This window comes from Ictalurus punctatus, chromosome 10 (assembly GCF_001660625.3).
Source record: "Ictalurus punctatus breed USDA103 chromosome 10, Coco_2.0, whole genome shotgun sequence".
NCBI classification, from domain to species: Eukaryota; Metazoa; Chordata; class Actinopteri; order Siluriformes; family Ictaluridae; genus Ictalurus; species Ictalurus punctatus.
In genome coordinates, this window is record NC_030425.2 from 18,229,335 (window position 1) to 18,373,513 (window position 144,179).

Below are 144,179 nucleotides of genomic sequence, written 5' to 3' on the forward strand. Positions count from 1 at the left end.
TAAACTTTCATATGTTTTTTTTTTCTGTGTACTTCTTATTTTGTGTACTGTGCTTTGAGAAGCTGCTTTTAAAGGCGCTTTATAAAATAAAGTTTATTATTATTATAAAACTTCACTATATCAACAATTTTTTGTACACTTGGTGCAACTACCCGTGGGAGTGAAGATAGTAGCGCGCAAGTGATCCATATCCACCCGTGTTCGCTAGCAGAAGCAGCGCCATTACGGCAGTAGCCAATTGGCTTAGCTTAGGATCTTAGCAGGTTTAAAGCAAAAATAATAATAGTAAAAGAAATAATAATGAAACACACTCACTTTTTGTTGCAATCAAGCAAAATCCCAGTGTAGCTCCTATCTAGGGCGAAGATAAAACCGAGGCCGCAGCCACTGCGGTCCGGCTCCTGGTCACCATCAAACCTATCGGGAATGTCATCCTGGTGGTGACAAAAAGTTTGGAACAAAAAGTGAGTGTATTTTCATTATTATTAGTTTGCTTTAAACGCACCATAAGCTATATAAATCTCCTGCTTTTGCAGATTGATGTCTGCAATGAAGGAGAAGCAGTGTGCTCTTCGCCATCTCGTAGGATATGATGCATATATACACTGGTGAATTTTAGATAAGATCACTCTCCCTCCAGAATGTTTAATTTTAGCAGCAAGAAAGCCGGTTTGTCGTCAAAAGTGGATAGCTAGTTGTGCCACCCGTGTTACTATGGCAACCAGTAGTAGGAACGCCTACTGCCAACTTCATATAGTGGGGAAATAAGCATTGGATACGTCGACTTTTTTTTTTTTTTTTTTTTTTCCCCCCCAGTAAATATATTTCCAATGAGGCTGTTCACATGAAATTTTCACGTCAGTATAAGTCAATCAACTGACTTGAATTCAATTGAACATTTCAAGACAGTATGTTCAGAAGAATAGGCCAAAATCACACCTGAATACTGCATCTTGAAGCTGTCATTACAAACAAAGTCTTAAGTATTAATTACATTTCAGTTAGCGTGTCAATACTTTTTTCCTGTGTCATTCCTCTTTATTACACATAACTTTATTTATGGACTTTAATGTTGTGAATTCTTTATATGTGCGGATTTCTTGAGTTAAAACTGATGTCTGGTGAAAATTTCATGTGAATAGCCTCATTGGAAATATATTTACTGAAAAAAATGTTGACGTGTCCAATACTTATTTCCCCCACTGTATTACAGCAACTGGCGACTTGACGTGATAAAATCACTGCATGTGTGAATGCACCATAAGTCCCTGTGAATGAGCTGTTACTATAGAAATGATAATGTCTTAGAACAGTCCCATTAATATAAACCTGTGCTTTGCAGCTGCACTACTGACAGTAGTACACTACTGAAATTATTCAACACCTTCTGACCAATCCCAGTCCAGAATTCAACTGCACATTGATATAATTTGTAATGACTTGTCATTTTTACATTTTAAAGACATTTTCCCAACACACATTGAGCATCTGTTAAGAGTTAGTGCAGGAAACTTAGTGCAATTCGATTTGTTTCAGATTTGGGAGATTTATGGAATGAAGCATGCGACTGTGCCTCCGACTTGGCTCGTTTCTCCGCCTGTGTTTTGGAGACGGCACTAATACAGTCGTGTTCTCTGCATGTGAAGACAGATTTTAGAGTTTTAAACATTCGCGCCTGTTCCATCTCCAAACTTCTGCTTCGGTGAACTTAACAGCACTCGCTCTATTTATTCGTCTTGATCTTAAACTGATTTGTGAAATGAATATTTACTGTATTTTACATGATCTCACCGATTTCTACACTGTGTGTGTCGTGTGTAGAGCATTGTTAGTTCACTCTTTTGAAGTGTGAGGTCATTTTTAAGGCGACTTTTTAAGTCGCCAAGCCGCATTTCATTAATCACAACAGGCTTTGGTTTGAATATAAATTGCATCATAAGTCTTAATTAGCAAAGCGATTTTCTTTAAGAGTTCTCCATGCTCAGTGGACCGGTCTGTGTGTGTGTTTATTGCGCAGAGCTGGCAGCGAGCGTGTTGTGGTTTCTCTGCATTGTCAAATCAATTCATCAAATTGATTGTCAAAAATCGGAGCCTCTGCTTGGTGTTTAAACGCACAAGAATTTTCCTCGACTTTCACTGAACCCCTTTGTCCTCTGCAGGGCGTCTGTATTAATGTGACGTTTTTGCGATGTGGTGTGGATGAGCTTTGTGGTGTGGATGAGAAGAGGGGTGTGTGAAGTAAGTGCAAAAACAAAGCTTTTTGGTTTAGTTTTAGCAACGAATGGAGACAAGAAAAGCAAACGCAATGCGGTCATGTTTACAGAGCGGAACGGCTGTGATGTTTATCGCTACTATGTGAAAGAGGTGAGAATTTAACTTCCATGGAAGGAGACATTCTACAACTCAGACTTCCTGTTTTGGTGTCTTTAGTTTTTTATGGATGACATTAATGAAAAAGTTGCTCAGATGCCACACCCTTTCAATCCGGGCCAGCACATTAATGAACTGTACCACAGTGTAGGAGTATTAGAGCCAGCCAAGTGTGATTTTTTTTTTTTTTTTTTTCTTTTAGCCTTCAGTAAGATGTGTGTTACTAAGTTCCTGGCACCTCAGTCCTTCGGTAAAGTGTGAGCTCTTAATAGATTGTGCTCCATTATGTTAATCCTCATCGCAGTGCAGGGAGGGCCGGTGGAACTGTAATCACCTTGTGTAAACTGTTTAAAGAAGCTTTCTTGAAACATCTGTCTTGACTTAGGAGAGTTGGTAAAAGGTATACCTGTGAAGAGGCTCTTTTCTTACTTCAAATGGCCGCTTCGACGATAGCCAGGAAAATGTAATGAGGAAGCGGAACTCTGGGATTTACTCGACACTGGTGGTGGTTTAGTTGTGTCCAGTTAATTCTAAATTCTTTATTAATTTGCTATTTTTAAAACAGCAGAATCAGTCACTATCTTCTTTACACATTCCTTGGTATATTTGTGACAGTGTGGGTCTCTAAAATGCTGGGTTCTTTACGGTATTTTGGTTTTCACTTTTGCCTTTATTAGCTTTGACTCGTTGGTTTGGGGAAATAAGATGCACCTGAAAACTATGTTTTTCACTTGAGCAGCAGAAAAGCCATTTCACTGAAGGGGAAAGGGCACGGGACCTGAAATACCATTTTGTTTCGGGTAGCTGCTACTTTCACTTTGCACTGATTTTGTCAGTGTGAACTTTAACCTGTGAATTCTTGAATCTTGGCTTGATGAGGCAATAAAAAGCGAGAAGAAAGGACTGTGGTTTCATTGAAAAAAGAGGAGCTGAGTAGCACTACGAGTAGCTATAACGCTGAACCTTTTTTTTTTTTTTTTTTTTTTTTTTTTTTTTTTTTTTTTTTTTTTTTTTTTTTTGGTGGGCTGTTGCTTGGTGCACATTTGGGGGACTGGTTGGGTAACTGTAACAAACTTAACCGATGGGCAGGAGGAGGCAGGAACTGGCTGAACATAAAGTTTAATAATAAATGTAAAAAATAACCCAAACAAAGCGTGTGTGTGTGTGCGCGCGTCTCTCCCTCTCTGTGCATCCTCACAGCCTGGCCCCTCCCTTCTCTTCCTCTTCCTCGTCACAGTAACATTTACATTTTTCTAAATTAGCAAATTGATGCTAGCTAGATAGTTAATCATGTATTAATAATAAAAGCAAAAAACCACCTCCATTATTGGATCATCAGTTGTTTTCCAAACGAAATGAACAACCTTTTTTTTCTGTTTTTAATTTAAGAATACTACACATAGGACATGTTAGACATTCACAACATTCATGATCCAAAGTCCTTATTCATTACTAAATGTATTTAATTGTTGCACTTGTTTTATTAAATGGAAAGTTATAAGTGTGTGTGTGTGTGTGTGTGTGTGTAGGACTCCAGAGCAGTGTCCCAGCGTGGTGTCCCTCCTGTCTGAGAGTTACAACCCACATGTCCGCTGTGGAGCAGCAATGGCTCTGGGGATCTGTTGCGCTGGCACCGGATACAAGGTGAATCCATTTGTTCAGCATCCAAAATTTTGTAGCTCTGAGACGCTTTCCTTTTTTCTCTGGTTGAGAACATGTGGTAGTTTTATCCTTAAATTATATTAAGAATGTCTATCATAAATAACATGTATGACAGAGAATGTCTATCATAAATAAAATCCTTTATTAAAAGCATTACTCTCCATGAATGACAAATAATTGTGAATAACTTTCTGTGCCCTCTGTGTGGGAGGGGCGTACTCTTTCTCCCCTATCAATCACAGTGATGCTAGCCAATCGTGGGCTTCCAATGTGGTAGAGAGCGGATAGCACTTTCTTCCAAGTTTGTTACGCTGCCCTGAGATGCAGCATGAGCAGGAGTATGAAAGGAAGTGTTTGACTGGCTTCACATGTCTTGGAGGAAGCACATGTTAGCCTCCAGCCTTGCTGTCATGTGATTGGGAGAGCTGGCTTCTGGCTGGGAATTGGCCAAGATTAAACTGGGGAGAAAAATTTATTTATTTATTTATTTTTAAAGTGAAAAGGTCTGTCATTTGCATTATTGGTTACATTGGAGCTTCCAAAGTTCCAAACTTTTAACAGAAGAAAACAATCTACCAAGAATGCACAAACAACACCTCACTGCCCAATTATTATATGCATGGTCCAGTAGTAGGCATAAAATTATTTTTCATTTATTAGTTTAATAATAATAGTAGTATTAGTAGTAGTAATAAAAGCATTATTTGTATAGCAGCTTTATATAAAATCTGCCAAATCTATTAATTGTTGTGTTTTTTAGAGCAAACTGGCACCAAAATTTCCTTCAGGATAAATAAAATTGATCTTATTTTCTTTCATGCCGTGTGTCTGTGTACAGGAAGCAATAAACCTGCTGGAGCCCATGACCAACGACCCTGTCAACTACGTGAGACAGGGAGCTCTCATCGCCTCGGCCCTCATCATGATCCAGCAAAGTGAAGTCACCTGCCCCAAGGTAAACATGTAGCATTATAAGTCTGAAAACAGGCAGAAGTCTGTCACAACTAAATACAGCATTGCTCAAAACACAGTAAAAGTGATTGTGACATTATTCACAATGCATTATGGGAACACTAGTTCTTTCCCTTGTAAAAGTGCACAGTCTTGCATCTTCGTGTGCCCCCCCATTTTTCACACTTTGAAAAACCTTTCAGGAGGGTGCGAGTCTTCTCGTTGCTGGTTGGTTCTATGCTTTGAACTCTTTATAGAAGAGGTTTTATTTCTGGAAGGTCTGTGGACAAAATGAAAGGAGAAATTATTTCCAGAATCAACACTGCTAAATATATTACATGTATTGCATCCAGGTCTAATCCATGCATATTCATTATAAACAACTATAAACAATTAATTTATTAGTATATTTCTACACTTTAGTTGCCTTTTTATAATTTATTTATTTATTTATGTATTTTTGGACCAATTTTCTAGACATTTTACAGCACAATTAACATGCTACAATTGTTACAGGTTACAGCTGTATTAAAATGTTTATAGTGACATTAAAATTTGATTTGCGGCTCTTGTGGAGTGTTAAAAAATGTGTTTTACACAATAAAAGCAGATAATGCGGCTGTGATCTGTGAGAAAATTTTTCACATTTTGCTCAAGTTTCCGACAGGGTAATGCGATTTTATTTTCTGTATAGACATTGGTCAATAATGAAAGTCAAGTCTCATGTAGAGGATGTGGCCAAAAATTCAATGGAGCTTACACCACCATTGAAATATATTTGGTTATTATGCCATGGCCTGTGTGAATACTCGATTTTGATTGGCTAGAAGGTGTGTGTTCAAACTGTATAGGGCACAGGTAGTTCCAGTCAGTTATTCATTCTAAATTAATGCGCTGCCTATAAACAACTGTAACCATAGTAACATACAGTTAAACTCAGTTTCATTATTAATAGAGATGCGGCACAGACGCAGGTAATTCACACACACACAATTCACACACGCAATCTCTCTCTCTAATAACTATTTATTAAAATTCATTCAAATAAATACAATCTTATCGCACTACTTTGTCTCTGTGTATGATTTAGAGTGGACAAAATTCTAGATCTAACAACACTTATAGACAAACTAAAGAAAAATTAAGTAATTTTTATCATTTCAATCAAATTTTGCACATCAATGACAGCTTTATCTTGTGTGTTAAATGACCATGGTATAAGTGGGATAATGCACGGCTGTGGATTATCCCACTTATAAGTGGGATACTCTGCGGCGGCAACCACCCTCCGCTTCGTGTCAGGTGGTTCTTTGCCTCCATGTCATGCATTAAAATCGTGTAATGCACACCTAGCCATGAATTATCCCTTACTTATACATCACTGATGATCAAATCTGTATTCTGATTGGTCAGAAAGTATTGCTTAATTTTCTATAACGGCGCTGAGAGTAGTGCAGCTGCAAGTCAGTTTTATATTAATGCACTCGTTCTAATACATTATCGTTTCTGTAGTAACAGCTCATTCACAGGGACTTTTAAGGCAGACACTCAACATAAAAAGATTAAAAAGTCATTTATTATGGTGAAACGTTCTGTAAGGAGATGTTTATTTAACATTTATGGGAGGAGTCTCCAGTGTCAACACTTCGTAAAAATCAGAGTGAAAGCTGTAGCTTTAAGGTTTCCCACATTGTCAGGACAGAGGAATGTATGCTTTGTGGTTTGATTACTGAGTATTGATGAGTATTTTCTGTTTGTAGGTTAATCAGTTCAGGCAGCTGTATGCGAAGGTGATCAACGATAAGCATGATGATGTCATGGCCAAATTTGGAGCCATTCTGGCTCAGGGCATTTTGGATGCAGGTCAGTACGGCACCTTTATTTTATTTATTTTTTTTTTTTCTCTCCCCCTTTTTTTTTTTTTTTTCTTCTTCATACAAAATTGCCTGTTCTAATGTTGACACTATTACAGTTCTGCCTTTTGTTTTTAAGTCAACTTGTAATGATTAAAAACAAAAGAGTGAAATATTGTGAAATAGCCCTAACATGGATACTACTGAACTGCAGTCTCATTAGCAATCTGACACTTATTTCACTCAAAATGATGTTTGTGTATTATTTTATAATAAAGAGATGCACGTTTTTTTTTCTAACAAAGTCGTTTATCGGATTAACTGGATCACATCCCGTAAATCCGTAGTGTGTTGACCTTCACACTCATGAATACTTGAGTGTTTCACAGTGTGTGTTTGGGTTGCTTCTTGGTAATCATGTTTAATGTCACACGCTGTTTAACGATCTCTCCTCCTGCAGCAGCGTTCTGCTCTCATTAATGAGGAATTTTCTGTTTGCTAAAACCTCTCCGGCGCGCCTCGACGCTGCTGTGCGTTCAGCTGTCAAATATCCTGGCTCTGGTTCTGGACTCTGGGGTAACAAAGCCTTCTCAGGAGATCTGGCACTTCTCATAATCTGTCACTACTTATTTGAAATAATATTGGTCCGGAGAAGCAAACGCTTCAGTAAATAGACTTGGAATCTTCACATTTGGAGCTCTGGAATTTTGTGTGAAATTGATGTGTTGATAATCAGATGTGCAGAATGCAGTAACTTTCAAATATTTTATAACTTTTCCATTGTTTGAATTACAACAGGGGTTTCCAGTCTTATTCATAAAGGGCCTGTGTGGGTGAAGATTTTCTTTCCAATCAAGCAGGAGCCTCACCTGATTCCTCCTGTTTAATCAGATAATCTTGGCTTTCAATAGACTCAGGTGTGGCTTCTGCTTGGCTAGAATGAAAACCTGCACCCACACTGGCGCTTTCCAGATAAGATTGGACACCACTGCTTTAGAAGAAGGGAGCCTATGTTGGCAGCTTTTTGGCATTTAAAAAAAAAAAGTGTACAACTTTGTTAGGGTCAGGTTCAGGTGCCCTCCACTAATATTGGCACCCTTGGTAAATATGAGTAAAGAAAGCTGTGAAAATTTGTCTTTATCGTTTAACCTTTTGATCTTTTGTTTAAAAAAAAATTCACGAAAAATACTCTGCTCTCATGGATATCAAACAATTGCAAACACAACACAGGTTTATCCCAAAAAAAATGTTAAATATAGGTGTGCAACAATTATTGGTGCCCCTTTGAATTCATATGAGAAATATATTTGACTTATATTCCCATTGATATTCTAAAAAAAAAAATTAATAAGTTAGTCAACTGGAAATGTTATGAATCAACCTGGAATTGGACGTGTGTCTATATTGTCTCAACACACTGTGAAGAGGATGGTTTGAGTGGCCAAAAAAATCCGTCAGAAAGTCTCCGAAATTACAATCCAAGGTATCAGTATTAGTGGAGGGCACTGTATGTGCAAGTGACAACAATGCTCAGTCCTTACGAACAACAAATGACTAATGTTTTGTTTAATTTTTTTTTTATCTTAATCAAATGCATACTACACAATTCACAACCAAGCAATATCTGTTTGGTTACAGTGATGTTCAGAAAACTGCTCTGATGGGTTACAGTGATGTTTTGTTCAGAAAATTGTATGGTGACATTTTGCTTTTAAAAAATGTGTTCTGATTGGTTACAGTGGTGACCCCACCCCCCGAAAACCGCACTCTGATTGTTCATGGTGACGTTCCGTACTGGGATCTGAATGGTTACAGTGCTATTTAATTAGAAAGCTGAACTCTGGTTGCATTTACTTACAATATAGTTCTAATTAAAGGCTACGCTTAAACTCTGACATGTTATCAGCACACCCTTGGCTTACAAGATCCCAAAAACAGGAAACATTTAAATGATTTAAAACCCCCTGTCAAACTCTCACTATTGTCTCCTCCACTTTGATTTGAGACAAATTGAAAGTTTTTGTATAGATTGCATGTTGTGTGATTTTTCTCTTTTGTTCACAGAATAATGAACAGATCCACACCTCTTTCCTTCCCTTACTCCCTTTTCAATATCCATTTCCCTCTCGAGGGAGGACTATTATTCTATCTCTCCTTTCCGTAGCTCTAACCTTGATCTGTACAACATCCCTCATTAGCGGATAAATTCAGTATCAGTATCTGGACAGGAAGCCACAGAAATTTCACTGACCCTGAGATCACCATTCTATTGTTCTACTGAAAACTCCTAATTAATGCTCATGATCTTGCTAAACTGTCTTGGTACTTGAGGTCTTCAAAAGTTCTTCAAGGGTTCATTAGATAATTAAGTGTTCTTAGCCTCCTAAAATGGTTTGGGTTCTGCATAAAGCCTTTAACGGTTCTAAAGATTTTTATATTGTACACCAAAGGGGTCTTTTGTCCCTCTGGGAAAACCCTTAAAGGCTGTATTTAGAACCCTCCAATAGAGGGATTACCTTCTAGAAAAGGCTGTGCAAAAAGATAGATCCAGCAATCAAAAAAAAAAAACCTTGCTTGAAGAACCCATCATTTTTAATGAGTTTGTTCCCATAACATTGTGTGTATGAACTGGGTGGTAGTGCAGTTCAAACTGCAAATTACTGTTGCTATGGTTCTTTCATCGTTAGTTGGATAAAAAAAAAAACCTTGGATAAATTCAAGGATTGGTTTTAGCTGCCTAAACGATTTCTACTTGGAAACCCTTTTGGATAGAGTACAGTCTTTTAAGGTTCAACATAGGGCCTTTAAGGATTAAACAATTTCTAACCGTGTACACTGAAATGTTGTTTTTCCTCCCGAGGAACCCTTCTAGGTTTATCTTTCGAAGAAGGTTGCCACAAGATGATGGAATCTCCCATCAAACCTTGAGCCCCATTTATTTATTTATTTATTTATTTATTTATTTATTTATTTATTTATTTTTAAAACAATTTTAAGAATACATGAAGCAATACTCTGATCCTTTTTAAATCTCAGGTATTTTAGGGTAGATCAGATTAATGAATTGTTTCTTTAAACCAGTTCCTCTCTCTGTGTCTGTAGGTGGACGGAACATGACTATCTCCTTGCAGTCGAGGACCGGACACACACACATGCCCTCCATCGTGGGTCTGCTGGTGTTCACTCAGTTCTGGTTCTGGTTTCCTCTGTCTCACTTCCTGTCTCTGTCCTTCACACCTACCGCCATCATTGGTCTCAATAAGGACCTGAAGGTAACGGGGTCGTGTCCTCGCTAAACTGTCCTCGCTAAACACCGATGTTTCAGTGTTTATGTTAAAAATCAGGAATTGTATTTAAACACCAGCTCCATCTTCTGTGTTCTCTGTGCTCAGATGATTTTTGTGATTTCTACACACACTTTCCAAAGGGTTTCTTTTTTTTCTGGCCTCTATATTACTGACCAATGAATGAGTTTTACAAAGATGTTTTTAGCCCTGCATCCCTCCCACATATCCGTCAGTCAGTGTTTTGTTCTTACTGTTTGTTTAATTAAGTACAATGTAAAACCAAATTAACAATGGTTTGAACACCAAATGAAACAAAATTAATAATTTCAACCTGATCTGGATTAGATAAATGGACTGATTGGTGAGAACACCTCCTAAAAGGTTCCCAAAGTAAAACTGACATTTCAGAGGATTTTGAATTGCTGAAGAAATAAAGCTCTAATTGCAGACCTGCCAACTTTCATGCACTGTGTGCATGAACTCCACAACATCACAGCAATGTATTTGGACTATGTCTTAAAAAACACCAAAAGAGTGGTCTTCGTTTTTCCACCAGTAAAAACAGCAGACAAGTCTGTGGAAGTGCCATCCCCTTCACTCCATATCACATTAGTAGCATTTTTCTCATCTTGGCTTTATTTTCAAACTTGAATGATGCACTGACTCGGCTGACACTGTAAAGGTTTTATGTTTATTAACATGAGATAAAATCTATCAGTGCATGTTCCACTTAGCTCCCATTACAAACCTGTCTCACCAAAATCAGTTGCATGTATTTATTAGGAAGGTAAGTGAAAATTTCAGCTGAAAATTCTCAACAAAAGGAAGTTTTTCAGCCAAAAGAGAAAAAGACAATGAAGTGTCAAATCTAACACTTTACAAATAATTGTAATGGTAATGAAAATTAGAAAGTGATTTAATACACTCATTATTCTCCTGTTCCAGTCAGCACAGATGCTTTCAAACAGCGTGGTAAAGCTCATAGCAGTGTCTGTTTATATAGATAATAGTTTGCAGTACATTATTTAATGCTGTATGTAACATCATCCTCCTAGAATAGGAAGAAAAGGTGTATATTTAAACATTTCCTGTGTCTGTAAAACAGGCAGCTTTTGTTCCTGTTTACCATAAAACCCTGTAAATAAGCACAGTCCAGTTTCTACCTTAGACAAGTGATTTGTGGATGGACTGTCTTCTTAAAAAAAAAAAAAAAAAAAAAAAAAACATGGATTTACCAGGTCTTTAATTATTCAAAATCAGCCTCTATTGTTAAAGTAATTTTTTAATTTTCTGTCAATTTAATATTAGCCAAACACTTGCTGCAGATTTTGTCATAGGGGAAAACACAATACAAGTTATACAGCATTGCTGTAAGAACAAAATCTCTCTTTCCTGAGAATCCTCAAGCTGTTGAAATGACAAAAGTGCACATCCAGAGTGACTGTACTGACTACTGTAAGAAGTGATGAGGTCAGGCAGTTATCTGTTTTGGCACACACCTAGTTTGTAAGCTCCTGAAAGTTCTTAAGCAGGAAGAATCTAAATGATTTAAAATGCCGTGCCAGACTCTCAGTGTTGTCTCGTCCACTTTGATTTCAGACAAATTAATCACCCAAACCTTTTCTAAATGTTCTGATGTGACGGATGTTACCTTTGTCACCCATTCTCTTGTTTCCATCCTTCTACGATAAGCTATAAAGTCATTTTTAGACCAGACCCTGCCTCCACCTCAGTTCATTTACTCTGAGCACCTCCAGTCATCCCGTGAGGCTGTAAATAAAGTGCAATAGTGTATGAAGTGGCATAATGACAACAGAAATCTGGCTCCTGCTTTTTCACACAATGAAGCCAAAAGCACTTTGTTTGTTAAATTGGCATTGTTACAGCCATTTACTTTATTTTTAAGTTAGCAGTCGGATGAAAATCCTACAGAAACAGCTGATCTTTATTTTTCAGGGTTAGTCAGAATCATTTAATTGCTGACAGGCGTATGATAATTACTTTTGAACAGAAGTTTAAATGTGATTTAATTCTGAGCAGTCACATGTTCCATAATAAAAGAGTGTGAACAACTATATCACACCCCCAACAGTCTCAGTCTTTAGTTTACAGACTTTTTTTTTCTTTCATCATTACACTGTAGAAATGTTTCTTTAAATCTGAGTTGCAATTATGAAAATGTCAAAATGCAGATTTGAAAAGCAGAAAATCATTTGTTGCCATCTTTCATTCACATGGTTTCCTACCTGGAATATTAGACAGAATTCACAATTGTTATTTTTGTATAAATTGGTCAAGAGCCATTCGAACAGTGTGGTCTTATTCTGTCATTTTTAATTATTTCTCCTCAGCATGCTGGTTGTTTTTTCTCCCCTTAGATGCCGAAAGTGCAGTACCGGTCCAACTGTAAACCTTCGACCTTCGCTTATCCTCCAGCTCTGGAAGTTCCCAAGGAAAAAGAGAAGGAGAAGGTGAGACAATCCTCCAGATCAGAAGACAAGGGAAATCTGGTCTTTCTCTTAGGAAGCATTTCACTATTTACACTATTCATATTGCTATTGATTTCTGGATTATGATTGGTCAGAAGGTGTAGCTTAATTTTCTAGAACAGCAGCTCTGACAAGAGTACAGCTACAAATCATTATTTGATTCAAATCATTATATCATTATTTAATCATTATTATAATTACTCGCAAATTCTTCTAATATATTTATCATTTCTATAGTAACAGCTCATTCACAAAGACAGATTTAAAATTCATTGATATTGCTGTGGTATAAGAGGATTAAAACACTTGGGGATGTGTTGTTACAAAAAAATAAAGTCTTATATTTTCAAATTCGGTTTGTTAACAGTAACTTCATTATTTTACTGTAAGGAAATGACTCGATGATTGTGACGTTTCATGGCAGCATTTGTCCGATTTATTTTTCTGAACTAATTTATATCCTGATTGAGTTGTAAATGAATTCTTTGCTCCAGGTTTCCACTGCTGTTCTGTCCATCACTGCTAAAGCCAAGAAGAAGGAGAAAGAGAAAGAGAAGAAGGAGAAGGAGGAGGAGAAGATGGAAGTGGTGGGTTTATTCAGTGTGTTTAGTCTCTCTCATGCTAGTCATAGCTTATCTGAGCGAGCATGTTGAGGGAAACACTACACTACATACAGAAATCAAATCATAACATGTTGCTTTAAAACTGGTTATGATTCTTTTTCAAGTGTGTGTATAAAAGTCTCATGTACACACACATAAATATCTTTCAAAATCATTACATTTTTAAATATGTAAAATATTTTAAAGATAATTAAAAATAAATAAAAGATAAATATTTTGTGTATTCATTATATTTAAAAATATTTGTACAGAAGTGTACAAGTGTACTACAGTGAGTTCAAAGTTAATCTGCAACAAACAAAAAAATCGCTAGCAGGAAGATAATGCGATTGTGATGTAGAAGTGGTTTTAGAGATTATTGATGTGCAGTGTTTTGGTGGTGTGTTCACTGCAGGAGACACAGGAGGCTGAAAAAGACAAGAAAGAGGAGGAGAAGGAGAAAGAGAAGGAGAAGAAGAAGGAGCAGGAGCCCAATTTCCAGATGTTAGAGAATCCAGCGAGAGTGATGCCGGCGCAGCTCCGAGTGCTAACCATGCCTGAGAACTGTCGCTATCAGCCGTTTAAACCAGTGAGTCACACACACAAACACACAGCCATTTTCACCAAAACATAACTGACCCTTAACATAACTGGCCCATAAAGCCTTGGACATGAGCCTGCTGTAAATATTTGATCGTTTTCCACCGTATATAATGAGATCGACGCAGCCCAGAATTTGAGAAGAGTACAACGACACCGCAATAATGTCTCCAAATAAACACTGCTGAGATTTAGCCTGTTGGACTCACTCCATTTTTGTATTGCAAGGCTTTTTTCTTTTCTTTTCTTTTTTTATAATGTTTATATGAACAAAAACATTCAGCACTTCACCTTCCTGTAGTGTCCATGACTCAGCAATGCTCCGAGCTCCTCCTGATGGCAGGTGGGAGTGGAAATGTTGAGCAGAACAGTCAGGCTAGTGCTGTTTGTTTTTGTTTGTTTATTTATTTATTTATTTATTTCCTTCTTCTTCTTTTTTCTTCCCCCATACACCAAATATTTTTGAAATTTTATTTTGAAAGTTTAAATATGTTGTCAGATCACAGGTGCTTTCTTTTTTTTGTGGGATGCCACATCTAGTACCAGGGGGAAACATACACACACTTATTTTTAATTGGAATATCAGCAGAGATATTTTTAGTTTTGTTGTAAAAGTCCTCATATTGTCTCACTAACAAGATTTTCACCAGCATGTATGTTTTTCCTCACCTGTTCCCTGAGCTGCAACCTGATTGATCAGGAGGTTTATAAAAAAAAAAAATTAAAAAGTGCTTCACATCACAGTGATTTTGTATAACATTTACGTGCACTTACAGCTGAGAAAACCCAACTGTGAAGGCAGCCTGACAGTAAAGCTGTAAATCCAGCATCTTAAGACTTTTCTTTATTTTCCGCACTGATGTAGCTCACATCACATCACGTGTTCCTTAATAAAACAGTTAAAGGTTCACACAATTAGAGCTCACACACAGGCGATGTCAAAACACCTGAATGCTAATGCAGGAGGCAGAGCTTTTCTGACCTGACTGCTGAGTAGCGCTACCTCCTGGTCCTGATTGTTTTTCTGGTCATGAGATGAGATGATGAGAAATTAACCGAATATTACAGTTTAATAAAAATCACTGACTGATGTTTTAAACAGCTTTTTTTTTTTATCTGACATGGGTCTGGAATGTTTAAATCAAACAGATCTGATGGGTCAAGCATGATGTTGGATGCTTTTATCGTTGTTATACATTAGACAGTCATCAGGTTAAAATGTTTAATGGAACTCCGGCATCTTTTGAACCCGAGTATTTCATCATAACACACACAGAGAGAGAGAAGGACGCAAAGTGGGGATAGATGTCTTTTCTTTCTCTATTTCTCTCTGCCTCTCTCTCTTTCTCTCTCTCTCTGTCTCTCTCTCTAGAACTTTCAAAAAATACATTTTTTTTATCTAGTGGTGCTTAAAAGTGCTTGGATTGTAAAAAGTCAATAAATACGAAATCGTTAAATAACTTTAAAGTGTTTATTTTTGATAGAACATGAATACAGCTCCAGTCCACTTTTCAGACTCCTTTAGCGATTTTTTTTTTTTCAAAGAAAGTACCTAGCAACAAATCTAGCGCCGTTTTGGACAAGACTTAGCTACTTTCTGTAGAAGTGTCACTATAGTCAGACACTATTTAATACTTGTTCCGTTGTCTGACAATATCCATCCATCCATCCATCCATCTTCTATATCGCTTATCCTTCAGGGTCATGGGGAACTTGGAGCCTATCCCAGGGAGCATTGGGTACAAGGCGGGGTACACCCTGGATAGTGTGCCAGTCCATCGCAGGCCACAGTCTCGAACACATTCACAGACCCATTCATACACTACGGACAGTTTGGACATGCCAATCAGCCTGTCTGAAAACATAAACAGAAAAATATGTAAATGTAAACAACTTTATTGGGAATTTGGCTATATTTTAAGAAAAAATTACAGTATGTGAACACAGAGTAGGAGAGAAGCGAACAGATGTAAAGAGTTGACACTAGGCAAAATGCAAATACAACACGATGACGTAACAAATAGGCTAATTAGCACATGGCATCATCCAGTGGCGTTTAGTGACTTTCTGTTGAAAGTTGTTGGCAACAGTGCTCCTGTCACTCACCTGGAGTGTATTGACATTATACTGAAGATGCAATGACAATTTAGTCTGGAAGTTGCCATATAAAAAAAGGTTATTTATTTATTTATTGGTTGGTTGGTTGGTTGGTTGGGGGAATTTAATAAGAAAAAACAATGTTTGAATGTCATCTTTTGTATAGTCCTCAAAAAAATTGCTTGAAAAGTCTGTGAAAGTCCTGTAATTTCATTATGAAGCATCTGTACCAACCTTACTCTCTCTTGCTCTGTCTTTCTTTTTTTTGGTCTCTCTCTCTTTCTCTCTCAATGAGAACAGCCAGTCTAATTAAACTCTCTCCTCTTCAGCTCCATACAGGTGGTATTATCATCCTGAAGGACACCAGTGAGGAGGAGGAGGAGCTTGTGGAGCCAGTCTCCGCCCATGGGCCTAAAATAGAAGAGGAGGAACAGGAGCCTGAGCCCCCGGAGCCATTCGAGTACATAGACGAGTGAACATCATCTGTGTCGGTACGCAGAACCTGAGTTTACACCAGGAACCATTTTAATTCCAGTTTAAATAATACCTTTAAAGAGCTGTAACTCTTTTCTCCTTCTCTCACAGGTGCAGATGCCATTCATATCCCAGCATGCACCTCTTCATGTCCTTTCTACATGATCTCATTATTTTATGTGTTCCTCACTCCTCCTGGTCTCACTGTCACACGGCGAGTGTTTTTTGTTATTTTCTGTTATTACAATAAAAAGAACTGAGATGCTGATCTTGTGTCTTTTTTTCTTCTCCACACATCCAAAACCTCGCCTGCTGAAGCAACTCTTTTCTCAGTGGATGAATTTTACAACCTGGAAATTTTAAGCGGTAACGAGTGATTTTGAGGCTTTTATCTGAGAATTAATTATGATTTACAAGTTGGCAGTTCGATTCATTTCAATGTTTTTTTAAAATAGTTTTTTATGCGAACAATAACAGATTAAGTTATGTGGAGTTGCTCTTCCTAAAGGTTATAAGAAACAAGAAAACCGGTTCATGTTTCAAGGAAAGGAAAGATTAGGAACAAGAAAAAGAATGAAAGCAAAAGAAAGTGGATAAAAGAAAGAAAGAAAGCAGAAATGAGAATAGAAATTAAAGAATACTGAAGAAAGAAAAGAGTGGGGGAAAAAAGGAAAAGGAAGCAAGAAGGCAAAAGAAATTGGAAATGAGAAAGAAAGAGGAAAAGTGTGGGAGGGGGAAATAAAGAAAAGTGGAAAAGAAAGAGCAGGAAAGAAATAAAGTGGAAAGGAGAATGGAGGAACAAAGAAAGAAAAGAGTGAAATAGAAAAAGTGCAAGACAGAAAGCAAGTGGAAAAGAAAGAGGGAACGGAAGTAAAGAAAGAAATTGAAAAAGAATAAAGTTTATAAAGCCAAAGATCTACAAACTGAAGGATCTGAATAATAAACACTACATACCCAGAAGAAAGCAGGAGTTATTATAAATAACACCAAAATTATACATTTTGTTTTATTTAATTTAATGTTTATTTAAGCAAACATTTAGCAAATTAAGCATTCTGTCAGTGTCAATCGCTGTTGTGAATTTGGGACCTGACGTTACTAGACTTGCTGTTTATAGTACCCAATAAACATCACATTATTATTATTATTATTATTATTATTATTATTATTATAAATCGGGTAGCTAACCTTATTAGCTAAAATGTTTTAAAATCAGGATGTGGTGTTATATTCTAGCCGTTTCCCTGACTGAATATTTCTGTCCATGCCGCTTCAGTTCTGACATTTAATCCTAAAATCCACCTCTTTGAAAGTGAGAAGCTATTGTGTAATTTAAAAAACAGTGACATTAGCTCAGACATTTATCATCACAGGAATTTCTCTTTATCTTTCCAGCTGATCCATTCAAAACTGTTTAACACTGAGAAATAAAACCAAACCACGTGTGGAAGGTGAGCTTCAGATCAGACATGGGATGATGGAACAAAAAAGTTCACATGGTTTTTATATGATCCAGATTGTATTTAAAGTTGGGAGTTAAACTGATGTTGTTTTACTGTAAGACATTGCACACACACTTTAACACACTCCTAATTTTTTCCCATAAATGGAAGATTTTTGAGTGAAGCCGTGATTTCCCGGCCGTCTTTACAGTCGTGGTGAGACGCATCGACACGTCCACTGTGGAAAAAGAACTGTATTAAAAACAAAAACCTTGCTTCCTCTTTGAATCTTTACGACTTCCTTGTGTTGGAACTCTGAGGAACTGTTCTGACATTTAAAGCATTTCCAGCTATTAAAGCGTAACATCGTAAAACTGCTCAACTTCATATTCTTTCCAAATTCTTCCGAAAGCTCCAATGATCCAAGATCTGTTCATTAAAAATGTCGCATATTATTTAACCATGGAAATGTTTATTAAAATGTCAAATGTTTTTAATCAGCACTTTAAGTCTTTTGTTGTTTCATTATGTTACCTCCTTATTCAATTCGATTCAATTTTGTTTGTATAGCGCTTTTTACAATGGTCATTGTCTCAAAGCAGCTTTATAGAAATATATAAACACTTATATTGTGTAAATAAATAATTATACAAATACATTTATATAAATACATTTATATAACCCTTAACCGTCTCTGCTCCAGGGGCGCTGTATCATGGCTCACCCTGTGTTCTGACCCCAGTTTCCTGACATGCTGGGCTATGCAAAGAAAAGAATTTCACTGTGCTGTAATGTATATGTGACCAATAAAGAGTCATTATCATTAAATACCTTTATATGACCGGTAATAACTAAAGCACAGTAAACACATTTAATGGAGGTGTGATGAAGCAGAGTTACTGTCAGTAACAGAACGCTTTCTATAATTTCCTGCGTTTTCTAATTTTCCTATAACACCATGTGTCTATGTGTTTACTTCCTCTTATAACACAGAAGTTTGACAACAATTTTTATCCATTTGTAGTTACAGTATATGTAATGTTGTGGAATGTCTGTGAAACAAGTTCCCGTTCTCACTTGTGCTATAGCAGTTATGAACAGTTGTTCCCTCAGCAGCCTGTCTTTTTCTCTCTCTCTTTCTCTATAGTGAATAAGACAAAACGCAGCTCGACACTTCCATAAACGTCTCCTTACCCACAAGTTCACCATATCAATGCTTGTTTTAAATTTACGTGGAATGTTCAACACACAAATTCCTGTGAATGAGCTGTTACCATAGAGATAACATATTAGAACTAGTGCATTAATGGAAACCTATGATTTGCAGCTGCAGTACTGTCAGAGCTGCTTTTGTAAAAATAATAATAATAATAATAATGATAATAATAATAATAATAAAACACCTTTTGACCAATCACAATCCAGAATTCAGCAGCGCTGCAGTGCAATTAATCCACAATCTTCAGCCAAATTCGTCAATCTGTTTAGACTGAAAAGGTTCGCTCTGAGTTTAAAGGATTCAATCACCGCGTTGTAAATGTCGTACAGACGGCACGGTGACGTCCTGCTCAGCTTTCTGACCAACACAGCTCTAGCGCTAACGTTGAGATTTTCCTTCTTCAGCTTCTGTCATCACCCATTTCTCAGTAGAGCTGCAGCAGACTGGAACGCCACGGGAGAGAGACACACAGGTATGTGTGTGTGTGTGTGTGTGTGTGTGGTAAAACACTCGCTGGGGTCCAAGTGGACAAAAGGCTCATTGCCATCTTTGGTCCTTTTGAGTTTTATTACATCACTGAAAGTGTGTTATTGTTTCTGATCTCAGAACTGATGACAAGTGACTGAACGTCTTTGAGATGATTCCATGAACTGAGATGCTGGAAGATTCAAAATAAGGAGTGGTTTGGTGTCTGATGTTTATACTATTGCACAATGCTGTCTGAGATTTACAAATCTGTATGTAAAGTGTATGTGAAAAAACGTTCACAACAGCCTCTTCATATTTTTCAGTGAAATAATTCAATGAAAAAGCATTTATAAAAATCTACAGCACTTACTATAACTTACAACTCCACATTAGCTTCAAATCTAATCATTAAAACACTTCAAAAATGGTCAGTTTTGCATTACTGTGTAAATCCATTTAACATCGTGCTTGCAACAGCCTTTTCCATGGGTCGTCCATTATAGGTTATGAAAATATATTTTATTTAACATTCAAACCCTGTTGAAACTCTTTTTACCAGGAACACCTGCACATTCATGCAGTTATCTAATCAGCCAATCATTTGGCAGCAGTGCAATGCATAAAATCATGCAGATACAGGTCAAGAGCATCAGTTAATGTTCACAACAAACTTCAGAATAAAGGAAACGTGTGATCTCTGTGACTCTGTGAATGTAGCATGGTTGTTGGTACCAGATAGGCTGGGGTTTTATGTGTTTCAGAAACTGCTGCGCTCCTGAGATTTTCACATACAACAGTCTCTAGAGTTTACACAGTGTGGTGCGAAAACAAAAATACATCAAGTGAGCAACAGTTCTATGGGTGGAAATGCCTTGTTGATAAGAGAGTTTGGTTCAAGCTGCCAAGAAGGAAATATCAACTCATATAATCACCTTTCTTGTAGAAATGCATCTCAGAATGCACACAGCGACAGACAGATAAAGACTGGAAAAAGATGATTTGGTGATTTTATTTTCTAATCTTCAACTGTCCAGTTTGAGTGAGTCTGTGTGCATGATAGCCTCAGATTCCTGTTCTTGGCTGACAGGAGTGGAACCTGATGTGGTCTTCTGCTGTTGTAGCTCATCCTCCTCAATGTTTGATGCGTTATACATTCTCAGATGCTTTTCTGCTCACCACGGTTGTAAAGAGTGATTGAGTTACTGTAGACTTCCTGGCAAACCAATCTGGCCACTTTCCTCTGACATCTCTTAACAAGATATATATCATGTTTACATCATACAAATTTCCTAACTAGTTCTCTCATTCCCTTCTCTTTATTTAATTTCATGATATTGTGATATTGACTGATGAGGTTACCTTGAACATATAACCTTGTTACACAAAATATAGACTCAAAGTCTTATTTACTATGTAAATCATTCGAATGTTCTTAATGTCCTCGTCCTTTTTATTCTAATCACAAACTGACTAGAAGCAGCTGATGTGGTGTTAAATTTGTATATGCAATATTTAAAATTGTCAAATGTGAGAACTTTTTACAGATTATTTTCCCTACTTTTCAGTGTTTTAATATTAAAAATGTAAATAAATACATTTTTTTGTAGAAAAAATGAGCAGTTATGTATTGCTGGCAGTTTCCTAGCAAACCTGTATATTGTGTATCATAGAAGTCTTTGAGAATCATGATATGATATTTTTGTTGCATCACTCAGCCTTATTGGCTAAATCTATACTTTAAAAAATCCTCAGACCTGACACTTATATAACTGCAAATTGGAATTTATTTAGGTTGATTACAAAACTTGTGAAATCGGCAACGATCTACAAATTTATTTTACTGTGTGTGCTTCATCAAGAAGATCCTAATTGGATCTATCTACTAAAAAAAAAAAACCCTTCACTTTGCCTCTTCTATTTCTTTCTCCAGCCTGCATCTCAGCATTTGTATTTAGAGCCCCAGCATTCACATTTGTGCTCATTAATATTTTAGACCACCCTGATGAAAACATTTCTTGAACCCGAGTTGTGTTTTAGCTGATTATTTTGATAACCACGTAGCTCTTGATGGTATCATGGTATTAATATTTGAGTCCAAGGCCTGAGTGCGAGTTGTGAAAGAGTTTATGTAAAGGCTCAGGCGTGTTGAAAGGCATTGCTCAGTGTCGACTCTGTGTTTTTGCAGGTGTGTGAGATCTGTTTCCACAGGGATTCAGATTAAAAATGACTGGCACACAATTTAATAGTCCATTTTGAACTTTAATGTCTCACGATGGTTTTCCAGGTCATTGCGAGCAGCCAGATTAGTGAGTGTTAATTCCACCTTGGTGGAAAACTGGAGTTTGAGAGAGTTTGAGTCACAGACAGAGTTCAACGCCTAAAAGCTATCTGACTAACAGTTTCAAGTGAAATAAACACAACCAGAGCACAACATGCCAAAGTGAACTGTGGGTGGGTAAGTCTTGAAATTAATAATATCAAATAAGACATTTTTATTTATGACACAAATTCCTCACATTCTGGAGCTAATATTTTCACACACACACACACACACACACACACACACACACACAAAAAACAAAAAAAAAACAATAAAAATTATTTATAACTAATTCATATCAAATAACAAAATGTTCCCTAAAGATAAACTACAAAGTCAAATTTCCAAGTCTACTACTGTGATGCACAGGAAAGGTCATGATAAAACCAAACAAAAATTTGTACTTCAATGCCAAACATATAAACGTTATACCAGCGTTGTCCACAAGAGGAGGCTGTTTTTATTTATTTTCATATCATATATAACTGGATTAGCTGGAGTTAAAAGATATTTTAAAGGTGCAAAAATAGAGAATTTTAAAAGTTAATTTAAAAAATACCTTCTAGTGACAGAAGTGCTCATAAAGTGTATTTTTCTTTTTATGTTATAAACAGTGAATTCTTCACTCATTTTTAAATTGACCAGTTTTTACATTTAAAGGCATACTTCACTAATAGTTCATTTCCTACTTGTATAACTGTTTTTGTAGTTTAATTTATTTCCTATTTGTTTGTTTGTCTGCTTGTTTACTTACTCATTTAGCATATTTCCTATTTATTTATTTAGATTTCCTATTGCTTACTTTTATTTTCCACTTATTTTATTTGTCTGTCATTAATTTTGTTTTTATTTTTCATTTATGCATTTATTTCCTATTTATTTACAAACACTGATCAGCCATAACATGTAAGCCACCAACAAGAGAAGGGAATAACATTGATCACTTGTTTCAACGGGACCTGTCAAGGGGTGGGATATATCAGGGAGCAAGTGAACAGTCAGTTCTTGAACTTCATGTGTTGGAAGCAGTGTCCACTACAAGCCTGTCCACTACAATGGGCACGTGAGCATCAGAACTGGACCATGGAGCAATGGAAGAAAATTTGATTTTTTAAATCAGTTGATTAGGTAAAACATCAGATACCTTGTCTTTATATGTTTTTTGTTTAAATACAAGTCAAAGTACATTTACAAATCACTCCTCTTTGTTTTTATTAGCATTTTCCTTACTGTCCCAACTTTTACAGAATTGGGATTGTAGTACCCTAAATAAGTTCTTATCCCACAATGGCCAGTGTAGAACCCTACAACAGGGTACAAGGTTCCAACTTTTAGACAACTAGAACTATAAACCATCTGATGAAACAATGAGCCACATCTGTGTGACAAAACCATCATCCTAATACCAAAACTCTAAACCTGATCCTCTAGCATTGCAAAATTAAAAAAATAATAATAATAAATCTCCAAACAAACATTAAATGAGCTAATGACATTGGGTTTGCAATTTACACCAGTCATTACACCAAATAATGGTTCTTAAAGAAATGGTTTTAAAGACAAAATATAAGAGGATGTATGTCATGGTGTGATGGTTATGCTAATCTGATCTAATTCCTGACCTGCGTGTGTGTGTGTGTATGTTTGGGGGGGGGTCACTTGATGCAGCCTTGGCTTTACGTTTCTACACAGCTGGACTCCAGACTCATCATCTTGACTACGGTACATTTTACATTTTCCAGCCACAGATTTTCGGTTTCCGAGGTTCCAAGGGTGAGTTAAAAGTGTCTGGAGACACACGACACGGAGGCCAAGGCATTCTGGGAAACGGCTAGAGAAATAAACAGTCGCCATGGTTAAGGACACAGAACAAGGAAAGGAAAAGATGAATGGTGAGGTGAGTGGGTGGCCCACAAATGGGGGATAAGTGATGAGTTCTCCATTTTTAATAATAATTAACGATTAATACTGCTTATAAATCTGTCTCAGTTCCTCTGGTCAACTCTCAGAGGAACACAAGTCTCATCTCATGAAGGTTTAAAATGCTTTAACCTCATTATTTGTTCTGTTATACCCCCAAGGTCTGATTCAGATTGGTCAGAAGGTGTTGAGAAATTTTCTATAGTAGCATTTTTTCAATTCAATTCAATTTTATTTGTATAGCACTTTTTACAATAGACATTGTCTCAAAGCAGCTTTAAAGAAATATATAAACACGGTATACAGATATTAAAAGTGCGAATTTATCCCAATTGAGCAAGCTGGTGGTGACGGTGGCAAGGAAAATTCCCTAAGATGTTAAGAGGAAGAAACCTTGAGAGGAACCAGACTCGGAAGGGAACCCATCCTCATCTGGGTAACAATAGATAGTGTGAAAAGTTCATTATGGATTTATATGAAGTCTGTTCGGCCTTAGAAGCAGCCGTAGTCCCAGTAATCTGGAATTGGAGTAGATGAGAGCTCCATCCAGAGGTAGGACATCCAAAACAGATCAGGCAGGTCCGGAGAGCAGAAAGGATCAGGATCTCCAGTATCTCCATAAAATCGTGTGTGGCTCGACAGAAGGAGAGAGGGAGAGAAAAGATTATTAGGACTGTGCTTGGTGTAACAGAAAGTCTAGTCATGGTAGGCTTGAGTAAACAAATACGTTTTAAGCCTAGATTTAAACACTGAGACTGAGATTGTGTCCGAGTCCCGAACACTAATTGGAAGACTGTTCCATAAATGTAGGGCTCTATAAGAGAAAGCTGTGTATCATCAGCATAACATTGAAGCTAATTCCATGTTTATGAATAATTTGACCCAGAGGTAGCACATATAAAGTAAAAAGCAGTGGGCCTAAAACAGAACCTTGTGGAACACCAAATTTAACCTCGGTATGAATGGAGAAGACTCCATTTATATCTACAAACTGATAACGAACGGTCAAATAAGACCTGAGCCAGGAGAGGACTGTTCCCTTAATGCAAACAACATTTACTATTCTCCTTGACAGATTAGAATGATCTATAGTACCAAAAGCTGCACTCAGGTCAAGTAACACAAGCTGCAAGACAGAACCCTGTTCAGAGGCCAGTAGTAGGTTGTTTACTACTTTAATTAACGCTGTTTCTGTGCTATGATGAGGCCTAAATCCTGACTGATACATTTCATGAATGTTATTCCTATGCAAGTATGAGCATAACTGCTGTGCTACAACCTTTTCTAAGATCTTTGAGATGAAGGGGAGATTTAGGTACATAGCCAGTGCTTAGGGAAGAATTGATTATATTTAAAAGCGGTTCAATTACTCCAGGACAAATCTGTTTAAAGAAACATGTAGGTACAGGATCTAGTATGCAAGTTGATGAATTCGCTGAAGAGATTAATGTAGCTAGTTTGGTCTCTCTAAGGGGAGTAAAACATTCTAAACATTGATCTGATATTGCTATATTATCATCTATAGGGTTAGTTGTAGTACTGTCTGGTTTTAAATTAATAGCCTGCATTTCAATTCTAATATTTTCAATCTTACCAATGAAAAATTTCATGAAATCTTCGTTGCTATGTAATGATTGAGTGCTTCTTTCTGTAGTGGTTTTATTCCTAGTTAATTTTGCTATCGGATCATCGGATCAGATGGTGATCCAAATCTAATTGATGTCTCTGCGAGGTTATTTATGAAGCTCGGTGCAGTAGCTGATGTGAAAGTACGTTTTACGCGGTAGCGAGGTGGAAATATTATGATCAATACGTATTATGAACGAGAAAGATAATGGTCTGAGACAACTTCAGACTGTGGAAAAATTACAATATTTTCTATATTTAATCCATATGTTAGTATGAGGTCAAGAGTGTGACCACCATTATGAGTAGGTCCGATTACGTTCTGATTGACCCCTACTGAATCTAAGATGGACACAACCGCTGTTCTCAGAGGGTCTTCCGGGTTATCAAAATGAATATTAAAATCACCAACGATTAATGCTTTATCTACAGAAACAACCAGGTTTGAGATAAAGTCTGCAAATTCACTAAGAAATTCAGTATATGTCCCTGGGGGTCTGTAAATATTAATTAGAGGAATTGACATTTTTTGTGGCTACATAAATTATACTGGTATAAAGAATTTCAGAAAAAAATTGTGTGTGACGCCCAGATTTTGACTATGGATGAGACCAACGCCTCCTCTACCAGTTGAACGAGGCTGATGTACATAACTGTATCCAGGAGGACTGGCTTCATTTAATGCTATGTACTCGTTTGGTTTAATCCAAGTTTCTGTTAAAGACATTAAATTACATTCCTGATCAGTAATGATTTTGTTAATAATAAGAGCCTTAGACGCAAGAGATCTAATGTTTAATAGTTGTAGCTTCAGATTAAAGGTGCTGGATGTGCATTCAGTATGATCTAATTTTATGTTAATTAGGTTACTAAAACAAACTTTCAGAAATTTTCTATGTATTTGTATAGCTCGGGGAACAGACACAGTCTCTATAGTATGTACTACAAGTGTTGAACTATTAACTGAACATTGCTTATGATGAACGTTGTTATTGTAGGAAGATGTACTTATGGTAGGCAGTCACTTGGTGTGTAGCGCCTTGGAGATGTTGTCTGACAGCAGTTCCGCTCCGAGGCTGCTGGGGTGCAGGCCATCAAGGCGAAACAACCTAGGACGCTCCCAGAACAGATTCCAGTTATTAACAAACAGCAGATTTCGTTCATTACACCAAGACACTAACCAGTCATTCAAAGCAAGAAGTCTACTTAACTTAATATTATTATTGTATTAATATTAATGCATTAATTCTAATAATTTATAGTTCAATTTTGACATTTATGGAAGGAGTCTCCAGTGTCAGTGCTTTGAACATTCAGAGGTGAAGTTGTAACTTTAAATTTTCCAATATCTTCAGTACAGAAGAGTTTACACTTTGAGGTTTCTTGGTAACATGACAAACTGGGTTTTTTGCATTATTAACATCAAGAGAGGAAAAAAAAAAAAAAAAAAGACATGCCTTTCAACATGCCTGAAAAGAGAAGTTTATAGCTGCTATAATGTAAGTGAGCACATGTTTAGTGAATACTCCACAACATTAAATATAACTATAAATGTATAAATTGTATAGCATGTGAAATTGTTGTGGTGTCAGAGGAATAAAACACTCAGGGATGTGCTGTTATAGGAAAATAATCGCCTTGTACGTTTAGAAGCCAGTTGATAATGTGGCCGAGATGTTGGAGGAACCCTGCAGCTCTCAGTAGATGTTTTGTCAGTGGAGGAGTTTAATGGAGCTCAACGGCCTCTTTGCTCTCGTGCACGTTTCTCTTTTATGGAGGGGAAAAGACTCCAGCGGTGACTCTCGGCCTCACAGTGGGAATCTGACCACACACACACACACACACACACACACACACACACACACACACACACACACACACACATATATACACAGCAGAACAGAACTGAGGAAAGTATGACTGCAGCGATGAAAGAAAGGGAGTAAATCGGATCAGTAAGAGAGCAGAGACATTTTATTCGTACATCTGTGACCACAAATAAAATCTGTGTCCTTCCTTAAGCCAATATCATTTTACTGTCAATTTAGCTCATTTTATTTGCTGTGTTCCCTTTAAAGTTGAACTGTGTTTAAAATTTAAACCCTTTCTGGGGAATTAATTTGCTTGTTGTTGCATCATCAGATATAAGAATCCGAGAACCCTGGGTCTGCGGTTACATCACAGAGAGTTAGTGACCAGAAAATTGTAAGTAACATTTCTTCTCCTTTTTTAACCTCTATTTTTTTAGGCTCTACCTTCTGACCTTTTCTTTTGTTTGTTTGTTTGCTTGCTTGTTTGTATGTTCATTCATTCATTCATTCATTCTTCCTCCTCCCTTTACCCTTACATGGTGGTTGTAGGGTTCGATGGGTGGGTTGAGGGGTTCTCTGGGGTAAATGTGCTTTTATGTGCTCAATTGAATTGCAATCCTGCAATATATTTTTTTCCTCTTTCCTTTGAAAAACTGAATAAGCATTACGTTCTAAAAATTCTAATCCCAGGACTGTGAGGTCACTTTGGATAAAAGCATATTTAAAATGTTAAAGAAGCTTGTGTTCCAGTAGTGCAGGTCACCCTCTGGTGGCTCAGAGTGAGATGTGCATTTCCCATCTATCTATCTATCTATCTATCTATCTCTCTCTCTCTCTCTCTGTGAGAGAGAGAGTTGTGTTCCGATAAATAGTAATGCGCTAATAAAAGTGAATAAAGTGCAAATATTTTTTAATAGCATTTATTTCCATATTTCAAATGTAGTGGAAACATTACACATTCAATTCCAAATCAAAGCACTGACTAATTTTATCAAGTCTGCATTATTCTTTTACAGGAAAAAAAGAAAAGGAATATTAATCTGTTCGAAAAATAGCAGTGTTGACATTTTTCTCTGAACTAACTAACTGACTTAACAAGCTAGTTTATGAAACTATTTTATTTTTAACTGAGAGACCAATGAAACACTTGGAAATAAATCTCTTGGAAATGTACTTGAGTAAGAGAACAACCCCTGATCACTTTACTAAGTCAGTAGCAGAACTTTGTCCATGTTGTTTTTTTCCAGCATTTGGGTTCAACCCATGCTGTTGTTCCATATTTGCACATGCACACTCACAATGCAATAATATTTCATTAAACATGCTATACATGCATCACCATTACAGCAAACCACAACACAAGCAACTATATATACACACATACCCATTTACACATACACACATTTACACAATGCACTTGTATTCTCTGTATGAAAAAAGTAGCACGGTGGCCATTAGCTAATAACAGAAACACCAGTCACATGATTCACTCATTTGCTACCTTTCCTTTCAGGAAACTCCTCCATAATGGCGTTTCATTCCGAACTCCATCTTTGAAGCACTCAGTGAACAATCTGTTGACTGTTTCTGAGACATACTGATCCTCAGATAGTTAATTACGCTACGAACGGTAATTACGCTAAATTGTTCAGAATGATTAACATCAGTGGAAACGCTGTGATTGGACCGTAATTAGTGGCTTCTGAGTCACGTGATCAGTTTAGACGCGTTATTTGCTATAGCATGCTTTTCCTACATTTCTAGAATTAGCCTTCTCAGTTGAAAGGGAAGTTGTAATGCTTTAGCTTTAATAGAAAAGTTATATTTATGAAGTGGCTTTATAAATAGTAGATGCCAATTGATTTGGCTTATGTTGTCTACTTCTATGGCAGAAGGAAATATGTTTGGGATAAACGGAGTAACAGCTGAAATTAATTGCATCTGCATTTTCAGTAGGCTACATTTATGATTGCACTGATAGCATTGTTATGTTGAAGATGAAATAACATTTCTGTGCAAGATTCTTTTCTACACTGCTATTTTTAAAATGTATTTATTAGCCTCACTGTGCAGTGGGTGTATATAGTATATAATATCCACCAGGCTTGGGGAGTAACAATACATGTAAAGGCATTATGTAATCCGGATACAAAAATCTGGTAGCTGTAATCTGTTACAGTTACGTCAAAAAACAAAGTAATGAGATATTTTGAGGGGTGCTAACAGGATTACTTTTTTTTTTTCATTTAAAAGCAAATAAATTAATCTTTTGACAACACAATATAGACAGCTGCTTGATTATAGTTCTGGTTCTGTCTTTCCAGTCGTGACTCATGAGCGACCTCCTGGTGCATGTACAAATACATTTTGTGCGAAGTTAATTTGGTAGGCTATAAATTGGCACAAATTGTTCTGTGAAATGCTTTTGTTAGGGTCACCATACGTCCTCTTTTTTTCAGACCTTAAAAAAACGTCCCCCGGTATTTCTAAATTTGAGAAAATGTCTGGGATTCTCTTTAGTTTCATGATGATGTGCTTTTGAGCTAATACTGCATCATGTGTGCACATGTTTGCATTGCTTTAAACCCCGTCTGTAATTCCCGCCTTCTCGCACGCAAATTGGTCCTGGCAGCAACTACTGACCAAATTCCTGCCTCTAAACCATTAACCTACTCTCAGCGAACATGCAAAGGCGAAACGCTGTTGTGGACGGCGTCAGTTGCTTGACAATAGCAGCAAATGACCTCTGTCCTGAGTCGAAACAATGCCCATGGCCATATAAGGTCATTTTTAATTACCTTATCACATTGCTTCGTGTTACATGGCCATTCAAATGTTTAAATGATGGCAGAAGGTACATTCGTGGCATCTGTTTTATTCCATGGACATTCAAAGGAATGTAGGAATTTATATACATTTATGTGATGCTTATAGTGTCTTTCAGTATATTAAAGTCTGCAGTAACACGCTTTTGAACACACTTAAGAAACTGAAAAAAGTGACCACTTTTTGGAAAACCAGAACGTTTACCCTAATTTCTGTGATGTAATCCGCATCAGGAACAGTGATTTTTTAAATTCATTTTCTTAAAGCAGTTCCAAACATTGAACATGTTTTTAAGCTCTAAATAAAAGTATTTTAGGTCATATTGCTTTTGACTTTACATGTGACCAAGTAATCCAAAAGCAATCAGTTTACATTACTTTTACATTGTGATACTTGGATTACATTGTTATTTATAACCAACAATACATTTTTAAAGTAACCGTGGTATCCACTTCTGTTCATAACAAAAATGTTACATTACCAGCGGTGTGTCCTTGTCTTTACACTTTACTTTTCACGATATGGCAGTGGTTTTCAAAGTGGTGGCCGCCAGGAGGCGCCTCAACAGTTTGGTGTGCCTATCCCTCGCACTAGTATGTTTTCTTTCTCCCTCTCAGGCAACCACACACACTAAATTCCTAATGTAATGATGCAAGATATTATTAATAAAAAAGGGGGATATATTCAGAAGACTATTTTTTATGTGTTTTAAAGACCTCTTGTAAAAGGGGGGCCTCTGTCAAATGTTAATGCCATCTGCAGGGCCTTGCCCTGGAAAAGTTTGGGAACCCCTGCTATATTGCACTCCAGTGAGGAATTCATGACTCGCATTCCTTAAATTTTAAGAACAACAGGATGCACAACTTGTATAAATCATTTAGTTTATTTAAAATTGATCATTTCCAACACACGCAAGTAAAAAGTTCGTTGATATAGTTAGATATAATCCAGACACTGACCTCTACAAACCATCAAGGCATTTCTGATCAAAACATCTCGCGCGCGCGTGCACACACACTCCGATTTACGACAGTACACAATTTAACCAGATTTCAAAAAGCCCAAACACTTTTTTGGGCATGTTTAATCGTTCATCTTTTATATGCTTTGTACAGTTTACGGTAAAACACGCACCTAAAGCAAACAAACAAAAAAAATAATAAAATGAATAATTCATTTAAGAATATTTTAACAAACAGTAAAAATAGGGAAAAAAAACTAAACAAGAAAAAAACAATTATTCACATTTCAACTTTTCTCCCACAAAACTGGGGAAAAAATGAATATGTGCACGGATGAAGAACATTTGACAGGAACCTGCAGGAACCTTTCGGACAGAAAAAGATGGACGCTCCGTTAAGTAAGGAGACACTGGAATGTCCAAAAGACTATTCAAGCAGAAATACAGTCCATTTATTTGGAAATTTTTATTTTTTTTAAAATGGAGAGCAGTTTTTAAGCATCAAATTTGATCTTCTTTCCTTGAGGTCTGGCTCCGGCTCCACCTCCACCACCTCGGCCACCTAAAAAATAAATCACCAAATTAAGATAATTATAAATTAACCTATATATTTATTAAAATGGATCCATGTTGGTATTATGTTGCTATGGAGACTACTTAGAAGAGCTAGACAGGGCTAAACAGGGACAAACCATGATGTAAAATTTTACATATTCATAATATGAAGTGTAAAGTGATGCATTTATTACCTCTGAATCCTCCTCTTCCTCCCCCACGGTGTCCACCTCCTCCTCTCCCTCCTCTAAATCCACCCCTTCCTCCTCCTCCTCTCCCTCCAAATCCACCTCCAAATCCACCTCCAAACCCTCCTCTTCCTCTGCCACCTCCAAACCCTCCTCTTCCTCCTCCTCGTCCTCCTTCTCCTTTCGGCTTGGCGTAATCCAGAGTTACTTTGTTTCCATCGATCTCCGAGTCATCCATTGCTTCCTTCGCTGCTTTGCAGTCTTCCTCACTGTCGAAGTCAACAAAACCATACCTGCAACATGTACATAACCTCAGTTAAATCTTTATCACTACAGATGTACTGCATTGTTACCATTCTAAAGTTGATGCTCTCATAACAGCAGATACCCAAGAGTTTTATTCCTCTTATACCACAGCAATTTGACAAGGATTACAATTTGTAACTTGATGATATGGTTTCCATTTAAAGTTACATTTAATGTTGTGGAATGTCTGTAAAACAAGTTTCAAGTGATTTGCAAGTCTGACTGATCAGAAACCAGAATTCAACAGTGCGGTACTAGAAATAAGGTGCAGTTTATGATAGAGGTTTATTGTGCACCAATGCACACAGGTTACAAACAGTAACTGTTATACAGCAAGTTGTCTCACATCAGACATAAGCAACTCCCATCATAGAGGAGAGACCCGTAGTAATGCGAGTGTGAATCTACTTCTCGTGCGAATCCATGCTCAGTCACCATCAGACAGAGAGGAGCTCATGAGAAGATAATGGAAATTTAACAATTAATTTTGAAAGCCTGGAGACTGCCATTAAATCAGAATCAATTCAAAATGAATCTTAAACCCTGGTATTGGAACCACAACTTGAATTTATGCCCTGTCTATTTTATGCACTTGGATGCAAAAAAAATACATATATACATACACACAGTAGGGCTGGGTGACATGATTATAATAGTATCTGCTAAACAGCCACAATAGACCTTTGACATGTACATCATAATATAACTAACTACCCTTAAACTTTTTTTTTTATTTTATTTTTTTTATGTGTAACTGTTTTGAGAAACATTTTAGCAAAGTGACAATAGCACATAAAAAAAATGTCTTGAAGTATCAATAATATGATCAAGTCATACTGCCCACCCTTAATTTTTAGCAAGAAGAATTATTTTATTTTACCCTTTACAGGATCCTGTATCTTTATCTGTGGCGATTCTGGCAGCGACAGCACCCTCGAACGCATCCCTCAGAGTTTGATCTGTCGTTTCGTCTGACAGGCCTTTAACAAACAGTGTTTTTGTGGGTCCTGTAGAAATAAAAGAAAATGCAAATTCAAAATATGCATTAATAATGGTGACAATTGATGCATATTGACAGTTAAATAACTAAAGCAAGTAAAGTAAATATTTATCCCTTATCTCAAAGCCCCTGAAATATTCAGGACTCCATCACACAAAACATCTATTTAGATTGCATAGCAATAATACACATTATGCAAAGATGCAGAAACTGTAAATGAACTGGGCTAACACCGTGAGAACAAAAAAGACCTATTTCAGATACCTTATTGGAAAATAAAGCAATACATATTGCAACATTTTAAAATACAGTGACAATTTTTGTTACTGTTAAATTAGCTATTAACAGAACATTACTTTTGTTTAAGGTTTAAAAAAAAAAAAAATTCAGGAATTGCTTTTATTAAATCAAGAAAATGTAGGCACTAACCAAACAAAAAAAATTAAATATCAGGATGAGACATTGTTCACCAGTGAATTGCTAGCTTTTTTGGAGAGTGTCCAAATACAACGTACTTTTTTTGTAAGAGGATTGTTGTATTTATTTGCGCCTTCCTAATGCACTAACATTACTACATAATGTTAGTTACCACTTTTTAGCACAATTATTCATGCATCCAAAATCATGTGACTGGGCAAATACACAGGACTGTTCAATTGTCTGGTAGACTAGCTAAGAAATTTGTTCTCTGCAGCCACATATTTAAAATGGGTGACTATCCTGATCAGAACAGGTGTTTGTCACACTAACCGGATCCTCCTCGTCCTCCACCCTCTCCTCTACTCTGGCTGAACTCCAGTCTGATGCTCCTGCCTTCGATTTCTGTGTTGTTACATGAATCCATCGCCTCCTTGGAATCATCTGTGTTTTCAAACTCGACAAACGCATACCTGAAAATAATGCACAAGTCACAATCATTTCAGTAGACAGAAATACGCTTTATACATAAAATTTTCTAATATCAATGTTCTTTTTGACAAGAGCAAGTTGAGTGTATAAAGCCACATCAGTACTTGACTATCTTAAAGAGCAACATGGGGATTCAGATAGACAAAATGTTCATCATATGTGGCATTAACAGTTCAGTTATCTATATAATTAAGAAAACAGTTTTATTCCTTTTATTGTACAGAAAATTATCAAGTTAAGAATCTCAGATTAATGAGTGAGCACTTACCCTTTTGGCCGGCCATTATTCTGTGGTATTCTGATAGCAACGGCTTTCTCAAACACGCTCTGCAGAGACTCCTCTGTGGCACTGAACGCTAGATTATTTACAACCAGAACCTTGCTTACAGGTGCTGAAACTGAAGAGAGAAAAATAACTGTTATGGACACATTTCTCCAAAACTCCAAACACAGTGTGCTCTTGTTCAGATGAAAGCACACTGTTTTTGGAGCTGACTATATAAAACTACATCAGGACTTGACTATCTTTAAGAGCAACATGGGAATTCAGACAGACGAAGTGTTCATGTGTAGCATTTAAAGTTTAGTTACTCGCTGACTAGCCAGTTTAGCCAGGGAACAACTACATCTCATTACAACCTCACATTATCAAAGACTACATTTACAACACTGCATCACGCATCAGCATGAAGCTTTATTAAGGACACATTTATACCAGCTTTTAACTTGACATACAAGACCCATTGTTCTTTCAGTCCTACTGTTCACAATTGTGAATAGTGTAGAAATAAACAAAAAATATTAAGAAAAAGGAGAATCACTCGTAGGTTAGGGGGTTAAACTCACCTGGTCCTTTGCTGCTCTGTCGGCTTTTGGCACCGGTGAAGTCCACCATGATGGATCGGCCCTGAACATCTGAACCCTGAGTCTCCTCCAACATTTTCTCAGCAATAGCTTCTGTCTTGAATTCAATATATGCAATTCTGTCCAGGACAATAAACAGTGTTAATTAACTGTGCATTAGTTAGCCAACAGGTTTCTAGTTTTAGTGTTTGTTACCCTCTGCTGCTGCCGTTGGGGCCGACAGGTACCCTGATATCCAGTGCTTGATCGAAAACCTCCTTCAGCTCATCTGAGGTTATGGAGTATGGCAGATTTTTCACAAACAGCGTCCGGGCATCTCTCTCTGCACACATACATCAAATAAAATCAGTCAGGTGCTGCTTGCAGCAAGTCAGATTTAACCAATGTGCCACCAGATCAGTACTTGACTATCTTTAAACCCCACACAATCACACGTGAATTCAGGGAACAAAAAAAGCTCCATCATATCTGGTTTCCTTAAAAGCATATGCTGATTGTAACATTAAGCAATGATCAATATATTTCTAATATTTTGATAAAGCCATGTGGCAAAAGTTTCATATCAACACAAGTCTATTGTTACTATAAATAAGAACATGCATATTACCCTTTTTGCTTTCCTGAGAGTCCTCTTTACTTCTTGCTCGGTCCAGTTTGATTGGCTGACCCATAAACTTCTTCCCACTGAGACCAAGGGCTTGCTGAAGGTCCTCTTCTGAGCCAAAGTCGACATAACCGAACTTCCTGCAACAGTGAGTTTCATTTTAAGCAAAATATAAAAACCCACAAACAATGAATACAAAAAAAAAAAGAAAAAAAGTTGATTCATGTTTTAGGGGTGTGGTTATGGAAATCAATTATAACTGCAATGTCTACTCATATCACATCACAATACTTAAGCCCAAATTAACATTATTCAATGATTTTGACAATACTTCAATAGGTACAACTCGAATACATAAAATATACACTTAAGAATTGTAAAGATTCAATACAAATTACCATCAAATTCTCTTCAGAATGGATTTGTTAAGAAAAAAAAAGTACAAAATAAAAGGAAAAAAAAAAGACTACAATATCTCAAGTGTATTGTGACAATTCATCATGACATCAATATAGTCATTTCACCCAGCCCGAGAAATTGCCACACTGAAAATAAATAACTTTGCCATGTTGCATTTATGCCAACATGAACACAAAAACAAGAACAATTTAAAAAAACACAACTAACTTGACGCAAGCTTAAATAAAAATGTACTCACTTGGACCCTCCGAGACGGACATCCTGAATCACCAGGCCTTCTTTCTTAAAGAATTTGCTGATGCCTTCTTTAATATCTTCAAAACTGTTATCCGCGTTCAGGTTACCCATAAACAAGCTGAAGGCTGAAAAATAAAGAAAAGTTCAACATTGATGACCTAAACAGAGCTGTAGTACACTAATATGGGTTAATAACGCAATTAATTATTAGTTATACAGCAACTGTACAGACAATTAGTAGCAAGGTCATATTTTCTTACATGATATCACACTAGAATTTTGGATTCTTATTGATCAAATGATTAATATTTTAATAACAGATCAGACACTAGTGCAGCTGCAAATCACAGCGTTATACTAACGCACTTATTCTAATACGTTATTGTTTCTATAGTAACAGCTCATTCAAAGAGTTTTGTATGGTAGACACACCATATAAAAGATACATGATATACAGATATTATACAGCGCCCTTGGAGCAGAGAGGGTTAAGGACCTTGCTCAAGGGCCCAACAGTGGCAGCTTGGCAGTGCAGGAGCTTGAACCCCCAACCGTCAGATCAGCAACCCAGAGCCTCAACCGTCAAGCCACACTGTCCCGTTTATTTTACATTACATAAAGCTGTAACTTTTACCAGCATCCTCAAGACAGGAGTTAACGCTTTGTGGTTTCTTAGTAAAATGACAAGCTGCAATATTTTAGAGAAAAAAGTCTTGCAAGAGAACAATTTTTATAGCTGCTATAATGCAAGCAAGGTCAGAAACTAACTTGTTTCACAACTTTAAATGCATCAGTACACAGATAAAAGGTGCAACACGTTTAATAAATAAATTTTAACTTGACAAATTGAGTGATACAAAAGGAATAAAATACTAGGGGGATGCACTATTCTAGGAAAATAAACAACTCTGGAATGGTAACAGTAACTCCCAATCATCTCAGTGTATTCCTTTCAGATACTCAAGGTGAAACAGTGTACTACTAATTAACACATTTTACTGAGCGATAATTTATTCAAACATCCAAAAGAATCTTACCTTCGTCAGATTTGGCTTTTTTAGCAGGTGGTGTTCCTTTATCCTTATTGACATTACCCTTCCTCTTTCCTGGTGTTACAGGAGCGGCTGCAGTTTAAAAAAATATATATATAAAAAATTTTTTTTTTTTTTTTTTAAATAAGTTTAAAACAAACATGCACTTCTGAAAAGAAGTGAACTTCTCAAAGAAGAAAAGCTCTAACAAGAGAACCAGAGCACATCAGCTCAATAAAAATAATCAAGAGTCAGTATTAAATCCCTTGAGACATCATCTGTGCACAGGTATTTAAAGTAAAATAAAAAAAGGAAAATAAAATACATAAAAAATATTATTTAAAAAAAAAAAAGTTAAATATGAACCAAGGATGCACTTATCCATTAGAGAAAAGGAAAATATTTAATAAAAAAAAAGAAAATGAATGTAGCTGATGCACACAATTTCTACCTTCTTCCTCCTCGTCATCCTCCTCCTCCTCCTCATCATCCTCCTCCTCCTCCTCTTCAGATTCCTCCTGGGCCTTCTTCATGGCTGCTTTTTTAGCTGGTGCAGGTGTTGTGTCCATTTCCTCTTCTGAGAATGTATTAAAAACAATATATGTTAATTAAGGCAGAGATCCAACACAAACACCAGAGCTGAAACAAGAGCAAAAGAGCACATCAGAGCAAACACCACATCACAAAGTCAGGATTAAGTCCCTAAACACTCATCACCTGTGCACTGGCATAAGTAGAATCTATTACTTTTTGTAATAATGTCTAGGAGGGGTGAGAATTAAGTGAACATTTCTCCACTAACCTACAAGATAACGACTCGCATAAAAACCCATATACACACCATCGTCGTCGTCGTCGTCATCATCATCCTCCTCCTCCTCCTCCGACTTCGCTCTAGCGGCAGGTTTAGCAGGGGCTGCTTTAGCGGCAGGTTTAGCAGGGGCTGCTTTTTTAGGAAGTGGAGCTTCTTCCTCTTCGGATTCATCATCTGTCACAAATATTTTGAATAAACCAAACTTAATAAATAAACTGACACCTGCATAAATAACATTCAAGCATAATTTGTTACGCATATACACTACCATCATCGTCGTCATCATCAGACTCCTCCTTCGCAGGAGCTGCTTTAGCCTTCACAGTTGTCGCCTTTGCAGTGGTCGCCTTAGCTGATTTAGCAGCCTTTTTGGGTGGCTCCTCCTCTGCAGAGCAAACAGATTTGACATGTTACAAACATATTTGCATTACAATACAGGTTTAAATTGGATTTTAATGACAGCATAAAGTGTCAGGCCGGAACCAATCAGTTCAATCTAAACTCTTTACAATAAACATTAGGACACGTACCAGACTCCTCATCATCATCATCCTCCTCCTCCTCATCATCATCTGATTCAACATCAGCTGCTACTTTCTTGGCAGGGCCTTTAGCAACTTTAGCTGGAGGAGCCTCTTCCTCTATTAGCAAGGAGAAAGAGAAAAAGTAGACACCCTCAATGCACAATTTCACACTTGAATGTGACTGTGACATGTATATTAATTATTACACGCATACACAGTAAGGTCTGCAAATATTCAGACTGAGACACTTCATAATTTTGGCTCTGTACATTTGTCTTGGAAATGAAACAACTGGGGTGCAATTGAACAGCAAATATCAGCTTTAATTCAAAGGGTTGAACAAAATGAAATGTTTAGATATTGCAACCATTTTCACACACAGTTCCCCATATTCAGGGGCTCAAATGTGATTGGACAGATTAACAATCAAACAAAATGTTCATTTTTAATACTCCGCCAAGAATCCTTTGCAGGCAATGACTGCTTGATGTCTGGAAGTCTTAGGTTCATGAACCGTTCCAAGCCTTCATACTTTTTTCTTCCCATCGTTCTGGTACAGGTTGATAGTTTCATTTGGCCAAAGAATTTTTCTGAATTTTTTTATTGGCGAAGTCTAATCTGGCCTTTCTATTCTTGAGGCTCATGAATGGTTTGCACCTTGTGGTGAACCCTAGGTATTTGCTCTCATGAAGTCTTTTTTTTTTTCCTTAGAATGTGCCAAACTATTGACTTGGCCACTCTGAACGCTCCTGCTACCTCATTTATTTTTTATATATATATATATATATATATATATATATATATATATATATATATATATATATATATATATATATATATATATATATATATATATATTTGCAGCCTAAGGATGACCTATTTCACTTGCATTGAGAGCACATTTGGCCACATGCTGTGGCTTCACAGCAACAGCCTGCCACATCTAGAATCAACTCCAGACCTTTTACCTTATATACAAGTACACAGTTTATTTAAAAAAAAAAAAAAAAAATACCTCTTCCCACAGGATATTACAACCTTTACCAGCATGTCAGTTCAAACAATACATAATCTTTCCAGACACTGAACTAACCTAAATTGCATAGGTTATCCCACCAAAAATTAAAATAAATAAATAAAGGGCTGCAACAACTAATCTCATTATCGATTAGTCAGTCTGCGCTTGGCACATTTACTCATTACATTACTTCTGTTATGAAAACATGCTCTGGAGAGTAAATACTAAATCTGTGTCCCAAATTACGTACTATACACTTACACTATGCATTACCTACTCTACCTTCTGGCAGTGATTCCACGCACCCCTCATGGTCAATGGTGTAATTGCAGGAGGTCCACAGGAAAGTTTTAAAAATGGTAAGAAAAATTGATATATTCAAATGAGATGCTTTAATCAATTTGGTTATTCGTGTGCATTCACAAATATCATGTTAGCTGACCTGACGATTGTTCATTGATCGATTTATTTTAAATTGATTTACAAATTAAGTGATAATTTGCAAAAACCTATGAGTGGTAGACAAGTTCAAGAGTTGAATTGATTGATAAAATAAAAGAGAGAATTCTGAGAATCAAATAAAATGTTAAATGTCACACCAACAATAAAATGTAATTGAACCTGATATTTGAACCAATCCCTGGGGAATGACCGGTTCTACCAATCGACCAGGGATTGCTAGGTCTGTAGAATTCAGTGCTTTTTTTGTGCATCCTTAAATAAATAAACAAACAAATAAAGATCTTATACACAAGTATATAGGTGGAACTTTTTTATAGATGCAAAAAAGCATGAAATTAAACTAGTCCTAAATGAATAATATAAATTCTGGTCTGTGTGTAGTGGGTTCTTTTCAGTCTTTTGTGTAAAGTTTTAGCCCTAATTTGATATTTGTAACACTCAGTTTGTGGATTTTATTTATAATAAACAAAAATGGCACTGAAAGTCCTCCCCCCAATTAATCGAAAAAATTATAGGCCAACTAACAGATCATGAAAACAATCGTTAGTTGCAACCCTAATATAAATAACCCTTACGCACAACGCACCAGATTCATCGTCATCATCTTCACTTTCTTGCTTGGCGGGGGCTTTTCCATTTTTCACTGCCTTCGCTGGAGTTACATTCTTCTTAGCTGCAGCTTTGGGAGGTGGAGCCTCGATTTACAAATAAAAATTTTTTGTTAAACTCCTCTGGTCATAATTTATAGACAGTGTGCAGGTAAGTGACAATACAACAAACCAGTCAACATGCACAATATTGCTGATTTAAAACCCTTACCTCTTCATCAGAGTCTTCTTCACTGGACTCTTCGACTTCCTTTGGAGGTGGAGGAGCCTTTTTCTTCTGTGGCGCTTCCTTCACTTGTTTTTTCGCCCCCTGCAAATTGAAGAATAACAAAAAAAATTCCGATTTTTATATTATTAACATATCCATGAAGCTTAGACAGTTATGGCATTAAATTAGTTTTATAGCACTCAAATTTGTCATGTCAGAAGCTCCAAGTTTCAGAATAGAAAAAGACAGTGCATTTCATTTATAGGAAAATGCCCAACTTTATAAAATGTAAAAACAAAACAAAAAAACTAATTCAAGGCACACGTAACTACCATGTAATAAAAATTGTCACAAACTAAATAATGCAGATTATAATAAAAGCACCAACTTATTTAGTTTTTAGAAGACGCACATAGTGAACATTTAATTAAAGATTGTATGAAAAAAATAATAATGATGCAGTTGTAGGTAATAGTACTAAGTTCTTAAATTTAAGCAAAAAATGGTTACAATAAAAATTAACGCTCACAAAGGCCACGTGGGATCAGGGACAAACCCACGTGGGCTCAAAACACGCATGGCATAGCATGCTAAGCTAACCAGCACACTAGTGCCGCAAAACAGTAGCCAAAATAAGTCGGTAAATAATATTCTAGTGCATTACACATTATTATAACCTCAAACGGTGCACCATATTAACACGAGCGCACTGATGAAACAGCACGAGCTTTTTTTTACGCCATCGCGGCTGTCCCCGAACTTAAAATAGCGGCACGCGCCGGACGCAGTGAGCAAGTCGTGAAGAGATTGTTAGCTAACGACGTTAAACTTCGCTAAAAGGCTATAAAAACACAAGAATATTAGAAGACGACGAATAAATAATAATAACTAGGCATCGTTAATGTGATCATCTTTAATTCGATAACAGCTTAACGTGCACAAAAAGCATCGAGGCCCAGTATCGGCCATTTTAAGTTTAGAATGATCAGATTTGGGCAGAATCTCAAATGGCGGCTCACTCCCTACTCAAATACCCTACGTCGTGTAGAAGCTACCGACCTATACACACTATGTAGGTGCACTACGTATCCAACAGGCAGCCATTTAATACTGAGCCCTCGCTGCTTACCAACATGGCCAAGGCCGCTCAAATCCGGATCCACCATTTTTTCAGTGCAATATGGTGGCGTATTCAGGTTTTAACAGATATATATATATATGACATATATTAATTTACAATATACTGACCGTATGGACGTGAAATTAAAATGGTGAAAAGAGTGTTGTCTTAAAACACATACATATGTGGAATTTCTCTGTAGCTAATAATATATGGAGACGAGCTTAAACTTCGACGTGAAGCAAACGTAAATGCGAAGACTTCATTTTGAATTTTAGCCACGGCATTAAACAAAAAGATCACTTACCTTCGCTAGTTTAACCATGGCTGGAAGGTGTTTCACTGAAACACGATAATAATGAATTAAAACAAATTCTTTTTTTTCTCCCGCAGGTCACTCACACGTGGTACGTCTCACTCTGTTAGATTGAAAAGACACACTGCCGCACGATGAAGCGCCTCAACACGTCTCCTCCCACTCACGGTTAGCTGCTTGACAAAATAGCGAGGGCTGACAGGGGGAGTTATGGGAAATGTAGTTTTTTGACACAGATCTTTTATTAATCAGAGCATAAAATTACAACGGTGAAAAGTGTTAAACGGCAAAAAAGGCGTCAGGATTTATTTACACACATGACGTGTTTCTATATTTTTGCTACAATGTAAATTACTTGTTCAAAAGTTTAGAAATAACTTCCGACTCAACTATTTATCCCTTTGAACAACGGCGGCGTTGTCTAGACCAATCAGATACCGTCTTCTCATCCGGGTGTCCAGCTATAAAATTGCGAGGGCTCCGTTCGATTTACCTCGTATATGTAATTGCAGGTCGGAATGACGTCATTTAGGACCTGGGGCATTCGACATCATCATCATCATCATCATCATCATGATTATTATTATTATTATTATAGATTTTTATAAAAACATTTGGCTGTATTGAGCACAAATCTTTATGTCGTACATTAAAGTGGTTTGGCTTTGTAGATTCATTCATTACCACTGTTAGGATGTATAAAGATACCAATAGCATTGTTATTATAAACATGGGCACTTATCTTATCTTATCTTATCTTACTTCTGATAGACTCTTTATTAATAGAGGTTTGAGACAGGGTTGTCCAGTCAGTCCATTTTTGCTTTTATTTTCAGTAGAACTGCTTTCTATTTCTTTGAAACACAATAAAGTGAAAAAGTTTTTGTTGTTTTCACAGGAAATACACCGAATCAAAACAATTCAGACATTTCAAATGCTTCTGGTTTAAAATGTAACAAGGGCACATGGTGGCTTAGTGGTTAGCATGTTTGTCGCACACTACCAGGGTTGGCTGTTCGATTCCCGCGGTGCCCCTGTGTATGTGGAGTTTGCATGTACTCCTGGTGTTGTGGGGGTTTCCTCAGAGCAATTCATTTTCCATGCTGATTGGCATGTCCAAAGTGTGAATGTGTATGTGATTGTGCCCTGCACTGGATTGGAACCCTGTCCAGGGTGTACCTACCCAACCTTGTGTCCAGTGCTCCCTGGGATAGGCTCCAGGTTTGTTTAGATTTACCATTCTCTAAAGTTATTTGTCTGACTTGAATGTACAGACTTTAAAGTTTTTTATTTGGAAAAACAATACCTCTCCTCTTAAAAAGTTTGTTTCATGTTTAACAAAATTAGATTAGATGTGGTTAAATATTTTTATTCCAATCTCACTTTCAAAGTTGGTTGGCATAAGAAATGTTTGGAATCTCCTGATTCTCAGTTTTTATTTTATTTTATTTTTTTTTTATTTATATGTATATATAGTATATTTATATGCAAACAACACTGGGGGCTTCCCATTTGTACTGTTGCAGTGTAAGTGAATGGCGACTGTGTCATGATTGTAACTCTCTTCCAAGGGCATTAATGGGACTATTAATCATCTTCTTTAAACGTACTTCTAAATAGACTGTTTGCATGCATTTTTTTCTTACCTGTAAGGGGTAATTGCATAAATATGTGAAAATTGGACAAAAAGTTTCGGAAAACCTGCCTCAGGTATTATCACTGTTTGCAGGACTACCAGAATGATAACATGTAAAACTTTTTGTCTGTCTAAAATGAGACTAGATTAGTTTGGTGTAACTAGCCAAAGGTAGGCACAACTAAGCTATCACTGTATGGGTTTAGCTGGTACAGTGCCATGCAGAGTATGTTAGCTGTCCTTATTCTCTGCTCATATCATGCTCACATAACATATACATATTCACAAACTCGTATAGACATTTACACACCTTGTTTTCCTGTTAGCCATACGTTGGTCTCGCCTCCGTTCACCGAAGATATAAAATTACAGGCTGTCTTCTTTTACTGATTTTCAGTTACATAGTGACAAACCGCTCCAAGTGGAGAATTATTCGGGTCTAAAGAAAACATCTTAGGGCAACAGCCCTGAATGCCCAGGCCAGGTTACGCTCCTGCTTTCTTCCATAGAACAAAAGGAGATGCTGCACAAAATGTTAAGGAATGACAGATTCAGTCACCATTCACATACACTGCAGTTAACTAAAGTTAGGCTACTACATGCTTTGAATAAAATTTAAAAAACAGAATGATAACAAAGGAGATTAAATACTTGCTTCAGTGACAAACAAGAACACAAACAAACAAAGTTCTGACATGCTAACAAAGTTTTCAAACATGGTGCTACACACAATGTGAATTTTCAAACAAATGATACATGTTGTGAGGATTTGTGAATTTTTTTCTCAGGACAAGCCCCCAGAAAACTGTTAGGATTTCAAACTAGAGAATCTCCAGGTTACGTTTCTTAAGAAGAGAGAAAGTGAATATACAAGAAAGATGGCGCCTTCGTCTCGCTACACACTTCCCACACCAAAGCTTTGGGAGAGTTTGCCAAATGACACACAGACACACAAAGTTCAAATGGTAAGAGCTCTCATTTATTCCAAGAAAGGCAGTATATATAATGTTTGACACACAACAGAGACAATGGGTTAACTATTGATTGGCTAGGTAGAAGGGCATATTTGCATGAAGCAGGAAGGTATGTAAATGTACAAATGGTGAGGGGCTTCATCCATCCACACCTCAGTCAACAGAGAAACAAAGAAAAAAGGTGTCAATACAGGAACCAGGAAACGGAGAGAGGGGGGTGTTCAGAGGGAGGGGAGAGTGTTCGTAGTCATCTTATCACATGTCTAAAAAAGATCCAAAAAAATGATGGCAACAAACCAGCACCACACAAGCACAAATGAACGAGACAGGTATTTGGACGAGATAGATGGAGAGGGGCTTGCGTGAATTCACTGCTCCAACAGAGATTTTGTAATGTCTAAGGATGGGAATAAGTTATGATTTTCACAAAATACAACCCCAATTCCAAAAAAGTTGGGACGCTGTGTAAAATGTAAATAAAAATAGAATGCAATGATTTGCAAATTGCATAAACCCATATGTTATTCACAATAGAACATAGAAAACATATCAAATGTTTATACTGAGGAAATGTAGCATTTTAGAAAAAAGAAGGTAATTTTGAATTTGATGGCCACAGCATTTCTTTAAAAAAGTTGCATTCTGTTTTTATTGACATTTATTTACATTTTACACAGCAGCCCAACTATTTTGGACTTGGGGTTTTAGCACAAATTGAGCATAAAAGAACAGCGCCGGTTTGGAGCATTTTGGACGGCATGGGGTGGAGAGTGACGTCACCGCTCGTGAAAACATTCTTGCATTCTTGTTATATCTTAAAGGTCCCTTTCGCAAAAACATTCTTGTTATATCTTAAAGGTCCCTTTCACACTGAGCGCGATACAATAAAGTGAAGCGCCGATGAGATATGCTTTCACACCGAACGCGAAATGATTGATCGCCTTCAGCTAATTCAGGCCTGCATGATAAGTGGCACTGACCGAGAATGCATTTTACACCTGTACACTATTCAATTCAATTCAATTCAGTTTTATTTGTATACCGCTTTTTACAATTTACATTGTCACAAAACAGCTTTACAGAAAAATATAAATTTCCAATTAAATTTTTAAATTGATGAATTTGTCCCTAATGAGCAAGGCAGAGGTGATGGCAACAGTGGCAAGGAAAAACTCCCCGAGATGATATGAGGAAGAAACCTTCAGAGGAACCAGACTCAAAAGTGAACCCATCCTCATCTGGGTAACAACGGATAGTGTGATTATAAATAAATCCCGTCTATAACTGTGTGCTACATGATAAAACAAAAGTGCAGCTGTGTAATCAGGAGATTCACCACAGTCTCAACATGAAGTCTATTCTGCTGAACTCATGCTCTGTCCACTGATGGAGACCCGGGCCCAAAAAGACACTGCACCAAAACAGTTGCAGTTGCAGTCCAATGCCATCTCCATGGCTTCCAAGTGTCCCTAGGCTATCCATATGGGGCCATCCTCAGCAACAGTGACTGGCCTCCAAGCGACAAGAACTCCGGAAGCAGGGCACCATGAAGGTCCAGACCGGCCTGGAGAGCAGAACGGTTCAGGCCCACTGCTATACCAGGAGCAACACGTGTAGAGCGTTGGTATCATCCAAAGGCTTTGTAGGCATTGGGCTCATCTGGAATCTTTGTAGGGGCTGGTTCTGAGCTGGAGCTGGCACATTCACTGATTAGGAACAGGAAACAAAGGGTGCACTAGGTGGCACAACCCACTATTCAACTGATTGACCTATCATCTTTGACCACTGAGAAGAAGAATCACTTAAATGTTGGCGCTAGTGATGGGAGGTTCAGATCATTTTACTGACTCGGATATTTGAATCTTGTTCAGCAAAATGAACGAATCTTTTTCCGAGACATTTCGTTCATTTCAGCAGAATATAATTAAAATGTTACATGATAAATTCCCCAACACATCTAATACTTACACAAATGTTGATCACATTTGGAATAAAAAATAAACTATAGGCTAATGCAACCAAGGCCGAATTATGAGAAACAGAAATTATTAATTAATAGTTGAACATTAGGTCTTCAGACAATGCAGTCTGTTAGTTCACCTCTCCTCCCGATCCAAGTCGTTCTTTCTTTGGTCACGTCACATTTGTCACGTCTGTAGCCCGGGAACAGAAATGATTATTTCACGTCTCGAGCCTTCGGGTTTGAGTCATTTGTTCATCCGGTGACCGCCTCATAGGCTGAATGCTGTGGGGCTGTGACATGATGAAAAGACTTGAACCCAAAGACTCGAGAGGTGAACTAATCATTTCTGTTTCTGGTTCTGCATGGTGCATTGCCTATGGGGCAGTCACCGGAAGAACGAACGACTCGAAATGTGAACTAATCATTTCTGTTTCCAGTATAGAACCTGTGGGGATGTTGCAGCGCATGCGCAGTCAAAAAATTACCGAATCACTCTTGCGACAACTTGTGTGTGTGTGTGTGTGTGTGACAGAGAGAGAGTGCACGCGGTCAGAGTCATATTAAAGATTCGTTCAAAATGAACGAATCATTCATGAATGACACATCACTGGTTGGTGCATAGCACCACTGAAATAGAAATACACTGGAATGGCTAATCATAGCGCAACTAGAGATAATAGGCAAGATCTCGGGCCGCCATCTTGCTCAGAGCTACATGGAGTCCATAGTTACTGGCAGCATGGCGTCAGATCACATGTACCCAAGGAAAAAGCCCAAACTGAGCCAAGGGGCACAGTGTTTTGAAGTGAATTGCTATAATTATCACAATCAGCAGGCCAAAGAAGGTGGCATTACATTTCATACAGGATTATTGTGTCATATCAGCTCGTAAATCCTGTCCAAAAGGCAAAACAGTACCACAGACACAGTGTATCTGTATGGACATCAGACATGTCACATTGACATAGGCAGTTTCTATGATCTTCACTTTGTTTTGGTTCAGTTTTTACTACAGTACACAAATTTATGATATTTTAAATGAAATTGGTTAAGTACTTGACTTGAGTAGTTTCCATATTTTCAGTTTCCCAAACAAAGATGTACATATAGAATACAGATGTAGTATTCTGCAGTTAATCCCACAGAGGCATTGTATACAACATATGGATAAGCTGCTTAAGGAGTAGGATGGAATTTATTGAAATAGTACACTTTTTTGCAGTCGTTTGTGTATAGCTGTTCTCACGTCAGGAATTGAGGTTGTTCGGGGCCTGATAGAGATCTGTTACAGACCGGAACCTTGAGATATATCCTTATGTACAAATTTAGTCAAGATCACATTGCATTATTTTTCAATACAGTACGACGTTGTGGTAAGCAAATTATTATAATTTCATATATTCCAAGTTTATTTGTTTAATGTTGAATTTGGAACTTAGATTTATAATTTCAATTGTTGTTATTTTAACATTTGATCTTTGATTTAAGTTGCTATATTGATGAATGGTATATATACATATATATACACAAAGGAAGATATCAAGATATCTGCAGTATAATAACGTAAGTATAGCCATAAGATACTAAAACTGTAATGATAAGTGTCATTGATAACAATAAACATTTACAAAGGAGAGACACTGTTATAAGAGGTGGTATAGTCTAATTTATTAACAGTACTTGAAAATATCCTGAATTTAAGTTTTATAGTTCATTGGTGATAATTGGTTATGTACATCATACATAATGATTTTCATTTTTAAAAATGTAATTTAAAAAAAAAAAATTTAGAGAGGAGATAGAAAATATGTATGGACGAGGACTTTGTTCTCCCAAACCAGGAAGTCCTGGCCACCATGGAGAATATCCTTGTATACATTGGAGGTTGGGTAGTTAGGAAGGCGCTGCTGAAAGTCTCATGCTCCACCTGAAGGGTGGCACTCATAACTTCAGAACCACCTCCAAGATACAGCTCCTCATACTACTTTATTCAGTTGAAGACCAATGGAGGACTTATTATGCCATCTGAGGAAGTTGTTACCATAGTGAGAGCTGTGGAAATGCATCTCAGAGAACTAAAGGACAGAAATGTCCTACCAAGGAAGAGTGTCTTCTCCCATTTCCAGTAACGAGTCTTGTCAGATATTGGAGCCAGGGGTGTGTTTGGAAATGGCATGGCAGACCATGCTGCTGAAACTCAAGATAGCATTGACAATCATACCATCTACCTGATCAGGCTTCAGGTATAAATATTATGCACTCTAAGACATCATCACATTGCCCAACTTCAGAACCTTGGATTAAATCAATCAGTGAAACAGAGCCTGAATAGGGCTGTTATCTTTCTAGTACAATGAACTGTATATACACTAATTTAAATAATGGGTTTTACATCCATTTTTGCATGTGAGTACTGATCAGATGAATATCACAATACAGATTGGTTTCATTTAACAATATGAACATGAAAATAAAAATGTGATTAATACAATAGCTAAAGGTAGTCTATAAAGTCACTTGGAAGGTTGTATCACAGGTAGTGCCTGAGAAATGTGTGGGATTTTTGTCTGAATGTTTTGAATCTATTGCTTATTAACCAACCCTGATGGCTTGTATTACGTAAGTTAGTCTGTTTGCTGAGGTCCTTGAAGTATATACAGACATTCTGTAATCATTTTTTCCCCTCCATTTTCAAATGTTATACATTGTCATGCAAACATATTTGGATTACAAATCATATCAATAATGGATAATTTAATAATATGCACATTAATAACAGTATGTATAAATACTGATGTATATTTATGCATATATTAATAATATTTATTATATGTACATATTAATTGAATGGTCAAGAGACTGCTTGATTAGAATGAATGGGAATAAAATTCTGCAGATTAAACCTCCATGTCTCCATGAAGCACTGAGCAAGATGGCGGTCAGGAATTTCGCGTAGCGACCCCTACGGCCAGCCCGGTGTATTTCTATTCCAGTGCATACACCACAACACAAGCTGTAAAGAAGCACAGAAACGAACTTTTCTTATTTCATGCGTATTCTACCAGAAAGGGAGGCAGAAAGTTTTTGTGTTTTTTGAACAGCACCATCAAACTGTTTTACTATGAATGAAATAATGTGAAATACAGTGCAACAACACAGTAGTGGGAGAAACCCCGAGTTTAATGCTTGTTTACCTCTATGCACGCGCACTTGTGTGTGTGACAGAGAGAGAGAGCGAGAGAGAGCGCACGCGCGCAGAGCAAAGTAACGGTAAAATCGTTAAAAGGCCAATTGGATGGAAACAGGCGGGAGACAGCAAATATCGCAAATATCTTTTTTTTTTTTACGCATTTCACTTTGTCAACAACATAAATGCGCAAAAAGTGGATGAAAACTAGGCAAAAGATAATAACTCAATATCCATTCTCTTCTCTCTTCCGGAAAACTCTTCTTCTGTGTTTACAAAGGTTTTCAACACAGCTTTCTGTGCTATAGCGCCACATATCTCGACCTTTTGTGTAACAGCAGCGTCTCTGGGCACGCGATATAAAGCTCAAATCTAATTGGACGGCCCGTTTCGTCACCGAGAGACAGGAAAAAAAAACGACACACTGCTTGAAAAAAAGTGTGGCTTTGTAGCGCCGTGAATGATCGCGCCCGGTGTGAACATAGAGATCTATTGTTTCCACTCAAGAGCGTCATCGCGCCAGTCCTTTCACACTGAGCGTGATTAAGCGACCCGAAAGGAAGGGAAATAGTTACAGGGTTTGTTTTATCGGCACAAACCGAGCACAAATACACGGCGCCGATTTGAGCGACATTGGGTGGAGAGTGACGTCACACAGCCAAAAAAGTTTAATATCTCAAAGACCAAACCAGCACAAACATTCGTTTTTGTGGAACAAATCAGCACAAACGAATGGCATAGTTTTGGCGATTACTTAATTTAATGGGGTGCCAACTTCACGTTTGTTCCTGCAACTTCATACCATGCAAACTGTCCAAATGTCATGAAGAAGCTTTACTTGCATGGAAGCTTTGCCACACACAACTTCTCACCGCACAAATGCATTCTATAGGATAATGCAGATATTATTATTAAGTGTATGAGAAGGGGTAATACATAGATGTATGTGACAATGAAGGAGTTATTCGAACTTAAGAGAACTTGCATAATTTATGACCGTGTATAATTTCCCTTCCAGACAAAGATTTTAAGTCTGTTATAAAAGCAATTCCAACAAGAAATTATCACTTCTATTTTGGAGGGAAAGTAACCACAATACCTAATCTATTATTAGAAGCTATACATATATACACAGAGCTGTATGTTTCAGCGAACCTAGAGGACAGACAGCAACTTAGTAAAGTTGAGGAATGTGTAAAGGACATTAGACGTTGGATGCTTATTAACTTTCTATTACTTAATTATGATAAGACAGAAGTACTTGTACTAGGACCACGTGTAGCTAGAAGTAAGCTTTCTGATCTCACTGTAACTCTGTATGGACTTTCTGTTTCATCATGTACAGCAGTAAAAGACCCTGGAGTGATTATTGACTCCAGTCTATCATTTGATGCTCATGTAGATAATATTACTAGGATAGCCTTCTTTCATCTCTAAAATTCTAAAATAAGAAATATATTGTCACTACATGTTGAAGAAATATTAGTTCATGCTTTCGTCGTGTCTAGACTAGATTACTGTAATGCCTTACTGTCTGGATGTTCCAGCAGGAGCATAAACAAACTCCAGTTAGTCCAGAATGCAGCTGCTAGAGTCCTCACTAGAACCAGAAGATATGACCACATCACCCCGATCTTATCAACACTGCATTGACTCTCAGTGAAATCTCGCATTGATTATAAAATACTATTATTAACCTATAAAGCACTAAATGGTCTCGCGCCACAGTATCTAAGCAACCTTTTGGTTTTCTATGATCCTCCACGCCTATGATCCGAAGGCTACAGCAGGGGGAAGAGTTTTCTCTTATAGAGCCCGACAGTTATGGAACAGTCTTCCAATTAGTGTTCGGGACTCAGACACAGTCTCAGTGTTTAAATCTAGGCTTAAAATGTATTTGTTTACTCAAGCCTACCATGACTAGACTTTCTGTTATGCTTAGCACAGTCTTAACAATCTCTCCCTTTCTCCTTATTTGGAGCCACACACGATTTTATGGAGATACTAGAGATCCTGATCCTTTCTGCTCTCCGGACCTGCCTGATCCGTTTTGGATGTCCTACCTCTGGATGGAGCTCTCATCTACTCCAATTCCAGATTGCTGGGACTACAGTTGCTTCTAAGGCCAAACAGACTTCATATAAAACCATAATGAACTTTTTTTTTTTTTTTTTTTTTACATTATATGTTGCTACCCAGATGAGGATGGGTTCCCTTCTGAGTCTGGTTTCTCTCAAGGTTTCTTCCTCTTAACATCTTAGGGAGTTTTTCCTTGCCACCGTCGCCACCGGCTTGCTCAATTGGGATAAATTTGCACATGTAAAATCTGTATACCGTGTTTATATGTTTCAGTAAAGCTGCTTTGAGACAATGTCTATTGTAAAAAGCGCTATACAAATAAAATTTAATAGAATTGAATATCCTTACTTGATAAAAAAAAATACAAGAACAAATATGTGAAATCTCTCCTGCAAAGAAGAAATGCTGTGACTCCAGGAGGTAAATATCCCTGGGATGACATTTTGTCAAACATCAACTTGAAAAGTCATGATTACTTCCATACAAGTATTGCATCCCTAACAAAGTCAAATAAATACATTAGAAAATACATCATAATATTTATCCATGTAAATTTAAACTCTCTCTGTATAAAGATGTATATGATTCGTGTTTTCTGTCCTTCCAACAGGGAAAATTGTCATTCACTCATTTTTTTTTTCACATCAGTCTTTTTCTCTCGCCAAAAATGTTATAGAGGAAAATATGCCATTTACAAAGGTTATAAACTTTCTTTTTAAAAACATTTATTAAAAAAAAAAAAAAAAAAAAATCACATTTATAAAAAAAAAAGGAAAAATATTTTCAAAAACATTTCTCTGGGAGGTTGATTTTCTAATGTGCTCCTTGAGAATGGTGTAAAAATCAATCTATCTTCTTATTAAATGTAATTTATTTATTATATATAATTTTCTTTTGAGATTATTGTAACTCAAATGTTCAATTTAATAATAATAAAAAAAATGAATTGGAGGAAAAAAAAACACATGGACGCCTTCATTTGTTAGTAAGAAACTGCTACCTGTGACAAGCAATGTATTTTCCTCCTTCAGTGATTTTATTTCTGACTTGTAATACAGGAATATAATAATGGATAATACCATTTATCAATTAGCATTTTATTTATTGGTGTTATTATTTATAGGGTATAATAATAATAATAATAATAATAATAATAATAAATAAGGCCCTTCACTAATTATTGTAATGATGACAGTAATACTAATTATACATATTGTTGTTAATAATTTTAGCATTGTTGTTAAAGTATTGTAGCCCTTATTACATCTGCTTTATTTTTCCCTTCTTTTAATTTTATTTTAGTTTAAAATGTATTAGTGCACTGATATAAAAACCATCACAGAATTTGAGTAAATGTTTATTCCTGTAAAAAAGAAAAAGCACTGCAACGTCAAAATGTCATAACATATATTTTATTAATGATAAATAATCTATACCTTGACATAGTGAAGGACATGCAGTTACACTTCATAAAAAAATGACGCAAATCTGCATTTCGTTCTCAGGAGGAAACACTATTAAAGGGGAGAAAACAAAGAAAAAAAGATAAAAGGCAACCAATGAACAGAGCTTAAAAATATAGAGCATGGATATGAACATTTACAGATTTACACAACATTTTACATCCAATTTTATTCCTCACACACACCCTTAGAAATCAGGTGTAATGCAAAAACAACCTTTTTTTTTTTTCTTCCTACAGAGATTCAGGACAGAAAAAAAGCAAAAGATAAACTGAACACTTCATAAAGATCAGAAATTCAGATTTAACTGAATCTGTTCAAGTGTCCAGCACTTTTATGTGATCTTAAGTTTATAAATGTGCTTTTTAAATATCTAATGTGTCTAATATGTTGGTTTTATGTCTCACAACAATACTGACAAAGATTGTTCTAGCGCGCTCTCTCTCTCTCACACACACTGCAACATTGAGCGTTTACAGCGTTAAGTAACCAAAAGGCAAACATGACATGCTGCATTTGCAAATTGGGTGCCAATACTTGAGGAGCAGTTCAGACAAATATGAAAATGTCTACAATCATCCAAGACATGTTTGATGTCTAAAGTTTGCATCTTTAATCTTGCACTGGAGCAACAAGGCTCATGAAGCTAGTAGGTAATGGATGTCACCCAAAATGTAAATAAACACCCAAATTGACATAGTTAACCTCTATAATAATATTCATAAATAAAAAGTTAATAAAAAGTGTAAAAGCAGTGAGAGTGTATAGAATAGTATTTACGCATTTAAGTGGAGCACTTCACTGTTACCGCTTGAGACTCTGGGAGGCAGAGCAATACCAAACCTCAATTGTTCAAGATGGCAGGCATAAATAAACATTCCAGAATTGAGCTACAAGTTGAAGTACTGTGCACATATCAGGAGGTCCCACAGTAAAGTTTTGGATGACATTGACTTCCATTACCTATTAGCAAAATTAGCCTCATAGCACCAAAACTAAAGCAAACTGCAGATATTAAACAAGACTTAATATCTGAGGGGGAGGGAAGGAACAGGAGGTCTGGGAAGGGGAAGGATGGAAAGAGATGATGCATGGCATGTGTGTTCTTAATATAATATTTGTCTCATTCAGTAGTCAGTGTGAGGAACACCATCTCCTACAGGTCCTAATTTTAGACACATTTGAAGGAGTATTAAGAGATCCATTCAGTCACCCCCTTATTCTACATTCCCTCCATCACTGATTCACTTGCTTCCTTTGTCATTCCCTCCCTCCACAAATTCCTCATTTACTAACTCTTTCATTCATTCCCTCCTTTATATGCTTGCTCCTTAAACTTCATGCTCCTTCTTTCCCTCAATCGTTCACTTATTCGCTCCCTCACTGACATACCAATTTCCTCAATGTCTCCCTCTGTCCCACCCTCAATGTCATTCACTCACATACTTCTCCACCAGGGGGCGTGGGTGTAGCAGCACAGGGTAATAACTGTAGTGGAGGTGTTCTATTCAGTCATGCTTTAGGGAGCTAGTTAGTTCTGAAGGCTAGTATAATGAGCAGGCTGTGGCACGTTGCATCAATATAATATCAGAAACCGGGAGATAATTAGGCAATAATAATAATAATAATAATAATAATAATAATAATAATAAATTAATGAGCACACAATTTTAAGACTAAAGCACAAGAAAAAGAAAACCCGCAGTAGTGGAATTGTAAAGGAGAAACCGTGTTACTGTGAAAAAATAAAAACAGTACATGTGTGAAATATGAAGGGGGGGGGGGACCACAAACAATACAACAGGATTGGCAAAACATGAAAAGTCCATCCCAAATGCTAGTGTTAATACACACACACACACGAGCAATCATGCTAATTAGCAAGCAGGTTTGCTCTTTATACAGCATCCCTAATCCCACATTTTCGCAAAGGCAGTCTACTAGCATTTGAGACAGCCAAATCTCTCTAGGATTCCAATCCCTTAACAACTCCCTTTCAATTTCAGTAGTTTACAGTTTTACTTAATGTTATGAAACTTAATTCATAACATCAGGCACAGCTGTATGTCATTAGCTCTCAAGCAATAGAGAGAAAAATTCATTAGCTGTGCGTACAGTGGACATCAAATAAATCACAAGCTTTAAAGTGATGTTTCAGTCAAAAATGAAGTGTACAAAAAACCCCCTCTAGCAGTATGAAGGTTGCATGATGCCAAAGAGGTGGCTACAAGTTTCCATTACTTGTCAGCTAGGTTAGCTGCAGTGCACCACTAAAGAACAAGGAGCAAACAAACCTGACAAAGGAAAGGATTTCATGTTCATTTCATTTTTGGCTGTTCCTTTAATTTCACGCCATAAAAGGCCATCCTCATTAGCAACCTTTATTTAAAAGTACCAAATTATTCAACCTTTTTATATAAAAAGGCAAATGGTCCATTATAGAGTCATTTTAGTGCCAAAAAAAATTTAGTATTGAAATCTACAAACACCCCAAAGTTGTTATTATTTTTAACTAACCCCCAAAATGTTTAATTCCTCTTCTACCACAGCAATTTACCAACAATTTTTAGTAAAGAACATCACATCATAATTTATCAGTTCATACTTACATTCAATGTTGTGATTCAATTTCAGCTTAGGCTCACCTATATTCTCACCAGCCTCTCTCGACGTTAACAAGACAACCCCCCCCCCCCCCCCGCGTTACAAATGGCTGACACCGAGATGCCTTCCATAAATTTTAAATAAACATCTTACAGAAGACTATCGTATCAATGATTACAAACGTTTTAAGTCAGTTTACGTGACAAATCCACCATACACATCCCTGTGAAGGAGCTTTTTACCACAGAAACAATAACGTAGTAGAACATTCAAAATGAAATTGTCTACGCTCCTGTTATCTATAGGCCCACACTTCCAGGATTGGCATATTCAGGGGTTACATTCCATTTAGATCTGAGGAGATGGGTGTGAACTGGCCTGTCCCTGTAAAGCTTTGGGATAAAAAGAAATGTTTAACTTCGCGTTCTTTGCCTATACCTGAAGAAATTGTTGAGCTGCTAGCCATTATGTTTTCATTACTTGCTAGTTCAATTATTACTAGAAAAAAAAAAAAAAAAAAACTTCAGACGCCAAACATCTGAGGTAAAAAAAGGGGACATTTTTATATCTGGCACAAAAATGACTCCATATTTTGTGCTGTTTCAAAAGTGATTTAACAAAAATAAATAAATAAATAAAAGTGTAAAGGCCAACTAAACACCCATGTTGGCTCAAATCACATCTGTGTGGCGTGGTGTGAGTTTCTGCTGTTAGGAGGTTAGTGAATATAAATATACTTTTAGGTGTTGGTTTTCTAAAAGTCATATTAGGTTGTCTAACCACCAAATATTTTTAAGACTCAAAGATATATGTTTTTACATGGAGAGCAAAGCTTCTGGTTTATGTTTGTAGTGATGTCCCAAAGGAGGGACAAATTCACTTAAGTGGACAGTCCATGTCAATCCAAATTCAAACTGAATTATTAATGATTAAAAACTTGAATATAAGGCTTAGTAATGTGTATCGATTCCAACTAAACGGAAAAATACAGATTACGCCTTCTATAGGCAATAATAGCTGGTATACATGAGGCTTTATTAGCTTGTACTAACAATGCAGTTTTGTGGCTGCATGTCAAATTTAAAAATAAAAAGCAGGGGCTTGGTTATCGCTGATGACTTTGCCTCTCTGATAACAGTCTTTAGGCCTTTGTTTCTTGCGAGACAAAAGTAACACGACACACTCTTGGCAACAGACTGAGCAGCCGGCGGGTCAGTGTAGTTTTGCATTGCAGTGCGTGTTGAATACAAAAAGCACATCGTCAATCACAGCTTCTGAGACTCTTGCCAAAGCACATCCTTCACCTACGACTCCAGTGAATCTGCTAAAATAAAGAACACAAAGCAAAGCCAAAAGGGGAGTTTCAAATGTTGCATAAGGTTTTAAGGAAACATTGTGATGATGAATTGTAAGAGATGTGGCAACCCTAATGTGAGGTAATAGTCAATATTGTTCTTATCAACACACAGTGTCTGTTTAAATAGTCTAAAATAATTACTTTTCCTTAAGAAGACTTTTAGTGGATGAGGACTGCATTGTGATTTTGCTAAATGCTTATTTATTTTTATTATTATTATTATTATTATTATTATTATTATAATAACTCGCCATGAATCATTAATAAGCAAAAACTGTACCATCTTGAGGAGGGTCTACATTAATGTCCTCCGTCTCTGTGTCATCCTTCATCTCCTCATCCTCCTCCTCTTCCTCCTCCTCCTCCTCCTCCAGCTCTCTGGCGATCAGCTGTCTGGCCAGTTTAATGTTAAGTCCTTCATTATAATGCATCTTCCTCATCATTTCAAACTGCTTCTTTTTAGCTGAAGAAAAGAGAACAGACACAAAAGAACCTCAGAGTCAGTTCAGATCTAGGTGACCTGTTCTCGTGTTTCATTATTGACTGGAGCAAATCAATCACAGGAGCCTCATTTCTCTTTCACACTCCTCTGTGTGTGTGTGTGTCCATAATTAACTCCACAACTATTGACATTCTTGTTAAATATAAGCAGCAGAAATACCTTTGTTGTTTATTAGCAGGCTCATCTTCATGGCAGAGGTTGCCAAAATTGTCTCTATTTGACTTTATCCTGTCTGCTTCTCTGTCCACCTCTTTTGCCAGTCTGTCACTCACTCCACTTGTCTGTCTATCAATTTGTCCCTCTCTCTGACTGTCCGTTTCTTCGACTGTCAGTCTCTCAATTTCTCCAACTGTTTATCTCTCAGAATTCTCATCTGTCTCTCCAATCTTCTCCCTTTCTTTGTCTGTTCTGCATTAGTTCTGAAGCACCCTAAAACTCAGATAAAGCCTCTTGGACCATTGTAGAACTGTGATGTTATACAATATTGGTACTGGAGACAGAAGTCCTGATGACCCACCCTGTTCCTCTGGATTGAGCTGCTCTTCCTCCTCACTGCTCTCCTCCTCTTCCTCCCGCATACACCGAGGACCTGAACCTTCAGCCGCTGCCAGTCTGCACACAGAAAGAGTGGAATACTCATTAATGAATATATACAAAGAGAACAGACACATACCCATACATAAATACACACAACTGAATTGTGTCAGTACACACACACACACACACACACACCCAAATATCTTGGACTTGTTGCACGCAAAATTCCAGCAATGAACCTCTGTAGCTGCAAGAATAAAAATATACTTTAATATTACAAAATTAGTCACACATTTCTAAGGACCATGATGCACCACACAGCCAAATAAAATATTTGTCACTGCAGCCAGCGTTTCCCAACCTTTTTTCAGTCATGGCACCCTTTGAAAATTAAAAAAAAAAGAAAAAGTGGCACCCTACACAAACACCAATGCTAGACAGCGTTACGCCTGGTTTATACTCGATGTGTCCGCAATAGTGCGAGGGAGCTTGCTGCAAAAATGACGTCATCATGGAGTGGGCGGTTGATCGCGTTGAGTGCACGAGGCCTTATTCCGCATGGCAGATTTCACTGCATTTTTAAAAACTTGAAACAATGCGCCGCTTCCGGAAATCAATGACTTCGAGGTGACTCTTGTCGAAAGGTACGACTGTACAGGCATAACTATGATCCATCCACGCGGGACCAAAGAGATAGAGATGATCCATCCATGCGGGACCATAGAGATAGCCAGATGGCACAAAACTCATGGAGAGGTTTTTTATTTTTATTTTAAAAACGGTGATTTCGATTAGCTTTGTACAAACTGTTGAAAGAATAAAGCCAAAGCTGAAAGCTTATTTTGGGGGGTGCACCATGTTTTCATTCATCAGTATATTCACAGTCACTACACTACACCTTCAGACAGTGATTAAACCTCATTCTTTTGTATTTATACATAGAGACATTTACACTGATGGGTGAACATACAAAGTGATCATTCTGTAATAACTTTTTGTCTTCATACATAAAGAGACATTTACACTGATGGGTGAACAATCACCTGATTTTGTAAATGTGAGAAATGACATTTGCAGGAAGGTCCCACTTTTTGCTGATGTCTACAGTAATTTCTAATATTTACAAAATGAGCCCACAATAAATAAGTCTACTTAATGAAAGTAAAGGTACATGTTTAATAAAAATCTTAATGAAATGAATGGAAAAAAAAAACGAGGTTCAATTTAGTGTTATATGTTTAGTTTTATGTTCTCATATTTATAGCTGTATTTTGTTGTAATGTGACAAGCGATAATCTCAAGGTTTACTGGGTTTTTATTGATTCTTTGCTCCTTTTTTTTCCCCATACTGTGGGTTTTAGTGAAGTTTACTGAAAACAAACATCAATAACAACAAACAACAATGACTCCTCAGCATTCAGCAACTCCACGCGAGACGCCATGTTTGTAAGCGTTATTATGGTTGTTCCGACAAACTACTACTTCTCTCAGCTACTTCCACTTGGTTTATAGGATGATTACTCCGAGTCGCCCCCTTTCGTTAAAAAGAATATTACAACGGTGAGCGCGTCAAGCATAAATGTCTGGTCCGTTTGGGGAGGTGCGCACGCAGTCAGTGTAGGCTCACACTGCAGAGCCAGGCGGAAGTATAAACAAGGCTTTAGCTACATGAAATTGATGGTCCAGAAGCTTCTGGAGCTTTCCTTTTAAGAAATCGGTCCATATTCTTTTGCACTGCACATACATCTTCACATGCTAATTATTAAGATAAAAAACACGCATACATTACACATACTGATGTTTATGTGCTGCTGACAGGTCAGCGAGATCATCATGCCCGAAAGTAGTACAGCCCGATATTCCTGATTTGGCTCAACACATTGCTGCAGGCATCATTTAAGGCTGCACTTAAACACTGCACTAAACATGTAAGTATGTCAGTACACCTATGGTGTTTATACTAATTAGGCATCCTATTTAACATGCAGAATGTGGTCTGGGATACAGCCCTGACCTCTAATTGAATGTGTATTACTGACTTCTCACAACAAAGTACACAGCACAACCCACATTACCAAACATTTAGTCGCAAGCAGCTTACAGAGAAGGCTAAATTCCCAAGCCTTACATTCATCAGCTTTAATTACATGGAATAAGGAGAACAGACTGCACAAACAAACCCTAATGTCACCTTGCTTGAGTGCTTGAGTATTGATCAGAGAGTAAATTTGAAACGGTCCATTCTGATTGGGAGGGGTGTTATGCAAGAGATAAGATGTGATGAAGAGGACGAGGTTTTTATTTTACACACTCACTTTTTGGCAAGGTCGTCCACAGTGAGGGCTGCGTTACCTTCTGAATCGCTGTGCACTTCATCATCATCATCATCTTCACCTACCATCCTGAAAGAAAGAACAGCCATTTATGATCATCCCTACCATTCTCAGCCGAAAGGGACACATTTCATTATGTGTATATTAGTAAGGGATGAATGCTGCATATTATTGCAAAGATTAAACCTCCCCATGCAGTGTGTTGCCATATTTCTTGCCCTTTAAAACAGACTCTCTCGTTGTAACTGGAGCACTGTGATATCATTATACAAGTTCAACAACTTTGGACAAAACACATTCGATAGGCATATTATCATAAAACGATGACACGAAACATGGAAGCCAGAACTACTGTTCGATTGTCAACTGCTAGCCACCACGCTAGTTGCTGGTTAATCTTCATGGTACTGGATTCTTTGGTGAATTTCGGGCCACCATACCGTTTGACTCCTACAATTCACACTCCAGCTTATTGTAGAACCACTCTAGTACCTCGACTCTACAACAATGCAGAGTTCTTTGGCTAGTGGGGGAGATTCTTCGTGGCTTTGCTCATGTGGGAATAAGATTTCATGTAAGAACACACACCAGGCCTGCCCCGCATGCCTCAGGCAGAGATATGCCCAGGCGGCCGTCGATAGTCTTGGTTCAAGAGAGCACCGTGCGCACTTCACCATGAAGAGCCTTCGCCGCACACTAGCACGCCAAGCTAGTCTGTCAGGCCAGGATCCCCACATGTCAGCTAGTCCTGCTCTGGCTGCCACCCTGCAGCTATCCACTCCCAGTATGGCAGCATTTTCCTGGGATGAACAGCTCAATGCATGTGCTTCTCTGCCCAGTGTGCCTTGCATGGATGAGGAGGAAGTGCTTGATTTTGAGAAAGAGGGACAATTGGATTCTCTTCTTTCTGATGAAGAGGAAGCTCTTGAGGACTCCCTCTTTCTTCCCCTCGTGCAACTGGCAAAACCACTCGCTGCAGCGGGATCCATGAAGGGGGTGAGCTGGGCACCACCCTCCGCTGGCAATACGGGATTTAGAATATTCTATACACCAAAACGTATGCATGAAGGAGAACTATAGGTTACTTGCGTAACCCCAGTTCTCTGATCGCATTAAGTGAGGTGTCTCACCAGATCTCCCTTCTTGCTATGTGAAGCGAGTAAGAGGTGTGCTTGTTTGGAGTACTAGAATGACATTGTGCAGCTCCTCTTATACTGGAGAAGGGAGCCACTCCCAGACACAAAAGTCATGCTTGCCAGTCAACATGGGCTGGCGTAATGTAAGAGGGCTTCTGAGGAATTTGCGGAAGGGGCATATCCCATACTGAGACACCTCACTTAATGGCATCAGGGAACCAGGGTTACGCAAGTAACCTAGACATCTTCTACTAGCTCCCCTTTCCTTCAGCAAATTGGTGTTTGACGCACTGACTCTTTCACTCTTCAAATATGTGACGCTTTTGTCACAAATGAGAATAGGTCCCATCTTAGTAGGGCTGCACGATTATGGCCAAAATTATAATCCCGATTATTTTGATCAATATTGAGATCTTGATTATTTATCATGATTATTAATTGATTTTAGTGACAACATATTTTTATTGCACTTTCACATTTATTAAGTTTTCTCATGCCACAATATAACACACAAGTAGGCATGAGAAAACTTGAGCTGGTCAATGACGACAGAATTTAGGAACATAGTGTGAGCCATGACTAATTAATTTACCTTCTGACAAACTAAATTTAATATTTTCAGTTAATTTTACAGACTGTATGCAAAACCTGTTCCACCTTGTAAACAAATACAATAAACATCAATGTTCAGTATTTGAAGTCTGCTTCTCTTAAATATAATTAAAGCTACACTATTAGACATTTTCGACTGTCATGGTTCTGGGCTGGAGTTAGTTCTCGAACCGCTCTGTATATATATCTGAATAATCTCATATAGGATGATATTGGGCAAGTTCATTTACCCATCAGATGCAAAGAGCTTTAGTTTAATGGTGTTCGTTACTGATGCTCTGATCAGGATTTTTACAGCCGATACCGATCCAGATGCCAATCTTTTTTTGTTTAAACTTTAATAAGGAGGTCTATCAAACAGTTAAATGTAAGCTCTCTGCTCATGGTCACTGTTAATTGAGTTAAAATAATAGCAGAGATACTGTTGGTTAATGGATAAATAAACAAGCATAAAATATTTATTTTTACATATCTTAAAAACAATAGTCTAAGAGTAGACTAACACAAATGATCCATATTAGGATAAAGGCTAATAGCTTTCTAAGGAAATAGCTTACTAAGCTTAATATTAAATTGATATTAAATGCAACCAATAGTAATTAAACATTATATCCTTTCTCAGTTTATTTATATTTAATGAAGTTATTATAATATGTTTTTTTATATTAAATGGTTTATTTATAACTAAGCACATTTTCGGTCTTTACATTAGTAGCTTTATTTGTTTATCAGTTTGAGATTGGTTCCCCCAAAAAAGTTTCCAAGTCTGCTGATAATATTCTGTTTTGGGGAGATTAAATCAAAACATGGAAACTGGAGTTGACTTTTCTAGTGATATCTGGCAACCGTGAGTTTAAATGAAGTGAATTAGAGTTAGTGAATGGAGAGTGGCAGTGTACTGTATGTTTACATACTGAACAGTTGCTACTCTTGATTATGATTGGTGAGGAATTTTTAATGAAGAGGTTTGAATTAAACCCACCTTGTAGTATTAGCATTATTATTAATTTACTCCGCGTGATGCTGCCGTGTCTACACGAGCAGGTGCAAGTTCAGGTCATTTTGCAGGATCAATAAAAGGTGGCAGTTTGTGAGATCGGGAAGTTGAAGCAGATGATGTACAAATTTACTTGTCATCATAATGGCTTCTTTGCAGTATTTCCACACTTGTTCGGTTGACTGAGGAGATGAAAAGCAGTGTGAAAGTAACTGTTGCGCGGTGTAGATGCATTTTGGAGTTGTAGTCTTATCCCGATTGTATTATACAACTCTGAATACGTCACTTGCACCGCTGCAAATAAATATTTATTCACAGTCGCAGAAAGTACTTTTCAGTCACAAATGCGAGTGAAATGGTTGCACTGTAGAGCCCTGAGTTTATCTGCGAAGTTTTTTCCTGTTCGGCGTGATGACGTTTAATGTCCCCGACAACCTCTGTAGTACCATTTAGCATCATGTTAATGTCATGATTTCTCCTCGCGCAAAGTGCTGGAACTCGAAGCAAAGCTGGCAGCTTCAGGGTTTTGGCACTACAAAATGACGTCATCCCTGCGCCACTCTATGGTGATTGGCTGTAAGTGTAGGAAGTGTTTGATTTGATCTACAGTGGAGTTTTCTATTAGTGGAGGATGAACTTAAAACGTTAATATCGCAGTCGATCATGTTCATTTAATTAATTGTGCAGCCCTACATCTTAGTCAGCAAGACAGTGTTTGAATCCATGAATCTTTCATTCATTAGCAAGATTCGCACCTCTGTCATTCAGAGAATAAGTGCTAGATTCTGTGAATTCATTAGGCATGAAAGTTCATTATTTATTCATGATTATTGTATATAAACAAGCCATATTCTCCAGTTTTGTGGTCACTTTAAAATAAATTGAACCTTGTACACTGTGTATATACATGTACACACACACACACACACACACACACACACACACACACACACACACACACACACACACACACACACACACACACACACACCAGCTGCTTTATGCTCACCGGTTATACGGCGTACTTGGTTCATCGATTTTCATCAGACCATAGTCTTTATCAGGTGGGTGATAAGTGGCCAGGATGTTCATCTCGTCCCATTTCTGTGACTTCTTCCTGAAACGATGTGTCCATATATGGAAAAAATCATTAACAGTGATGCAAACAGAACATTGCCCATGAGAAACGAGTGCTCTGTCCCACTTTAAAACTTTAAGTAGTAACGTATTATGTGCCATTTACAGTAAGATGCTAATTTTAGCTCAAAACAGTAGTTCACCATTAACTCATGATGTTACAAACATAGTTCACATGAGTCGTTCCCAAATGATTCAGTCATTTTGAACAAGCCACTAAGGTGAATGAATCAGCCACTACCATACAATGAGTCACTGGCTGCGTCCGAAATCGCGTACTACCCTACTACACAGTAAACGAAAAGCAGTACGACAGAGGGGTAGTATGTCCGAATTCTCAGTAGGCGAGAAATACATCGATGACGTTCTGCATCTGGAGAGATTTTGCAGAATGCAACCGATGGAGACTAAGCGGGTCAAAAATCCCATAATGCAATGGGACTGGTGTGGACGAGCTCAGAAAAAAAAATTGTGTAAGACATCATATCAGCTCTTTTTAAGTATTTACCCCTGGTTGAACAGGACTTGTTTAACAGTACGCAAATAAATTGTCAACTTGTTGAAGGTTTAAACAAGAAAACAGTTGTCACAGTGTCACCTTTTCTGTGATCATCATGCCTTAGCTGGCAGATGTAGTTTTTCTGGGATTGTATTCATACTACACACACATACTGATTAGTACATACCATTTCAACAGCCGTGCAGTAGGTACTGCATCAAATGCAGTACGTACTGTCACAGTACGTACTGCATCAAATGCAGTACGTAATGTCACAGTACGTACTGCATCAAATGCAGTACGTACTGTCACAGTACGTGATTTCAGACGCAGCCATTGCATCAGTAAATATGATTATTAAAAACAGATGTTACACAGGTTTATTTGATATTTGTGTGATCTTTGCATTAATGAGTACGTCACACCTGATCTGCACCTCTTGAATCAGTGAATCTTTTGGTTATGATTGAAATCGATTTATTTTTTGTTCAGCAGTTCAGTGTTTGAAATCAGTGGTTACAACAGAGATTTGCTCCTCTGTAGTTCATCAGTTTAACTTTTGAATCAGCAAATCTTTCAGTAAAAGAAAGAAAAAAAAAAAGCAGATCTTTTGGTGACACCCAGCATTTGCTCCTGTCAATCAGTGAATCTTTCCATCATGACGGGGATTTGCCCTTTTTTCCTTGAGCAAATGAGTGTTTGAATCTGTGATTCTTTCAGTCACATGCAAAGTTCGCTCAGTCAGTTGAGTCAGTGAGTTTAATGAGTCCTGTTTCTAGTTTATTCGGTCTGAGCTGGAGATTTTCATCTTTTCAGTGGTTTTAATGTGTTAGGTATAATAATAATTTTAATACAAATATTTTTTAGACACACAGACATACAGGTATATTATAAATTTAGATATTATTAGCTATATTACAAAATCTCACAATTGCTCATGATCATGCTGCACAAAGCTGAATGAATCAGTGAACGTCATTTAACTAAACAGACACAAATGACTCTAGTCACTTGAAAATACTCCACAATTTCAACTCTGGACAATCAGGAGTTTGGATAGAGAGAGATGGAAACAAAGACATAGCAAGAATGTGTTCCAGTCTCTCCATATGTCGGTGTTGCAAATTGTATAAATAGTGCACCAATGGCAAAATATGCTGCTGTACTATTATAATAGCCAGTAGTGGGTGGTTGGGGACATGGCCCATGATGGAGAATCAAATCCAGTATTGGTGTTAAGATGAGATGCAGTGAGTAGGAAGGTTCATAACAGGTTTTCTTTGAAGGCTTAAAAATAAACAACATAATCAACCACGTCCTCGTCCTCAGAAGATCTGCTGCTCAGCTGCACAAAGAGGCCCTGAGGATTTCTTTTTCTCTCCTTTTATGCTCAAACTATTCTGCCATGGATACAAGAGTCTCTGAAACACACAGAGGCAGCATGCCCTACTTTCCTTCGAATAGGGGGGACCGATTTATGAACAATGTCGCATCAGGGAGAGAAAAATGAAGGAGGAGGACATAGTGCTGTCACAATTACCCAAATAAAACATAATGGACAATAAATGCATGAGAAGTTCACATGTATTAAATAAAACAGCATTTATAGTCCATTTAGAATAGTACAGTGACCTGTTAATGTCTTGAATACACATGTAGATCTCGTTAAAATATTTCCTAATATTACATAAAGCACTGAAAGTGATTCAGTTGTAATAAAACATCAGAAATGCCATATGTTCATCATCTCAACTGACAGTAAATAATAAAAATATATGCAATCACTAATATTATCCAATGAACAAGTGAGTCTTTCGGACACAAACAGTATCTGAATCGGTGAATCATTTGTGACAGCAGAGATTCACTCTTCTCTAAGTCAGTGAATCATTCAGTTACAACTGAAACTCGTCTCCTCTGTTGTTCAGCCAATTGATATTTGAATCGGTGAATCTTTTGGTCACAACCAAAATTTGGTCCTCTGTCGTTCAAGAAACAAGAATTTGGAAAATTGATAAAATTTGAATGGATCAAGTGAGATTCACTCATCTGTCATTCAGTGAATCAGTGTCTGAAACACAATCATTCAGTCATAACTGAGATTCACTCCTCTGTCACTCAGAGAATCCCCCCCCATCAATTAATCTTTATGTCATGGCAGAAATTCACTCCTCTTAATGCCCTGTGATCCTTGGTTGTTATCCCTAATAAAATAAAATGAATAAATGGGGGGTGGGCATTCCTATAATACATTGTACCTTTTTTGGATGCAAAGAACTTTTAATTATCCAATGAAGAACTCCCCTTTTTTCCTTAGAGTAAACAGCAACATAAATTCACACAGATTCATCACAATTCAAAACAGGTGACCAAAAAAGCATAATTAAAACAAGTAGCAAAGTTATAAAAAGCAATAACACCTGACTTTATACTTCTCAAAGTATCGTTGGTCTCGTGATGTTCAAGGATTGCGATATAAATATCATATGATCATGAAATCCAGTCCTGATCATTTTTCATCGTCTTATTAAATAAGATCCCGTATAGTACAATACACACAAATATGAGTATTCCTATAATCTTTGAATCTTTAAACGGTACATTTCTATTTATACTTTATTTAATTTTATATTGTCAGTGGCAACGGTCACTAAAACCCCAACATTTAAAGTGCACTTAGTCAATAAAGTAATTTGATCCAATTCAACCCACTGTAGCCAGGCTAGCTAACCAGCCTTATACAGGGCCTTATTTTGCCAATTGACATGGTGGCCGAACTGCCTCCAGACACTCCAAGTTAACCAGTGAACTTCTTTAAATTACCAGACAAGCTCAGAAAAACCGACTTTGTACGGAATAATCTGATAAAAAAAAAATCGACACTTAACATGAGTCAGCTAAGACAGAACCGCTTCGGTTAGCCATGGCTAAGCTGCACTTTACGATGGTTCAACCCCAAATGAGTGTTGACTCCCTATCAAGGCGCACTTTATACAGCGTGAGGAATAACAGCAATCTAGTGATCTACATTAAAAATGCGGTATGTTTGTGATTAAGCCTTGGTTTTTGACAGGTTAAGGTTACTCACTGTTGATCATCCTCGGTGAAGCCGGATCCTGTCGGCTCTGTGCTTTCAAACGGAACTTCACTACACGGTTTGGTGGTGGCTTTATTTTTTAAAATGCCTTTAACGGGCCGCGGAGCTGCCATTCCCTCTCAAACCCCTTTAGCGCCGCTCAAAAAACGCTTTATAAACGCTTTGCCAGGTGTAATCTGGCTGTCAGTTAGCTTTGTTTGCGGAAATCGAAAACCAAAATGTCATGCGGAGATCCAGATAATCCAGATTTGGCTTAATCTCGGACTAGAATATCAGATTTAGCACAGAGTTATCAGATCTCTCCGTCACACGCTCATTTCGCTCGTTTTTCAAGTGCAGAGTTACGGCGGCCGGAAGTAAGGAACCGGAAATCTGTTGCCGGAAGTAATTTACCGGCCCCGAGCAAATATTTGCTAATAGTTTAGCTTGATTCTAATTTGTATTAGAATATTAATTTTAAAATATTAATTTTACTATTAATCTCTTTTATTTTTTTCCAATGGCAACTAACATCATTAAAGTAATAAAATCATTCATGATTGTTCTCTGCGTCCAGTTTATAGAAATAATCCAGAAAAATGACAACGAAAGTCTGAAAGTCAACTGAAAATGCTTTTTACTTTTATAGGTTTGTAGTACTGCTACGACATCTAAAACAATTCTGACATGTGTCACATTTTGCATTGTTATTATTTGTGAATTAATATGTGCTTTGGGGAGGAGAGAATGTCAGAACTTTGTGTACTTGTAACCGGCTATTTACTGATATTGGCGCTCAGAATAAATTCACACACTTAATCCTGATAGAAGACACAGAAGCACTCCAGCTCTGAGTTTACCTTAAACTTTACACTTCATTTCATTACACACTAATCTGAACTGTACATTTACAAACTAGATCACTTCTCTAATGCACTCACCACTCAGTGCATTATGGGTAATACACATCATATGATTACTCCAACATCAACATTCACCTCCAACACATCTCTAGCTGGAGTAGATTCGGTTCTAATGTTTAGTTTTGCATTAAATGGCTAATGTTCTAGTAAGGACATGAACTTCAGTGTTTGATCAGAACTCAAATTTCGTTGTACCTGATACTGTAAACTGTACATTTTACAAACTTGTGTCCCGTCACACAGCTTTAAGGGATGACGCCAATTTGTATGCCAAAACCCGGAAACAAGTTAGCCCTTCTGGTTCCATCCTCCCGAAGTCAGTGGGTTTTTTGTATGGGATTTTGGTTAAAAGACTGAAATAAGGTCTGTGGTGAACACAAGCTCAAAATACTTTCACATTTTATTCTATGACATAAAATACACTAGTAATAACCCACTCGTGAGATTTTAAAGCTTTTATGTGTATTGAAAAAGGCGGTTGATAAGTTTCTAAATGGGACTACAGGCGTTGTCGGGGACATTAAACGTCATCACGCCGAACAGGAAAAAAAAAAACTTTGCAGATAAACAGAGCTTGCATTTTCTTTTAGTATATTACAAGCTGTCAAAAGTAATGTTTCTCTCTTCTCTCTCTGTCTGTCTGTCTGTCAGGTATGCTGTACACAACCCCCCCCCCCAAAGTGGATGAAGATTCATCCACAGAGTAAATCCGTATTATGGAAAATGTTTTTAAATCAAGTTTGGAATAGTTGTCGGAAGCTTGGTGAGGGTGACGTTGAAGTCGAGCGACCATGGTGTAGTTCGTTTATAGTCTACAGTTAGCTTTTTTATTTATTTATTTTTTTAAATTATTATTATTAATTTTTATTTTTGGCTATTGTGGGCTTATAGGCTTCAAACTTCATAAAAGTTGTGTTCATAATTGTGAAAATTATCTTGGCGGACAAAACGTGTTAGTATTGTAAACTTTTGTGGATTATAGAGCCTATTTATTTATTTATTTATTTATTTATTTATTTATTTATTTATTTATTTGTTTGTTTGCAATAATCCAAAAGCCTATGGGAAAATCCTATTGGGTTTTTGTCGTGGGAACCAGTGTGATGCTAAGTTCAGGGTTCCGGTACAAAAATGACGTCATCCCTGCGCCACTCTATAGCAAGCTGGAAAAAAAGAAAGGAACTTTGTACGATGTTAGCATGTATTGACCTACAACCTTATAGGGAATGTCTACAATATAAATCTCTATAGATAGTGAATAAACCATTTGTGGCTATATTCAGGGCAGATTATATTCAGTTTTTTTTCTTATAACAAGTAGCCTAGAATAAGTTTCTAAGTCATTTTGGTTGATGTTATATTATTTTAATATTGAAATCTATTTAGCTTTTAATCTTTCTGTAGACATGCCATATACATTTCTTCACAGAGGGGTTTAGTGAGCCACCTGCATTAATGACAATATTTGAATCATTTTGTGCATAATGTTTATATTTATTGACAGTAAATTTAAGGCTGTTTTTAACCATCACTGTAATTTAACATAAGTCATTATTCTGATTTCCATTGCTCTCTAAACTATTGTCTTTATTAATGTCTATGGTATATCTTTATATCCGCCTACACAAAATCCCAAATTAAATTTAAAATATTTTTGTTTCAGACTCCAGTGAATACCTTTGATTTTTAAAACTATTTTTTCCCCCCTTATTGAATATAACCTCTGAAATCAGCTGCATCATGTGACAGTCCTAAACAATGCATTTTGTACATCAGAAATATTGCCATTGTAATTTCAAGTATGTTTGGTTCTTTTTTTAGTCATGACATTCCTACACATGACACAGATTCCTATAACATGCAGTAAAATGTGTTAATAATAAAGATACAACTGATATCTCTAGTAGACTTAATCTATACAAGGTGTGTTACTGATACGTTAATAGCATTGCACTAATTACATATACATTTATTATATTACATTATTATATTTATATCATATGCTCAGAAAAAAGTCCAAAATGTTTCTCCATGTTACATAATGTGTAGGGGAAATAAGTGTTCAGTGTCAAGCACAGCTCCTTCAGAAGAAATTAATGAGAGAAGTGAAGTGGCTGAGCAGCATGGTGGAGACACTGAGCCTGATGAAAATGGCATTATTTCGGTCTTGTTCAGGAGTCAGCTGAAGGTGACAGTCTTCGTAGGGCTCGATGCAAGCGGCGTAGGCCATAGCGTGAGCAATGTAGCTCTGCTCCTGAACACTATGGAAAAGATGAGACATCGGGCCTTTTGCAAAAATGGCCACGTCTTCAGAACCATGCGTTTCAGACGAGAGAGGGGCAACGGACTGCTGGACATAATCGTTCCTGCCTGAAAAAAAGAGACGATGGAGAGAGCGTGTAAATATCTAGTTGTACAAAAACATTTAAGGGTGTTTATTCTGGCCTACATTACATACAGTGGCAAGAAAAAGTATGTGAACCTTTTGGAATTTCATGGTTTTCTGAATAAATTTGTCATAAAATATGATCTGAAATTCATCTAAATCAAGGGTATTGACAAATATAATGTGTCTAAAATAATAACACAAAAAAATTCTGATCTTTCATGTCTTTATTGAGAACAACCAAAAAAAACTCATAGTGCTTGTGGAAAAAGTATGTGAACCCTTGAGTTAATGACCTCAAAAAAGTTAATTGGAGTCAGGTTTTAGCACACCTGGAGTCTCATTAAGAAAATGAGTTTGGAGGTGTGGACTACAGCTACTTTGACTGATAAAAACCCCTCAAACTTTTGGAGTTTGCGCTACACAAGAAGCACATGCTTATGTGAGCCATGCCTTGCCAAAAAGAGCTTTCAGAGGATTGACAATCAAGATTTTTTGATTTACTTTAAGCTGGCAAGGGTTACAAAGTGATTTCAAAGACTTTAGAAATTCACCAGTCTACAGTTTGGCAAACATTTTACAAATGGAGACACTTTGGGAGTGTTGCTACTCTACCAAGAAGTGGGCGCCCAGTCAAACTGACACCAAGAGCACATCGAAGTCTCATCAATGAATTAAAGAAACAACCCTGAATGACAGCCAAAGATTTGAAGGCATCATTGGAACTGGCTAACATCTTTTTCATGAGTTTACAATACGTAAAACATTGAACAGGCAGGGTATCTTTGGCAGGACACCATGAAGGAAGCCACTGCTTACTAAAAAGACCATTGCTGCACGCAAAACAGCACATTCACACTCCACAGCGGTATTGGCAAAATGTTTTGTGGACTGATGAAACTAAGATTGAACTATTTGGAAAAACCACACAGCACTACGTCTGGCGTAGAAAGGGCACAGCATATCATCATGAAAACATCATCCCAACCGTAAAGTATGGTGGAGGAAGCATCATGATTTGGGCCTGCTTTGCTGCATCAGGGCCTGGCCAGCTTACAATCATGGAGAGGAAGATGAAATCCCAAGTATATCAGACAATTCTTCAGGATAATGTGAGAATGTCTGTACATCAGCTGAAACTGTGTAGAACTTGGGTGATGCAACAGGACAACGACCCAAAACACTGGAGCAAGTCCACAACAGAATGGCTTCAGAAACACAAAATTCCAAAAGGTTCACAAACTTTTTCTTTCCACTGTATTAACCCTGATACAACCCCAAATCCAAAAAAGTAGGGACACTGTGTAAAATGTAAATAAAAACAATGCAATGATTTGCAAATCTCATAAACCCATATGTTATTCACAATAGAACATAGAACACATATGAAATGTTTAAACTGAGTAAATTTACAATTTAAGAAAAAAATAAGCTAATTTTGAATTTGATGGCCGCAACAAGTTTCAAAAAAGTTGGGACAAGGGTGAAAATCAATATTGCATGATTCCGTAATGGAAATCACTGCATGGGTTCAGAAACACTTCCAGAACTCATTGTCTGTGAACACAGTTCATCGTGCCATCCACAAATGCTGGTTAAAGCTCTATCATGCAAAGAAGAAGCCAAATGTGAAAAAGTTCCAGAAACGCTACCACCTTCTCTGGGTCAAAACTCATTTAAAATGGACTGAGGCAAAGTTGAAAACTGTTCTGTGGTCAGACGAATCGAAATTTGACATTCTTTTTGGAAACCATAGATGCCGCATCCTTTAAACTAAAGAGGACTAAAGAGGAGAGGGACCATCTGGCTTTTTATCAGCGCTCAGTTCAAAAGCCTACATCTCTGATGGTATGGGTGTGCATTAGTGTCTATGGACTGTGCAGCTTGCACATCTGGAAAGGCACGAGCAGTGCTGAACGGTATATACAGGTTTTAAAGAAACATATGCTTCCATCCAGATTCCATCCCATCTTCACTTCTGAGAGACTCTGCCACTCTAAGATACTTTTTTTAAACACACAATCATGTTACTGACCTGTTGACAATTAACCTAATTAGTTGCAAAATGTTCCTCCAGCTTTTTCTTTTTAGTAACATTTAGTTTTCCAGCCTTTTGTTTGGAAAAAACAGTTTGTCCCAACTTTTTTGAGATGTGTTGCAGCTATGAAATTGAAAATGACTTTATTTTGTCCTTAAAATGGTACACTTCCTCACTTTAAACATTTGATATGTTTTCTATTGTGAATAACATATGGGTTAATGAGGTTTGCAAATCATTGCATCCTGTTTTTATTTACATTTTACACAGTGTCCCAACTTTTTTGGAATTGTAGATAGATAGAAAAGAGAGCAAAAAAGAGAGAGCTGACACTTATTTAGGTTATTAGAGGTTACTAATCTTACTTGTAATAGTGTAGTTAAGATCCGGCCGTGTTCGATTTGCAATATATCCTGGTCCGTTCCCATACAGAGTGGTGGTGAAGGGTTTCTTATCAGTGGCAATTTTAGTAGACAGTCCTGAAAGACACATAAACACATTATACATGTTTTAATTAATTGATTTAGCAGACATTTCTATCCACTTCCAATGGCTTAGGATTGAGAATAAATGCAATGTGAGTGTAAATATGAGCAGTTGAAGGTTAAAAGTTGTAAAATAATAAATAAATGTAAAAAATAAAAATAATTTCATCACATTTTCAAAAGCTCCCACTTTGTCTATTGCGGTAGTGGTCTGTCCAGCTGTTAAGTTCCTATAAATAATAAATAGTAACAGCTAAAGTATATCCAGGCTTTGCTATAATTTATACATTTGCTTGAAATTATTTTAATAATGTAAAAAACTCAGGAGATAAAACCACTAAAAGAATAAAACTGAGAGACGAACTGCAGGTGGGAGGGAAGAGAGCTGGAATTGTACAAATGTGCATAAAATGGGATCATACTAATTTGCATTGACAGCAGATGATTTGTTAATGAATCGACTCCAACATTATGGACATTATGTCTGTTTCGGGATTGCCCATAGAAGAGGATGTTTAAATGAGATTCTGGTCACGTGAAGGGGAAATATGTTGCCATCTGCTCACAAATATGCCCTGTGATGAGTGTTTATGATGTACAATAATTTGATACTTTACCCAGTACTGGATTCCCCCTGGGTGAGTTTCCGCCAAAAGAGAACACGTGTGAATGATCAGCGGTGACAACAGTCATGGTGTCCAGTTCGCTGGTCAACTCGGCTGCTCGGGCAATAGCGCGGTCAAACTCCACTGCTTCATACAGCGCATGTTTAGCTATACTATCATGGTGGCCATGATCTATTCTACCACTTACAGAGCAGAAACACACACACACACACACACACACACACACACACACACACACACACACACACACACACTGATTACTACAGGAATATCATTAATTATTAACCTCTTATAATATTATTGTGATTGAGTCTCAAAGACACACCCAGTTTGTCCCACTCGAAGACATGCCCATTTATCCCATGCAAAGACTCGCCCAATCTGCACCTCTCAAAGACAATCCAAATCTGTTTCACTCAAAGACATGCTCATTTGTCCCACACAATCACATGCCCCATTTGTTCCATTAAAAACACACAGAATTTAAGACATGCCCATCTGTCCCAGTCAGGCACAATCAGATCATGATTATATTTTCCCCTGAGCTGTCCATGTGAAATCATCACACACACAGCATGGACACTTATCTTCCACAAAGAGGTAAAATCCATTAGGGTTCTTGCTGAGGATCTTGATTGCTTTTTCCGTCATCTCTGTGAGTGACGGATCTGTTTCTGGATCCCTTTCCAGCTCGTACCTGGTATCTTTTGGCTCAAAAAGACCTGAACACACAGGGAGAGAATCTCTGGCATGACAAAACATTCACTGATTCAAACACTGACACACTGAATGATGTCATGAATATGCTGTCTAATGGCTTACAACTTAGCTAGCTGCCAATTCTTGTATATAAATAATGCAAATAAACATTGACAGTAGGCTAATTGGCAACAATGAGTTGTAGAAACTTTCTTGTGTTAAAAAAACGAAACTTTATATTACCCATTAAATAATCTGTGTTTCTGTCATCCACAGCATTGAACTGAGCTTTATTCCACACATAATGGGCATTCTGTACGCAAAAAAATAAAAACAGTTAGAAGTATGTACAGAATGTATATACAGCGCCCTCCACTAATATTGGCACCATTGGCAAATATGAGCAAACAAGGCTGTGAAAAATTGTCTTTATTGTTTAACCTTTTGATATTTTGTTAAAAAAAAAATCACAAAAATGGTATTGATATTCACTCTCATGGATATCAAACAACTGCAACCACAACACAGGTTTATCAAAAAACATAATTGTTAAATATAGGTGTGCAACAATTATTGGCACCAAAATATGTTTGAAGTATTTTCACATTGATATGTTTAATTTTTTTAGTACACCTGAGTGACTAGAAACAGGAAATTATTCAACCATGACATTCACAAAATGGGAAGTGGCTATAAGAAAATAGTACAAGCCCTGAAAATGCCCATTTCAACCATCAGGGCAATAATTAAAAAGTTCCAGTAAAATGGAAATTTTATGAATCAACCTGGAATTGGACGTGTGTCTATATTGTCTCAACACACTGTGAAGAGGATGGTTTGAGTGGCCAAAAATATCTCCAACGATCACAGCTGGAGAATTGCAGAAATTAGTTGCATCTTGGGGTCAGAAAGGGTCCAAAACTCAATCTGAAGCCACCTACATCAACACAAGTTGTTTGGAGGGGTTTCAAGAAAAAAAACCCCTCTACTCTCATCCAAAAACTCAAACCCAAATGGGATCGAGTTCTGTGGAATGAAACTAAAACAGAGCTTTTTGGTAATAAACACCAGAGGTGGTTTAGGCGCACACAGAGTGGTAGCCATATGGAAAAGTACCTCACGTCCACGGTTAAATATGGTGCTGGCTCTTTAATGTTTTGGGGCTGTTTTTCTGCCAGAAGACCTGGACATTTTGTTAGGATACATGGCATCATGGACTCTATCAAATATCAACAAATATTAAGTGAAAACCTCACTGCCTCTGCCAGAAATCTTAAAATGGGCCATGGTTGGATCTTCCAGCAGGACAAAGATCCAAAACATACATCAAAATCAACACAGCAATGGTTTACTGACCACAAAATCAAGGTCCTGCCATGGCCATGCCATTCCCCTGACTTGAAACACATAGAAAACCTATGGGGTGAACTGAAGAGAAGAGTCCACTAGCATGGACCTCGAAATCTGAAGGATCTGGAGAGATTCTGTATGGAGGAATGATCTCAGATCCCTTGCAATGTATTCTCCAAAATCATCAGTCATTAGAGGAGAAGACTCACAACTGTTATCTTGCAAAGGGAGGTAGCACAAAGTATTGCTAATAATTGATGCGCACCTATATTTAACAAATATACCATGTGATTCATGAAACAGCCTGATTCATCTGGATCTGATTCATGAAACTCTGGCTCATTTGTATCTGATTCATCTGCAGCTCATTCGTGAAACTGCCTCAGTCATCTGAATATAATTCAGATGACTCTGAGCCATCAAACTGTCTTATTCACCTCATCTGATTCATGAAATTGTCTGATTCATCTGAATTTGACAAATGAAATGATCTGAGTCATCTGTATGTGATTCATAAAGCTGTTTATTTCACCTGTGTCTGATTTACAAAACCATTTTATTCATGTGCATCGGATTAAAAAACCGAATTGACTGATCTGCCATCTGAATCTGATTGACAAAATTGTCATACAACATAAATTCTAGCACAAATTTGAATCAGCCTCAGCTGCATGGACACAAGCTCCACCCACACACTCTTATTTACATGTCCTTACAGGTAACCTTACCTACAGGTTTTAGATCACAGTTTTGATGAATAAGAGCAACTGTGTCTAGTTTCATTAAAATGTAGAATTCATAATTTGAACAAAGACAGAAGAAGTTAAAATAAGTAGTTTTACCTTTTTGTTTTTGAGCCACTCATTGATCAGGTTGGTTTTGTCGTTTCTCCTGCCATTGGTTGAAGGATATTCAGGATCTGCAGTCTCTATAGGGAGCATATACTGTCTCCCTCCACCTAAAATCACCTAATGAACAAAGAAAAAATATTTCTGTCATGTAAACATGTCTTAATCATGATCACAGTGTTTGGCTTCCTCACATATATTTAACTTTTTAAAACATTACTATGCAATAATGTAATTAACAAACAGTCTAAAACATTTCAAAGAATTTATAGATTTATACATGTAAAAGAATATTAAGTTAATAACATACACTCTATAAGTGGTCTTACGTTAATGTCAGTGTTGTAGACGAGTTGGTAGGCAATGTCTTTACAGCCTTCACTCACTGCAGTAGCAGGCATCTCAGCGTCACTGTACCAATCTCTATCAGCAGTGTGGGCGTAATTTGCCCCTGGGGATGCGTGCTGAACTCGTGTGGTGGTCACAACACCCACAGATTTCCCTGGGGAAAAATAAAGGAAAAAAAAATAAGCTGCTGCTTGACAGTGAACATCTGGGAAATCACAAATGTCTCAGAAAAGTGGAATGAAAAATAATGAGTAGTCAAATGGAAAATAAAAGTAAGTGGATAAAATAATAAAAATGAATAATTAAATTTTTTCATTGAAAATGCAAAAAAGTTAAAATAGTATAAAACAAATTATTTCATAAATAAAATATATGACTAGTATAAGTGTAGTAAAAAAAAGTGATAGTAAAAACCTAGAAAGTAAAAAACAAAATAAATGAATAAAATTTTAATAAAATGAACTAAGATCATGCTAAAATAATGAAGTCTGTTTTTAGAATTAAATCATTGAAAGAGCCTGGTGAATATTTTATAGTAATGTCTTCAGAGTTTTGGTGCATAAAACCAATAGACGCCTCATCAGTTTTTAAAGTTTTAAATGTCCAGTACAGTGTGAAGAAGTGGAGCACTGGGTAATTGTGAAGCATGATGTGGAAAAATGTTTATTAGTTATTGAAAAAAAAAAATGAAGGTGCTGCATCAAATAATTAAAAAAAAAGTAATAGTACAGTTTTATAATCGATTCTATAAAAAAGGTTAAAAAAGAGAAAGTGCAACAATGCTCAAGCTGGTGTAGAAGGATGTATATATATATATATATATATATATATATATATATATATATATATATATATATATATATATATATATATTTTAAGTTAACTCAACAGCAGACAGCAGTTTAGAAAAAAAACTTTCAACATTTGAGACAGCTGTTTTCCTTCATGTAGCCTGCTGTAAATCCCCACAAGATGGCAGCAAAAACTTTCGGTTTTAGAGTTTAAAGTCCAGTTGTGAACAGAGGTACCACGGGGTAAATTTGGGTTTGGTTATTTTAATTTGGCATCCCCAAGTGTTTAACAGCTTATTATCAGCAAATACTATGTACAGTACCTGCTGCTCTGGCACGGTGGAGGACTGATTTGACCTCATTGCCCCTGGTGCTGCTACACTGACCCCTCCGAGCCGCAGCACTGAGACCCATTGTTCCGTAATTCGCTTTCACGCCACACAGATATGCTGTAGCTGTACCAGCACTGTCCGGCATCTGCTGATTCACGTTATAGGTCTGTAGAGAACAGAATGCAAAATTAGATACCTGGCAGTCGAGTATGTGGGTTTACATAAACTTAATTAAAAAAGATAACAAAAAAATTTAATTAGGTACACCTGAACTCAACTGATTGTGTTCTGTGTAAAAATGAAAGAACCTTAGTGTTGAGCATGTGGGTTTAAACTGAATTACTGAACTAATCTGAATTCTTTTGAACTGAAATAATTAAAATCAATTAATTTGTTCAAATTAATTAATTTAAAGAAGAGTGAGTTAGTGCATAGACAAAATGTTACACAGAAACAGAACATTAACAGTATTGAAAATAATTGAAAAAACCCTGAAACTGAAGCTGAAAAAATTTCAATTGAAAGTAAATTAACAGAATTACTGAATTGAACTGAACTGATTTACTGAACTGAGTTGAACTCATTTACTGAACTGATTTACAAAACAGAACTGAATTCATTTACTAAACTGAATTGATTTACTGAACTGATTTACTGAACAGAACTGAATTCATTTAATAAACTGAACTGATTTACTGAACTGATTTACTGAACTGATTTTCTGAACTGATTGATTTACTGAACTGATTTTCTGAACTGATTTACTGAACAGAACTGAATTTATTTACTGAACTGATTTTCTGAACTGATTTTCTGAACTGATTTACTGAACAGAACTGATGTACTGAACTGAACTGATTTCCTAAACAGAACTGTGCTGATGTACTGAACTGAATTAAAATGAACTGTTTACTCAACCAATTTACTGAACTGAATTTAACTGAACTAAACTGACCTGTTTACTGAACTACTTTAATTACTGAACTGACTTGCTGTACTGAATGGAATTGAACTGATGAACTGATTTACTGAAGTGATTTACTGAACTGACTTACTGAAGTGTACTGAACTGATTTACTGAACTGAACTGAATTACTGAACTGATTTACTGAACTGATTTATTAAAGTGTACTGAATGATTTACTGAAAAGAACTGAATTACTAAACTCAACTAAACTTATTTAATGAACTAAGCTGAATTAAACAGAATTAAATTGGTGTGAAGTGTAAACCTTGGATAAAGCCAGGTGAGGGAACATGTCCATGGTTAACAGAGTCTCCTCTCCATTTTTACCAGCGAGCTGCCCTTTCAGAATCCGAGCAGCTGTCACTGTCGAAACTCCCATACCTACACACACACACACACACACACACACACACACACACACACACACACACACACACACACACACACACACACACACACACACACACACACACACACACACACACACACCTAAATCCTAAACACCTTTAAACTGTGCAGCACATGCTTAAAGAAGGAGTAATATGATGAGTATTAAAGCAGTGTATTATTTGTAAATTGAAATGTTAACTATCACAGTGTGTTGTCATATCAATAAATCATCACTGCCATGAACAGAACCTAGAAATGTTAAAAAGAATACCACTACAACAAATAACACTAATAACACAACACTAATTAAAATGCTTAGAGAGGCTGTATAATACGCACACACATATCTAATCTAGTGTAGAACTGATAAAAGATGAGAACGAGAGAGAAAGAGAGAGAGAGCGAGAAAGAGTGTGTGTGTGTGTGTGTGTGTGTGTGTGTGCGTGATGTGTTGATTTTGATGACATCAAAGTTTCACAGAAACACTCCTTCTGATGTGCTTAGCACATGGATGATTAAATTAAAATTGATAAAGTCTGAATTAATGATAATTAACAATGATAAATTCACAGTTTATATTTATTTATTTATAGCACTGTTGTCTCTCAGTCTGTCTGTCTCTCTATTTGTCTGTCTTTTTCTGTCTTTCTTACTTTCTTTCTAATCAATTACACAGTGTATTGAATATAGTTTTCTTTCATTTTTATTTATTAATTATAAAAAAAAAAACAACATTTAGCATAATGTGTCTCACCGTCTCCAAGGAAGAGGATAAGATTTTTGGCTCGATGAACATTCGGTTTCAGAGATAAAGCCGAGATGAGAGCTTCCTTCCCCTTTATGTTCCAAAACCTTGGATCCTCTTCTTCCACTACACAACAAATAACACACACACACACACACTGATGCACTGCAAATTGTTTTATTTGGAGTTATTACTCTTCTGATAAATAATATTCAATGAGAAAACAATTCAATGAGAATTCTGTTAATTTTATCTATTAAATGACATGCAAGAAGATTAGAATGTCCTACATAAAAATTATTTGCCCTTACATCAATTTTTCCACAATTATTTTGTGCATTAATCATTGAGGAGTGTGACATCGTGTGATTAAATTTACACACAATTAGCAGATGCTAATAAGAAATAGTAAGGAGAATGTCATGTATCACGTTTGTAATAGTTAACAAAGTCAAACTAAAGAATCTAATATTTAAGAATTGAAAAAGAAAACTTACCTGGGATGTCAGAAAAACAGGCATTAATCAAAAATAAAATTAATATTCCAGATGTAAGGGTGTGTTGGAGATCCATGGTGTGGATTAGAGGATAAAGTAACACACAAACACACATACACAGGCTTTTCTGTTTATAACCTCAATGTAGACCAAAGGTCATCCATGATGCCCAACTTGAGGACACACTGAGTTTATCACTTATTAACCTTTATGTCCATGAACAATAGGAAAGACTTATATTTTTTCTTAACATGTAACTTTATGTGCTTGGCTCAGTTTCTCTAATGATCTTAAACAATCAGTTTTTAATTAATTATTTTTATTTTTTTACTGAAATGATATTCAGATCATGTTGGGTTTTGACACTCCCACTTCCATCTTGAGTATTATGATTTTTTTTAGTTTTTATTTTAATTCACATGGAGAGGAAGAGATGTCTCTTCTTTCTCCTTTTCAGTGATATATTCATGGAGGATTAAATTAGTGCCATTTAATCCCCTTTATTTTTATTCCAAAGACAAATGCTGTTATTTATGTTACTTAAACTGTATTAAACTCAATATGGCACGTCACTCCATCACCCCTATTTTTATGGAGAAACTCTTTCAGAATACAGGTTTCCCCAGCCTATATAAAAATGGAAATAAGTTTATCTAATGTGTTGAAAAAGGCTTTGCATAAAAAGATGAGGAGGCATAAAAATAGATATTTGAATCTTGGGAGAACTGTCATTTTAACACAGTTCACTTTACCAACCAGAGTCAGGTGGAGAATCCTCCATTTTTGAAGATCAGATTTGAGTTTATTCAAAAGAGCAGTAAGATTCTTTTCATATAGTCATTTGACAGTATATGTAATATTAATACCCAAATATTTAAACCTAGATCTTTCCATGTGAAAGGGGAACACAGAGTCAGGCATATGCCTGGCAAGTGTGTTAACAGGCATGCATTCACTTTTAGAGATATTCAACTAATAGCCAGAGAAAGTCCCAAAATTGTGCAAGATAATATCATTGATGCATGATAAAGGATCTGAAATGTAAAGAAGCAATTCATCAGCATATAATGAGAGCTTATGTTCAACACCCCACCTGTTTATGCAATGGAATGAAAGTGTTGATTTTAATATCGGAGATAGTGGTTCAGTTGCAATTAATAGTGGTTCAGTTGCAATTGTAAACAAAATGGGGCTTGATGGGCACCCCTGCCGAGTGCCCCTTGAGAAAGAAAAAAAAATTGACCACCATTTATTAGTAACCACTGAAGCAACTAGAGAGGTAGACAAAAGACGGATCCACTCTATAAATCTGGGGCCGAATCCGAACTTAGCCATAGCGAAAAAAAGATAGTCCCATTCCACTCGGTCTAATGCCTTTTTGGCATCTAATGATACTACAACTTTGGGGGTGTCCTGAGATGGGGGTGTAAAGAACATTTAAGAGGCAATGGAGATTAGAGAATATGTGCTGGCCTTTTATAAAATCAGTCTGATTATCTGAGATGATATTGACTAAGGGAGACTCTAATCGGACACCTAGTAATTTTACTAAAAATCTGACATCTGCATTTAACAAAGAAATTGATCGATATGAGCTACACCCAGCAAACAATTCGACGTCGAATAGTCGACACAAAGTCGCAAAGATTATCGTTGAAATGACGTATAATCAAGTCGTTTTCAAGCCATAAAACGGGGACACTTTTATATGCATTTTATCGTCGAAACCAAGCTTCTAAATGTAGCGGCTTTAAGCAGATATTATACATCGAAACGAAGCGTGATTTCGACGAAACCGTTGTAAATGGCGCACTTATATAGCGCTTTTATCCAAGGCGCTTTACACTGTGTCTCATTCACCCATTCACACTCACACGCCATCAGGAGCAACTTGAGGTTCAGTGTCTTGCCCAAGGACACTTCGGCATGTGGAGTCATGCGGGCAGGGAATCGAACTGCCAATCCTACGATTAGTGGACAACCCGCTCTACCAAATGAGCCACAGCTGCCTCTGACTTAATGTTAAACGAGCATTTAAACATATTAAGCATATGATTATGTTGTGATAATATTCAGAATATATTAATCAAAGTATAATCCAATCAAAGTATAATCTTATCATCGATGTATGTCTTATATCTCTTGTATCGTGTACTGTCACCTATTATTGCTCACAATGAAACGCGTTATCGACCACTATCAAATCAACTTTCGTATTTATTAAACGTGATTTCGACCACATATTAGCAATGAAGGGATTGCGTCTTCAGAATCTTTTATTCAGGTATAAACATACATAAATAAATAAAATTACATAAATAAATAAACAACATTTTTACACGTCATGGAAATGCCTAGAGTATAATCTACATAACAGTCCATTCATATATAACACAAACATACCACTTCAAGATATAGCCTATATGTACAATGAAATCTAACATGGTTTAGGGACGATATCTGCGCTTGCGCATGCTTAGCTTCATATGTTTGATTTCGTATGTGCAGTTTCGTATGCAAGAGATTTCGTATTCGTATTTCGGATTTCGTAAATTGGAGAATACGCTATCAAAAAATGAAATAAAAATAAATCTTAGTGAACAATGAACAATAACATCAGTTTTTTTTCACATTATTTCAAAGTAATATAGCATTTCAAGAATGTTAACATTGTTGAAGCTTCTTTTCTACGTATATTCAACGTCCATGACTTTTTTTGTCATGATCAAGCCTCTTTTCGACTACCTGTAGTTTTCATTTCAACGGCGGGGGTTCGCTTGACTTAGTCGAAAGCACGTTTGTGTTTGCTGGGCATTTTGTTGGATCTTTCTTGGGCTTCAATAGAAGTTTAATCAGTGCTTCGGTAAGGGACTTTGGTAGAGTTCCTTGAGATAAAAAATGTTAAAACATATTAAATAGGAGTAGAGATAATTTAGCAGAAAACTTCTTATAGAATTTAATTGGAAAGCCATCGGGCCTTGCTGCTCTGCAATGCTGGTATGGCCTCAGATATTTCTTGCAGCTGAAGGGGATGACCTAAGTCTTTTTTATGTTCCGATGAAATAGTGGGGCCATTTATTTTACCCAGAATTTAGACTGGTCATTAAATGTTTCTGATTTATACAGGCTAGAATAAAAGTTCAATTTAAAAAAAAAATAATTGTAAGGTGATCAATACTTAATTCCCCAGCATCATCTACAATTTGGGAGATATGTGCTGTGGTTTTGGGTTGGAGCGGTCCAAATTAGGTGCCATTACACAGTTAAAATCACCACCTAAAATCAGGTCATGTGAATTAAAACTGGGTAAAGCCGCAAGCTTATTTACGGATTACTTACATCCCAATTAGGGCCATAAACATTCACCAACAGGACCTGGGTATGAAACAGTTTTCCAGACACCATGATATAATGACCCTGAGTATCAGCAATAAAATTAGAACATTCCATTTTTTGTTGTGTATTATTATACCTGCTCCTCTTGCCTTATCAATAAATTTAGAATGGAGAATATGTCCCACCCATGGTTTCTGCCACCTAAGATGATCTGAATTGAGTAAATGTGTCTCTTCGAGGAAGATTATATCGGATTTAAGACGCTTAAGATGAGAAAAACATTTTTTGACCTCTTTATAGGACCATTAAGGCTTTTAACAATCCATGATGTAACCTAATGGATGACTTTCCTGTCATTCCTCCTCTGCTTAAAACATTGGGATATAGTTCAGTATGAAAGGATAAACACTGCACCTGTAGCATAAACAAAGCTGGTGCCCAGCTAAATTTATCAATATCTCTTGCAATGACCCAGAACAAAACAGAATCAAATGGACTATCCATTAAAAAAAAACAAAACCAAAATGAAAGAAAAAGAAAAACACAATCACTGAGGCAGTAAACCAACCCGAGAACATTAGAACACTCTTTCCCATGTTTACCTCCCCAAGTGATGTAAGCTGCAGGACACCTGTAACCCCGTTACACTCCCAGCAACTCATTAACTTCTCAACTCAACTTCTCAACTTATTCATTAACTGCTCAACTGTTGAGCCCCCGACAACCTATCCCTTTAAATCAGCAATTTAGAAACTTTTTTACTCCCCAGCAGCAGCGGTCATGTCGAACCATCTTTCTAAAAAGGCTTTGGCTTCGGGTGCTGACTCAAAAGTGAAGGTTTCAGCATTGTGTGTAAGTCGCAGATGGCAGGGAAGAGAACTCTGAAACTAATCCCTTTCTGTTTCAGCACTGTTTTGATGTTCTTAAGGCAGAACGCTTCTTGAAGAGTGCCGTACATAGGTCAGGATAAAATCTGAGTCTTCCCTCAGTACTGTAGTTCGTGTTGCCTGGCCCAGCGCAAAGCTCGTTCCTTCCCCAGGTATCGATGAAAACAGACGATAATGGGCCTTGGAGGTTGACCATCTCTGGGTTTATATGCCAATGCGTGATGCTCTTTCCAGTTCTGGTGATTTCTCTAACATCTGATCCCCCAGCAGACCCAAAGTAAACTCGATCATGTCTGTTACGATTTCGCTATCCTCGGGAACATTTACGATTTACATTTATTAGCACATTTGCCTCGCACCGCCAGGGTCGGGGTTCGATTCCCGCGGCTCTGTGTGTGTTCGGAGCTTGCATGTTCTCCCCATGCTGCGGGGGTTTCCTCCGGGTACTCCAGTTTCCTCCCCCGGTCCAAAGACATGCATGGTAGGCTGATTGGTGTGTCTAAAGTGTCGTAGTGTATGAATGGGTGTGTGAGTGTATGTGTGATTGTGTTCCCTGCGATGGACTGGCATCCTGTCCAGGGTGTACCCCACCTTGTGCCTGATGCAACCTGGGATAGGCTCCAGGTTCCCCCGTGACCCTGAAAAGGAGTAAGCGGTTGAAAATGGATGGATGGATGGATGGATTTATTTGCCCTGTGTGAACGATTTTCCAGGTCTTCCAAAGGTCTAACAGCGCTTCATTGGTTGCATTTAACGCAACGATGTCTGCCTCTGCTTTAGTAAGAGAATCGAAGTTTTGCCCAGCCGTTGTTTTCACGGTTGTGAGACACTTTTCAATCGCATCCAGAGTTTATTGAAACAATTATATGGAAAGCTGGATTGGTGCAAGGGAAGACTTGATTAACGCAGTCATACCCTCCTTGAAATATTCATACTGTTTTTCCAGCTCCCTAGTTAGCACTCTGAGAGAGAATTCCTTGTTAGTGTCTGAAGCAGCTGCTGCCATTTTAGCTAACTTGCTGCTTATCGAAATTTTCTTTGGATCTTGTTTGGTTTTTCGTTTTAGAGTTAGGCATATTGCCGCCATAATGTGTGTCTGACCTGTTATAGATGCCAATGACAATTACTGATATTTAAGTTTAAGTTGTCGGGAGGCTCACACACACGCGTTTGCTAACTACATTGCTCTGACTGGAAGTCCACCTCTACTATTTCTAAGAATAAAAATGAAAAATAACATTTATTTGCATGCTTAATGAAGGAGACCATTATAATATTAGACTTGTTATTAACCAGAGGTGGTCAAAGTATCCAGATTCGTTTCTTTAAGTATAAATCAAAATTCTAAATGATTTAAATTCTGAAATTAAAGGTGCAAGATAGCTTTACAAAAGAAAAAAGATGTTTGTCTTGGTATAAAATTACACACTGATTTAAATTATGGATGTTAAATTAGAGTCGATTTCAGCAAGAAAAAAAGGAATGTGGGAAACATTAGCTAAGGCTAAGTAACAACAGCTTTGTCCTCAAATGCTAGCTAGCATGATAACTTTAAACATACAAACTAGCTCAATGCTAATTGCTAGCTATCACAATACAAACTCTTGTGATGAATACAAAATTCCTGGAGCTGTAGATTATTAATATATATTTGTTATGGATTTACAGTGCTGTGAAAAGGTATTTGCCCCATCCTAATTTCTTCTGTTTTTGTGTATATCTCATAATAAACTGTTTCAGAATTTAAAAAAAAAAGATAAACAAAAAAAGATAAAACAAAGGCAACCTGAGTAAACACAAAATACAGTTTTTAAATGATAGTTATTTATTGAAGCAGAAAAGTTATCCAATACCAATCGGGCCTGTGTGAAAATGTATTTTCCCCCGTAGTTACTAATTCCCTAAATCTATGAAACTGCATTCATAATGGGGTTCAGCTGGACTAGACACAATCAGGCCTGATTACTGCAAACCCTGTTCAATCAAATCAACACTTAAATAGAACTTTTTCAACAGCATGAAGTTGGTTAAAATGTATTATCCACACAATATGCCAAAAATTGAAAGAAATTCCAGAAATGATGAGGAAGAAGGGGATTGAAATACATCAGTCTGGGAACGGTTACAAAGCTATTTAAGAGGCTCTGGGACTCCAAAGAACCACAGTGAGAGTCTTTATCTCCAAATGGAAAAACTCGGCACAGTAGTGAACCTTCCCAGAAGTTGTTGACCTTCCAGAATTCTTCCAAGAGCACAGAAACTAAACCTGAAGTGAACTTAGAAAATGGCCAAATTATTCACTTCTCTCTCTCTCTCTCTCTCTCTCTCTCTCTCTCTCTCTCTCTCTCTCTCTCTCTCTCTCACACACGCACACGCACACACACACACAGACTCTGTCCCCATGAGCATCAATGATTTATTATGTAGATCTCTGAAGAGTTACTGCACTTACTGATACCTCCAACATCATTATTGTACTTTAATCAGGAGTGGAAAATACACGAGTAATTGTACTTTTTTACTGTAATTATTTTTTGACACATTTATACTTTACTATAAGACTCTTGTCTCTTCTTCTCTCATACAGACAATAACTGTATGCTATAAATCAATAGAATGAATTCCTGCACATTTTTATTTACATTCCAGTTTAATGCATCCAACCAAATTCATCAGTGTGGAAAAAAATAATCAAGAGTTGCGAAAATTCATCAACTGTTTTTAATACTTGAGTATGCTTAGTAGCACCTTTTTGACTTTTGATAGAGTACATTTTTGGCTGGATAATTATAAATTCGGGGAGGTACAGCAATACAGTGGGTTGCGTATAGCTCCAGGATTCCCAGTTTGATCCTTAGATGGGTTACTGTTTGTGTGGAGTTTTGCTGTTCTTTCTGTGTTCACATGGCTTTTAAAACCTCTCACGTTCCAAAAACATGCTGGTTGATGGAATGGATAAACTAAATTGCTCTTAGATGTGAATGAGTGTGTTGAATGCATAGGTGGATGGTAAACCACAATGGACTGGCATTGCATGCAAAGTGAATTCTCATGCTTTGCACCAGACTCTGGATCTAGTGGAATAAAGCACTTACTGAAGATGAGTTCATTCACCGAAGAATGAATGAAGAATTCTCATATGTCATATAAATCACGTTAGTATATTTTATCAGGATATTTTTTCTAGCAAGGCATTTAATCAGCCTATTTTCTGTATTTGTATCAGTGCATTTTATTGGAAACTCCCTTATTAATGACAATCTCTCTGTGTGACCCTGTGACCTAGAAGTACACCTGGATTTCTAGCATCACTGGACTGAAATTACATTTCAGTACTAATGTCATGTCAATTGTGAAGCATATAAGAATTATATTGTTAATAATTATACATTGTTTTTCTCATGAAAGGCCACAGTGAAACCAGGAACATCTCAGACAACAATAAAATGTGCACTTTCAATTTTTTTTCATAGCCATCTTCCCCGCCATCTTGTTTGATTGGCAGCTAATGGTTGGCGGAATACATGCCGAAGTACCCTTGGGCAAGACACAGAACCCCAAATTGCTCTCAATGGCAGGCTAGTGATCTACATGTGTGTGTGAATGTGTGTTTGAATTGGTGAAGTGAGAGACAGTGTAAAATGCTTTGTGGAACCGCTAAGTTTAAAAGGTGCTATATAAGTGCAGACCATTTACCATTTAGCTTGCTGCCAGCAAGCCGATGGGGGCAGTGTGATGCTCTGGGCAATGTTCTCCTGGGAAACCTTGGGTCCTGGCATTCATATGGATGTTACATTGACACATACCACTTACCTAAACATTGCTGCAAACCAAGTACACCTCTTCATAGCAAAAATTGTTCAGGAATGGTTTGAGGAACATGACAAAAGTCCTAGGTATTGACTTGGCCTCCAAATTCCCCAGATCTCAATCTGATCAAGCATCTGTGGGATATGCTGGACCTTGCAACTTACAGGACTTAAAGTAGTTTTAATGTTACGGTGTATAATATTGCATATAATAATATTTGTATTAAAATATATATCTTTTTATATGGACATGGTGGCTTAGTGGTTAGGACATTTGACTCACACTTTCTGGGTTGGGGGTTTGATTCCTGCTGTGGCCCTGTGTGTGCGGAGTTTGCATGTTCTCCACGTGCTGTAGGGGTTTCCTCCAGGTACTCCGGTTTCCTCCTCAAGCCAAAGACATGCATGGTAGGCTGATTGGCATGTCCAACGTGTCCGTAGTGTATGAATGGGAGTGTGAATGTGTATATGATTGTGCCCTGTGATGGATTGGCACCCTGTCCAGGGTGTACCCTGCCTTGTGCCCAATGCTTCCTGGGACCCATTAGGATAAGCGGTATAGAAAATGGATGGATGGATGGATCTTTTTATATTTTGTTCTCATCTGTGAAAAAACACAAGTAGAAATTCTTATAATATGTAAAATATAAGAGCATTTAATTTTTTTAAAAATTTGGTTCAGTTTGCATTATACAGTAAATATAAACTGTACAGAATACTCCTACTTTAGAAAATTCATATAAAACTTCTGCATAGAAAATTCGCTCGTTTAAAACAAACAAACAAACAAAACCCAAGTTAAAATATGAAAAAAGACACACTAACATCTACTTAAAGCATTTTCTTTATATAGGTGATCATGGATGGGTGAAATGATTGTAAAACTGCAAAAACAATATTTATATAAAAAAAGGGACTCTGTTACAAAACCATCCCTGAGTTTCAAATAAAGTCTTCAACAAATGCTCGTCACCTTCCCCTCACAAATTCACATCTGATTGTGTTTAGCTAACATGCTGGCAAATACATGCTAGCCTTTACTTTTAATTGCACAGTATAATAGTTTACTTAATATCAGCTAGAAAACTTGGCTGGATAGGTTAACGTCAGAGGTAGCATTAACATTAGCTAAGCTACCTAGTTACCTGACTAATATTTTGGAGCACAGGGGTAGATTAACACCATCATCTTGAGCTAAACCAAATCACTGCACATGATAAACTGAGCGACAAAGAGAGAGCGAGTCGGGGGGCAGAGTTAAGCTCAGGGGGACAGTCGGTGTAGGGATGGAGGCAGGCGGCATATGCCATCACGTGAGCGATGTAATGTTGCTCTTTAACTCCATGGAAAAGATGTGCCATTGGGCCTTTAGCGTAAATCGCCACATCTTCGCCTCCATGAGTCTCAGCGTCTAATGGCACAGCAGCCTGTTGCATGTATTCCTCATCGACTACAGAGAGAAAAAAAGGGACACAAAGATTAATACACACAATACACACGCTTAACACTTAATACCTTTCCTAACATGATTCTCACACATGTGCTAGCCAATCAGAACGCACTGATAATAAAATAACAGTAATTCTGTAGTGATTTAAAATTGTCCTAAATCTTGACCCAAAACCTTCCTCAGCAACATTGCTATATTCAGACTAATTTAGGTACTATACAGATGAGATTATTTTCCAGACAACTCTAGAGTAGCTTCTGCCCAGTTATGCAAATGTTAACACTTTATTTGAAAGGGGAACCTACATTGGGTGTTCATAACACTTTCCTTTTCATTTTATTTTTTTCAAATCTTTCATGAAGCATCACTGCAAGATTTGTAAATGGCTTGAGTCAAAACTCATGAGGTGAAGTTGGAGGTTTTATGTAATTTTGTCTTTAAAAGGAAGAGAAAAAGGGAAAAACACACAATTACCATTAAAGAGACTGCACTATCCATGCCATGATTTTTAAAAATCTTATCTTGGAATTCATTGTTTTGTTTTTAATAACTCTATCAATTGTTGACTTTTGGGATGCTATATGTGTTTTATCTTTTAGTGTTGTTTGAGAATAATTTGACTGTTTGAGTTGACTCTTTTAGGAGCACTTTGGGTGCTGATGTTAGTTGACAGTATTATCCTGCTGAAAATTGTTTAGTATTCTGTACTCATTATTTTCTAATGCCATTAATCACACACAGTGCAATGACGTGACAAAGTGCATCCAGTAAATCTTATCAACTTCTGAGGTGTTTGGCAATGCATAATAATTCAGCTTCAATTGTAACCAGAGTCAGTGATAGCCGGGTTATATGCTGCTTGTTGCAATAATGCAATAATGTGCATACACTAATGTGAAGTGAAAAGTTATCAGGATGAAATGGGAATCTTTGAATTTTACTTCTGAAGAAAGTTAAGTGCAAATAATACATCAGCACATTAATGTTAATGCATGAATGTACATTACCTTGTACAAGTGTTTGTTGTGATAAAGCTGTTACAGAAAGAATTCCTTGGTCATCAGGAAAAAATCAGTGGCCTCAGATCGCTTTATATTTGACTGGCAGCCCATTGTAGCACCACTGGTACCAAACAAGTTATCAGAAATTCTGGACCAAAGTCTCAGAATGTGATCATCTAACAACTCACTAAAGGCAGAATTCCATCATTTAATTGCATCCAAGGACAATCCTATGATAACTGATATCACACAGTCTGAGTCTGACTAAAGTCTGAGATTTTATTGCCATAATCACATATCATCTGACTCGCAATAAATTGATAAAACCTCTGTTTTTGAAATTGGGGTTGTAAAGTAAAGAGGCTTTTACTGCATTTGAAAAAGTTAATCTTTAGCATCTCACTGTTTTTAAAGTGATTTATAACAAACACCATGTAAAGTAATTAAAAGGTAAGATGTAATTGAACAATTTAATTGATAGGCAAAACAAACAAACAAACAAACTAAAATCTGGCAGTAGGCTGTTTGAGAACCAAATGAGTCGACTCTTATTGGTGAGCTGAGTTGATTGTTTTGACTTACTGAAAAGAGCTGGAATTCCCATCAACACTATAATCAACTTCTTACAAAATAATGGAATTAAACCCTCTTTAAGAGAAGTGCTAGTGATACATGTACATTGCAAACTGTTACAAAACAACATTCCAATACAACTTTATAACACTTTTATGAACAGTGGCAGCTTGTCTATGTAGTATCAGGTGATACAGAGCCCCACCATATATATCAACCATTCAACAAAGGCTAATTTCTATAAACTCCATGGAAATGGCTAGAATCATAGAAACAATGATTTTTAAAATGTTTACAGATTTAAGCTGATGCACCTTTGACTTGCTTGCCTTTTGAGATGTTGCACAATCGTGGTGCAGTGTGGTCACTGCCAGATTTAGCCCCATGGAGTAATTATTGTACCTCGTGGTCAAAAATAGGAACTGCAACAATAGAAAATAGAGGCCCAATGAGGAAGGAATCATGCTGCCCCACACTTAGGGAAGGAGCAGTGAATAGAACAGTTAATGATTGCCAGGATTTACTTTTTATACGTCAAACTGAGCCAGTTTAGATCAGGTTTTATAGCAAATTCTCTGAATAAAATCTAATACATTTCTGCAAACAAAAAAAAATGTAAGTAGAGACTATGTGTGTATGATGTGCAGAACCATTTCTAATGTAAAATATATTGCAAAGATTAGGAGAGGGAAGGAAAAATTATGGAGTGGATACATCAGAAATGGGAGTCTTATGGAGTCTGTATATCAGAGATGTGTGCACACCATGGTGAGCTTGTTTCCCACACAAAGACTGGAAAAAGAAATGTCTCTATTTTCCAATACCTGAATGTTTTGTTTTTGGGCTAGTTTCAGGTCTTTTGTGTACTTCTGGAGATTTAGTTAATTTAGACAACCCTGTTTAATGATATCAGCTCTTCCGTGTGCACCATGCTGGTGATGGGAAACACAGGTTAACCTATATATATATATATATTGCAGATCAGGTTTATTGTCAAAATTTACAGACTTTCAGCTGTTTGCATTGAAAAAGGCAAACAAAAGCAATTGAAATAGTTAAACACAATGAAATCAAGTGGTTCCCCCAAATTCGACTGAAAATGCAACTTATAATGACTTCTCCAGATTCAAAATTATTCAAGCCCCTGAATAGAATCCCTCACAACAGCACAAATCTGCAAAACAGCACACCTAATCCAACTAATCAAGGACTTCATTAGTTGTACCAGGTGTGCTTGAGCTGGAGCACATGTAATACCTGAACTGGCTTGGGGCAGAAAATATATTAAACACGTTGGACAGGGCAGAAAAAGGAAGCTATCAATGGCTGCAACCAGATTTCTGAGAAGGCAGGTTGTGAAAAACCCTTGAGTGACTGCACAAGACCTGTAGCAACACTTGGTGGCAACAGGCACTGAGGTTTCAGTGAGCATAGTAAGACGCGTACTAAATGCAGAAGGGTTCCATGACAGAACTCCAAGATGTACACCACTACTGACCCAAAGTTAATTGTTCCAATCTGGTTCTGTAAGAAATCCAATATGGATAGTTTTCATTTTTAGTTTTATTCTAATAGTGTTAACATTAATGTCTCACACAGACACTTACAGTAATCCACCGCTGACACGTTCGCTCTTGTCCCGTTTACATGCACATATCCGGGCCCGTTAGCATACAGAATACTAGTAAATGGAAGTCTGTCATCTGCATTCTTCGGTGCCAGACCTTAGCAAAAAAATCACAAAAACCCACATGATCACAACAACATTCCTGTTTCTTACAAATGTAAATATCAGCACTAATCTGAACTACGCACCAAAAATAGGGTTCCCCCGTGGTGTGCTCCCGCCAAATGTGAAAACGTGTGAGTGATCTGCAGTGACGATGGTGAGAGTTTCAGACTCTTCGGTGAGCTGAGATGCTCGACGAACTGCTCGGTCGAACGTCACTGTCTCTGTTAGCGCCAGTTTAGCGATGCCAGCGTGGTGGCCATGATCGATCCTGCCCCTTACAGATGAAATAAACAATTCATAATTATAATCACAAATATTGTAACAATTTGATCAAACTTTATTGGGAAAAATAGCGTGGCAAAAATGTCTACTCTCTAAAACATAACAGAAGATATTTAAAATCATACACACTTTTAGAAATGCAATAATATTATATTTTTCACTTAAAATTATTTATATTAAAAAAATTATGAAATGTCACAACATAAAAAGATGTACATTGCTTACATGGTACATTTACACACTATTTATTTTGGACACAACATTAATTTGAGTAATTTTATATAAAACTACTCATCTTCCACAAAAAGGAAAAATCCATTTGGGTTCTTCTTGAGGATCTGAATGGCTTTCTCAGTCATGTCCACGATGGAGGGATCACTTGTCCGGTTCCTGAACACCTCAAACTTCATGTCCTTTGGTTCAAACAGCCCTGAGAGAAACACCGATTAGGGATTAGATGGGCATATCAAACTAGAATATCAGGCTGACCACATCTTCATAAAAATATTGAATATTTAACCATAAAACCTGAAAATCATAAAATGCTAAAATTTGTAATTGAAAAATAAAAACAGCCTAAACTATTTAACCATAAAACATAAATAATCTATAAAATAATATCACACAAAAATATTGAATAATTAACCATAATATAAAAAAATCTATAAAAATTGCATATAGAATATTAATCATAAAAACGTTAAATCTATAAATATTACATAAATTTTATATATCATCAATCATAAATATTTTTGAAAACGGCAAACATTTAACATTTGTAATAGACAACTTAGGAACTGCATTAAGGGTTTTAAAATGTGACAATTCTTAGCTAAAACAGAAACTGAACTTCAGGACACACTGGATTGAAAACTGAGAAAAAACAAAAATAAACACACACACACGCACACACACACACACACACACACACACATATATATATATATATATATATATATATATATATATATATATATATATATATATATATATATATGTGTGTGTATGTGTATATATATATATATATATATATATATATATATATATATATATATATATATATATATATATATATATATATGACAAGCCAAAAAATTAAATGGTGTGGGGGTAAAGTAAAGTCACATTACCCATCAGACAGTCTGTAGTGTTCACATCCACTGCATTAAACTGCTCTTTATTCCAAACAAAATGAACGCTTCTGTCCTGAAGAACATGAAAGAAACATGGCAAAGGAAACATTATATTTATGTTTCATTTTTCATGTGCATTTTCTAGAACTGAAGTAATAGTGAAATTTTAAATGTACTTATAAAACTGTAATGTACAATATTGCCATTCAGTGGATCTCTAGTTTGTGGTCTAGAGTTGCGGAGAGCGGAGATGCTCAGCCCGTCCCCTTTTTCTTAACCCTTGTAACTCTAGGAATACTTAATTAAATCCATGAAGACTTACATCTTTATTTCAATTGTAATTCATGTTGCAGGTAGAAGCAACATGAAGCAACATTACACATTATTTTTAGCCCTGACATGTTTGTATAAATAAAGTGCCTTTTGTTTAATACTGACTATTTATTTAACTTATTCCACCATAAAACCCCTTACTTCCCCTAAACACTGCTGATTTTAACCTAAACCCACTTTTCACATTCTTGTTGTGTAATTTACCTTTTGCTTATCTAGCCATGCCTCAATCAAGTTCCTCTTGTCCTCACGGTCACCTTTCCTTGATGATGAAGATGGATATTCTGGATCCGGAGTGCCCTTAGGTGTCATGTACATCCGTCCACCTCCGAGTATAACCTAAAACACACAGAGAGTGAAGAAAAAACATGAAAACATTTCATTAATGATTAAAATCTGGTATTAATGTGTTAATATTCACCTCACCTTACAAAGTATTCATTATTCATTATTAAATGATGTGGTAACCAGTTATTCATGTATAAAACATGCTTATAAGCAATTAGTATGCTATCGGTATATAATTAGTAACTATATTTAGCATGCATAAATAAAGACTTTATTTTTATATTATTTATTTAATTCCACTAATAATTTGTAACACCTTTATTACAAGTTATTACTAATCACTATTAGCTGTGTACTAGCTATTTATAAAGTATTCGTAGTGCCTTGATCTAAAACAAGCACTATTAAGCCTTATTTATGCTATAATGTGCTAAAAATGTATAATCCTTCAAGGGTTTGTTGGATAATTAAGGGCTCTTAGCTTCCAGAAGGGGTCGAAACACTTAAAGATTACATATTAAAATGAATACCACGTTTATAGTGTGAATAAGGCATAATAGTGCTTGTTATAATGAACACCTTCTGACCCATCCGAATCAAGCATTCAACCACGCTGTGATATGAAATAAAATAATCAAATTCATGGTGGTAACAGTAACCCCGCCATTTCAAACCACCCCATTGTTGATTATTTTATTATAAAAGCACCAAATATGTTGCATATTTCTTAAACATTAGCATGCAGGAGGAATCAGTGATGTGTATGTGTGAGGTATCAGTCTTACATCAATGTCAGTGTTGGTGATAAGTTGAGTGGAAATGTCCACACAGCCGTCTTGTTGGGCTTCAGGTGGTAAATCAGAATCACTGTACCAGCTACGGCTCACGGAGTGGGCATACGCCGCTGCCGGAGATGCATGCTGGACTCGAGTGGTGGTCACAATGCCAACTGATTTACCTACACACACACACACACACACACACACACACACACACACACACACACACACACACACACACACATTAAAGCACAATAAATTTTATGCAAGAAATGCAAATAAAAAGGTGTTAAACACAAGTCATTGTCCCTCCATATTTGATTTGGTACAGGTTTTACACCCTGGATGCCCGGGAATGCAGGCTGTGAGAGCGCAGGATCCTTAGCTGCTAGACCAACCATAAAAGTTACACTAAAGGGTTCATTGACTTGTCCCTTTAGGGGAACACATGAATGTTCTAGGTAGAACCATACAATAGGTTTTCAAAAAAGGTTACTGCAAGAAGCTAGACCCATCCATCTAGAAAAACCATTTGGGAACCCTTTATTTTTATATTTTATTTTATTTTTTTTTAAATAAGGAAGTTCCCTCTGGGGGAACTCTCAAAGGTTCTCTGTAAAACCAAAATCAAAGTGTTTTCTTACCAGTTTTAAGTAGAAACTCTTTTTTGGAAGCTGTGAACCATTAAAAAAACCCCCTGAAGAACATGTCAGGAGTTAGCAATCAGGGTACTTGGTAGGCTTATTTAAGGGTTCTTTAAGAGTTTACTGAACTATTGATAATTAATGGCAAATGTTCCAAACACTTTCTGACGGTTCTACATAAAACACGGTTCTACATAAAACCTAGAAGGACAACTGAAAAATCATTAAGGGGTCTAATTTTTTTTAAAAGAGTGTATTCTAGTTTAAGGGATTTTAGATAGACATCAGATATGATCAGCAAGTGGCGGTGCTTACAACACCTTCTTATTAACTTTTATATATTTTATTGTTCTGTGTACTGCTTCTTTTGTGTACAGCTCTTTCAGAGGCTGCTTTTAAAGGCACTTTATAAAATAAAGTTTATTATTATTATTATTATTATTATTATTATTATTATTACAACATTCTTCAGGAACACCATATGCAAGGTCTCCTTCTCCCATGATACTTTTAGCTTCTCTAAAGAGCACACACAGTGAATTTATTTAATAAACATATGATATAAAAGAACATTTTCCTGTTTACTGGGAAACTCTCGAGGCACAGTGAAGTTATTCTCTACGTAGTGCTGAATCTGCGTATTTGGGCATGTTTCACACTTGTTCAAACACACACATAGGCCACCCTGAGGGACTGTACACATACACACAGACCTCACACACACACGAACGCACGAGCACACACACACACACACACATACACACACACAGTGTTTTTGTGGCTATACTTACTGTGCAGGAATGGAAGGAATTATGAAATAACAGTGTGGTGCTGGTAGCTGGCAGGTTTGAAGACTTAATGTTAGGAAAGTGTGTGTGTGTGTGTGTGTGTGTGTGTGTGTGTGTGTGTGTGTGTGTGTGTGTGTGTGTTTGTTTGCGAGTGATTAGAGGACTCAGATTCTTTTCCCAGTAAAAGTGTATCTGGTATCTGTATAGAGCTGATTAAAGCACAGAATGCAGGCACTACACTTATTATTTAGGACACAATCAAAAGATAAAGGACTTTCCAGGGCAAATTGTTAATCATTGCTTATCAGTACTTATCTACACATTCATCTGTCCTATAGCTAACGAGCCATAAAGATGGGATGTAAACACACATCATTATGTGAGCTTTGCCCTCCAACATCTACTCTGTTACTGGTACTGATTTCACATTAATTATAAACAGGAACTCGTGATAACAGTTTTTTCTAACAAGTTAAAGTTACAGTTGAGTCCTACTGATATGTAATTAATCCCACTCACTCTAGCCCCTCCCCTCATTCTAACCCTGCCTATCACTCTAACCCCACCCCTCACTAAACCTACCTTTCACTATAACCCCAACCATTACTCTAAACCCTTCCCTCACTCTAACCCCACCCCTCACTAAACCCATCTTTCACTAAAACCCCACCAATTACGGTAAACCCCTTCCCTCACTAAACCCACCTTTCACTATAACCCCACCTATTACTGTAAATCCCTTCCCTCACTCTAACCCCACTTCTTACTTAACCCACCTTTCACTATAACTCCACGCATTACTATAAACCCCTTCCCTCACTCTAACTCACCTTACTCTAACCCCGCCTTTCAGTCTAACCCTGCCCATCACATTAAATTCCCCTCCCCATCACTCTATCCCACTCCTCACTCTAACCACGAATCACTCTAAATCCAAACCTCATGCTAACCCTGTCCCTCATTCTAACTCACCTGTTAACCCTCACTCGAACCCAAATTTCAGTATCAGAGACATGATTTACATACTTATTTTCTCACTGATGTCAAATGTCACTGATGTCTAACCTGTCAAATACTATATTACAGTGTTACACAGGTTTTGTTTCCTAAAATAACATTAAACATTAAAATCTTAAGGAGAACCAATTCTTCGCTGCACCTCAACCTCTTCCACTTGCACAACATCGTGTTAGCGTATGTTAGCATACCTTGCAATTTAGCACGGTGCAGGACGGAGTAAACTTCATTTCCGAAGGTTGTGTTGCACTCGTAGGGGATGGCGGTCGCACTGAGACCCACAGTTTTAGAGTTCGCTTTAACACCACAGTGGTACGCTGTAGCTGTGCTTGCACTGTCCGCTACCTGCTTATCCACGCTGTATGTCTGCACGCGTCACAAACACAAACACGCTAACAGATCTCGATAAAATGTTTCTAGTAATAAAGGGGATTCAGTTTAACTGCAAACAATGTATGAAGGTAAAAAAGGAAAATCCATCCATCCATTTTCTATACTGCTTATCCTACACAGGGTTGCGGGGATCCTGGAGCCTATCCCAGGGAACTTGTGACAAAAGGCATGGGGCACCCTGGATGGTGTGAAAAGGAAAATTGTTGGGTAAAACTGAAATTTATGCTGAGATATTTCTTCATCTGCACATCTGCATGAGGCTGTTTTCAGTAAAAAATAGACACAAATACATGAAATAAACAACTCCATAATCATCATCATCATCAGCAGCAGCACTACTCCATCATCACTCCATGATCATCATATTTCCATTATCATCCTTGCTCCATCATCACTCCATCTCCATCACTCCATCATCATCATGCCATCTCCATCATCATCTTCATCATGATCATCATCATAATGGAGAAATGATGAGGATGATGATGGAGTGATGGTGATGGAGTGGTGATCATGCTGATGATTGAATGATGATTAAATGCTGATAATGGAGTGCTGGTGCTGCTGCTGATGGAGTGATGATGATGATTATGTAGATGATGATGATGGAATGAAGTTGGTGATAATGATAGAGTGATGATGATTGAGGACTGAAGCAAAGTGATGATGATGGAATGAAGATGATGATAATAAAAGATTGATGATAATGGAATGAAGATGATAATGAAGTTGTTAGTGTGATGATGATAATGATGGAATGACGATGATGATGATGATAATAATAATAATAATAATGGAGTTGTGATGATAGAGTGATGATAATTATGCTGTGATAATGGAGTAATTCTAAAATATTTATGATGATGGAGTGACGATGATAGAGTGATGATGTAGTTTTTGACCTTTGACAGAGCAAGGTAAGGAAATGTATCCAAGGCGAGGATAGTCTCCTCCCCTGATCCTCCATCCATCTGTCCTCTCAGGATTCGGGCAGCTGAGACAGTGGACACGCCCATTCCTGTGTGACAAATTGATGAGACAATGATGATAAGTATCTATATACTATTATATAGATAAGTATCTATATAAGAACCTATATGCTAATATATGATTATTATTTGAGTTATTCAGTTTTAAAATTTAAATCTAAACAGTTAATTTGTTATGTGCATATCTTTTGAATGACCAAATTGTTTGCACATAAACACAAACACTAAAGCAGGGAAACACTCTGATGTATACATGTACAATAATAATAACTAATCATTATTTATATGACTTAAATACCCTTGCAAAAAAAAAAATCCATGAGGTTTGACAAAAGCCCTAGCTGGGAAAGGGTCGCATTTTAGGTAGAAGCCCCTCGCTAGGCAAAAGTCTGTGTCTAGGCAAAGCTCACAGTGGCAGAATCCCAGATTGACAAGAAGCCTCATGTTGGGCAGAAGCCCCTGGGTGGGCACAAAGCCCCTGGCTGGTCAGAAACCCCTGGTTGGAGAGAAGCCAGTGGCTTGACAAAGCCCCACATTTGGCAGATGACCCTAATTGGGCAGAAGCCACTGGTTGGTAACAACTCCATATTGGTCAAGGTCCCATGGAGGCCAAAAGCCCCTGGTTGGAAAGCCCTACATTGGACAGATGCCTCTCACTCTGCAGAAACACTTGGATGGATAGAAGCCCATGGTTAGGAAAGCCTTGTGCAGATTCCTGTTTTTGGGTAGATGCCTAATGTTGGACAAAAGCATCATGCTGGGAAAAGCACCATTATGGGCAGAATTCCCTAGCTAGACAAAGTTCCATATTGGACAAAGTCTATGTGGGGCAGAAGCTTCCTGCTGGGAAAAGCCCCATGATGAGCAGAAGCTCCTGGTTGGTGCAAAGAATAATAGGCAGAAGCTTCATGTTGCACAAAAGCCCCATGCCAGGCAGAAAGCTGGGCAAAGCCCCTACCTCAGTTGATGTCTGTCTTTGTCAGCCAATCAGCAACAGTTGGGTCAGAGCTTCCAGTCATGAATCGATTTAGCTACATTTGATATAAAAGAATTTACAGGCTTTCAGTCTGAGCCCTCCCCTTGTTCTAACTCTGCCTCTTAGCCTAACTTTAAACATTGTTACTCACCATCACCGAGGAAGAGGATGATGTTTTTGGCTCTGTGAGTCATTGGCTGGAGTTTAAGTGCATCATCCAGAGTTTTCTTTGCTTGTTCATTCCAGTATGTAGGATCAGCTTCCCAAAGAGCTGTTCATGAGAAGAGCAAAAATCAAAAAACAAAACAAACAAACAAACAAAAAAAAACCCATCAAAAACAAAACATATCATCTAACAGATTCGACATGTATCTGGTAGAGCTGGGGTCTGTGTCTTATTTACAGAGAGCACTATGAAGTGCCCAGACACAACCTGAACAAACAGACACACACACACACACACACAGACCAGATAACAATGACAATTAACAATAATAATAATTAGTAAATGTTAATAACATCATTTAGTCTAATATTTAATATTCAAGTAATGAATAAAACATTTTGTGTACTGTGGTTATAGTAAAATATTCAACACTGGAGTGAAAAGTGAAAATTTTTGACAGCTAATACCAATGTTACGAAACGGGAGGAGAGGCAGAAGCAGGTGCAGGTCAACGTCTTTATTTTCAAAACAGCAGTCAAAATACAGGACACTCGGTCTACACTGGACAAGATTAACGAGGTTAAACATAGAACTGAAGTCAAGGCATGGAACAAGAGCAGGACACTAAAATAAGATCGCTTAGCATGTGTAACACATTCCCCATTACATTCAGTTGTACGAATAATACTACACGAAGTACAAAGTAACACGAGGGCTTTAAATAGCAAACATAATCAAGCTGGAACACAGACAGCTGGGGCAAATAAAGACGCACCCTCGAACATCAACCAATGCTTAAACAGAAGGAGGACCAAAACCAAAACAAAGACACGTGTCCATATGCCACAGTTCAGTCTTGTGCACGCGCGCTCTCTACAGCCGCTTGTGCATGTCGATGCCGCAGTGCCATCTGCTGGCAGGAGCGTAACAACTAATTACTTGCTTAATTACGATTCTGCAACACACCTGTGTGAAACTTGCAGAATTATTCAATCAGCAGTCAGTTCTTATCCATCCATAATAGATGCCACCTTGGAGTTGCTATTTGCAAGCATGGAGCAAAGAGGCCAAAGGCATGTATTTGTAAGGAGAGGCCATCTGGCAGAGGGGCCAGAGGAAGAGGAGTTCACATGCATAATGGAGGAGCCACAGCAAGAGAAGGAAATGGAGCTCAAGTTTCAAATGAAATTTGGGCAACATCTATCGACCATGACGTCAATCATGGCTTGTCCATCAGAGAGGCTGGACAGAGGGTCCAGCCCAATCTGGGTTGGAGTACTGTAGCATCTATAGTCAGAATGTTTTGGAACGAGAATAGGTAAATCACAGTGCTAGACCATTCCAAATTTACCATATTGCTCTGTTGCCAGAATGAACAGTGTTTGCAATCATGCAGTTGTTTCATCAATCCAATTTTTGTGACTGTCATAATGTCAATTTTGACATGCCTTTTGTATTTACTTTATAGAATCCACAGACTACTGGAGGCAGATGAAAGATCTTTAGTGCTGGCAAAAATTACAATCAGACTATTGTATGAGTCCTTAAACAAAATCATGTCAGAATGTAGCAGCTGTACCGAGTTTCATTCCAAAGAAACTCTAACTTACTGAAGGAGGTAAGACTCCAGTATGTGCAGGTAATGATTTGATATTATAATTCCTTGCCATACCATATAGTTACATGCAACTGGAATAATTTGCTTTATGAATCTGCTTCTTTCTTAGAGAATAATGGAGCTTGAAGGTGAAGTGGCATACCACGCATTCATTTATGTGGATGAAGCCAGTTTCAGCCTTTCTAAAGTGAGGAGATGCAGGAGGAACATCATTGGGTAGATGGACACTGTTACAGTACCAGGTCAGAGGGGCATTAATATCAACATGTGTGTTGTCATCTCCAATGATGATGCTCTTTGACAAGATACCAACTGTCAGCCAATACAATACAGAGTGTCTCATCATATTTCTGCATGCACTGAATGAAAGACTGGTTCCACCTGAAGATAGAGGGCTGTTGAGGCCTGACATGACTCTGTATGTCATCATTTGGGACAGTGTTGCCTTCCACCACTCTCACCCTGTGAATGAGTGGTTTGCAGCACACTCCTGTATGATGATGCAATTCCTCCCTGCATACCAGGGACGTGCACGGGGGAGGAGGGGTGTCTATGTGGTCTGAGCCACTGCCCGTTTGCCCTCACAGGCTGACGTGCCCCTCTGGCAGACAGAACAGCACTATAGGCTGTGAGCGGAGTGGAGAGGAGAGGATTTCCTATCCTGGCTAAGAGCATTCTATAATCACTCCGGTAAAGATCCACTCTGTGGTTGCCATTTCCTGCTCACTCCCCAGCTGCGCTCACTCTTTGTGTGCTCTCTTTGCGGACCTCACTGGAGACGACGGATATTAGTTTTGCATTACAATCCACATTACAGTCAATGATTGAGCCGTGAAAGTAGTAATTTGGTAGTTTGTTTTTGTATTGCTGATGATGTTTTGCTTTTGATCCTGGTCTACCAATAGTGCTAACAAGTATGTTATATCAGCATTCTTGGAAATCTGCTTGTCTAATCAAATTAGTGGACCCGATCTGATCTGATATTAAGAACACCAAATTCGCTGTTGTTGGTGCACTTTGTAGGCAATGCATTCACAAAAATGAATACAGAGACAGAGAAAAAGAGCAAAGGGAGGCTGCTAAAGGCAGTGCAACAATACAGAGCTGGATTCAAAGCATCAGCAAGCCAGCAGGTAAATTATTATATAGAATATTTAACAAAACGTTCCTCACACTGTAACTCCTGTAAAGTATATTTCCCATCATAATCATTTGTCTAAATTTGTAGTAATCTATAACATATAGCATATTTAGAATATTTTATGAAAACCATATTAATACTGGTATACAGAATTTAAATAAATATATACTATAAATATTCTAAATGAGTTGTATCTTAGCAGAATATGAATATATACTGTATGAGAGTAAAGTAAATTTACTTTATTGTAAAAGGTCTGTTATTCTCTATATTAATATGATGACACTGTCTCAGAGTCAACTCAAAAGAGTCAAAGTGAAGGTCTTGGCACTGAGCCAGAGACAGATGAAACCTGTGAAACGAACAGGCAAAGACGAACTTGTAAATAGTTTCTATTATTATCAGCTATTAATTCTCTCAAAAGTCATCTCTTCATCAAGTCTTCTCATTTATTCTGATATTTATAACAATAATTTGTTGTTAGAAGCTCATCATCCCGTCACGTCTTTTAATCCCCAATAAGTGCAGAGGACTGCCAGGGATGGACATGCCATGCAAGGGTTTTCCCTTGGTGTATTACAAAGGAAAACATAAAATGTGATTTGACTTTTTGTTATTTATTTATTTCTTTATTTTTACAGTATTTCAGCAGGGCATCTAAAAAAAAAGTATAAAAGTGCAGAGTGCAGTAGTGTTTCTTATCTGTTAAAATCACCTTTGGAGAAAATCATACTGTTCCTGCTGTGATATGCTTGCTTGCCTTTTTTTTGGCAGCACTATCATGTAAAATTCAACAAATGGCACAGGCACAAATGAAGATTGAACAGATTCACAATGATAGCTGTATTCTGTATTTTGCTTTCCACTCTGTAATGATCGATTGAAGGAACATATTTGACTGCAATTTGACATTTGACTACAATGCAGTTTGATGGAAACATTTGCTTTTGTTGCATGTTTTTAATATCAGAGATGCTTTTATAGATTATTAATCAACACATTCTGACCAATCAGAATCCAGAATTAAGAAGTGCTGTGATGTAAAAGCTAATATAATATAATAATATAATTCATTAATCATTGATATTATTAATCATTAATAGGCATTAATAATAGTTTAATTATTGAGAATAAGGAGTATGTATGCTCACTGATGCTGGTGTTAAGGAGGAGAAGCATGAGAAGGCGTGTGATGGGAGATAAACACATCCTGTCACACACACAAACACACACACACACACACACACACACACACACACACACACACACACACACACACACACACACAACCTGTGCTTCTCCTTTTTACCCTGAGAATGAGCTTGCAGCAGTGTTTAGACCCTCACTTCATTCCCACAAGTGTGACTTTGTGTTTTAGCAGTTTCCTTGTCCTCTCTTTACTGCCCCTCATTGCCGCCCCCTCCCCAGTCCCCCGTATCCCACAAAACACTGTGTTATTGGACCCCTTTCATGTGGTGCATATTTTGGCACACCACTGAATTCTTTGGAAAAATGACATTGATTCTGCTCCAGCATCGGCTCAGTTACAATATGTAGAATATACTCTTAGGAAAAGGGTTCTTTGTTTACTTCTTAGCCTCTTTAAAGGGTACTTTGTTGAACATTTTCAAAAAGTAAAGTAATAAATTATAAATGTCTAATTGTTAAGACTAGCTAGCTAACTAACTAACATGAGCTCACCAGAAAAAATGGCAGCTTTTCTCACTCGCTTTGGCACATTTTCCAAAAAGTACCACAACCAGTTACACTGTGAGTATATTTGTTATGACTGGTGGGAAGATTGTTTTCTGTGAAGGTACACAATCAGCATATGGATAAATGCATGTGAGAGTATGACTTAGTTAGAAAAAAAGGTCATCAGTTTTGATCAGTAAGACCTACTCAGTGCATCATATGATCAGTAAAAGATGACTGCGTGCATAAATCTGAATTCTGTGTGAAAGCACTGAGAAATGCTTATAACATTCTCACCAATTGACTAATTGGCTTGCAGAACTTCACACGGTGATTTGAGAATAGCGATTTTGATGATTTTGTCATTTGATGATTGTGCCAAAGCAACTGACTAAAACTGTAATAAACACAAGCTAACCTGGCAGGACTTTTTAATGACTTAATATGAGTTATAGTTATACTGTTTATTAAAACTCTTCAGTATTAACTAGTTGTAAGTGACTAAAAGACATTTTATCCAAATATACAGCTCTCTCTCTCTCACTGTGTCTCTCTGTCTATCTCCCTCTTTCACTGTATGTCTTTCTGTCTGTCTCTTTCCATATATTTTTCTGTCTCTCTCTATCTCCATCTCTCTGTCTGTCCCTCTCCGTCTCTGTCTCTCTCTTTCTCTGTCTCATTGATTCTCTGTCTATCTCTCTGTCTATTTTTCCTCTCAGCCTCCTTCTCTGTTTGTCTATCAATCTGTCTCTCTATTTGTGAGATATCTCTTTGAGATTCTGCATGTCTCTCTGTCTGTCTCTCACTCTCTTACCATCTTACCGAGTGTCTGTTTCTCTCTCACTCCCTGTCTGTCTCTCTGTGTTGAGCATCAGTGCTCTGACTAACTCCTCTAACCAGTATGCGTTTAAGTGGGAAATAAAAGTGAATTGCATTTTTCCTGCATGAGGTAGTGGAGGTTGAACACATCATAAAAAGAGAGAGAGAGAGAGAGAGAGAGAGAGAGAGAGAGAGAGAGTGTGAAGGAGTGAAGGGAAAGAAAAAAAAAACTTAAACAAACACAATAGTGGAAAAAATGGATGCGAAAACTTCAGTCAGCAGATATACGCATCATTAGACATCTTTATTAGCATTAAGAGATCTGCTACACTTGATCCTATAATGAATAGAGAGAAAAAAAGACAAAACACACACACACACACACACACACACACACACACACACACACACACACACACACACACACACTGGAAATCCAGCAGCTAATAAAAGTGAAATATGAGCTTCTCCCTCATTGAGGCCCCACATGGACAACTCCTGCACAGACACGCCCGCTTAGTGCACTTCTCTAACAAAATAACCGCTTTAACTCCACATTACTCTTTCTCTGTGTGTCTGTGTGCGTGTGTGTGTGTGTGTGTGTGTGGGGGGGGGGGGGGGGGGCATGTGTGAGTGTAAATCTCTTTGCTTTGTAAATGAATATTACTAGTGAATACAATGTAATGTTGTTCATAGATATCACAGACAACATGCTAGATACCCCAATAGATGGATACACAGCAGGAGAGAGGGACTAATAAATGGATAGAAAGACATACTGTTGCATAGACAGACAGACTTAGATAGATAGATATACACATAAACAGATAGGTAGAAAAACAGAAAGATAAAGATGGACAGACAAATAGACATATGGAGAAATAAATAAATAGATAAACAAAGACAGATAGAAAGGTAGACAGATAAACAGATTAAAGTAAAAAAAAAAATAGAAAGACAGAAAAAACAGAAAACAGGACCAATAGATAGATAGATAGATAGATAGATAAATAGAATGATGCAAAGACAATCACAAACTTACAGTAATATACAATCCAAACACACACACACACACACACACACACACACACACACACACACACACACACAGAAGATGATGTTATGATGTTCTTACCTGCAGTGTGAGCGTGAGTGTGATGGAGAAGTTGCAGAAGTTGCAGACAGATGGAGCTACACAGCAGGAGCAGGAGGTTGAGTTGCAGCTTCATCATGGCCTGATCTCCAAATAAACTCCACTCACTCCATCCAAACCAAACCCCCGTCTCCTCCTGTCCAGACTAAACCTCTGTCTCCTCCTGTCTCCTGTCTCCTCCTGTTCAAACCAAACCCCCGTCTCCTTCTGTCCAGACTAAACCTCTGTCTCCTCCTGTCCAAACCAAAGCTCAGTCTCCTCTGGTTTTCTCGCTTCTTCTGTCTTTTGTCTCCTCCTATCTTCTGTCTTCTTCTCCTGTCTTCTGCCGTCTACTGTCTCTGCCTGTCTTCTGTCTTCTTCTCCTGTCACCGCTTGTCCAAACTAAACCGTCTTCTGCTGTCTTCTCCCTTCTTCCCATGTCTGTCTTCTCTTTTCTTCTGTTTTCTCCTGTCTTCTCCTTGTTCCTCTTTCTCTACCTCAGAACTACAAGAAAAATCAAGCAAAAAAGGTTGGGTGAAGTAATTCCCCCATCCCATAGCAGTTGATTGACTGAATGCTGTAAATGCTGTCAATTGCTGAATGACTGAAGTTAGTGTGTATATGTGCGTGTGTGTGTGTGTGTGTGTGTGTGTGCGTGTAAAAGAAAGAAAAAGACTCATCAGCTTTAGCTTAGCCTGAGAAAAATGGAGAGACTGAGGTAGGGCAAGAGAGAGGAACAAAGTCAACATTTTTCCACCCAATTGGCATTACAATATATCCCTGGGCACACACACACACACACACATGCACCAACCATTCTTTTCATTACTCAATGAATAGGCTTCAGGGTTTGTGTGTACACTTTTAAATGACTGTTGACAGGTAATATATGAAGGTACATTCTTAGAAAAAAGGTTCTTCAAAGCTTCTTTGAGTAATGAAGTGTTTTGGAAAGGATTCTACTCAGACATCTTTCTGATTACTCTGTGTAAGGCTCTACATTTAAGGGTTCTTCCAGACAGACAACCTTTAATACTTTTTTGTTTTAGGATTAACATTTCTACATCAGAGAGTGAAGTCGTAAAGTGTGTGTATGTGTGTCTGTGTGTATGGTGTTTGTATGGTGAGTGTGTGTTTTCTTTGGCAAAACTGTTTTCCTGCAGGGTATGGTGTCAGTCCATAGCCAATCATAGGTTTAATTTTGTGTGTGTGTATGTGTGTGTGTGTGTGTGTGTGTGTGTGTGTGTGTGTGTGTGTGTGTGTTATAATTCAGGAACGAGAAGGGGCTTCTAACACACCTTATGTCAGTCATCCCTATTTACGTGATCCAACAGGAAAACCACATATTTACATTTCTGAGTTTTGAGTTTAGTTAGAAAAAAAACTCCTGCTTTACTCAGAATCTACAAATAGAAAGAAAAGAAAAAGTAAATGTACATTTCATAAAAGAATCACTGCGTTGTGTCAGGAGCTCAAAGTGACAGACAGATGAAAGAAAGAAAATACATTTAACAGAAGGTACAAGCTTAAAAGTTTCCACTTAATGAAAAATCTCATACATTTTACATGTGATTATTTGAGTAATAGTGATTATATGTAAAAAAAAAAAAAAAAAGAAAAAAAAAAAGAAAGTGAAAGTGCATTTTAACATGTTGCCCTGAAATGTAATGTAAATGTTACACACATGTAAACACGTGTGTGGTCAAGCGAATAACATGTGATCAATTAAACCATTTGTCATACTGGAGAGAAATTAAGAAAGGTGCATTTGACCTTGTTGTGCCCTAGAATTGCACATAGAAATATTATTAAGCATACTATAGCGAGAGAGAGAGAGAGAGAGAGAGACAGACAGACAGACAGACAGACAGACAGATAGGGAGAGATGGATGAATCTGAAAGAAAAGCAGGGGAATAGATAGATGTGACACTGTTTAAAGGTGGGACAAGGAGATGGAAGACAGAGGCAAGCTTGACACACTCCCATAATTTATTATTTTTCTCTCGTTCTTGGGTTTCTTTTATTTTTACGCACACACACACTCTCTCAGCTCACGCATGGCATCATGCACTCTCGTTCTCTCGAGGTGTGTGTCTCTCTCTTTTATCTTCGTCTCATCTCACTGAAACAGAGAACAAAGCCAAAAATTCCCCACAGGTGTGCACTCCTTATCATTCGCTTTCTCCGTCCTTGCCCTCCAATCACAAACTGGTGCTCATCCACTCCTCCGCCTCCACTTACCCCCACCGCCCGACTCAGGCCGGGGACCCGACCAACCCACCTCCTTGCCAAGAGAGGAAATCTGCCACAGCCATCTGCGACCCCATCCTGTGGACCACCTCAATTGTAAACGGCTGAAGCGCCACATACCAATGAGTGATCCACGCATTGGCATCTTTCATGCAGTGGAGTTACTGGAGGGGGGAATGATCTGAACAGAGGGTGAAGCCTCGCCCCAGCAGATAATATCAGAGGGTGAAGACCACCCATTTGGTAGCCAGGCTCTCTTCTCTATCATGCTGTACTTCGTCTCTTACATGGCGAGCTTACAGCTGATGTACAGCACAGGCCCTGCCTCTATCCATTTGCTTTACCTCATAATTAACATTCCGACTCGCCGTGTGACCTCAAAGGGCCCTTGCCACTTGGTGAGCAATTTAGAGCTCGATTGTTCCACCAGCCCGTCCGTTTGCGGAAGATAAATGCTGGTGCAAACCGATTTAATCCCCAAAATCCTATACAGCTCGCATAGTGTTCATGACATGAACGACATGCCCTGGTCAGTCAGGATATCTTTTGGGATCCCGATGTGGGAGAAAACGTGGAAGAGTGCCTGCGCAACATTCCACATTCCAAACATGTAGTCCACAAAGCGTTGACCATGTGCTAAACAATCTAATGGCTAACGAGGTCCATCCTAACTCCTTCAAAGGGGACCTTGTTTAACGGGAGTGGGTGTAACGGTGCTTTTGGGGTGGCTGGTGGGTTCACCAGCTCGCATTCACAGCATGTCGCTCAAGTCGGTCAAGGGCCCTGCCATGGGATTGTGGTGAGCTGCCTGGAATACCAATTCCAGACATCTCCACGGAACCAACAACTGGGTTATCTCTTCCTGCATCTGAACATCCTGTGTCACTTGATATAATCTATCATTGATCACTGAAAAATAGGGTTGCGAGAGCCCAGCATTCAGTGGGATCAGCTGACCATCGATTACTCTCACTTGGTCAAAGGCATGCTTCAGCGTCTCGTCGCATGACTGCTCCAAGGGAAAATCACTTCTATCCCCCTCTCAGTGTCTCCCTGATGTGGAGTTCACGGTCACAGTCGGGGCATCTCCTCTCTCACCAATACTGTGCACATCCCACACCAACTCTCCTTTGCGCAGGACCCATCCACAAATATTTCTTGGGCTAATGACTACAACCCTGGCCAATTTGTCCCTAGGATTAGTGGATGGGTGAGTCATGGGCTAACTGCCACCTCTACTCTATGTAATTGGCCCTGGAATTCGATGACGATGGGCACCATCGGGTACTCGTAAACATCCCCATGCACACATCTCACCTTCACCAAGCATGCATTCCCCAATGCCTCCCCTTGAACCAAGCATTGGTGGATCGAGGTTTGATTACAGCCTAAATCCAGCAATGCCTCGTATGTACCCCACTGCCTGGCGTAGTCAGCAGAATGAAGAGGGGAGAAGATTGCCTGCCCCATGATATGCTGTCATGTGGTCTTCTGCCAGCTGGACCACCTCCTCTAGCGACACTGGACGGTGGCACTGGACTTACTCGGCCATCCCATCCGGCAGCTGGCTGATGAACTATTCTAGGACCACCAGGTTGATCACCTCCTCTGCGCTGTACCCCTCAGCCAACAGCCATCTCTGGCACGCGTTGCAGAGTTTCTGGGAATCAGGTTGGCGACTGGCAGCTATTGGGTGGTGAGCTGGGCCTCTCTGGATAACAGCGGCAACAGGCGGGCCGCTTACTGTTCCATTGCCCAACCCCACACCAGCAACGAGAGTTTGTATAGCTCCAGGAAGATCTCTAGGTCATCCTGCAGACCCATCTTAGTGAGGACGGTGTGAGGTTCAGCTCCAGTGGCATCCGGGGCCACTGCCGGCTCTCCAGCCTGCTGTACCAGGTCCTGGAACATTTGCCGGTCCTCAGCCTGGGCGTCGAGGGGGTCCTTGATGTGCTGCTTCTGGTCGTGGCGCAGCTGCAGAACTGATGCTTGTTCTGATAGAGGGTGGCAAGGGTCCTGATGAGTTTGGCCAGAGGTGATGACTTTGTGGTGCCAACTCCTTCTCTTCCCAGTTTCCATCCACCATTCACAAACCAGTGCTCGTCCACGCCTCCGCCTCCACAACAGACAGACAGACAGAAAGAGAGAGAACAAGAAAGATAGAAAGAAATAATGAAAGATGAAGAGAAACACTGAGAAATAGAGACAGGGAGAGGGGCAGACAGAGAGAGACAGACATAGGGACAAACAGAGGCACATCAATAAAAACATTTGTCCTTCAGGAATGAAGGAGAAGAAAAAAAAAAAATGAAGAAAGAAAGGAAAAAGAAGGAAAGACAGAAAGGTGCATTTCACCATGTTATGCCCTGAAATTGAACATATAAATGCAACTAAATGTGGCATCTCCACAAGCTGGGGGTGAGGAGCAAGTGGCAAGGGGGTGAGCAAGTGGCAAAAGGGCCCCTACCTAAAAACATCATACACAGTACAGTTGTATACAATATTCATTTATTCAATAAATAGTTACAAAATATAGATTAACAGACTTGGCATCTAATAAGAAGTGTGGTTTAAACAATGCTGGAGCTGTATGTGCACGCACGCTACACACAGATCACCTATACATATACACACACAACAAGCCAGCAGGGACTGTGGCACCCCACTGGTAAAAGGGGAAGGGAGAAGAGAGGAGTCCTGAATACTGAAGGACTAAAGGGGAAAAAATGGCTGTGCCAAAGAAAACTAACAACAACAAATCAAAGGAATACAACAAATTCAATAAATAAATCAAATTAGACGAGCTCATTCCACATCAAACACCAACATCACATAAAACACATGCAAAGGCAGCAGGGAGGACACAGAGGGTATAAGGGGGAACAGCAATAAAGAGGGAGGGGGTCACAGAAACCTACTGGCTAATAAAATGGGATAACCCTTCAGAAAATACAGCAAATTTAAATTAAATCAATATATTTCCAAACCAACTAGAAAAACAGAAACAAAAGAAAATAAATAAACCATTCACTCTCTAAACCAAAATGGGAAAAAGTAAAAGAGCAACTTAATACACTTGCACCAGAAAGAATGCAAGGCACTGGGAGCTAGGTCAGCTCTGAAGCATGCCAGCAGCTTCTCCGCAATGTTCAGAGCGGAGATCTGAAAACATCTGCGAACATTGTTCAACTGACCATCGCGGTCATCAAGGTGAGATTTAAAGTGACACTACAAAGCCTGTAGAAAAACAGCAGCAATCATCCGAGACCACCCCTAAAACGTTAAAATCCCTGTGTTATTGGATGCCATCAACATAATTTTACCCATGTTAAAATAAATATATAATACATACCACATAGCTATAGATGATTATAGAGGCTGGACAGACAGAAAACAACATCCACTAATCCAGGCACTATGATTAAAATGATATAAATCAAGAGGATGCACACAACGTCTACTACTACAATATCTGTTGCTGGAAATGTAACATACATTACATACTATGTAGCGATAGTCAGATGATCCTTGAATCCAACTTTTAGAAGTCGGACAGATAGAGGACAACATCCACTGATCCTGGCAATGTTGCAAGTACAGTGTCGCTTGAAAGTTTGTGAACTCTTTACACTCTAAAAAATGCTGTTTTTTTTTTTACTACCCAAATGCTAGGTTGAGCCTTTTGGGTCATTTAATTGGGTTATTTTCTGAGTCTTGGGTAGTTTTGGGATAGTTCTGTGTAACCCAACTGCTGGGTGAGTGGCTGTGTCATTTTCACTGACAGTTGAATCAATAACCGCCCTCCCCCACCTCAATGAATCAGCCCAGAGCCTTGGGTCAAATCAAATCATCGCGCTATTTTTGAATTCACTTCAGGTGGATGTAGTGGTTTTCACACAGCCAAGCTGTTGGATTTATTTCGTACAAACAAGGTTTGTATCAATATATTTATCCATTAAACCATTACTGTACACTAGAAATAAGCAAAAATGTGCAATGACAGACCAGTTTACATGAAATTAAATGCACCGCTATATTTGTTAGCTTTGGCTAACTTGTTTGTAATGCCCACTGGATCGTAAATTGCTTTGTCTGTTTTTTTGGATGTTTTAAAGTCACCTTTGATCAAAATCTGATGTTTTCATGTTATTACACATATGTTTATACATATATACATATATATGGCTTATCTGAGTAATTTATTTCAAAGTCGATATATAAACACCACTTTAGCAGCTCTAGCTATACATTTCTGAACACCTTCTTGTGTATAAATAAATGGAGATACCTTGTTGACATATTTGTTTATAATGTGGCATATCTGACATTTTCAAAGGGTAAAAATAACCATGAAAATATTAACCCATTTATGAAATAAAATTAACCCAGCATTTTTGTAAAAATGAAACCATCCTTTTGGTTGAAATACAACCCATTTGCTGGGTTAAAATTAACAACCCAATTGATTGGTTAGTTTAGCCCAAAATGTGTTCTATCCTATATTTACCCAGCCATTGGGCTAAAAATAACCCAGTGTTGGTTGTTTTTATTTAGAGTGTGGAATGTTCTACATATCTGCATAAATATGACCTAAAACCTTATCAGATTTTCACACAAGTCCCAAAAGTAGATCAAGTGAACCTAATTAAACAAATAAGGCAAACATATTATACTTGGTCATTTATTTATTGAGAAAAATTATCCAATATTTCAAATCTGTGAGTAGCAAAAGTAAGTGAGTATATTGGATTAGCAGTTAATTTTCACTGAGAAATTAGAGTCGGGTATTTTCAATTAATGGAATGACAATCAGGTGCGAGTGAGCACCCTGTTTTATTTAAAGAAAGGGGATCTATCTTATCTTCACAGCACATGTTTGTGGCATTAGATTTTTCATGTTAGACTTGAAGCCATAGGCTTCTATTACTTGTTAGCTACATTAGCCTGTTGTCATGTAAATAGCGGAAAAAAGGACTAAGACTACAGTTCCCAGTAGCGACTGCACCACATGGCCACCTACACCTGAATCTCATTGATGTTAATGAGCACTATGTGTATATATAGCATACAGTATATACAGTGTATACAGTGTATACAGTTTGCACTGCACTTTTGCCTTGTGTTGTTTTGGTTTATTCCTTCTGTCCCACTTCATTCTAAGTCCAATTTCTTGTAAGTCTTGTTTTGTGTTTTGCTTGTGCCTAATTAAACATTTCAACTATTATTCTGCATTTGCATCCATCCTTACCTCCATGACGTGACAGAATGCAAGACCGAACTATGGATGCAGCAGAATTTTTTCAAGAGGCCCTGTATGAAAGAGAGAAACTGAGGTGGGAGAAGGAGGGGTAATTCTCACTAATTTGAGACAATCAGGAATGGCTTCCCCCTCGGCTGCGCCTTCAGCTTCATTCACCCCGCCGGCTGCACAGTGGCAGTCGCTCTGCACTCAAGCCAGGCTGGGGATATCACGTCATCTCTCGGTGGTGTGGAAGAGACCGCCCCACACTGGAACCTCAGAAAGCACGTCAGACATTCTCTGTCCAGCCCCGCAAGGGATGAGAGACAGTGGAAATTTAAAGTGCTTAGGGACATCTGATCTGGGGGTTCAGGACCCCCTCCTGAACGGATTACGCAGGTCGGGAGCCATGTGTTAAATGAGGGATCTACCATGTAAATAGTGGAAAAGGACAAAGACTACAGTTCCCAGCAGCCACTGCACCACACGGCATTATCACTTGACCACCTGCACCTGAATCTGATTGATGTTAACGAGCACTATATGTGTATATATAGCCACAGTTTGCACTGCACGTTTGTCTTACATTGTTTTGGTTTATTCCTTCTGTCCCAGGTCAAGTCCCAGTTCTTGTAAGTCTTGTTTTGTGTTTTGCTTGTACCTAATTGAGTGTTTCAACTGTTATTCTGCATTTGCATTCATCCTTACCTCTGTGATCTGACACCTGGCAGCTGCAGTGCAAAACTAAAACTAGAAAAGTGAATGTTTGCAGATGATTGTAAAATGAGAGACCGTGTGGTCATTTAAAATATTTATCTTTGTCTCTTTATAGTAGAGCAATGCAGTGAAACTCAGCGAGTTATAATAAAATAAACTTGGAGGAGATGCTTTTCCATGAGATCATCAGCACGTATAAACAGTCAAACCAAGTTTTGTCATTTTGAGATGTTTTTGTAACGTCACTATGGAAAAGTGATACGTTTACATTTCCCTGCTATAATGATTGAGTGTAATTGTGGCAAAGGTTCCTCATCGCGAAGTCACTTACTCATGAATCAAGATCAAATTTACAATGATGATGATGATGATGATGATGATGATGATAATAATAACAACAATAATAATAATAATAACAGTGTCTCTGAAGCTCCTGGGATTTGAACACAGAGGAACATTTTCTCTGTAATGCTCATGAACTATGAGCCATGAACTAATAATGCTCTGGCCAACAATAATAATGAAATATAAAACACATAAACAATTCAGACAAAAGAAAAAAAGAATTGGAAGAGCACCAAAACCCACAGGACAGAGAAATGAAGAAAACTTTCAGTCATGAAGAAAAACAGATGAAGAGTTTAGACAGAGAGTTTGAAGCAGAGGAATAGACAGCGAAACAATCAGACAAACATAAAGCGTCAGAGAGAAAGAACAAGAGAGATAAAAAAAAAATAGAGACAGACAAAGAGAAACATACACAGATAGAGAGACAGACACAGGGACAAACAGAGGCACAGTGAGGGAGGAAGTCAGAAAGACAGGGAGAGAGTGATAGACAGAAGGGAGAGACAGACAGTGGGACAGAGAGAAAGTAAGACAAACAGACAGAGACTGGGTGAGACAGACAAAGAGACATGCAGAGAGAGAGACTGACATGGAGAGAGACAGACAGGCAGATGGACAGAGAGACAGACAAACAGAGAGACAAACAGATAGACAGGAGTGCATAAACAGAGCAGCTAAGGGGACGTCCACATTCTCAGCTCCTCTGAAATCAGGACAAAGCTTCAGCAGCTATGCTTGTGTACAAAACTGCTGCCTGAAGTGCAGTAGAGCCCTAATTTAGTGTTCTAATTAAGATTCCTTCATGAAGGGCACTAAATCACACTGGTGTAAAGAGCAGCCTGAGAACACAGAACCTTCACATATACAAAGAATAAGAAGCATCACTAAAAATAAAATGGAAAAACTCTGGTCATTAATGAGTCACACTTGTCTTTGCAGTGAAGGCAATGCTGGGGACAGTAATGGGAGAAAAGGTATTATTATTATTATTATTATTATTATTATTATTAGTAGTAGTAGCATTAATAATAAAAATATTAATTAATTAATTATTTAATACATTTTTTAAAAACACATTTATGAGTTTGAACTTTAATCTGTGTTTAGTCATGAAGCTCTGTTTCTGATGTTTATCCACTATGTCAAAAGTCACATTTAAATCATGCACATGTGGTTCGAGTTACTTAGTACCAAACCATGATGTCTCAAACCCTGTTTCACACGCACACACATTAGATTCAGGACACTTGGATGATGAAGCATGGGGCAGAATCCTGGAGGAATGAAACAGAAAAAAATATTCTTTAATGATTTTTATTATTTATTTATTTATAGCTTCTCTGGAATTCGTTCAGGTAACATTCGGAGAAAATCTGCTTCTGCAACACGATCCACCTGGAACACAGACATATTCATGAAGGTCAGAGGTGAAGAACATTTCAATGTCATGGGAAACTTAAAAGAAGGGAAGCGGAATCTGACCTTTCCTCACGTTGTAATAAACCCCGTAAACTCGGCAGGAGTGAGAGAAAATCGACTTTCTCAGGGCAATTTTAATTATGCTGAACAGGAGCATTTTTATGGGGAAAAAAACATCAGTCAAAACAATCTGGTGTCTCTTTGGAAAAACATCTGTGACAAAGGTTAAGGTCAGCAATTGTGGCTTTGAATTCACATAAATGAAATTTTCAACTTTGAGAAGAAGGGAAAAAACAGAGGAAGGGATTAATTGCTTGATCTGTCATCAGGAATGGAAATTTAGTTTAGACATATTTTTGTTGTATATCGTCATATAGTATGGTGACGATACCATAAAGTATGGCATCTTTCCACTTTGTAAACAGATTGTATGGCTTTTATGCAAATTTTGTCTGAAGAAAACCATTCCATTTTCTTTTTTCAGGAAGCTCAGATAACATTACCAAAATGATGATCAACTATAAATAAAGTGATAAAGAGCACTTTCACACCTATAGAAATAAGAAAAAAATAAACTGTAGAAAAATAAATCACAGGAATGGTAAACTAAATGATATAGTATACATTATATAAGGAATAATGAATGAAGAAAAGTTGAAATGCAATGAGGAATCTGTTTATTGTGACTGTGTTCTCTTCTGGGCAACAACACTCTTTTACTTTACATGATGTGTTAGTATGTCCCAGTATTTGCACACTCTTTTAATACATACTCAAAAGTATGAACTTTTTCTCCACAAAAAGAGTACATACTTTTAGTACATATTATAAGTAGGTGAGTTGGGATGCAGGGGTAGACTTCGGCTGCCATGTTTGTAGGCTGCTCTGAGTTCTGGGATTTGTAGTTGGTGGCCATGCTTGCAAAAAATAAAAATAAAGATAAAAATAAAAAAAGTAAAAAAAATCATTAAGATAGAAACAAAGAATGAAAGAATAAAAACATGAAGATAGATAGATAGATAGACAGACAGATAGATAGAGAGATAGATAGAAAACAAAGTAAGCAAAAAAACAAGAAAAAATAATAGAAATAGATAGATTGAAAGAAAGAAAGAATGCAATAAGAACACCCAAAAAAGTAAAAACAGAGTAAAAAGTAGGGAAGATGATATGTTACTTCATGATCTCAGTAAGTCAACTCAGGTTGTGTAAAACAGAGATTACACATGCAGTGCTATGCTCAATATGTTTTTATAAAAGAAGTAAATTGCTTTATTACATATTGATCTTTTTGAAACAGGTGGGCATGGGTAAATTACACTGGTGCAGAACGTGAACGTCTGATATGTTATAAGCACTGTATAGAAGGTGTTTGTTTTTTTTGAGACTGGGTTGACAAAAATATATTACAAAATCTTTTGTTAAATAAACAACAAAATCCTAGGAAGAAACAGAAGAGAAGAAATCCGAACTCTTTGGTTCACAGACATAACCAAGCAAATGGAGAGGAGACATGGTTTTGCATGAGTCTAAACAAAATAAAATTCCAGCAGTTTGCAGTTTTCCTTCAGCAAGGGAACCATGAATCATAGAGGCGCAGGAAGGAAAACCATGACATGGAGAGACCTGACGTGTTTGTATGTGTTCCTCTGAATAAACTGTTAATAGTGCCTGAAGAGAATCGAGCCCTCACACATCGACTTGCTTACCCAAGCTGTATCCAGACGTCACTTCGGATTCTACAGAAATATAATTCCTAGGAATTTTCGTTTCTCTTAGGGATACATGTTCAGAGATCCTCATCATGACTTTTGCCACTTTTGGCTCTCCAGAGACCTTCCTAATTGTGAGAATACAGAATAATAAATACTGTAAATAGTAATAAAACACAGGGGGTTACTGTTACCACCCTGAAGTTGATTATGTTGCTATAACAGTACTTCCCCAGTGGTTTATTCCTCTTAAACCACCACAATATTCCCAAGATCACAGTTTTTATTAAATTAAAGAACAACGTCACACTTTTTAAAAATCTGTTTATAGTTACATTTAATATTGTGGAACACAGTGAAACAAGTTCTAACTTATGTTATAGTAGTTATAAACATTTGCTCCCTCACCAGTCTTTCTTTTTTCTTCCTCTTGGAGTTAATAAGGCACAGTCACACAATTAAGAGCCAATAAGAGAGCTGTGCTTAAAAAATAAAACATAGCTTGTAATTTTTGTGTTACTGAGAAGCTGCAATGTGTAAACTCCTATGTGCTGGAGTTACAGCTTTACATCTGACTAAAACTGCTGACACTGGAGACTCCTTCTGTATGTTCCAACCTTGTTCCTACCTTTTACCCTTGCATCAGGATGGAGGAAAACATTATTCCATTGCTTCCTGGTGGGAAACTGAATTTTTCATTTTTAGCATTAGTTGTAATTGATTGCCTCAATAATTGGATTATTGGTTTCTTCAATAACTGTAAACTGGTAGTGCACAGAAACAGCAAGACTGGTAATAATTGTGAAGGTAAATCCTCTAAAACTTTTCTCATGTCCAAAAGATCTGATGGAATGAATCACTTAAATAAGTATCATGTAAGGTTTTATTCTCCTTTCGCCTAACCAGTCTTTAACACTCGTTATACAAGCATCTCAGTTAATAACAGTAAACAGTGTACAGCTCTGAACACACAACTACAGACTAATCCTGGTTTCAGTGTATAATTTTTTTTAGCAACTGATCTATCTATCAACATGTTGAGGCATCCTGAAATTCTTTAAACTAGCTTTAAATTGGTGATGCTCTGACCTCCAGAGGTGGTGCTGTGATTGGGTTTATTTTGAATTTGAATTTATCATTGCTATTTATAACTAATTTCAACTGATGTCAGTGTAAATGCATGGTACAGATTGTCAAAAAAGTTTTTTTTTAAATTTATTTGTTTATTTGTTGCTTACTGTATATATTTTTTATTTATAGAAAGAAAGATTATAAGAAAGATGTATGTATTTCTATCTATCTATCTATCTATCTATCTATCTATCTATCTATCTATCTATCTATCTATCTATCTATCTATCAAAGGAAGGAAAGAAAGGTACATCCTTCCACCCTTTAGACTCTGTCCCCAAAGCGTCACTTGTCAAGATTTAATGGTGGAAATTTGCAGCTAAAATCTAGAATTGTTGATTATCAACTTTAAGTTTTACTGTGCATTTAAATGTGCAAGTACACATTCAGTCAGAGTTATGTCACCGACATTTTACACAGTTATTTATTTAAACATGAAACTACAGAGCTTGATGTCTTTTCAAACAAGTATATGAAGAAAAGAAATTAACAACTGAAAATATGAAAGAATAGAAAATGAAAGAACAAAAATGAAATAATGAAGAAATAAAAAAGGATACAAAGAAATCATGAAAGAAAGAAAGAAAGAAAGAAAGAAAGAGAAAGAAAGAAAGAAAGAAAGAGAAAGAAAGAAAGAAAAAGAATAGATCATCATGGTCATGGTGTTATACACAGCTACTGAGACCGTTTTGGCCTGGACACTCCATCACACACACACACACACACACACACACACACACACACACACACACACACACACACACACACACAGACCTATAGTGAAGAGCAGAAACAGGAGTAGGGTTTGTGTTATATTTCCTAGCTCTTTTGATCTTTGATGAAATTTGAATTACCGACACTTTGAAGTCATTGAAATTGACACAGAAACACATGCTGACAGCCACAAAGCATGTGTGTGTGCGCGTGCATTGTTTCTAATTAAACCAGGCACTGAGACGAGCATTCACACAACACACCCACACACACACACACACACACACACACACACACACACACACACACACACACACACACACACAGCGTCAGTCAGCGAGAAGAATCTGAAAAACTCCTACATCACCTTGTGTTCACTTAGGAGAACTGCAGCACACCTGTGTGTTGTGGATGTTGTTATGTACATTTTATTTGCTTTATAGTATTATAAAAAAACAACATTTAAACATATATTAGTTTTTGTTCATAATACAATGTAATGATAGTATAAAAGTACATTATAAGTATGTGACAGAGAGAGAGTGACAGACAGAGAGCGAGAGACACACATGACTGTCGTGTTAGAGAGTCACCACACTGACAGATGTTTTTGCGATAATGAAAAGTGAGTAAGCATAGAAGGACATTTTACTCTGTGAGCTAGACAAATATTTTCAGCATCTCATCACAGCAGCTGGATACATGACAGTGGAGTTGTGGTCGGACATTCGTCTAAGGATGACACATGACTCGTTTACCAGCGCTTCAGAAGTTTCAGAAGTTACCAGCGCTTCAGTCCACAATTTTGCTAAACAATGGAACAATATAATAGTTATTCATTTTTACATCATGAATCATTCTGTGTTTGACTCATTCTGTCTAATGAAAATAATAACATAGTAACATCTAATGAACAGAGTTTTGATAATCAAGATTTGTTATAGAGAAAGTAAATCAAATGCAGAAATAATTAATGTTGGAAAAAATAATGTATCACATTTGAAAATCAATATTTGTTATACATGGGGTTAATTTTGTGACAAATGTTTCAAATAAAACAATAACAGCCACAAACAAAATATCAATTAGCAAAATTTGAAAAACAGATTGCAAATGCAAGTAATGAGTATCAAATCATGAGTCAATTTAGAAAGAAAGATACCCATTTCCAAATTTATTTCACCAGTCTTTGCTTTATTTGATATCTTTTCTATTTGCAGGTTTTTCTAATGCATTGTTTTTCCTTCTGGAATCTCTCTTCCACTTCTGCAATTTTTTTCCCCATCTGACTTTTGCCACATTTTTACCAGGGTAAGTCTTAGAAGAAGGCATTCATCTTAAAACTCCATTGGCCAACTGATTTAGGAGTTCTTTCAATCCATCCAAGTTGAGATGCAGTTTAAATAGCTAACACTAGCTGTAGTAACAAGGCTTCTTTTTCCAGTTTTCTATCTCCGCTTTCTGCCTAATTCCTATACCAATATCTCCTCATTATCAAAACATCTCTGAAATCTAACAATTTCAGATGAAGATATGTGTAATGTGTTATTATAATAATAATGAGAAAATGAGAAAATCCACTTTATTGCATATAACTTTATTTATGGACTTTAATGTTGTGAATTCTTTATTTTGCAGGATTTCTTGAGTTAATACTGATGTCTGGTGAAAATTTCATGTGAATAACCTCACTGGAAATATATTTGCTGAAAAAAATGCTGACGCATTCAATACACAGCAAAATCACCAGTGTTGATTTAACACCCAAGTGTTGAATTCGCACCCGACAGTGATTATATAAGTCCACTGGACTCATATCAACACTCTGGGTATTAATTCAGCACTAGGGATTTTACTGCACTTATTTCCCCCACTGTATTTAATAGTAGGGTGTGGCTAATTTTCAAAGCACCTCCCACTCCAAAATCCAAAATGTGGAAAATGTTCCACATTACTCTTTCTCTGGTTGTCCAGAAGATGGCAGACGTTCCTTTGAAGAAGAAAAAAAAAAACCCTCATCTCAAAGGCGTATGAAGAAAAATTTATTTCACACTCCACAGGCATATAGTGTGTATTTGGTAAGAATGTGGACACACGCTGTTTTGAAGCCTGTTAATGCCCTCAGAGTAAAGTGCACTTTATTAGTGCACAGTAATAAGATCATTGCAAGTTCTTAGTGCACAATAACAAGGGCATGATAGGAAAAACATTTGTGGACGTCCTGTGATGCTTGTGAGGGCCGAAATCGCAAACATGCTGTAATCTCCGTGTGAAGAACACATCATCCTCTCATTAGTGTGCACTCCTAAAGTAGACTTTTTATGCACACTTCATCATGAAGCAGCCTGATGTCCAGAACAGGCCTCATACTCTGTTGGTTCACATTCCTTGTAGATTTATGGTATATTCCTGCGGTGTCTGAGTATCCTTTATTTTCTAGCTCATTATGAGTCACAGGGGTCCTGTTTGTTTTATCTGTTCTTCTTTACTGCAGTCTTTTCTTTCTGTGAAATGTAGAAAATATATATGTATACATATATATACATATATAATATATATATGTATATATATATATATATATATATATATATATATATATATATATATATATATATATATATATATATATATATATATATTTAAATATGTCATTTATTGTTGAAGTAAAGTTGGAGTTTACCCTCCCGACCTCACTCAAGTAGATGTATAATTTTTGTACACATCATGACTTATAAAACCATAGCATCCCATTTCTTTTTATAGAATTGCTTTTTTTTTTGGTCATCACAAAATCCCAAATTTGGTAGGATAAAGTTGGACCTGGACATACTAGATGAGTCAGACGTAAAAAGAAAACTATGCCTGAAGACAAGACTCAAACTGGTTCACACCACTCTACAATTTCTTTTTCACAAGGCTCTCTTATTGGCTGTTAACAGTGTATGGCTGTTAACTGTACATAAACCATGAAATTATATCTATTACTGAAATTGAATTAAATGTTTAGATTCACTGCCAAACTTTTTAATATTTAAAACAAAATTGTAGTTAAAATTCAGTCTTAATCTGCCATGTACAGTTTGTTTAAGTTTAGTAATACTGATTAAGTTATCTTTCTCAAGGATATGTTGCACTAAATATGCAATTCAATCTACAAAATATTTTTAACTTGAACTATCATTACATTTTAGACAAGTAATTGATGAACATTCTACGAAATACCTTCCACAGTCATCTTAGCAATGAGGACGCACAAGGAAAAATGTATATGAACTGCTAGAATTAAATTAGTGGCCTAATTAATGAGGGATTAAATATTGTAATTATATAACTCTGGTTATCACACCTGATTTTTCTTTTTAAACATAGTCCATTTATCTTTTACAGCTACAAAGTGCTTGGTGTGTCTTTTCAAACACTTCATTTAGCAATTAAATGCATGTATTTTAGCAGAGTTGCCAAGTCTCACAAGTCATGAATTTTAAATACCCCTTGAGCAGGAAACATATAGCCTTGTGCTCATAGATATATTTGAATTTATAAGTTAAAGATGCATGTGAGAGTTAGGATTTAAATCATGATTGGATTGAAACAGTCCAATCAGTCAACCCTGGTATAGCCTCTTCTATGCGCATACATGTGCTTTACAAGAACTTTACATTAATGCATGAAAACATGTAGTCTAGAAAATCACAAGAATAAATATTGCTAATAGTCAAATTATATTGCATTATGGTATTATTTTTTAACATACGTAGGGAAAATGTTCTAACCACAGTATGCTACAGTAACATTACAGAAAACGCAATGTTGACTGTCAGCTACTTCCTCCCCTTCTCCCACACACATTTTCCTATGAATTTAAATTGATTCACTCCCCTATAACACTGTCCCTCTGACCTGCACCATCCCTTTCTCTCTCAGTATACAACCCATTTTCTATCATAGGACTTGAACTGAATAACCACTTTATAAACATTGAATAAGACATGATGACTGTTTTTTAATGAACCTCCATCATCCAAAAGATTTAAACACATTTTAAATGATGATTCTGCATGTCACACCCAAAGATTCTGGCTAAAATCTGATCAATAAACAGAACACCAAAAGGACACACAACTATCCACTTTTTCTACAAATTGCAGAACTTTGAGGTGGGAAGGAAACAGACCACCCTAATAACTTTGTTTTCACCAGTTAGCCACATATTGCTAGTGTTGTGGCTTTCCACTTCGCATTTAGAGAAATGCCATGTGCTCATGTTTCCTTTGTTTTTTTTTTTTTTTTTAATCTAGTCCTGTTTCTGCCATCTGTCCTCTCATTGGTTTGTCACCTGATTGTGTTCACATGTTCCGTGTTAGTCCTTGAAGTATTTCCGAGCTTTGTGTTTGTATTTCCCCATCAACCTCAGAACACCATCACCAGTGTGAAGCATGATGGTGGTAGCATCATTTTACGTGTTAACCTTGGCTTCTTGCTTGCTCCGCTGACTAACCCCCACTTTATCCTCTCACTGGCTTTTGGTATTCTTGATGCTGTTTTTTTTTTTATTTATAATTTTTTTTTTAGGTATGTTCTCTAATTAACTGTAGGTACTGCAGAAACAAGCGTATTTATATTGAGATCACATGACCAGAATTGTGTAATTTACTGTATTCTAATGACTTTTTCTGATAATGCAGCAATGTAATGCATTTTAAATTTATGTAATTTGATTACAGTTACTGAAGTCAATAAAATTACATTACTTGCATTACAAATTTGTTAAGAAAACAATATTAAGTAAATAAATTTTTAAAATAAATCACATTTTGCGTAGCTGCCAGGGGTGTAACCTGGCCTGGGCATCCCGTGCTTTAGCCCCGAAGATGTTTTCTTTAGCCCCAAATAATTAACCACTTGGAGCGGTTTGTCACTACGTAACTGAACGTCAGTAATTTTATATCTTCAGTGAATGGAGGCGAGGCCAATCAGACAGGGTTTACAGGAAAATATGTGGAAACACTTGTGTCTGATTGACTAACAGCTCTCACATCTGCCAAATGCTACCTCACACAGTCAGTGTGAGGAAAAATAGATATATGCCGATTTTATTAGTATAATTTTTTCAACCAGTAAATGGGTGGAAACTGAAACACTAACATCCTCTGATGCTGAGCAGGAAAACAAGGTGTGTAAATTTTTATATGAATTCCAATTTATGTGAACATGATATGAGCAAAGCATAAGGAACGATAATGTACTTTGCATGGCACTGTAGAAGCTAAACCCATAGCTTAGTTGTACCTCCCCTTGGCTAGCAACACCAAACTAGCCTAGTTATAAAGTTTTTATATTTTATTGGTCTGGTAATACTACAAACAGTGACAACACCCAAGGCAAGTTTTATTATAAATCCAACATTTTTGGATTATGACATACACGCTAAAATTACTGAAAAAGCTATGAGTTTCACTTTGTAGTGTATTTGTAGGTTTGATATGCTTTGAAAGTAACTTGAAAGTAAAGTAATTAGTAATCTGATTACTTTTGGCATGCAGTAATCAGAAATGTAATCAAATTACAATTTTAAAGTAGTAATTAGTAATCCGTAGTGGATTACTTTTTTTTGAGTAACTTACCCAACACTGCACATGACACACAAGTCGACTCCATTGTAATCATATGACTTCTGATTGCACCAGAACTAATTTATAGGTTTCAGACCAATGAAAAACAGTGTTTCAGAAGGATTTGATGTGCATTGATTTTTATGAAGGGTGGCAGTACATTGCATGGTATACAGTTCACACAGTCAGTAGTAGATATTTCTAAAGTAAGTTTTTGCACCCTCAATTTACAGCAAAGTCCAATATATTTTGTGTGCAGCATTGTAACACCATTTTATAGACCAATTCAGCTGTGATTAGAATTTTATTACCATTTAATGACTGCACTATTGCACTAATGTCAGCAGACTTCATAAAAATGCTTATCAGTCTGATTTAATCTCTTATCTGCAGATGGCTCACAATTTTCGCTCGGCAGGTTTTATAGACATGCAAATGTATGCTGTTGTGCAATACAATTATATAGAGAACTGCAAGAGAAGCTAAAGAAAAGAATCAAACATTTAAAAACATATACACACACACACACACACACACACACACACACACACACACACACACACAAACGTAGTGACACAGAGGAAACAGTACACCATGTAAAGATGGCCACGGGCGTTTCTCCACTTATCAAATTGCCTTGATGGGAAACAGAAAACTTTACTGTCAGTGTTTCCACACTCTAACCAACCCACCTCTAAGTTTCCTTTTATGTGTACTAAGAAGGCTGTAAACTGTCTAAGACTCCTGGAAAGTCCAATTTGTTGGATCAGGTGTGTGTGTGCGCGTGTGTGCGTATGTGCGTGCGTGTGTGCGTGTGTGTGTGGTGTGTTGGCAAGTGTGATTGCTGTCCGGTGACAAGGCATTAGAGCTCTTTGATTTAAGCCCCAATTCATCCTGCATGAAAAGAGGAAACAGGAGTTAATTGAGCTGGGCAGCTTGGCCGTTCACTATTGTGCATGATTGTGATTCGCTAATCGCTGAGACGAAGCCGTTATTAAACGAATGCCATGTTTTATCACTCTTTCCCAGCTCGTCAGGAAACACACAAAGTCATAATGACTGAATATAATAACTATATTAATAATAAAATTATTATTATTAATAATAATAATAATAATAAGAAGAAAACATTTTCTTTGGATTCGACAGCTCCTTTGTATCTGGTGTTCATTTTCATCTCACCTTTTAATGTAAAATAAAAAAAGGTTCAATTTTTTCTGACTTTCAAATTTTTTCTAAAGTTTCATTCTTGACAGCAAAACTTCATATAATACAAAACAGTGACAAAATTGAAACTCAGAATGATCACCAAACTGCTTTCCTTAAAAAAAAAATCAAAAACAAAAAGATAAATATTCTAAAATGTTCAGGAACACAAAAATGTACCTCAAACTGAATTAATTTTATTTCTAAATAAAAGACCTTTCATCTGTATAACTAATCAGGTCTTCCCACTTTCTCACATCTGTTCATGCTAAGCAACTGGAATAGATACAAACATAAGTTTGCCAAGGTCTAATGCTAACAGTTAACCTAGCTACAATAGCTGTCACAAACAGCGTAAAGACACAGTGACATTAGAAACAAGATAGAGCCATCTGAGAGGTTAACCTTTATTTCAGATGTATTAAAAATACAGTACATTATTCCTTCTGTACGTATCATCATATATGTCAGGCAGCAGAGACGGTGGCAATTGCAGGTACAATGCTTCATTTAACTACAAATCCAAAATGTAAGGCAAGGTTGTAGTCACAAAACAGGAAAGGGTCAGGTGATTTACAAACAGACTGAATCTGGCAATAGAATATATAAAACGAGTTATCAGATCAATAACCAGAATATCAAACACACATGTGATATAACGCTTGGTAACATCAGGCAAAAATTCACTGAATGGATATTTTGCAAAGAACTGTAGATTTGTGTGAGTTTATATAGGAGTATTTATGATTAAGTCCCGGTGTGTGTGATTAGTATGATGGCAACTGAGATTGTTGCAGAATCTGTGTGTGTTGGATGTTGTAGCCTGTGGTAGTCATTTCTGTATGCCTTGAATCAGGTTGGGAGTTATGGTTAGCAGTGACTATCTTTGTAGGCCACCAGGCATTTTGGGCATTGTACTGTGACACTGAGTTCAACGTTGATGTGCCAAAAACTATGGGAACTATGGCTTGAGCACAAGTTGTGCATGAGGAGATGAACTTATGGATGTCAGAGAGCATGTGGGGCCATCAGTATTTATACTGCAGGAGCTCATGAGTTTAGTGAGGGCCTGAGTGTCCTGTAGCCAGGGAGGTATGTGCCCATGTGAGGAGTATGTCTCTGATCTGGGTTGGCACATACTTTTTCCTGACTGGACACTGAGTGGAGATTTTCTGTGCAGGACTGTTGTTGATCTCACAGTCTAATTCCTATGTTAAAGCTCCCTCAACTCATGTCTGTGGAACGATGCATTCTTCTGTTTTCTCTTTGGGGGAGGCACAGTATATGTATTAGAGGGAGTCTATTTGGTGTTCTAGGAACCTGTTTAGTATAAGAGTGTGAACTGAAATTGAGTGAAAAACAAGGGCCAGTGTGCTTGTCATGAGTTGTTTGGCAATTATGATGATTTAATATTCTTATGGTCAGTGTAGGTTATGAATGGGTAAAGTTCCCCTACCAGCCAGTGATGCAAAGTTCACCCCTACATTTATCACACCTTCAAATCCATTAAATTAGAATCAGTTGTTCAAGATTGGGTGCCAGTGATTAGATCCTGCTTAGTGAATGCAGGTGGACCCTCTCATATCTAGTGTCTGGTGTTCCTTTTGTTATTGCGGTGTGTGGTGTTACCATGGCCAGATATAAAGGCCTTCAAAAAAAGCTTGTGGATGCCTGTGAATCTGGCAAGGGATTTAAAAAGATCTATAATTATTATTTGAAATATATCATTCCACTGTAAGGAAAATAATCTACAAATGGCACAGATTTCTTAATTAAATTATTTGGCCCTGTAGTTACTAATTCCCCAAAATGTATGAAACTGTATTCATAATGGGGTTCAGCTGGATTAGACACAACCAGGCCTGATTACTACAAACCCTGTTCAATTAAATCAACACTTAAATAGAACTTTTTCAACAGCATGAAGTTGGTTAAAAGTTCTTACCCAGTAACACACTATGCCAAAATTGAAAGAAATTCCAGAAACATTGAGGAAAAAGTTGATTTAAATACATCAGTCTAGGAAGGGTCACAAAGCTATTTCAAAGGCTCTGGGACTCCACAGGACAACAGTGAGAGCCATTATCTCCAAAAGGAAGAAATCAGCACAGTAGTGAAATTTCCCAGAAGTGGCCGACCTTCCAAAATTCCTCCAAGAGCACAGCAAATACTCATCCATCAAGTCACAAACAAGGACAACATCAAAGGATGTTGATGTTAAGCATGGTGGTGTGTGTGTGTGTATATATTTGCCAAGATAACAGCTCTGAGTCTTCTTTAATGTCTCATGAGGTTGGAGAATACACGGCAAGGGATCTGAGACCATTTCTCCATACAGAATCTCTCCAGATCCTTCAAATTTCGAGGACCATGCTGGTGGACTCTCCTCTTTTGTTCACTCCACAGGTTTTTCATGGATTTCAAGTCAGGGGACTGGGATGGCCATGGCAGGACCTTGATTTTGTGGTCAGAAAACCATTTTTGTGTTGATTTTGATGTATGTTCTATGTATGTTCTGGATCATTGTCTTGCTGGAAGATCCAACCACGACCAATTTTAGGCTTTCTGCCAAAGGCAGTCAGGATTTAATTTAATATCTGTTGATATTTGATAGTCCATGATGCCATGCATCCTAACAAAATGTCCAGGTCCTCTGGCAGAAAAACAGCCCCAAAACATTAAAGAGCCACCACCATATTTAACCGTGGGCAAGAGGTACTTTTCCATATGGCTACCTCACTGTGTGCGCCTAAACCACCTCTGGTGTTTATTGTCAAAAAGCTCTGTTTTGGTTTCATCTGACCATAGAACCCGATCCCATTTGAAGTTCCAGTAGTGTCTGGCAAACAGAAGACACTTTGTTTTGTTTTAGAGTTTGTTTTTGGATGAGATTAGAGGCTGTTATCTTGAAACCCTTCCAAACAACTTGTGGTGATGTAGATGACTTGGTTTGTAGTTTTGGAGACTTTCTGACCCCAAGATGCAACTAACATCTGCAATTCTCCAGCTGTGATCCTTGCAGTTTTTTGGCCACTCAAACCATCCTCTTTACAGTGCATTATAGACATTATAGACAAACATCCTTTTCCAGGTTGATTCATAACATTTCCAATTGACTGGTGGAAATGGGCATTTTCAATGCTTGTGCTATTTTCTTATAGCCACTTCCCATTTTGTGAATCCCAACAACCTTTTGGCACTCATCACAGCTATATTCCTTGTTCTTACCCATTGTTATAAATGACTAAGGGAATTTGGCCTATGTGTTACCTACATATTTTTACCCCTGTGAAACAGGAAGTCATGGTTGAACAATTAACTGTTCCTACTCACCCAGGTGTACTAAAAAATTTACAATTTCAATGGGAATATACTTCAAATATATTTTTCTCATATGAATTCATAGGGGTGCCAATAATTGTTGCACACCTATATTGAACTTTTTCTTCTTTTTTCTTTCTTTCTTTTTTATTTATTTATTTATTTAAAAAATAAACCTGTGTTGTGTTTGCAATTGTTTGATATCCATGAGAGCGGAGTATTTTGGGGATTTTTTTTTAAACAAAACATCAAAAGGTTAAACAATGAGAACTCATATTGCTCATATTCACCAAGGGTGCCAATAATAGTGGAGGGTATTGTGTATATAAATCTCACTGAAACACAAGAGAGTATTTCAATTTAAATTAGCTAAGCAATTTATATAATTGTCATTCCCTCTGAGTAGTTGTTCTGGATGTAATTTTTTTTGGTTACAGTTAATGAATTTAGATTAATGCCAGTCTGAGATGGCAGCCACTATGTGTGTGTGTGTGTGTGTGTGTGTGTGTGTGTGTGTGTGTGTGTGTGTGTGTGTGTATGTGTGTGTGTGTGTGTGTGTGTATTTATCTGTCAAGTTACTTTATCCTGCAGGTAATTTTATAAAACCGTCTGAGGGTTGAACCGAGACCAACAATCTTTCAGATTAAATGTGCTGGCTCATGGCTCGTCACCTGTCAGAAAGTTTCAAACAATGAGGCTCATTATGAGGCTGAATGTTTTTGCTTGCTAGTAGTTTGCTCTCACCGTGGATTAGATTTGGATGATTTTTAGAAAGCAAACAAATGTTCTGAAACATAGGATATCACTGCGAGTGTTCAGGCTTGTGGGAAACGATTAGCACCGATGAAGGCACACAGGGATAAGTGTGGAATAGTGGTGTTATTGAGTTTTATGAGACTGATGGAAATATCAGTGTCAGTATCAATGTTACATACAACTTTAAAAGCATTTATTTTAGGTAAAGTTGTAATTATAAAAATATTAACAATAGCAATGATAACAGTTAACAAAGTAAAAATAACAAAAGTTATTCTGAATCTTGGGTGCTGAAAATTAATCTCCCGAGATGTTTGTTGTTTGTTTATTTATTTGGTGCAAGATAAAGTAAATTGCAATATAATGTAATATAAAATGAATGCAAAAATGCATAAAATGTAATATAGAATAATGTCTCATTTAATTGTTTTCCAGTATAGTTGTTTATATACACTGAAAAATTATCATAAGGCAAACAGGGTTAAATGAATTATTGAAATAGTCAAATAAAAACCTAAAACCTAAAAATAAATCAAATAGATTTTACTTGTATAGGACTTTTTTTTTTATATTAAACAGATTTAATTTGTAAAAAGTTACTTTTACTAAACATTTGCATATTAGTAATGACAACCAGTCATTTAAATGAAGTGTACCTTATTTTCAGTTATATATCCTGATTTGTTATTTATGATATAGATATTTTAAAAAAATATATTATTCATAATATTTTCATGTAACATTTCAGTCTGCTATATAATTGTTTCTACACTCATGTCATACAGTCAAGTCAGCTCCTTTCCTTCTCACACTGCTTGTGTATTTTTGTTTCCAGTCACATTTCAGCTTGCATCTGTACTGATGTTAACGTCTTCATTTTATGCCCTTGTTTAGGCTGATAGTGTCATTGCATCTACTTTAAATGAATTTATGTAAAAAAAAAAAAAAAAGAGTGTGAAATGAGTTTATATTAGTATAGTAGGACCCCCGTGTCTACGGGGTGTACAGGGTTAACATTCCCATATATGTATACAGGGTTAACATTCCCAGAGGATTGAATGCAGTCCAGATTTCTCTTCTTTATTTCCTACTCTGATTCCTGAGTGATGTATCGGGCTGTGAGCTGTGTTTCCCTCTCACCATCAATCAACTTGAAGTGAAAAGAAACTGACAGCTTCCTTAAAAATCTCATTGACAGCCCAAAGTGGCATTTCCATCCAGTGGGTTTTATGCAAATTCTGAATTTGTCTGCAACAAACAGCAGAAATAAAGAGGAACTTTGTATGTTTATATAACTCTTTATCCTGGTCAGGGTTGCGGTGGATCCAGAGTCTATCTCAGGAACACTGAGCATGAGATTGCAATACACCCTGGATGGGATGCCAGTTCATCACACACACACATTGACTCCAAAGGGCAATTTATCTTAGCCAATCCACCTATCAGCATGTTTTTGAGAGGTGGGAGGAAACCAGTGAACCCGGAGGAAAACAATGAAGAAAACAAGTGAAACCTGACAAACAAAAACCCAAGTTCTATTTCAAAGGGCTCCACGCTGTGGGAAGCACCCTCGTGCATGACCAATATCTGAAGCTTGTGTAACATCATGGTTATTTATAGGCCTGCCATGATCAGGTGAAGTGGCAATTAAGCACGTAGCGTAATATAAAATCTGCACCTGTGAACTGTGCCGTCAGCCTTATTATTGTCAGCGAGACTGCATGTCGCTCACAAAAGGACTCTTCATTTCCTCTCTATCTTTTCAAAAAAGAAAGAAAAACCTCTTTACTTTTCTGTCCCTTTAAAAAAAAAAAGAGAGAAAAGTGTGAGTGTGAGAGAATTCAGGAAGTGTTACACATTGCTCCCGTTTCATCATGGGGCGGGGCACACACTTTCTGTGTGAAGTCTAGGAGTGGAGCATGCCAGCGCAGCCCTTGAGAGGTCTGACTGTGCGCATTGTGAACACCTTACAATCAGGCAGCTCCACTCGCGACTCGCTCTCTTTGCAGCTGAAGGGAGTTGGGTTTCAGAGCTTCGCGGACCTGGGCCAGCGGCTGCCAAGGTCTGAACCAACCGGCTCAGGTCCTGGGGATCTCATATGGATCTAGAAGAGGAGCCGGAGATGAGCGCCGCTCTATCTCCTGCTCTGTCTGCAAGGTCCGGCTCTACGGCAGATTTTGGAGCTTGCATCGCGATTCCTCCTCCCGCTATGGAAAGCCCCAATTTAAAAAAAAAATCCTCTCTGACTCCGAGGAGCCAGAAGGGTGTGCCACAGCTCTTTATATGCTTGAGAACAGCTCTCAAGCATATAAAGAGCTGCTTGAAGTGATTACTAAGGCTGGACGTGCTTTTTTCTCCCCAGGGAAAATAAATCTCCCTCACACTGCAGAAAACTCCCCTTGTTGTTCCAGAAGTACATGACAAAATATCACGCTTCTGGGGAAAACCATACATAAGCCGTATTTATAACCCCACAATGTCGGATTATTTGGCCATTGTAGGGAATGGATGGCACAGCTATTAGCTATGCTGAAGGTGGAGGAGGTGCTTGTGAGCTACCGCTCTCTATCGACAACAGGTAATTTAGGGGAACCGGCTTTGCCCTCCAAGCCATGAAAGGCCACCTCGGCACTGGTGAGCAAGGTCTATGAGGCAGTGGGTCTTGCTCGTGGGTCACTGCAGTGGGTCACATGTACCCCATTCCCTGAGGGAGGGAGGTTTCTACAGTCATTGTTTCCTGGTCCCCAAACAGATGGGGGTATGCAGCCAATTTTAGATCTGAGTCATCTGAACCGTACTCTTCAGATATACAGGTTCAAGATGCTGACACTCAAACTTATCGCTCCAGTGATTCAGTTTGAGGGCTGGTTTGTGACAGTAGATCTAAAAGAGGCATATTTCCACATGGTAATATTGCCCTGTCACAGGAAGTTCCTGAGGTTCATGTTTGGATGCAAAGCATACCAATATTGAGTTCTTCCCATCAGGCTTTTTTAGAGGTTATAAGGATTCTACTATGATAATGATCATGATAATGAGTCTTTATTGATCACATATACATGTGCACAGTGAAATTCTTTTCTTCACATACCCCAGCATATCAGGAAGCTGATGTGGCACCCCTGGAGCAGAGAGGGTCAAAGACCTTGTTCAAGGGAACAACAGTGGCAGCTTGGCAGTGCTGGGGCTTGAACCCCAACCTTCCGATCAGTAATCCAGAGCCTTAACCGCCAAGCCACCACTGAAGAGGGCATTTCTGTCCCCAACATGCTAAGCGTCAATCCTATCAACATTGGAGGGAATACCCTCCAGTCTCTATGAGAGACTGTTGGGGCTTATGGCTGCAGCAGCCAACGTCATACCATTGGGCCTATTGCACATGAGACCGTTCCAGTGGTGGCTGAAAAGTCAGGAGTTTTGTCTGAGGATGAAACCTTTGGGAGTAATCAGTGTCACGCAGCGATGCCTACGTGCTCTGAGAATTTGGAGGTGTCCCTGGTTTCTAGCCTTGGGTCGCACTCTAGGGGCATCTCCTTATCGCAAGATGTTAATGACAGATGCCTCCCTCCTCACGGGCGCTGAGGCACGGTCTTAGACGGCTGTCCGGTTCGCGGTCTTTGGAGCGGCCCTCATCTGGAGTGGCCTATAAATCGCATAGAAATGCAGGCCATATTTCTAGTACTCAAATTCTTTTTTCCACATTTAAGAGGTCAACATGTGTTAGTTGTGACAGACAACACAGCGTTGGTCTCATATATTAACCACCAGGGAGGGTTACGTTCATGTCCCCTGTTCAAGCAGGCACAACTAATTCTTCTCTGGGCAGAGTGAAAGTTCTTGTCTGTGAGTGCAATGTACATTTCAGGCAACCAGAAAGTGGGGCAGACATCCTGTTGAGGCATGGGCTGAGGCCAGGGGGTTGGAGGCTCCATCCTCAAGTGGTGGAGTCTGTATGGTGGAGGTTTGACCAAGTGGAAGTGGGTGTGTCTGCCTCTGAGGAGACAACACACTGTCTGCTGTGGTTCACCCTCACTCCTCCCGCACCATTGGGGCTGGACGCCATGGTGCACCTGTGGCAGAGAAGCTTCTGACTCTAAAGGTAGCTCTTCTGAAGGCCCTGACATCTCTCGAGCAAGTAGGAGATCTACAAGCTCTCTCTGTTGCCCTTTCCTGCATTGACTTTGCCCCTGGATTAGCCAAGGCCTTCCTATATCATAGGCCAGATTATATTTCTAAGTTGCCTTCGTCTACTGCCCAGCCAGTAGTGTTGCAGGCTTTCTGCCCTCCTCCGTTCCTCACACCAGAAGAAGAGAACCTAGATGCAAACCTAGATGCCTACTGTATCCAGTAAGGGCTCTCTGTACTTATATCCACTACTCTGGCCAGTGTCATAAGTTGCAGCAGCTACTGGTCTGTTTTGGTGGAGACAGTAGGGGTGATGTTGTGTCAACCTAGCACATCTCTAATTGGATAGTGGAAGCAATCTCTATCGCTTATGAGGCGCACAGTCTCACTACGCCTCTGGGCATAAGGGCTCATTCCACTAGGGGGGATGCCTCCTTGCAGGCTTTGTCCAAAGGGGTACCCTTACAGTATGTGTGTGCTGCGGTGGGGTGGTCTACGCTGCACACATTCATTCGATATTACAACCTGGATATACATTCCACCCTAGATTTGAGTGTCTTGCAGTGACCCTTGGGCTTGGACCTTGTGATGGAGTGGGTATTCTCGTTCCCACAGTGTGGAGGTCATGCAACGTTGAGTTCACTTTGAAAGGGAATGTCTGGGTTACATATGTAATCGTGTTCCCTGAGAAGGGAACGAGACGTTGCGTAGCTTTGTCATACTGGGGCATGCAGATGAATTGCATCTTCATTTCAGATAATGGCGGCTGATGGTGTGGTTCACAGGTGCCGTTATTATATCATGTGATGCACTTAATTGCCATGACACCTGATCACGGCAGGCCTATAAATAGGCATGATGTTACACAAGCTTCAGATAGCGGTCACGAGTGAGGGTGCTTCCCACAGCATGGAGCTCACGCAATGTCTAGTTCCCTTCTCAGGGAACAGGGTTACATGGGTAACCCAGACTTCCTGGATTGAACCAGGAACTCTGGAGTTGTAACGTGGTGCCCACTGTGCCATGATGGAAACAATTTTTGTTTAAAATAAATGAACATGCCTACATTCCAACTGGTGCCTTCAAAGGTTCTTCAATTTTCCTTCTGTGTACAAATAACATTATCAACTGGTAATAGTTAAGGATAATTTTGTTTTCAATTGCAGATCATTACCATGCATTACATTCTAATCATAAAAAGAGAAGAAGAAAGTGTGTGAATCACACTTTGGGGGTTAATGGATTAGCGACATTCAAGGTTCATTGTGTGTGGTATGTGTGTTTTCATGCCTCAGCTTGAGTCTTGCCCTTTCAGAGCCTTGCTAAATAAAATCCCAGCTGAACAGAATGACGGTGACGGAGTGGATAGACGGCCTCTCAGACCTTTTTTTCTTTTCGGAACGTCCAGCAGAGTTTGATGCATCTATCGAGCAGCGACTGGCGTCTTGAAAGGTCACTTCATCCTGCTAATCAAGTCCTGAAACACTAAAACCGCAGACGAAACACAAAAACACACCCACCCTGCTTTTTTTTTAAATTTCTTCCTCCGTCTCCACACTGGGAAAAATGTCGGCTGAGGTCATCAGAGTTATTCAGACGCAATCGGATTGGGACGGAGGGATTCACTGACGTCTGTACTTTGATGGATGGATCCATACAATATGAACGAAGGCTCCTGTTTAGAATCAGAGAGAGAAAAGGATGATGAAGAGAAAAGAAAATAAAGAAAAAATAAAGAGAAAATGATGATGAAGATGTGTGATATCAGCTCCCTCAGCCTCTTGAACTGTGATCATGTAATCTGCAAACGTATGTGTGTGTGTCTGTGTGTAGGCTGCTTGAGGCTTCCTGTAAGATCGTTTCCACACGTGACTAATAAAATGGATTAGACATCCCAGAATACAATCTGTTAGCAGTTAGAACCCCAGCACAAACATGACATGACAAAAACCTTTATCCAGAAGTGAATCAGCACCTCATCCTTTCACAGTGATGTGAGAAATGAAGAAAGCAGCAGCATGGAGTGTGAAAGGAGGGCAGAAGGAGGTTATTGAGTGGGTGCTTGTGTGTGTATGTCTGTGTGTGAGAGAGAGACAAAACGAGAGTAAGACGGGCGTTTTTATCTTCGTTCACACCCGTTGCTCTGGGACACCCGGAAAAGAGACTCGGCAGGAGCAGGAAATAAAGACACTAACACTGGGCGAGTTCAGAAGAGTCAAACCACCAACTGAGATGCATTTAATAACAAAAGAAAAAAAAAACGCAGGAACTGGGAGTGGAGGAATAAAAGGAAGCGACCTCTGAATGAATTTTAACACTTTTGACCTGATCTGAACTGAATATGTGCTTTAATGTAAATAAATGCTGTGTCCTACAGCTGCCAGAAGGAAACCGTTTTATCGTTCATGTGTATTAAACGGATTGATTTCAGAGGTAATGCCTGTCTGAATGTCAGAGTTTCTAATGTACAGCATACACAAGCAGAAAATCTTTAATGCTGTGATAATACTGTAGGATTCCATTAAAATCCTTTTGGTTTTTGATCCACCCTTGATGTCCTGTGGGATCGCTGAAAGGTCTCATGTTCGATTTGATGATGATGAAGGACAGGAGAAATGGCACCTGTACTGTTCACTCTGTAATCCTATAAATTTTTTATTTACTTTTTTTATTTCCCATCTAATATAACATCTGATGAAATTAAGCCTTTCCTGCTCTTCCAACTATGTTATAGCAGCTCAATGCATAAAATCATGCAGGTTCAGGTCAAGAGCTTCGGTTAATGTTCCCATCAGTCATAAGAATTGGGAAAAAATTGCATGGTGTGGAGGTTGGTGCCAGATGGGCTGGTTTGAGTATCTCAGAAAATGAACAGTTGAAGATCAGATAAAGACCAGGAGAGGTTAATCCATTCTTCATCTGTCCAGTTGGGTGCGTCTGCATTCTGTAGCCTCAGATTCCTGTTCTTGGCTGACAGGAGTAGAACCTAATGTAATCTTTTGCTGTTGAAACAGCTCTTCTTCAAGGTTCAGTGAGATGCTTTTCTGCTCCCCACAGTTGTAAAGAGTGATTATTAGAGTTAGCATAGCCTTCCTGTCAGCTCAAACCAGTCTACATAATCATTTAAACAATTATTAGTTGATAATTTGTTTGTAACAAAAAGCTTCATATTACTCAATGCATTTGTTTTTTTTTATAATCTCCTTATGAGAAATAGTAATAATAATAATTAATAAACATTTAGATGTATATAATGCTTTTCTAGGCACTCAAAACACTTTACATTGTATGGGGGAAATCTCCTCAACCACCACACACCAGCTAATGGTGGAGAGGAGAGTGATGAAGCCAATTCAGGGATGGAGAATATTAGGGGACCTTGATAGATAACAGTCAATGGGGGAATTTTACCAGGACACCGGGGAATACATGTAGTATAATAGTACATATATTTGGTGTTTTTCTTAATAAGAAATAATTGTTTGCATAATTAATGACCTAGTTATGGTCATGATCATTTTGGGCTATTCTCAGCTCATGACTCTTTATTTGCTCCTTATGTTACACTCTTTTATTATATATATATATATATATATATATATATATATATATATATATATATATATATATATATATATATATATATATATATAATTTTAGTGTGTGTGTGTGTGTGTGCGTGAGTCTTTGTGTACAGAGAGCATTTCTCACAATTCAGTTCTTAATTTAATTTCTGGCTCCACAGACAGAGACACACACTGACACACATAACACACACACACACTTACACACTTACACACTTTAACATAGTTACATGTATATATAAAACAAAATTATGATCCACTCCTACGCTGTCTCTGCAATGACTATAGTTTTGTTCATCCCACATTCACAGCAATAAATTGCTAAAAATAATGAGTCAGAAACTGAATAAATAAGTAAGTAAATTAATCTGAGCATTTTCCTCTGATCTTTATTATTATTGATTACTCAATCATTTATAACAGCATAACACTAAAATGTAACGGTTAACACACTTTTTAATATTTCATGATCAGTGTATACCACAATGCTGTTGAGTTCTGGATTGTGATTTATCAGAATATTGTTAATAAATTTTCTATAGCAGCAGCTCTGACAGTAGTTCAGCTGCAAATCACAGGTTTATATTAATGTGCTTGTTCTAATACGTTCATTAATATGATCGTTTCTATAGTAAAAGCTCAATCACTGTGGCGGCGAATGCTCCACATAGATATTTAAAAAAAAATCTATGTGATTGATATATATATATATATATATATATATATATATATATATATATATATATATATATATATATATATATATATATATATATGCCAGAACCTATTGTCTGCCTATGCATCGTGTTTGCAGCAGGTCATAACAGCAAATGGGTATGTTAATTTTGAAACTGGAGAAGTCATTATAAGTTGCATTTTCAGTTGAATTTGGGGAAACCACACTATTTCAATTGCATTTGTTTCATTTGTTCATTGCAAACAGCTGAAAGTCTGTAAATGTTCAAAATAAACCTGATTTGCAATGAGGGTTGAATCATTTTGATTGCAACTGTGTATATAGTCACAGTATGTGAACAACGGTTAAGAACATAGTAAAATAAATAGTAGCTGTGCAGATGTAGTTGTAGTAACAGCATAACGCACTGTTTACTATAACAGTGTTTACTACTCGTTGTGAATTATGTTTTTCGTCCCTGTTTCTCTTGTCCAATGAGATAAAGATGATGTCCATGAGGAATATAATTACAGTCATTCTGCAATAAATCTTGCTAGTACAATATGGATTCACTGAAGGGGTCTGCTAAGGTAAACACACACACACACACACACACACACACACACACATGGCTTGCTTCCCTGAGCGCCTCACTCAGCAGGTAGACGGCACGTGAATCGCTCCGTTCTGTTAGAAACGAGCTAAATTACACTCAGCACAACAATCTTATTTCCATGTTTACTGCCAACAACAAACACTTTCCACTGCAACTCAGGGAAACCCGGCCGAGAGCGATGCATTAACCGTATTACAACCATTAAGGTGATTTTCTTTCTTTATTCCATCTTCAACCTTCAAGGCGCTAGAAACTGGAAAAATCTGCTGCACCTTCACTTTCCCTCTGAAGACTTGAATGCTTCTCTCTGATCATTTTGTGTAATGAGGATGACTTTTGCCCATCGGACACTGTGTGGAAATTGTATCCAGTGATACTCGAAAAACTAGTCACGTGCAGTATAGTTATTTATTCCAGCTGAATTTTCCCAGGATTTGTCATCCCCTTGGACAACGTTTACACCTGGCCATTTCATGTACCTTTTATCTGGATTGGATCAGTTGGTTATGTGATAGGAAAATCAATCCAAAAATCCAACCCTTCTGTCCTGTTCCACATTGCCAGTTGTTCAATGCAATAGATATTATTTATTCTCAAACGATTCAGTGATTTTGAATGAGTCACTCAGGTGAATGAATCAATATCTGTCACTTGAGCAAGTCATTCATTTCACTCAGTTCAAAATGCAGTTTCACTCCTTGGTCCCTTGACTGACTCATATGAAAAGGTTGTATTTATTTATAAAAGTAGCAGCTTCCATGAATCACTGTTTGAATCAGTGAATCTTTTAGTCAGTACCATTGTTTCCCTCATCTGTTGTACAGGGAAACAGTGTTTAAATCAGTGAATCATTCAGTCATGACAGGCATTTGTTCCTCTGTCATTCAGAAAATCTATCATTCTATGTATCAATCCTCTGTCATTCAGCAAATACTAAAATTCACTCTTATGTCGTTCAGTGAATTATTGTTAGAATCAATAAATATTTGAATCATGACTGAGATTTGCTCCTCTCTCGTTCAACAAATCAGCATCTGAATGAGTGAATCTTTTGAACATGATTGAGACTCAATACTCAATCAGAGAATCAGTGTTAGAATCAGTGAATCTTTTGGTCATGACTGGATGTGCTCCTTTGCTGTTCAGTATATCAGAGTTTTAATTAATTAATCTTTCAGTCACAACCAAGATTCATTCCTTTGTATTTCAGTGAAGCAGTATTTGAATCAGTAAATTCACTGATTCACTGGTCACAACCGAGATTTGCTCATCTGTCATTCAGTCTATCAGTCAGTACGTTTACATGGACAATAATATTCCAATATTAACCAAATTAAGACAATATTCTGATTAAGAAACTATCATGTAAACAACGATTATTGATGACCTGAATCTGACTAAAGTCATACTCGAAGTAAACACAAGTCCAGTGAAGTCATGTGGAGTATCCCTGTTTTAGTCACGTTATCGACGTGCATCACAGATATGTAAACACCTTAATCACATTATTAACTTCGTGTGGGAGATTTCACCGAATTTTTGGACAGGACACGATCACACACGGAAGTGCTCAACTGTTTGCTGGCAAACAAGAGAGTACGGCTGCGTCCGAATCCGTGTACTTACTTACTATATAATAGGTGAAATACATAGCTACTATATAGTAGGTAAGTACACGGTTTCGGACACAGCCCACGGCTTCAAGCAGTCGTCTATTTACACGTGTAGCATGACAAATAATTAACTGCACCTGAAGCTTTCATAAAATTAAATATAAAAACACCCAAAACTGTATATGGTACCATAACGAAGACCAACTGTATATTGATGTGGGAAATTCAGCAGGGAACGTCGGACGGCGTGGTGTGGGGACGTAAAGATGTGTGCCATTAATCGATCTATGTTCTATAACATGTAAAACGGAAACATGAAAGGAATTTTCTAAAAGTGACTCATTTAAACAGCTTAATCACAATATTGTCTGATTCAGAATAAGGTCAATAATGAGATTATTGCTGTCCATGTGTTTCTATCAGTAAATCTTACAGTAAAATAAAAGTGCTTCTTTGTGAGTTAGTGAATCAGTGTTTGA

The 144,179-nt window shown here is 37.5% G+C and overlaps 5 protein-coding genes and 3 non-coding genes across 10 annotated transcripts in view; 1 reads left to right on the forward strand and 7 right to left on the reverse strand.

The window, feature by feature from the left end:
* psmd1 (proteasome 26S subunit, non-ATPase 1) overlaps positions 1-16,653 on the forward strand; it is a 50,049-nt gene extending 33,396 nt beyond the window's left edge. For both annotated transcript variants that reach the window (XM_017478297.3, XM_017478296.3), the window contains exons 17-25: positions 3,900-4,014; positions 4,871-4,987; positions 6,744-6,846; positions 9,939-10,108; positions 12,502-12,594; positions 13,107-13,199; positions 13,630-13,803; positions 16,241-16,402; positions 16,497-16,653. In XM_017478297.3, coding sequence (XP_017333786.1) covers positions 3,900-4,014; positions 4,871-4,987; positions 6,744-6,846; positions 9,939-10,108; positions 12,502-12,594; positions 13,107-13,199; positions 13,630-13,803; positions 16,241-16,387 — 1,012 coding nt within the window. In that variant the 3' untranslated portion in view covers positions 16,388-16,402; positions 16,497-16,653. The remainder of the gene's footprint in view (positions 1-3,899; positions 4,015-4,870; positions 4,988-6,743; positions 6,847-9,938; positions 10,109-12,501; positions 12,595-13,106; positions 13,200-13,629; positions 13,804-16,240; positions 16,403-16,496) is intronic.
* Positions 16,654-31,063: 14,410 nt separating this feature from the next.
* Positions 31,064-42,322, reverse strand: ncl (nucleolin). The gene is made up of 17 exons (XM_017478221.3): positions 42,154-42,322; positions 40,730-40,828; positions 40,497-40,605; positions 38,437-38,547; positions 38,175-38,291; positions 37,934-38,080; positions 37,544-37,669; positions 37,099-37,185; positions 36,063-36,186; positions 35,408-35,544; positions 34,996-35,122; positions 34,783-34,919; positions 34,205-34,334; positions 33,778-33,917; positions 32,908-33,034; positions 31,728-32,014; positions 31,064-31,540 (listed from the first exon to the last, which is right to left on the reverse strand). Exons 1-17 carry the CDS (start codon positions 42,169-42,171, stop codon positions 31,473-31,475), a joined length of 2,091 nt encoding a protein of 696 aa, XP_017333710.1. The 5' UTR covers positions 42,172-42,322; the 3' UTR covers positions 31,064-31,472.
* LOC124628614 (small nucleolar RNA SNORA75) lies at positions 32,363-32,492 on the reverse strand. Its single transcript, XR_006983201.1, has one exon. It is a non-coding gene; the product is annotated as a small nucleolar RNA SNORA75 (small nucleolar RNA).
* LOC124628615 (small nucleolar RNA SNORD82) lies at positions 37,314-37,377 on the reverse strand. Its single transcript, XR_006983202.1, has one exon. It is a non-coding gene; the product is annotated as a small nucleolar RNA SNORD82 (small nucleolar RNA).
* On the reverse strand, positions 37,751-37,816 carry LOC124628616 (small nucleolar RNA SNORD82). The gene has a single exon (XR_006983203.1). It is a non-coding gene; the product is annotated as a small nucleolar RNA SNORD82 (small nucleolar RNA).
* Positions 42,323-53,397: 11,075 nt separating the features above from the next.
* ppp1r2 (protein phosphatase 1, regulatory (inhibitor) subunit 2) lies at positions 53,398-68,651 on the reverse strand. 2 transcript variants are annotated; one of them, XM_017478223.3, is made up of 6 exons: positions 68,267-68,651; positions 64,552-64,659; positions 60,780-60,866; positions 58,445-58,539; positions 57,706-57,888; positions 53,398-57,389 (listed from the first exon to the last, which is right to left on the reverse strand). In XM_017478223.3, the coding sequence occupies exons 1-6, from the start codon at positions 68,386-68,388 to the stop codon at positions 57,373-57,375; spliced, it is 612 nt and encodes a 203-aa protein (XP_017333712.1). In that variant the 5' UTR covers positions 68,389-68,651; the 3' UTR covers positions 53,398-57,372. The 2 variants fall into 2 exon arrangements, with proteins under 2 accessions (XP_017333712.1, XP_017333711.1); XM_017478222.3 differs by having other exon boundaries at positions 53,398-57,392; positions 68,267-68,650.
* A 1,999-nt stretch (positions 68,652-70,650) lies between these two features.
* On the reverse strand, positions 70,651-81,818 carry alpi.2 (alkaline phosphatase, intestinal, tandem duplicate 2). Its single transcript, XM_017477345.3, has 11 exons — positions 81,680-81,818; positions 81,192-81,308; positions 80,313-80,428; positions 79,072-79,246; positions 77,939-78,111; positions 77,604-77,729; positions 75,655-75,724; positions 75,300-75,434; positions 74,704-74,895; positions 73,967-74,080; positions 70,651-71,547 (listed from the first exon to the last, which is right to left on the reverse strand). The coding sequence occupies exons 1-11, from the start codon at positions 81,792-81,794 to the stop codon at positions 71,261-71,263; spliced, it is 1,620 nt and encodes a 539-aa protein (XP_017332834.2). The 5' UTR covers positions 81,795-81,818; the 3' UTR covers positions 70,651-71,260.
* An 8,525-nt stretch (positions 81,819-90,343) lies between these two features.
* Positions 90,344-109,355, reverse strand: alpi.1 (alkaline phosphatase, intestinal, tandem duplicate 1). The gene is made up of 11 exons (XM_017477308.3): positions 108,664-109,355; positions 102,241-102,360; positions 101,027-101,142; positions 99,923-100,097; positions 97,289-97,461; positions 96,420-96,554; positions 95,880-95,955; positions 95,045-95,179; positions 94,551-94,742; positions 94,343-94,459; positions 90,344-91,161 (listed from the first exon to the last, which is right to left on the reverse strand). The coding sequence occupies exons 1-11, from the start codon at positions 108,758-108,760 to the stop codon at positions 90,896-90,898; spliced, it is 1,602 nt and encodes a 533-aa protein (XP_017332797.1). The 5' UTR covers positions 108,761-109,355; the 3' UTR covers positions 90,344-90,895.
* Between the last annotated feature and the right edge of the window lie 34,824 nt (positions 109,356-144,179).

Bases quoted from the DNA above. Each gene is read 5' to 3' on its own strand.
- ncl (XM_017478221.3), bottom strand. The intron at 38,548-40,496 runs GTGCGTTGTGCG...CCTTGCTAATAG, and splicing joins AGATGATGACGATGAATCTG to AGGAAGAGGCTCCTCCAGCT. The intron at 37,670-37,933 runs GTGTGTATATGG...ATACATTCTCAG, and splicing joins TGACGACGACGACGACGATG to AAGAGGAAATGGACACAACA.
- ppp1r2 (XM_017478222.3), bottom strand. From the start codon at position 68,388: ATGGCAGCTCCGCGGCCCGTTAAAGGCATTTTAAAAAATAAAGCCACC. The intron at 64,660-68,266 runs GTGAGTAACCTT...ACATCGTTTCAG, and splicing joins TTCACCGAGGATGATCAACA to GAAGAAGTCACAGAAATGGG. The intron at 57,393-57,705 runs GTACAGTTTTTG...TCTTTATTTTAG, and splicing joins TGTAGACCCTCCTCAAGATG to CAGATTCACTGGAGTCGTAG.
- alpi.2 (XM_017477345.3), bottom strand. From the start codon at position 81,794: ATGTGTGTTTGTGTGTTACTTTATCCTCTAATCCACACCATGGATCTC. The intron at 81,309-81,679 runs GTAAGTTTTCTT...TTTGTTGTGTAG, and splicing joins CTGTTTTTCTGACATCCCAG to TGGAAGAAGAGGATCCAAGG. The intron at 79,247-80,312 runs GTTTACACTTCA...TGTTCTCTACAG, and splicing joins CTCACCTGGCTTTATCCAAG to ACCTATAACGTGAATCAGCA.
- alpi.1 (XM_017477308.3), bottom strand. From the start codon at position 108,760: ATGATGAAGCTGCAACTCAACCTCCTGCTCCTGCTGTGTAGCTCCATC. The intron at 97,462-99,922 runs GTATGCTAACAT...GTGTGTGTGTAG, and splicing joins GCACCGTGCTAAATTGCAAG to GTAAATCAGTTGGCATTGTG. The intron at 94,460-94,550 runs GTGCGTAGTTCA...TTTTTTGCTAAG, and splicing joins ACGGGGGAACCCTATTTTTG to GTCTGGCACCGAAGAATGCA.